The sequence below is a fragment of the Astyanax mexicanus genome, chromosome 8 (genome assembly GCF_023375975.1).
Source record: "Astyanax mexicanus isolate ESR-SI-001 chromosome 8, AstMex3_surface, whole genome shotgun sequence".
NCBI lineage: Eukaryota > Metazoa > Chordata > Actinopteri > Characiformes > Acestrorhamphidae > Astyanax > Astyanax mexicanus.
The window spans coordinates 31,599,358-31,743,536 of record NC_064415.1 but is presented as its reverse complement, the minus strand read 5'-3'; the positions used below and the strand labels follow the sequence as shown (position 1 = coordinate 31,743,536).

Sequence of the window (144,179 nt, the reverse complement as noted above, 5' to 3'; positions counted from 1 at the left end):
AGTCATTGAGCAAGCAATGAACTCAGAGGTGAATCAAAACACTTTACAGACGAAGGTGAGGGCAGCCGTCCATAACTCACACTGAAGAAACACTGGGTGATGCAACAAGACAATGACCTGAAGCACATAAGCAAAACAACAACTGTCTAAAACAGTATTTGTATTTTGGAATCAAGTCAGTGTCCTAACCTGAACCTGAGCTAGATGCTGTGGCAAGACCTGAAGAGCGCTGTGCATGCAAGTAAGCCCAGAAATATTAAGGAATAAATAGGCTGCTGCATATCATATATCTCATACATTACACTGATTTTTGTCCTGAAACTTAAACTAATTTCCTTAACACATAACAATATCAAATATTTCAGTACCACAGACATTTTTAAAGCTTTTATACTCTATTTAAAACACTTTAAAACATACTTTGACTGTAACTCCAGCATTAAATCACTTACCAATGAAATATACAGGTATGTTTTCTTTGCATTCTTAATAAAAATAAATCAATTTACTGTCCTAAATTAAACAAATAGCCTGGACAAGTGGATACCCTGCAAAAAATCCACTGGCAAAAACTAGACAAAATATATATGCAAATTAAGACAAATACATATATATTAAGCAAAAAATCTGCCAATGGGGTAAGCAAAATTTTCTTAGTAAGATTTCTTACAAAAAGCTATGACAAAATCTCAAAATGAGTGAAGTAACACCTAAATCAAGTAAAAAAGTCACTGTTTTTGGACACAAGAATAAGAATAACTTGATTGCTACTTGATTCAAATTACTTAAAATAAGGTACAAATTCTAAGTAAGAATGATTAAGATAATTATCCTTAAAATAAGCAAAATAATCTAACACTTACAATGCTTAGTAAGACAAAAAGTCTTATCAGAGAAGAAAATAAGATTAATTGCCTTAAATTTAGAAAATTTCACTTGCTAAGGTTTAGTTTTTTTGCAGTGTAGTTAATATTTTTTATTCAATGTTTTAGCCATTTAGCTCAATTTACTCCCATACTGCAAAAAAATAAATCCTAACAAGTGAAAATTTTGAATTTTAAGGCAATTAACAATATTTTCTTCTCTGATAATTTTTTTGTGCTACTAAGCATTATAAATGTTAGATTATTTTGCTTATTTTAGGAATTATTATCTAAATCAGTCTTACTTAGAATTTTCTTCCAATTTTAAGCCATTTGAAATAAGCACAAAAAACAGAAATTAATATATATAATAAAAACAGTGATTTCTGCTTAATTTAGGTCTTACTCTACTCATTTTGAGACTTTGTGATTGCTTTCTTTTAGAAATCTTACTAAGAAATATTTGCTGATCCCATTGGCAGATTTTCTTTTGCTTAAAATAAGCATATATAAATTAATTTAAATAGATTTTGTCTAGTTTTTGCCAATTATTTTTTGCATTGCATTCATTTTGGACCTAATTGTGTCTCCATCCATCAGTTTCAGTCATTTTTTTGATATAACATCGGATATAGGAAGTGGGTAGGTTTAGCTCTGGCTTGGCTACACGTTCAGTCGTGGAAAAAATGAATGATGCTCACATTTACATTCATCATTTGTAAACTGAGTCGTTCAGGGCAGTGTTCATAAAAAAAAGGAATGTGTTCATGCTTAATACTGGCCATATGTGTACCAGGAATATGTCTCATAAGGTTTAACCACCCACAGTGGACAGCATAATGGGTAATTATGATTGTGACCTGCAGTGTCTGTCTAGAATTGTCCATACCAACAAACTAACTAACAAAATTGGCATCCATTTCTCACATAACCCCAAGTCAGTTCAGTGTTCTTTAGCTTCTATCAGACATTGCAAAATACACTATATAAGAAACATTACTGATCCTTGTTTTATGATATTTGGCATGTTTATCTTACATTTTGTAAAAACTATAACACATTTCTCTTTCTGAAAGTTTCTTGAGACATGAGACATAAGATAGAAGATGCTAGACAGCAAAAATCAAAAAGTTGGAAAAAGTTCAGAGAGCTGACAGAAGCCATAGCGACTTTTAAATATGTTACAGGGAAACGCTGAACATTTCTTTAGTCCCATGCACTCATGCATCAGGACATCCTCACATACACACACACTCTCTATAAGGGTGTTGATGCAGAGTGTTTTGACAGTGTGTACATTTTGTGTTCCTACTACTGTAGCAACCATTCCGATGATAAAAGACACACTATTTTTAGGAGAGCCGAAGAGTTTCAGCAGAGTCAGTACAAAAGCTGTCAGAGAGAAATAAACAACAATACCTGCTGCTAAAATGACTAGGGTTGCTCAAACTCAGTTCTAGATGGGTGTGGAGGATTATATAAAGGTTCAATATAACATCCAGTTTCTGCAGACTCATAAGTTGCAGAAGTTGGCTCCCCAGCTGGTCCCATGAATCCTTCATTGGCGCAAAAAATCCAGTGAACAAGCAATCCAAGGAAGTGTTGCAATCTAGTGGAGAGACATTGCTGAAAAACCCTTGCTGTGTGTGGGCGAGCATTATCCTTCTGAAAAATGCCAAAATAAACTTAAAATGAATATGTCTGTTGGGGGGAAAACTGTACAACTTAAATGAGGCTCTAGTACCCCCATGGGCTGCTTCTAGGCTGGACATTAGATGAGATACGGTTGAATGTAGAGGTTCCATTTGACATCCTGTGACACATTTGCTCGGAAATGTTACAGCTGGGCCTGTAGATCTTGCCCAACACTCATAGCTTGCAGAACTAGGCATCCTGGCTGATTCCATAAATGCTTGATTGGTGATAAATCTGGTAGTTGGGTAGGATAAAGAATCTCCATGCTCAAACCTGACCAGTGGTTTTAAAAAAAGAACCTGGGTTCGCCATTGACGATGATATGGTTCCAGTCCATAGCAGTCCAGGTTTATTGTTCATGACACAGAGACTAAAATGAAAAACCATTCTGCTTCTATCAGTCTGATGATGCGTTTTCTGTCAAAGTCTGATGTTCTTTGACTCCCAACTCTAAAATTAGAGTCCCTAAAGGGACATTATATGACATTATTACCTTTCAAAAAATGTTTGTGTTACAGCAGTATTTGCGTAAAATCCGGCAATATTACATCAGGTAATATTACATCAGTCTACATGCTTCTTTCACTTTCAGCCATGGTTCTGTTTTTCTTAGCTTGTCCAGAAATGCACGTGTAAAGCATGTTCTTTAACAGATCTGCTGCTAATATCTGTGAGGCAAATACAACAGTATACCTTTTAGAAGTCTTGTAGCACCATATGTCAGTGTTTTAAAGGCATCATTGTACAATTAACAGGGACAGAAACACTGTAATGTTCTCTAACAATTAAAGCAAAGTAACTGAACAATAATCACTGATTTCACACGATTGTGGACGTCTCTTCAAACTACTTCCAAGTGATTGTGTTGAAACAAACCCAATATAATATATCCAGGTAGTGCTTTTATCAGGCTGTTCTTGGGATAATGCAGTATGAAGGATATGGATAAAACCATAGTCTGTTATGTCTCCAGTCTCACCCTCCCTCTTCATCTCTCTCTCTGTCTCTCTCCATCTTATTTATGTATGTGATATGAAACTCATGACGCCAGGCTTAGATGAGCAGTATTAGAGCCTGACCTAACTGCTGTCTGTGTCTCTCAGTTTATTGAAGGGACTACAGCCTCTGCCAGTCTTACATTTGTTCAGTATTTATTTACCCAGGTATCCAGTAGCTGGGTTTCAAAAGAGAAGAAAGAGACCTGACACATTTAAAATATATTGCATACACAGTCCAGACTGAATACAAATAAGCTTGAACAGCCACATGCTGAACACTGAGGCAAGCTGATTATTATGTACATATACAGCTCTGGAAGAAAAAATAAGAGACCACTTCAGTTTCTGAATCAGATTTTTCTATTTATAGGTATATGTTTGAGTAAAAAAAACATTGTTGTTTTATTCTATAAACCACGGAAATTTCTCCCAAATTCTAAATTACAAAGATTGTCATTTAGAGCATTTATTTGCACAAAATGAAAAATGGCTGCAAAGAAAACAAGTTCATATTCATAAAGTTTTAAGAGTTATGAAATCAATATTTGGTGGAATAACCCTGGTTTTTAATCACAGTTTTCATGCATCTTGGCATGTTCTCCTCCATCAGTCTTACACACTGCTTTTGGATAACTTTATGCCACTCCTGGTGCAAAAATTCAAGCAGTTCTGTTTAGTTTGATCGCCTGTGATCATCCATCTTCCTCTTAATTATATTCCAGAGGATTAAAAAAATATATAATTAGAGCTCATACCGATAGAGTAGCGTGTAGAACAGTCAAACACGCCACTATCACTCGTCTCAGCTATACTTGTCAAACGTGTTACAGCATTTAAATCTGGTTCTGGGTAATTTCGTGCTGTTGTGTCAGAGAGGGCAGTTAGTTCATTAGTTGGATCAGCTGGGTGTAAATATGCCTTTAAACATAAGGCCAGAGTTCGCTGCTGTTGCGGCGAAAAGAGTGCCCTACGGATCTCTAAGCTAATGCTAAGCAAAAAGCAGACATGCGCAGACTTGCTATGTGACATCAGCGTTTTCAGAAAGTGGGAGCGAAATTTTTTAAAATCTCCACCTTGGAAGGTGTTTTCAAAAAGCTCCTTTTTCAGTGACCGAAAACGCTGTTTTTGTGTGGACGGAAGGCCAAAACCGAGACGAAAATACCCGGGTTCGTGTTTAAAAGTGGTTAAAAACTTCAGCAGCACTGCTTTGTCTAATCCAATCATCAACACATTATAGCAGCTCAACACACACTAACACACCACCTCCATTCCATATCTATTTAAGCTCAGTCTTGGCTATGAGTAAGTCTTCACTAATCTTCACATATGTAAAGATTTTCTAAAACCACCAGCAAGCAACCAAGTTGGCCAAACTGCACTGTAAGATTTACAATTGCTGTATCTCATCTGTTACTACACAACTGATCAGCCCCCATACATCCCATTCTACAATGGAAAGAAACCACCAGACTGACTAGATAGAATTTGGGTGATGGAATGAATGTTCTTGTCACAGCAGTGACAATGACATGGAAATGTGCTATGTGTTGCATTGGTACGAGTTCCAGACAAACCCCACAGTGTCACAGTGTCAATCATTCTCTGAATATATTTGTGAATACATTTAGTTGCTGTCCAATAAAAAAAAAACACATATCTCTAGAACAGCAACTTTACACAAGAGAAATTAAACTTTTATAACTTCCAATGGAAGTAAGTGTATAAAGAGTTTATTTCAAGTCATTTTAGAGACTTTTTTTCTTCATCCATTCATCAATACATTTTGACACAGTGTAAGAGATACTCGTTTGACATGTTGGAGATACTTGTTCTTCATTGGACAGCGACGATATGACTATGTTAACACAGTGTGTTTGGGACATGGTCTAAAGTGCTGCCACTATGATCGAGAGATCACTGGTGCGAATCCCTGTCATGCAGCTTGCCTTCAGCTTCTGGACCCATGAGAGAGCACAATTGGCCTTGCTCTCTCTGGGTGGGTAGATGGCGCTCTCTCCCCACATCACTCCTAGGGTGATGTTGATTAGCGTAAGGCATATGCACAAGGAGTTGCTGCACTTTCCTCCAAATGGGCTGGCTACTCGGTAGTGCTACATCAGCAGCAGTTCGAAAAGAGGTGGCAGCTGAGTTCACATGTGTCAGAGGAGGCATGTGCTAGTCTTCACCCTCCTTGTGTTGTGGCATCACCTGTGATGAGGGACATACAGCCCAGTAGCTGCTAAATACAGTGGTGTGAAAAAGTGTTTGTCCTCTTCCTGATTTCCTGATTTTTTGCATGTTTTTCAAACTTAAATGTTTCAGAACATCAAACCAATTTAAATATTAAGCAATATTAGTCTGACACATGAGTACACTGTCTCAAGCCACACCCAAGCCTGATTATTGCCACAGATGTTCTCAATCAAGACATCACTTAAATAGGACCTGCCTGACAAACTGAAGTCCACCAAAAGTTCCTTAAAAGCTGCACATCATGCTGAGATCCAAAGAAATTCAGAAACAATTGAGAAAGAAGGTAATTGAGATCTGTCAGCCTGGAAAGGGTTATAACGCCATTAACAAAGCTTTGGGAATCCAGAGAACCACAGTAAGAGCATCTTGATGATCCCCAAGACTTTTGGGAAAACATTCTGTGGACCGATAAAACAAAAGTTGAACTCTTTGGAAGGTGTGTGTCCCAGTACATCTGGCATAAAAGAAACACCGCATTCCAGAAAAAGAACATTATACCAACAGTAAAACATGGTGGTGGTAGTGTGATGGTCTGGGGCTGTTTTTCTGCATCAGGTCCTTGCTGTGATAAACGGAACTATGAATTCTGATGTCTGCCAAAATATCCTGAAAGAGAATGTCCGACCATCTGTTTGTGACCTCAAGCTGAATCGAACTTGGGTTCTGCAGCAGGACAATGATCCAAAACACACCAGCAAGTCCACCTCTGAATGGCTGAAGAAAAACAAAATGAAAACTTTGGAGTGGCCTAGTCAAAGTCCTGACCTGAATCCGACTGAGATGCTGTGGCGTGACCTTAACAAGCAATTTCATGCTAGAACACCCTCCAGTGTGGCTGAATTACAACAATTCTGCAAAGATAAGGGGGCCAGAATTCCTCCGTAAAGCTGTAAAAGACTCATTGCAAGATACCGCAAACGCTTGGTTGCAGTAGTTGCTGTGAAGGGTGGCCCAACCAGCTATTAGGTTTAGGGGGTAATCACTTTTTCACACAGGGCCATGTAGGTTTGGATTTTTTTTCTCCCTTAATATTAAACACCTTTATTTAAAAAACGTATTTTGTGTTTAACTGTGTTGTCTTTGACTCATATTTAAATTGGTTTGATGTTCTGAAACATTTAAGTGTGACAAACATGCAAAAAATCAGGAAGCGGGCGAACACTTTTTCACACCACTGTAAGTGGGAAAATTGACCGATCTAAATTTGGAGAAAATATAAAAACCTCAGACAATATAGAGCCTCAGTGAAAAAGACAGCTTATTGTAAAAGAGGCTACAAAGCATTTCTTAACTGATGGCAGCTGCATTAATTAAAGACTCATTCACCTGAATCTGACTGCGTGCACGGAGCATATGGGTTCACACCAGAGAGAAATCAGTTTCTTTCAGCAGAGTAAACCCTCAGGCCTATGAATACTTTATGATTCAAGAAAGCGTAATTGGCCTCTCGCTCTCTCTGAGTGGTAGGATTGGCTTCTCTCTCTCCATCACTCAGCATGATGCTAGCCAACACGGGTCTCTGTGTTAGTGTTCTTATTCTTCAAGCACATTCAGCTGTCCAATGACGCTGCAGTAGCGGACGTCTGGAAAGACGTGGTTGGCTGATTTTAAAGTGGAAATTTTCACGGATGAGGTTGGGGTGGAAAAAATGGTTAAAAAACATACCAAGTTTTACAATGCCTTTAAAGTGTCCACAGTATTCAGACATCAGAATGTCTGCATACATATTATAATTGAATTATCTATTTGTGTTGTTAAGAATTAACAAAAAAATTGGGATATGAACCACGCCTCAATTTCCTAAACTCCTCCCTCTGGTCCTATATATACCTCCCAGGTGCTCCTCACCTTCGTGACTTTCGACCTCGCACCCGCCTCCACCTCATCACCACCCTCATCTTCATTACTCTCCTAGCTGCGGGGGGGGGACCTGGCTTGAGAACGGACTCAAGCTGTTCTGAACTGTACCCCAAGTAACATAATCACAGTTCCCTTCCCCGCATCACATCGTGTAGGCGGGGTTTATTATAACAAATTATGTTGTATAATAATGGTGGTGGTTAATTATTAGTATAGGCAAGAAATATTTTAAATGAAAGTTTATCTATGCTGTAAAAACCCTGTAAAATCTAGAGTAACCTGCTTAAAGTTGTTGTTGTAAACGTTACAGTATGTATACACAGTAGCTATAAAGTACTATCATTTTTATTGCAGTTAAAAATCACAATATTGTAATTAGTATCATCACAGTTATGGGCTGCTGTATTCTTATCACAGTAAATATTAAACCATGTTAAAAGGCACTACTACTGTATAAAATTTGTTTTATGATATACTTACTTGGATTATTTTTTTATATTATTAGAGACAAACTACCATTTAGAAACACTAACTCAACTTTTAGCTGAGACTTTAATCACAAAATTTATTTAATGTATAATTGATTTAAATTCTGCTTTATGATATACTTACTTGGATTTAAACATTTTTCTTTTTATCTTATCAGAGAAAAACTACCATTTTAAAACAACAACAACAACGCAACGTTATCCTTTCAATTTTAGGTGTGCTGAGCCTTTAATTACAAATTTTATTTATTGTATTACTATTATTTTTTTTACTTGTTTAATGATTTACTTACTATTTTTTTTATCTTATCAGAAACAAACTACCATTTAAAAAACACCAACGCAACTTTAAGCTTTCAATTTAAAGGTGCTGAGACTTTAATCACAATTTTTATTTATTGTATCTTTTTTTTTTATTCTGTTTAATGATATATAAATACTTAGATATATATATTTTTCTTTTTACCTCATCAGAGACAAACTACCATTTAAAAACAAAAGAAACCCAACTTAATGCTTTCAATTTTAGGGGTGCTGAATTTTTAATCACAAATTGTATTTATTGTATCATTTTTTTTATTCTGTTTAATGATATGCTTTCTTTAATTACATTTTTTTTTATCTTATCAGAGACAAAGTACCATTTTAAAACAACAACAACACAACTTTTTTGCTTTCAATTTTAGGAGTCCTGAGACTTTATTCTAAAACTTTATTCATTGTATCATTTTACACATTGCTTGAGCTCCTGGATTAGAGAATGTTCTACATTGCTACATTTTTTTAATATTAATATTTATTGATTAAAATGGTTGTATATGAACATTGAGGGTGTAGGCAAAGCTAAAGCAGCTACTATTGTAGGTGTTTTGTTTGGAGGTTTGGAGGATCAAACCCTCAGTGTAGGAGTATGGATCTGAATTGTGAATAAAACATGGTTTTTGACACTGCAGACCCAGAGCGGGGTAAGACATGTGAAATTCATGAGATTTTTCTGTAGAAGAAGGTTCATCTGATTTCTTTTTCCAACCATAAAACCCATGAATTCAAGGCTGGAGAAGGACCTGCTACAGTCAACTACAGGTAAACACATATATACGGCTGTATTCCCAGACAGGGATAAAGTCCTGGACTACAGAGCCTTAACAGTGAACAAATATATATTTTTCACTCAAATAAAAAAGGTAGTCCAGGACTAGGCTTATTCCCTGTCCAAGTCCTTTCTTTCATTTTTTTGCCTTTACATCTTAAGTGTGATCTCTTTGAGGTGTATTACTTGTGACATTCACTAGAGTTCATAATGCTGTTCAACCACAACCACAACCGCCAGCGCTGAAAAACACGTGTGGAGTCGGGCTCCCATCTCAGAGCGAGCAGATGCTTCTTCACTTTCATGCCAGTAGCCTCTACTCATCTTCACAGACTGTTGCTGTGGCAACTGCATCATCTAAATGACGCCGTAATGCAGAACCAACATCGAGCCCATCTAGAAAGAAAAGGCTATATATCAGCATGGCAGCGTCTCCTGCACACTGGAACTGATGATTTAAACATCCAGTGAGAGAACACACACACTTACACATTCATAAGCTATCTGTATTCTTGTTTATAGAGATTCATTGTACCTAAAAGCACAACGTCGTTATGTTTGTGCAGGGACACATTTGTGTGCTAGAGTTTAACTGTTGGTGTGAGTGGTTAGGAATATCATATTATAGTATTATATTAATTAGCAGGGTAAGAGCACAGTTTTGCTCAAAATATTGCAATGCACACAACATTATGGGTGACATACCAGAGTTCAAAAGAGGACAAATTGTTGGTGCACGTCTTGCTGGTGCATCTGTGACCAAGACAGCAAGTCTTTGTGACGTATCAAGAGCCACGATATCCAGGGTCATGTCAGCATAACACTAAGAAGTCCAAATCACATCCAACAGGATTAACTGTGGATGCAAGAGGAAGCTGTCTGAAAGGGATGTTCGGGTGCTAACCCTGTTTGTATCCAAAAAACATAAAAACACGGATGCTCAAATCACTGCAGAATTCAATGTGCACCTCAACTCTCCTGTTTCCAACCAGAACTGTCCATCGGGACAATAAGTTATTGTGGTCGTTTGACTTCAGCTTAGCTTTACTTAGTTAGCTCCGGTGCGCCTTGTGTATGAAAAAGACCAGAAAATATACATTCATTGGTAGTGTGCCTTATAGTGCAAAAAATATGTTAGATGTTTAAAAAACACTTAATTTCTGTATTAATAAATCATATTACAATGTGTTAACAGTTTAATTGTACTGCCTTTGTCCTTTTCATCCATTATTATATCACCAGCCCAAACATTAAGAACAGGCAGAGTTTAAGCTTACAGTAAATTAACAATAAACACATTTACAAAAGACTTTTTAGCATATCTCTCTAAAAGTATATTGTCACAGATGCACTCAAGGCCTTGCTTCAGTTCAAATGCACTGTTATTTCTGATGGCCCACGACTATTTTATAAGCCTTTTATTGTTTTTGTGTCTTTTCCTCGACTCCATTAAAAAGTGTGTATGTTGTGACAGTAACATGTTGTTGTGAAATTTAATGACAGTAGAAAAAAACACTCAGGCGGTCAGATCACATAATTACGGTCAGTTTAAATAACTGCAGTTATGTGATAATCGTGACAGCAGAGCTCTGTTTTTAATGACATGCACACAGATTATACTTATTAAATGTTTTGTAGCGCTTGGAGAAGCTCATTCTGAAAATGATAGGTACTTATTTATATATATTTTTATTTTGTATAGAAATGTTTTATTCTTATAATATTCACAGAGTTTATCCAGTTACTGTACTGTCTTTAAAAACACAATTACATAAAATAATCCATTATTGTAGTAAGAAAATTTGGTCCCACTTTATAATTAGTGACTTACAATAACAATTACACATTGTTACAGATCTATTACAGTTGTACAGAGTATGTCATTGAACATATCAGCATAAATGTAGACTTGTGTTTAATAGAGAATAGTGTGTGTAGAATAAGTTGTGTATATATTGTTACGTCCTAGACGTTTATTTTGGAATTTATAATTATTTTTTTGTAGATTCAGCAAGGTATTAAGTAGCTTTTGTTGTTTTTCTGTTGTAGTGCTACTGCCCTCTGCTGCTCTTTCTTTGTATCTCTTGTTCCCTCTCTCTCTCAAGCTCTTAGGTCACATCTTGGTGGGAACGTGTCAGCTGATTACTGTGGCCATGTGACCCAAGAATACAAAAGGACCTGAAGTTCCATTGTGGGGTGGCCCATGGTGTCTCCACCATGCGGTCCATGGCAGACATGTTGACTTTTGCTTTTGTTTAGTTTATATTCTGTTTTGGTTAAGCTATGTATCTGATTATGCTTTAGTCACTGTAGGGGTGAGCTGCCATTTTGTTTTTACTTACTTTTGTTCCTGTTTATGAACAGGGAGGTAGGTAAGCTGTTTGTCTTTCCTTTGAACTTTGTTTCTGATGCACAGGTAAGTTAGCACTTGACTGGTTAGATATTTTTGTTTGTTATTTTGGCCTTGGCTCACCCTGAAGTTTTGTGACTTAGTTTATATTTGTTTATTACTTTGTTTGTTTATTATTATTATTATTATTATTATTATTATTATTATTATTATTATTATTATTTCTTTTTGTGCTTTAACATTATTTGTATATATCTTTCTTGATCTGCCATGTATTTTGTATTGCCTGACCCTCCTATCTTAAAACATAAAATACACTTTTCTACTTTTGCATCCAAAACTTGTTGGTCCATTTATTTATGTTGCAACCCTTAGACCCCTAGGCTATACTTTTTATCTAGGGTCGTAACAATATTTATATTTCTCCAACAGTTTTTGTGTGATATGTAAATAGGGCTGTGATTGTAAAAATTATTATTCATAATTTATTATGGGAAGATGGACACTATTCTCCTATGTCTAACTGACTAATACTTATGTGTAATTACATAACCTGTGTATAAATCTGTAACAATGTATACTCCAAATATATATATATATATATATATATATATATATATATATATATATATATATATATATTTATTTATTTATTTATTTATTTTCTTATTAAGGATTTTAAGAAAGATTAATTAAACTTGGTGATATATTTTTTTTGCAAAAATATTTCTATAATATTCATGTATATCCACTGCTTCAAGCTACTGTGTGTATAAACAGTGTAATTTCTTGTTTTAAATGTCAGGACCCTCAGAAACACCAATGAAGTGTGGAGCGACTTTGAGCTTGTAAATGGTGTAAAAACAGAGATTTCTTAGCATGGGTAATGCTACGCCCCTATCGCTAGCATTGTAAACCTGGTGGGAGCATTGGCTAAAAGCAGTGTATTTTGGAATGCTGGGGGTGAATGGAGGTGAGCTATTCAACAAAAAGTTTGTACTCATTATCCTGTTTCACTACAGCCAAAGTACATTTCACACCGGATTTCTACTTTAAATCAACAAATTTTATTGACATGTTCTCTGTTTTGTGCACAAAGTCCATCTCCAATATTTGGTAGAGATCTCTTTTCTTTGTTTCATGCTTGCTGGTCTCTCTCTTCCTCTGTTGACTTGAACTACAATTCTCATAATCTACGATTTCCTGAGAACTTTGTCACATGCCGCATTCCAGCCAATCATTAAAAGTTTCCTTGTTCATCTTTCCCTGAGTACTGATTCAATGCACCTATGACTAAGTCCTCTGTACACAGTACAGGCCAAAAGTTTGGACACACCTTCTCATTCAATGCGTTTTCTTTATTTTAATGACTATTTATATTGTAGATTCTCACATGGAGTACAAAACTCCACGTGTTTATTCATAGTTTTGAAGCCTTTAGTGAAAATCTACAATGTAAATAGTCAAGAAAATAAAGAAAATGCATTGAAAAAGAGAAAAAGGTGTGTCCAAACTATTGGCCTGTACTGTATATCCCTGTTTGTTTTAATGTAACCTTGCAAAGTATTGCAAATTCTTTCATTGCATATTAAGCATTTTATTCACATTGATTCTCTTTTGCTGTTGGTATTGTTTGATCCTGACTCTATATCTCTTTGAATTTCTCCTCGCTGGTTTCATTGTTTGTTTGATTTCCTGGTTTGACTCCTACTTGTTCACTTGAGCCTTGTTTTATTAAACCCTTCATTACACTTTATATTCCTGAGCATCTGGTCTGCATCTCTAATGTTATATTTAGTGAAGACATTAAAAGGTTGAGTAAGTAGCCTTAAAATATAACATTCCCATTTACCTACAATAACTTCAATTATCCAGAGCAGAACTAAAGAAGCTAAAATCAGCTATATTTGGAGTCAAAGGAAATTTGTTAAAATCGTGGTTTGTAGAAAAATGTCAGCAGGACAAGGTGAGGACAAGTGCTGATTAGAAAACACACGTTTATTGTAAGATAAACACAGATCCCAAAGGGATTGGTGTACACAGTACAGCAAGTAAAAATAGGGCAGCAATACCAGATCTTAGAGCCAAAACCAAGGTCTGTACACGATAAGACAAACAGGATAAACAGGGATAGGCAAGAGAGTAGTCAAAGGGAGAAGCAAGGTCGGTAACTAGAGACCCACAACAAAACTAGAGGGCTAGGCAAGAGAGAAAACGAAGAGCAGAAATGGATTGATAACAAGAAGACAAGAGAGTAAGGAAAATGCATCGTAACAGAGCTAGAAAACTAGATAATACTCGGCAGAGAACAAAGGGAATTGAGGACTATATACTGACGCAAACACGTGTGAGAAATAAGCAATCAGAAGGTGGGTGAGGCTGAACGCTGCAGTGTCACGTTTTCAGCCGAGTCATTGTAGTATATGGGCTGAGAATGCTGGGAAATGGAGTCTTTCAAAGAACAGTTGTCCTGAATGGGCAGACTGTCAGTGTCAGGGCTGACAAAAAAAAAATACTGTTTAACCACAGGTAAATTGCAGGTAAAAAGTTTGTGGTGGTGTTCACACTTGTGGTGTTCAGACTGGCTTTAGTTTTGCGATGCTGCTTTTTATTATAGTGTTATTATCGCCAGAGAGGCTGCCTGTTGTAAATAGCAGTATGTGTATCTAGTTGGAACATTCTGATTGAGAGCCACTGACAAAACATTGCACACTGTTCTATAAGAAAGAAAGCTTTTATTCACTGTTTTTTGCACAAAGTCTCTTGATTTTTATGTCCTTGGCAGAAACATTTTGTGCACTGTACTGAGCTCAACAAAGTTTACCTCAAAGCATTACGTAACTCATCTCAACAGAACCTTAGTTCGGAGATATTTAAAAGATTAATCTAAAGACAGGCCCTTAGTGACAGTGGGTAAACATGGATTAAAGTCTAGCTATATGCTCTTTTACACAGAGGAACAAAATGACCCCAAATATCCAACTGACAAACATGGTCAGTGGTGTTTTTAACATCCTGAACAGTACAGCAGGGAAGATTTTAGATTTTAAAACATGCTGTGTGTACATGCTCTTACAGTATATATTGATTCGTGTTAAAATAGTGTTAAAATAGAGCTAACTGCACTATGTGTCTCTGGTGAAGTGTGCACAGTACACATTGTGAGAAGTGTGGAACACTGTGGAACTTGTGTAATAATTATATAACATGTTTCTTTGAGATGTTTGACTTAAGATAACAATTCTTTGTCTTTTAGTTTGTAAAATGCACAGTAGTTGTGTCCTTGATGGGTGGCTCAAAGTGTGAGATGTAATTCCTGGCTGTAGAGGGAGCCCAGGAGCAAGAAATCACACTTCTCACAAAAAAATATTTTTTTTTGTTCTATTTTTATCTGTTTTCTCCCCAATTTGGAAGGTCAATTACTCAACCAATTCACCAGTGTCTTCAACACTAGGAGGGTGAAGACCAGCCCCTGCCTCCTTCTATGATTTAAAGTCACTGCTCCTTTTCTTTAACAACTGCTGATGCAGCTTCACTGGGTAGCCAACAAGCCAGTTCTGACTATCAACTAAATCAGTGGTTCCCAACCTTTTTCTTCAGGGACCCATATTTTTACCATTGTAAGCTTTGGTGACCCAACATAACACTCTCCCCCCCCCCCCAAAAAATGTAAAAGATGTGTATAATTGGGTTGGGGTGGTGGGGGGGGGGGGGGGGGGTTAGAAATGACAAATAAAAACTGACATTTACTATAGATGAATAAAATAAACACGTAAAAAAGGAAAAATTGATACATAAAACATAAGGAATTTTTATCTTATGAAGAAAAAAATAATTAGATCAATAAAATAATACAACTATTTAAAATGAATAAAAAATAATTTATATAAAATAAAAACAAACAAACAAAAAAAAGAATAATATCAGTTTCAGTTTCAAATCAGTAAAACAGCTCACCAAAACCTCAACCTGTCCAAATATTGGACAATAATTGATTAACTTTACAGGCCCTCACTCATTTTCATTTATTTCACTAAACTGAGTTTTATATTCTTATATTATTATATTATTATATTCAGCCTCGCGCTGAATTCAGCTCCGCGCTGCCGGAGAGAGCGCCCGCGCGCGCGCCAGAGAGAGCGCAGCGCAGCGCGGCGAATTTTGCGTACCCTAGACTATATATAGTATTAAAATTAAACCCCTTAAAATCAAGAGGGCTTCGCAACCCATCGTGGATCTTTGGCGACCCATAGGTTGGGTCGCGACCCATAGGTTGGGAACCACTGAACTAAGTAATGCCTGTGCTGACCAACATTAGGGGTAATGTGGGAAAAGAGAGCACTATAATATATTGGTTTGAATCTAATGGATATTTTTAGTTTTCTTTTTTTGGTTTGCACTTTGTGTTTTGATTTTACCACAAAGTGCCATCTCAAATATTTGATAGAGATCTCTTTTTCTTGTTTTATGCTTCCTGGTCTCGAACTACAATTCCCACAATCCACTGTTTGATAAAGTAGGCTACCCCTACCTTTCACCAGTATATTAAAGCAATTTTTATCCTTAACACACAAAGACTCATACACCTCTGATACTTACCTGTGTCCTTAAGGGGGTGGCAATCTTTGTAGCCTTTAGTGGGCTTGGGGAAATTGCTGGTGCAGGGGGGTTTCAGGTGACCTGTAAAAAAGAAAGAAATGTTAATATATCATGTCTCTTGTAATTATGTACTTACCTTTTTGTTCTAGGAATGTAATTTCTGATTAACCGGTTATGAAATAGCTGATTGCGTTGTATGTTGTATATTGTTTTGGTCGGGTTTACCCAGTCGCATATCCCTTTGGTTTAGTCTGGGGAGGCTAAAGGGGTATATAAAGGGGGTAAATGGACGTTTGGGGACAGCTCAGGGAAGTGAGAGAACAAATTAGGTTCTTCTGTGAACTGTTCACTGAGCTGATGACCGCAAGGGACTCTGCTATGGACTGAATATGCCTTACTGTACAGTCCAGCTAGTGGAAGCATTAGCCACTATTTCCTGCCGACTCTGAGCAAAAGTGTAAAGAATTAAATGTATTGTTTGTTGTTTTGTATGAAAAAATAAAATTAAACCAGTTGAGATCTCACACCTGTTCCAAAACTCCATAATTTCCTCTACCATCTGCTATTTAAATAAGGTTCCTCCTAACCGCAAGACCCATGCTACCACACCCTGTTTCCTGAGGACTTTGTCACATGCCGCATTCCAGCTCATCTTTCCCTGAGTACTGATTCAATGCACCTGTGACTAATTACTCAGTATGGTTCCCTGTCTGTTTTATTGTAACTTTGCAAAGTATTGCCAAGTCTTTCATTGCTGACCAACAATTATATTTGGAGTAATGTGGGACGAGAACACTAAAATATATTGGTTTAAATGTTATGGATAAAAAAATAAAAGTTAACAAACTAGCATGTTGCAGCACTTATTATGTTGTATGTTTTCCTGTCTTCTGTTTTAATGTAACTTTGCAAAGTATTGCCAATTCTTTCATCGCATCCTGAGAGTTCTATTCATATTGATTCTCTTCTCCTGTTGGTATTTTTTGATCCTCACTCTCTATCTCTCTGGTTTTCTTCTCGCTGGTTTCATTGTTTGGTTATGTGGTTTGACTCTATCTTGTTCACTCAAGCCTTGTTCTATTAAACCCTTCATTACACTTTATATTCCTGAGCATCTGGTCTGTATATCTAATGTTATATTTATTAAAGACATTAAAGGGTTAAGTAGGTAGCCTTAAAATTCCTTAAAACATTCCCATTTACCTACATTAGCTTCATCTCTCCATAGCAGAACTAAAGAAGCTATAACCAACTATATTTGGAGTGGAAATTTGTTAAAACTGAATTATATTACTTTCATCCTTCTCACTAAACTCATGCTTGTTAAAATTTGGCTAGCTTTGATCTGTCGTCAGAAATAGACAGTTTTAGATCCTGCTGCAGGGAAATGATTTGAATTGCACATAAAACATTTGCTGACTTGTGTTTGATGCGAGGAATTTTCATCATGTTGGTCCAGGTTCCCTCTCTAACAGACTTCCTTTGGAGACCTGTGCTGCTACTTCAGGCGTCTGGTATGATTCAGATGATTTAGCAGAAGCTTTACACTGACTGCACAGTCTATCAGCACTGGACAGCCTGTTTCTTCTAATCTAAAAGCAGAAATAGAATGACTGTACCATGAAGCGGGAAGAAACGAGTCTTCACAGTTGTGGCCGGGCACTGAAGTGGATGGAGAACCCAGGCAGGTGTGTCTGTGTATGTGTGTAAAATGATCCGCGCCATATATAGCTTCTTAATCGTTATTGGATTCTGCAGTAGGGGGAATTGGCGTAAGATGGGCCAGTGGGGAAGCTGAACTATCACCTGTATCTGGGCAACTGTACATTACTTTTTATCATGTAATTTCTTTTTTTTTTCAGATTGAGTTTGATCAAAGAAGAATGTGAATGTAGTATTATGAAGTGTATTTTTTAAACAAATATATATGTAGACACACACAGTGGTGTTAAAAAGTGTTTAAAAAGAGCCACTTGCTGCGTCCATTGTTTGGTTCGGTTCTTCTGTCAGGGTGCGGGAAGGAAGGACGAGGAGAGCGGACGCAAAAGCAAGTGAATTTATTTAACAAATAACAAAAGACAAAAATAAACAAATAAACTGAAACTAAACTGAAAACAAGAAACACGGGGAACAGAGACGCAACCATAACAGGCTAACAAAGCACAAGAACCGACACGAGGGAAAGGGAGCACGGACTATAAATAGTGGAACACACACACGGGAAACAGAAAACACCTGGGGCTTAGGGGCGGAGTAACAAATGAACACAGGTGAGGGCAAGAAACACTGAGGAACACGGATCACGTGGGAGACACACTCACAGGCACAAGCAGCAGACAGGCACAGAAAAGGTAAAATAAACACAGAAACACGTAACAACCTGCCTGACAAAATGAAGCAGACCAAATGATATCATGACAATACCAAAAGTTACTCCAAGAGCGCAGTGACCACTCATCCAAGAGGTCACAAAAGACCCCACAACAACATCCAAAGGACTGCAGGCCTCACTTGCCTCAGTTAAGGTCAGCATTCATGATTCCACTACAACAATGAGACCAGGCAAACCACTGCTGAGCAAAAAGGACATTAAGGCTCATCTCAATTTTGGCAGAAAACATCTTGATGATCCTCAACACATTTGTGAAAATACTCTACGGACTGACCAAATACCAAAGTTGTTTTATTTTAAAGGTGTGTCCCACTACATCTGTTGTTACAAAGTAACACTGCATTTCAGAAAAAAAAGAATCACACCTACAGTAAAACTTGGTGGTGGTAGTATGATGGCCTGGGGCAGTTTTGCTGCTTCAGGATCTAGAAGAATTTTTAATAGGTCTCACATCAAAAGTATTTTTTTAGATAAGTTAAAAACTGTGAGTGCTAGCAGAAGTGTAGCTCTAGTTGGATAAATTAGATAGATAGAAGCACTTTTCCCAAAAACAGTGACTGTGGGGCAAAGTTAGTCAGAGCCTTGGGGTAAGTCTTATCCAATCCAATACAAGATATTGCAAAAAGTATTTGCTCATTGTTTAATTCATCCACATTGGAGGGTTTCTGAGTTTGCACGGTCTGTTTACGGTCATGCCATAGCATCTTTTTGCTATTCCAAGGGGAATTAGCTGGTGTGCATCAAATGACAGTCTGCCAATAGGTTATATTCCTATTGATTGATAACTTCTGGGTGCAACTACTTTTTTGATGAGTGTACAATATAAAAAGAGAAAAATATGATCAGCTTTAAGCTGCCTTGAACTTTTAAGTTGAATTAAACTGGATTTATTATTTACTGTGATTCTCAACTAGATGTCTGAATTTTTTTTTTAGCAATTTTAGCAAGTTTAAAATACAGATAACTTCTTAGCATGAGTTATATTAGCTTTTTCTAGCAATTTAGTTTAACTTTTAACCAAGACAGCAAGTCTTTGTGATGTATTAAGAGCCACGGTATCCAGGATAATGTCAGCATACCACCAAGAAGGATGAATCACATCCAACAGGATTAACTGTGGATGCTGTAAGAGGAAGCTGTCTGAAAGGGATGTTCGGGTGCTAACCCGGATTGTATCCAAAAAACATAAAACCACAGCTGCCCAAATCACAGCAGAATTCAATGTGCACCTCAACTCTCCTGTTTCCACCAGAACTTTCCGACAATAAATTATGGTCTATTGTGGTCAGTTTCATTGTCCAACCCCTGTATATGTCTGTTATTATCAATACACAGTGATGGCAGTGCTCCGAGCTGAAGCTAGCTTTATGGGATATAAACAGTGTTTTTTAACAATGCTTTTTGTGCACTTTTTAAGTTATTAATGCTTCATTTTTAAATGTCAGTGCTCTCTGTATTCTAGCAAGGAGGTGTGTCACCCAGTCTGAAGGTTGTTTGTTTGGACAAACTGTTCAAATTTCTGGATCTCGGAACGCTGTGGGAGAATGAAGGTGTGCTATTCATCATAGGTAATTACTTTTTATCATTTCACTTTACTACACCAAAAGTCCATTTAACACCGGAGTTCTCCTTTAAGTTCCTGGAGAAAAACGATTTAAGCACAGTCTGGGGGAAATGATGTGTATTACAATGTGTTTTTTACACATAAGTGAAACCCATCCATGCAGCAAATGGAAACTTGCTCTTATAGCCATCAACACTGGAGCTGGCCACTCAACTCTTGCATAAAACATAACACAATACACAAGAGAAGGTAGCCTGAGGGGAACGACTACACACTGAGGGTGAGTGAAGGGGAGAGGAAGACACTCGCAGTATGTAAATGAATGTTGCAGGAGCCAATGGGTCTGGTGTAAGCTGGGGGTCAGCAATAGGTGGAACACGGGCCAGAAGTGGCCCACAAGCATGAAGCATCTGGCCTGTGAGGTTGTTTGAACTATAATGAACGTGAATTTAGTTTCCGCCTAGTCTCGCTTTTCCGCCCATTTTTGGGCTCCCTATCCCTTTATAAGGGCGTTTTTTCCCGGCCGCATCCCAATTCACTAGCCGGGGAAGCGATAGTGTATTGGACAACACCGGTTCGTCCTGCGTTATTTCTTCTTGGCTTTACATGCTTTCAATTCAAATGTTCTGCAATTTGGTTCTACACATCTGTACCACTCCATCCCATTACACTTAATTTTCCAAAACAGATATTTTGGATGGTTTGGAAAATATCCGGCCATGGCCAAACTTAATTGCTGACCCCTGGTGTAAGCTATAACTCATAGTTCCATGTTCATTCAATTCATTCCTAATTTGCACTTCATTAAACTAAAAATAAAAAGTTGACGACAACTCATAACCTCTAGATGAAATCACCACATGTAATTTGAACAGTGTATTAATATCACAATCTGTAACAATGGTTCTATTGTGCAAGAGAAGTATTTTTTTTTCATATTATATAATCCTCTTGTTCATTGTGACAGGAATAAAATGTAAGTGCTAGGTTGATGAATGGGCTTCCCTTAGGGTTCAGATGCCCTGTAAAGTAACTGTCAGATCCAGCAGGAGCCTGCAGAGTCATTGGGTAATAGCTGACACCCACAGGTCCATCACTTGCCCTGTTCAATGCCCTCCTCTGTCTTTCACGCCTTTGTTTGAAATTCATAACCCAGAGCAAAACAGGCAAAGACATGACGGGAAAAATGAGTTTAATTAGACCGTTCTGTGTTTGCTGAACATCCAAATGCTGAAGATTCACTGTTTCGTTTAGAATCTGAATGCAAATGTCCCTCAACAAAGCCATTATTTCACCAAACCATTATTCACACCCTGCCTCAGGAGAGCATGCGGTTAACAGTACTGATTAGTATTGCAGAGGTGTGTCCTACCTCTTCCACTGAGGTTTGAATTCTACTTTTGCGATTATAGGCTTAGCCTATATGCCATTTGCTATCTGTGGCCTTGGGCTGTATGGTTTGATAGAAGACTTCATATGACTGTTGTATGATAGTGCTGAAAAGCTCTATAGCAGCTAATCCGGGAGAAAAAATGAAAAGATCTTCCTCGACAGACAACACTGTATCCATTGGTACGTTCAACAGTCAAGCCTTCAAGCTAAAAAAAAAAAAATCAAAATCTTTTGTTATACAAAAAATCGGTTCCAGGGGCACGTCATTTGAACACACCTTAAATTCAGTGGGGTTTTTTTTTTCATTACTTTAAAATGATCTGTTTTATAGATTAGTACTAAAATCATTCAAGATATAAACAATATGGAATTATTTAATAATAAAAAAAATTGCTAAACAAACCAGAATAGGTTTTATATAATCAGATTCTTTTAAGTAGTTTTTTTTTTTTTAGATTACAACTTTGCGCATCTTGGCTGGATTTTCTCAGTCAGCTTCATAAGGTACAGTGACCTGGAATGGCTTTCAGTCAAGAGTTAATTACTTGAATTTTTTGCCCTCTTAATGTGTTTGAGAGCATCAGTTGTAAAGTTGTGAAGAGGTAGAGTTGGTTTCGTCACTGTCCAATGTAAAACAAGTATCTCCATTTTTGTTGATGTTTAGTTTTCCACATAATTCGTCTCTTACACTGTGCCAAAATTTCTTGAAATTTTAAAAATACTTAAAAACAAACTGAAATAAACTCTTTTTACATTGAATTCCATTGATGTTTTAGAAAGTTTGTTCTCTCTCCTGTAAAGTTTCTGTTTTGGAGATACATGTTTTTCATTGGACAGCGATGGTATAAAATGAATATTCATATTTGAGCAATGTTTTAATCCATATTATGGCAAGAACTTCTCAACTGAGTAACTTTGAAAATATCCTCAAATGTTGTTGCAAAGATTTTTAAAGATGTTATGATGAAACTGGCACTCATCAGTACTGCTCCAGGAAAGGAAGACCAAGGGCTCTGTTTTTGTGATCTATAGCGCATCAATTGTGCATCAATTGTGCATAACGCAGCTGGATTTATGGCATGTCAGTGTGTCTTTGGTGTTGTAAAGGCACAAAAATATGCCTTGCACAGCTTAAAGCTCCCAAAAGGCATGAACTTATTCTTTTAATTAATCATGGGTGTGTTTTGGATGTAATGTAAAATAAACCATTTAAATAACTGTGTCAGTTGTCATTTCCTTTAAGAGGCAGGTGCACTTTGACTTTGGCACGTTAGTATCTTAACAGTGCAGAACTTTTACATGTTTCATCAGAGGATACTGACCTGCGCGTTCACACTGTGAGGGTGCACCAGCAGCTCATTTTTACTCTGTTTATTGTTGAGTTAAAAATCGGGTTTGTGTTTAACAAGCGGGGGTGTACAGCGTGCATGACACGCATAGGAATGGACTCTGAAGTTTGACTGTTGTCTAGGTACATTTCAGTCAGTGGCGCACCTGTGTTTTCTGCCGACAAAATAGCAACAAGCAAGAAATTTACCTGAACACACCTCACTTCCAGACCACCACACCCATCGGTGTAGATAATTGTTAAACTCTGTTGCTATTTCACAAGATGTGAAAATAGACTGTTGACGGGGTGTAAGATAGCAACGAGCATTGCGACACGCTTTGTCTGCAAGTTAACAGCACCGCAGATAAAAGCCACCAAAATGCTTCACAGAGTATTTTGGTTTGTTTAACACTTTTAAGTTACTACTTGATATAGTTTGTGTTCATATCCTATATGACTTAAGTATTAATTTACAATGTACCTAACTAACACACTTGTTTTATAGGCTTAAAGGGGCAGTTGAGACCCAAGTGGATGACAATCATGTGATGCGAATGACAATAAAGTCTCATTGAATTCTTGAAAAGCATGCAAAAAGTGAGTTTTGCCAAAGATGCCCCCTTTAAAATGAAGTGTTACAATAGACTCTACAAATGCAATAATATTTACATTCAATATAACTGGGGGTAATCCCTAACAAGAAAAAAAATAATACAGATAGCACAAAGTGAGTGACAGTATAAATCCAGTGTTAAGCTCCGCTCAGAGCACTCCACCCCCGCTGGATCATTTAGCTTGTCAATTCTTATTCTAGAACAGCACAGCCTGTCTGTTCTTTTCCCTGAAAGCAGTGATAGAATGATTTGACCGTGAAGAAAACAACGGCTCTTCACAGTTGTGGCCATGCTTTGAGGTGGTAATTGATGCCTGAGTGTGTCTCTAGCTAGGCGTATGTGTGAAGTCTGTCGGTGCCACTTGTGAACATCAGAATGCTGATGTTTGTCAGGGAAATGTGGATTAGATTGTGTCTTTCCAGCCCAGCGAAAGTGTCGGCCAATCACTGAACGCCAGTGACTGACACAAGGCATGACCTCCACACTCCATATCAGCGCATCTCAGCCCTGATCCTGAAGCTTCCTGCCCTGCACTTTAATTGCTTTCCCTTCCCCCAACACACCTGATTCAACTAATCAGCTAATGAACAAGAATTAACCAGATCTGCAGTGGGAATATTAAAGCGGTGAATTCACTGAAATTAGCTAAATCAGGGTTCATACGGTCATGAAAAAAATGGAAAAGGCATGGAATTTGAAAATAGCAATTTCTAGACCTGGATAAGTTTTGGAAAAATAAAAATACCCTGAAGGTTTTGGAAAAGTTTGTGTTTGTGTTTCTGTTTATCGATGGAGAAAATCTAATCTGAGCTAAAAAAAATACGTCGGCTCAGAGTTCATTCAGTAATTTAGCCTGACACAATGGAGCTCTCAGGAATTGACACATGAAACATTTTATCATTAAAGATTGTGTGTCAACATTTTATCTGATTCATTTTAGGCCTACTGTAATCAATTTTGATTATAGTTTTAGTTGATTTTTGGTTTTATTGTCCATGTCTGCATTGATGTTTTTAAAATAGTATGATCATGACAATTTGCCTATGAAGGCATAGAGAAGTCATGAAAAAATCATGGAAATGTATTGGTTAAAAAGCGTATGAACCCTGCTAAATGTACTAGTGCATCTCCAAAAATGTGAATATCATTGAAAAGTTACTTTAATTCAGTAATTCAGTTAAAAATGTAAAACGTCTATTTCATATAGATGTATTACACAAACAAAGTGATCTATTTTAGGCATTTATTTCTTTTGTTGTTAACGATTATGACTTATTATCAGTGACTCAGAAATTTCAAATATCATATAAGACCAGTTGGTATTTTTGGCAATGTGGACAGTGTGCCAAGTCCTGCTGGAAAATGAAATCTGTATCTACATTAAAGTTGTCAGCAGAGGGAAGCATGAAGTGCTGTAAGATTTTCCAGGAAACACTTCACTGATTTTGGACTTAATAGAACACAAATGGACCAACACCAGCAGATGACATGTCTCTCTAAACCATCACTGATTGTAGAAACTTCACACTAGACCTCAAGCAGAGATTAAAGCACAGATTAGTCTTCTATAATATTCAAATTTTCTGAGAGACCATTTTATTGTCCATAAGCCTTCTGAATGCAAAAAAAACACTCAAAACATAAATACGCCATCACAGGCTCTGTAAAACGTGCGAATAATGGCAGAACATTAAAGCCAAACAGGAGAAATGATTCAAGCATTAAACAATTATCGCATTAAAGTTTACACATTAATTACATGTGGTGTTTGATTCCTTGTTTGGGTCACGAATGACCCTGGGGTTGCACCTCCACAACACAGGAGGTAGCGATCTCAACAGTTCTAACCCGTTTCCTATTGCCTTATCATCAGCAGTTTTTAAGGACGTCGCTCCTGTACTCTTGTGCGATGTCTTGTTTGTATCTTCACGACATTTCAAAGTGTTTTTGGCATTCTTTCTGTTCGTTTCTGTATTTTTTTAACCCAAATTTCTGGATCTGCCCTGTTTTGTGTTGTTTGCCTGGATTTCTCTGGTTTTTGTCTTGTTTCGTCTGACAGCTTGTTTTTGTGTGCATTATTGAGTAATGTACAAAATATTCCCTTGATCTCTTCACAAGTCAACAGTAAACATATGCACTGATGTCTGATGTTTAGTTTCTATTTGTGTAGTTTTATATAGATTATAGAGTATAGACTTCAAAAAGTTTTGTTCTATAAAGTTTATATTTTAGGTAGATAACAAAAAGCTCCTTACACCTTTACCTAAAGATCTGTTTTGGAAAATAATGGATGTCCAGCTGTTTCTCTGGATGCTTTAGCACAGCAGGATTTTACCTGCTGCTGGGCGATCGATCGTTCAATTGATTTAGACGGTTTCAGTGAGCATCTACTGCTCTAATGAGTGTGTGAGCTTAATAAACTGAGAATATTGACTATAGAGAGAGATTAATACACATGTTTGCATTGTGCATGTATCTGTAATTTGAAATAGCTTAAATTGACAGAACAGCTTAATAATTTCCATGACAGGGAAACTTTATTACCAACCATTTGGTATACAAGAAAAGAAAACAAACATAAATAATTAAAGAAAAGATAGGAAAAGAAAAGAAATTCTAAATTCTAAATGTTGGTAGAGATAATTCAGCAAGTTATAGGACAGGAGGAAAAAATGATGATAGAGAAAATTAATAAATACATAAATACTACCAAATGTTGCTTTGACATGTTACTTTTGTAGGTTTTGTAGGTATTTGAAATTTCTTCCAAATTCCAAATAAAACATATTGTCATTTAAAGCATTTCTTTAAAGAAAAGTAGATTTTGAATAATAGTAATTATTAATAGTAATAATAGTAAAAAAAAAACACTAAAATAATTTGTGGTTGTCTGACCTGTCATTGAGTAGAGTCTGTAGACTAGACTACAAAAATTTATTTCAGGATTTCTATTAAACAAATTGAAGAAATAGAAAATTATACAAGGTAATCAGTGAATTATTACACCCAAATCTAATTCTAAAGGTAAACTAATTCAAGCGTACCCTAACCTAACCTTTACTTCTAGCCTATGCCTAACCCCAACCTTAGTAATACTTAAACTGTTTAATGTTTTTGTATCCTTCATTTCCATCCATTAATTTGTTTAATAATGAAGAAACGCAGAATGAATGTTGCAGTAGGGACGCTGTTTTCTCAGTTCTTTCTCAAGTACAAGAGAAATGGGATTGGGCCTAAGTCTCTGCACTGCTGTAAATGCTAATAAATACAAACTATGCTACGAGACCAATGTAACTCTTGTCTCTGTGATTAATTTTTTAAGTCTTTTCCTTCATCAAGGCACTTAAAGTATTGTCTGCAGGTTTTCTCAGGTTTCCTGCATAATTAGTGAACTGGTCACTGATCACACTAACCTTTACCCAAGAAAGGTGTGAGTGTGTGAGGAAATAATTGTGTGTGGGTCCCTATGATGGGCTAATAAGAGGATTAATGAATAAAGACAGGTAAAGAATGTGGAGCTTTGGGTTTTGTCCAGTAATGCTGGCTAATCTATATTCCTACTGCATTCACCATCTACTTAGAGAAATAAATAAATAAAAAACATTTGAAACAGCCCTTCCCCCCCCCAAAAAAACACCGCAAAGCAGTTCAAAGGGTCCTTCCACTTTCAAAATATATCAGACAGGAGATTTTCCCAAGCCTTTAAAGTAGAAAATCTGACTAAAGAAATGTGAAATGTGTGTTTGTGCATGCATGTTAGTGTGACATTTGAGAGAAATAAATAAATATATTTTTATTCCTTTGAGAAAAGACAGACATAAAAAACAAGAAAGAGAGACAAAAAAAGAAAAGTAATAAATATATATATTTTTTATATTTGTAAAAAACAGACAAAGAGAAAAGATAAGAAAGAAAGAGATTTATAGCTATACATTTGTGTACAATATATATTAATGATTTAATCTGTAAACTTCTTACTACATTTCTTTTCAATTCCAAAAACAAATATAGTCATTTAGAGAGTTTAATTGCAAAAAATTAAAAGTGCCATGAAGCAAAGCTGAACTGCTTAAATCTTTGCACCAGGAGTGGCATTAGGTCACTTAAAAAGCAGTGTGTAAGACTGGCGGAGAGCCAATACACATAAAAGCCATTCCACCATATATTGATTTCTGAACTCTTAAATTCAGAAAATTAGAGTTGTTATTTCTATATGTATATGAACATGTTGCATTATTTTAAAGTGTGAACGCACTGCAACTTTTTGGACTTTTTTATTTTCTGTTAATACATGCTCTAAATGATCATTTTTAAATTTGTAATTTAGAAGAAATGTTGTAAGCAGTTCGCAGAATAAGAATAAGCACCGGCATCCATCAGAACCTATGAGCGACTGTTAAAATCCTCTAGCAGCTGTTAGAAATTATCACTGACCTTTAGAAACCACGGGCAATCTTTAGAATCCTCTGGCGACCGTTAGAAAACACCAGCGACTGTTAGAACACAAGGGTGACAATTAGAAAGCTCAAGCTACTGCTAGAACCCACCAGTGACCACTAGAATACTCTTGCGACCGTTAGAAACCATTGATGACCGTTAGACACCACTGGTGACTGTTAGAAACCACCGGCCAGAGAATCCTCCAGCAACCGTTAGAACCCACTGGCAACCATTAGAACCCACAGTTGACCATAATTAACCTCGGGTGTCCCCAAGAAACCACCAGTGAACGTTAGAATCCTCCGGCAACCATTAGAAACTATGGACAAGAGCTATAGATTTATATCCTGTTAAAAGGAGAGAAAGAGAGATTGAGAGAGGGAGACAAGAAAATAATTTAATAAAAATCTTATTATTTCTGTATAAAAGAAAGACAAAAATAAATAGAGGGGGTTGTAAAAAAATAAGTAATAAAGAAATCTATATGTTTATTTGTGTAAAATAGAGAGAGAAAAAGAGAGATAGATGAAAAGACTAAGAGAAATAGAAAAATAAGAAAATATGATTTGCTGTAAAAAAGCAAGACATAAATAAAGATAGTGAAAATTAAATAGATATATTTTGTATTTCTGTGAGAGAGAAAAAAAAGAAAAAGAGATAGAGTAGAGAGCATTGGGAAAAAGGAAAGAAAAGAGGAACACATCACACAAATAATCAGAACCTGCAACACATCCAAAGAGAGAGAGACAGGAGGGGAGAGAGAGAGAAGGAGACAGATAGAGGAGGGGAGAGAGAGGGAGAGCGAGAGAAATGAGGAGGGAAGAAAGAGAGATGCAGCAGAAGGCTGGCAGCTGAGTGGATGAGAGGACACACACTGGAGAAGGAGGAGGAGGAGAGAGGATGCCTCCTCTCTGTCTGCCTCTACAGCATCCCCAACCTGAGAGAGAACACACAGCGCGAGCATCGCACTCATCCTGCAGCCACTCCATCCGTCTCTCTTTCTCCTTCCACAGTCCTCTACACACGTTTTCATCTGCAGCTTGCACGGTAAGCTCTGTCTATTTACTTTATATATATATGTATTTAAAAAAAACACTTTTTAAATATAACATTGAACCCTTTCAATGTTCGTCTTTTAAGATATTTTAGAAATGTGTTAGTTGACATCCAGTGTAAACATGATTTGAAGAGTTTCTTTAAAGGACCCTGTTCATTTGTTGCTAATTGGTTGTTGGAAAAGAGCCCATTAAATGTCAACTTTGTTTTAAAACAATGTTTTTATTTTATTGTTGGTTTGTTTATTTAGGATATTTAAAATCTGATATTGTAATGGACCAAAAGTGCATTTTTATGTTACTGTTCTACCATTACATTAATGACAAAATAATCCTAAAATAATAATATTACAATTATTACTAAGACAATATATCATTCAAAAATGGTTATACTGATTGCATGTAATGACAAATGAAGCAACATGTAACAACCAGTGTGTTTACATGCACTAATGTTTAATCTGATTATTGCAGTCATCTGATTATTCCAGTAGCCATATAAACAGAATATTCTGTTTTCTGAGACTGAAACAAGCTATAGAAAATCTAATAAAGAGAGCTGGATTTTAGCTCAGTAATGGTATTTCTCTGTTAATGCACACTCTTATCTCAAAGTATTCTTCAATTTCTCAGTCTGTGCAAGAGTGAAAACTACGGAGCCCCTGAAGGGACATGGTTTATTTCATTTTTTTATGTAAAAAAGTCTTGAGCACCAAATAGTAAGTGGTGAGCACCACATGCTCTACTGGTGAGCACCACATACTAAGTGGTGGGCACTAAATAATGGTAGCTAGCAAGCTATAGTTTAAACTGAAAGATGTTCCACGGTGAAATAAAGTTGTTAGGTAGCTAGTCTGACTTTATTTCAGAGTGGAATGTTTTAGCTATTGTTAGCTAAAACATTCCCCACTGAAATAAAGTATTTATTGTTAGCTAACCTAGCTAACATTAGCTAAAACATTTCACACTGAAATAAAGTAGTTATTGTTAGCTAACCTAGCTAACATTAGCTAAAACATTCCCCACTGAAATAAAGTAACAAACATTAGCTAACCTAGCTAACGTTAGCTAAAACATTCCTCACTGAAATAAAGTAGTTAACGTTAGCTAACCTAGCTAATGTTAGCTTAAACATTCCCCACTGAAATAAAGTAGTTAACATTAGCTAAAACATTCCACAATGAAATGAAGTAGTTAACATAGATAGCTAACGTTAGCTAGGTTAGCTAACAATAACGACTTTATTTTAGTGTGGAATATTTTAGCCAACGTCCAGAGCTAATGCCCAGAGCTAACAATAGCCAGATAGTTAGTTAGCTAGTTAACTTTTATTAGAAGTGCACAAGGCAGGAGATATAATTTTGTAGAAAAAGCTTTCAGACACACACAAACACACACGTACACAAACACACACACACAGAGAGCAGCTACTTTCACCCAAGTCTTCCAAATATTGTACAGAGAGCAATGCAAGCCTTCTAAGCTAAGCTAACTTAGCTAGCATTAGATTAGCTGGCTAGATCTTTGCAGCCTACATTACAAATGGCTAGTTAAATATTATGGTTTAGATAACTGGATGGAGGATTGCACAGCATGTGAGTAAACTATGTGGTGCTCACTACTTACTATCTGGTGCTCAGCTCACCACTTACTGTCTGATGCTGACCATTTTTTTACGTAAAAGAAAATACACCACAACCCTTCAGGGGCTCTATAGAAAATAGAATGTGGTATTCTAAATAAGCAAGAAACCTTTAACTAACACAAATGGCAAAAAAAAATGTAAACAAAAAACTGAAACTGATAATTTAAGTAATCTTCATTACCTTGGACTTGATATAACACAGTAGCTTTGTAGAATTGTTGTAATTCTGCCACATTGGAGGGTTCTACTGTGGGTATTATGTTTTTTTACTGAATGCGATGTTACTTTCACGGCAGATATAATGGGACACACACACCTTCCAAAAAGACAGTCTCATCCGTCCATAGAGTATTTTTCTTAGGTAACATCGAGATGTTTTCTGGCAAAAATGAGATGAGCCTTAATGTTCTTTTTGCTCAGCAGTTGTTTTTGTCTTGTCGCTCTGTCTTGCAGGCCATTTTTGCCCAGTCTTTTTTCTATAATGGAATCATGAAAGCTTTGGATGTTGTTGTGGGGTCTTTTGTGACCTCTTGGATGAGTCGTCTCTGCACTCTTGGGGTAATTTCACTCCTGGAAAGGTGGATAATGGCTCTCACTGTAGTTCACTGGGGTCCCAAAACGTTTGAATTTTTAAACATATTTAAATTAGTTTGATGATCTCAAATATTTAGTAGAGTGAAAAAAATAAATAAAAAGAAACCATAAAAGTGGCGAAAATCAAACAATCTGTCATGTACAACACAGAGCAGTATGGGCACAACAGATTGTGCTGGTGACTCCTGTATCTACTGTAACTATAGATTAATCCTTACTTACAGAAGTAAAGTAGATATGCGGGAAATCTGTTACAGTCATTCTACTGCATGACAGGCATTTTGAGTTCCCTTTGTATGCATATCTGACAAGAAGGCAGAATTTGGCACAACACCTGAAAAGACATGTCACCGAACTGACAACATTCTGCAAACCAATCAGTGTCAAGTACAGGGCAGAGTTCTGTAGTGCATTCACTATACTGCAGTGTAAAACCAGACATACAAACCAGACCAGATGTACACAATGTAACAAATACACAAAACGAGAGTTCACAATTACATAATTGCTTTCTTTCTGTTTTTAAAATGTACACTTTCTTACATAACAAGCCAATTTCTTCACCATCTGTTAAGACAATGACTGAAAGGAACCTCCAAATCAATTTTATCAACAGGTTCAGAAGCTTAAACAAATCCATTCATTATAAGAGAGCACCACCTGTGCACACTTAAGCGTACAAAAGAAGCAAAATGAAGAAAAATGAAGGAAAACAGGGTGGTGTGTGGGGTGGAAGTCTTATAAAACAAGCACAATATAAACAGCATTTACTAAAATACCACACAAATACATACACGTTTTTTTTTTTTATTGGTTGGTTGTTTTTGGTTATTTGAGATCTTTACCATTTATTGCAGGAGTCAAAGTTATCAGAGTAGCTTTTATAAAGCCAGTAATACTGTCAAATCAATCATCAGCACCCTCGGGACACAGGCAGGAAATGAAAGAACACTTTATATCTTAGAGCCGGTTCCGCAGGTTCCAAATACGGAAACTCTTCTTTATAACTGCCTGCTGTCAAAAAACACTGCACTTTTCTTATCCATTAGCCAGACATTAATCATATTTGGGCAGCAAGGCATTGTGCTGAAAGCAAGCTCTGCTCTGAAGAAGTGAAATTAAGAAACAAACAGGCTGTAACGACCCACAGTCTTACTAGAATCTTCATTTCCTAGAAATGGCAAAATTGTGGATGAGCTTTTGATTGATGTTCACAATGTCCACTAACACATTACACAAGTCTGGAGTTAGAGCTGCACAATATTGGAAACATTTTACATTGCAAATGTACTTTTTTCAACTATATATATCATAATATTAAACAATGCGGGGCCCATGACATCACCAGCCCCGGCCCCTCTCCGGACCTATCAAGAGCTAAGTCAGCGCAGAGCACTCAAACCCGAGGAAAACAAGAAAACAAGGGTAATCGAACCTTTAATCGGGCATTTAAATGGCTTTTTAAAAGGTTAATAAGAGTGTTTTTCTGGGATTAAAAGCATGAATTTAGCTGTAACTGCAAATATCTGCGCAAAACTGTGCTGGATTGAAGTGTGCAGCTTTCGACACATGCATTTACAAGCTGGTGCCCAACCATATGGATGGAGGCCATGCGGTTACCTCGTGTTTACTCCTGCTGCCTCCCCCTCATGCTTCTCAGGCAGCAGCAGCCTGTCACTTACACAAACACAGAGACAGCCCTGTGTATTTACTTCTTGTGTCAAGAATCAAAATATTGCAACCTCACGTGTTTTTTAAGACATTTAATTGTTGTAAGTTACATCGCACCTCCTGCAATGTGACTATTGCACATGCACACATCGCGATGGCGATGCTTAAATGATGTATCGTGCAGCCCTAGATGGAGTATTTGTATTTTTAAGGGGTAATAGTAGATCAATATTGAATGAAGATTGTAAGATATAGACACTGTTTACACCTGGCATTAATATGCATAAAATGCATTGTGAAATTTGATTACAATTTGATAATTTAACCTATTGAGATAGTATCCTTATATGGGGACATTACATTTCTGCTTCTCTGCACCATTATACTTGATTTTTTTTAACTGTTGACCCTTTGGCCTCATGTGGAGACACTGCCTGGACCATCTAGTGATCAAATGACAACATTACACTCAATTGATTAAAAACAAGATAGCGTGAATCCCAGTCAAGAGCCTTTACAGCCATTACAGACAGAAACTTTTCATCCAATTTTTTGGCCATAGACCAGCTTGGGGCCCTAGGCAATTGACGGTTTGCTTGCCTTGTTGCAACTAGTCTGTCCCCATATAAGTTTTTTTTTTTTTTTAAGAATTTCTGTACAAAGATAAAGCTAGGAAAAAAAATGCAGACCAAGCAAAAGTTTGGGTCTCAGGAGGTTCAACTACATTGTAGGGGGGTCAGTTTAATTCCTAATAATTAGTAGTTTAATCATTTAATAAATAATTGTATTATCACTTTTGATTTTGGCTTCTCTTTCTCTTTTTGTTCCCCTTTGGTTTTGTTGCTTTGATGCAAAAACTATTTATTGTTCCACCACGTTGTAGATGGATGAACTGCCACCATTACTAGAACAGTACAACAGTACAACAAAAAATGTGCTGGGGTATTTTTTTGTGGGAAAGCAAAAACAGATCTCACCTGGTCACACCTGACAGACTCACCTGACCAGCTAAGGTCATTGCAGTGAAATGGTCAGCAGAGGGAGATGCCGTAAACCGTACAAGCATTTTTTTTTCTCTTACAAAATAGTTAAGACAATAAATATTGACTTCTTCTTTTGTATACAGTATGTTTTTTTCACTATATTGTTAATAAATACTTAAGTCATCCAGACTATGAAGGAACACATAAGGAATCATGTAGTAACTAATGAGTGTTAAACAAACCAAAATACTCTGTGAAGCATTTAGGTGGTCTTATCTGGGGTTCTGTTAACTTGTGGTTCCTGAGGCTTGTAACTCTTATAAACTAATCCTGTACAACAGAGACTACTACTAATTACTGTCAGTTTCATCATATGGCTAGTAGTGCGCTTTGCGACTACACTTGAAGATACATTCAAAGCTTTACTTTTTTTTCTCGGATTGACTGATCTTCATTTCTTAAATTAATTATTTTCTTTACTTAGTTAAGTATTACTTGGCATAATATGGATTGAAAAAATATTCAAATAGGGCTGTTCACTGTATACCAACTGTACCTTTTCACAACTTTACAACTGATGCTCTCAAACACATTAAGAGGCAAAAAATTAACTCTTGACAAGTTCTGCACAGCTGTTAACTGAAAGCTGAACATTCCAGGTGACTCTACGTCATAAAGCTGACTGAGAAAATCCAACTGTCACGTCTGGTGCTGTTAGTTCCTGTGTCCCTTCCACACCCGGCTCTAACAGAGGTTCTCAGGTCAACAACTACATTACCCAGAATGCACCACCCGCTGACATCACGCACTCACCTGATCATGTGACACCTCACCTGCTTCCTCCAGGAAGTCCTGAATACTGATTACTGGCACTATAAAAGAGCACTCCACACAAACACCCACGCCGCGTATTGTAGGTTCTCCTCATTACAAAGCGTTTCTTTATCTCTTGTCTCAGTTTATCTTGTGTATGACCTTGCCTTTGTTTTCTCGACGCCGATTATTGCCTTTGCCTCTGATATTGGATTGCTTGTGTATTACCTGGACTGTGTTTTCACTACTGCCTCTTGGATTACCTCTGACATTGGATCTCTCGTGTATGAACTCTGGACTGTCTCTCATTTATGGTATGGTTTTGTCTACATTGCTCTGGTTTCTGGTGATTAACTGTTTTCTGTATCAACCACGTATTACATCTGTTTATTTTTATAATAAACATATATTTTTATCAGTATCTGCACGTGTCTGCAATCCTGTGCTCATCATGACACCAACCAACATGTGCAAATCTGTCATCTAAGCAAGAGGTGCTACTTTGCAGAATGTAAAATATAAAACATATTCTGCACTGTTGAAAAAAAATTGGTTTACTAAATAATTGCTATAATTCTTTCAGTCCAGTAAGTCTAATTAACTTGCTTGCTGCCACATATTAATTTTTTAGGTTAAACTGACAGTTTTTTGTTCCAGGTGCAGGGACGTTTAGCATTCATAAGAAGCAGTGAATGACATTCTCTTTTTAAATCACCTCAGTGTTGAATGTCACTCCTACACACTTCTTTAGATTTTACATAATAAGAACTCAGACCGGTCATTGAGCGTGTCCTCTAAAGTTGTCCAGTTGAATTCTTTTCCATCTCAATGTTCAACAGCGGTGCTGAGAATAAGATGTGTTTTTCCTCCGAGCTAACCGCTAATGATTATGCACACTTCTATAGAGAGGACAGTTGTACATTCAAGGACACTTTTGCTTTGTGTCACCAGACAGTGTGAAAATATTTTCCTATCAACAAGGTGGCCTTGTGTTAAAACACAGATTCCACTTTGTTTTTATTGATAAGGTCCTTTGTTCTGTTGGTTATGTGTTTTGCCTTACTGCCTCGCTGCACGATGAAATTTAAGAGAGTAATTCCAAGCTTAGACTACACGAAATATTTGTCCCTCACAATGTTCACTATGTCAGATTAAGCAGTTATTTTCGTTTTGTGTCGTTTTCGGGGAACTGGCATCACTATACATTAGTCACCGAGCAATCATCGTCCGCATCCTCGCGTGAGTTCATAGGTCATTGCGGGGAAGAAGCATAGAATCTGAGAATCACGGCTACAAAAGCCCTTTGTGTGATGGAAGCGCTTTTGTGCTCAGAAAAACAAAAAAAGTGGGAAAAGTGACTGTGGGCTCGTTCCTGGGTGACCCAAATTGACTTACATGGTTTTTGTACTCCAGAGAGAATGTAAGGTATGGTAATGTGACTACTTAGGTGTCAGTGCCTGTAAACAGAATATTTCATGGATGAAGTAGATCATGAGATTATATTTCTGTTTCTCTGGTCCACAAATTAAGCAACTGCAGTTTGTTGACATTGATTCGAGTTGCATTTGTGTTAGGTCTCCTGTGGTCAAGGCTTCTCTGCAGTCAACCTTAGTGTACCATTTTTTCATTCGCTCTCCATCATAGAAGAATTGGTACAGTCATCTTGTGTGTTCTTTGAGTTTTTCATCTTCTAAGTAGCTAGCCCTGACATCCATCCATTGTTCATTTTCTGGTGTATTTTAGAACAATAGTTCTTTATAATTCTACTTCTACATTTTAGGGATATGTTGCCAAGAAGGTTTCGAACTGAGAAATGTTAGAAAAAGAGAGTGAGAGTTAGTTACGGGATTTAATCCATATTTTAACATAAGTAAAAAGTTATCTGCCTTCGGAACTCAACAGTAGGAACTCTGTGTTCGCATCACTAAATACACACCATAATACATCAGTAAACTCTGTAAAAAAAAAATGAATTATTGGAGAAAGTTTGGTAGTTTGGAGACCAAACTTTCATTAACATAATTAATTTGTTGAAAAAATATGAATGTATTAAAAATTTCAGATGAATAAGTTGACACATTAACATTGATAACACTAGAATATTCTGAATGCAGTTTTCTGTAAGTAAGCAGACAAATGTTGGTGGAGAATGTATCATTCTGCTGCTATGTTTGAGATATATCATCAATAAATATTAGCAAGCTCATTAATGAAAGCAGTCATGCAAGCCTAAGCCATGATACTACCTTCACCATGTTTGACCAGTGATTTGTTTTAATGGTTTAAAACAAAACAAATCCTGAGATCCTCCTTTGCATTGCTTTGGTAGCCAAAGATAATCATCTCTGTATTCCTGTGAAATGTCTTCTTTCTTTCCAGTGCATTCTTACTAGCTTCGGTATGGTTATATTCTGCTACTGAAGTCTCTTTCAGACAGTGATTCATTCACCCCTGCCCTGTGGAGGTAATTGGGAAAACTACTGGCTGAGTTGGGCTTTTTCTTCACATCCCTCAGCCTTTGTTTCTGTTCATCAGTTGTTGTTTTTCTTAGCCAACATGATTGAGGTTCGATGAACATTTCCAATAGTATTGGCTTTGTCCAGTGCTTGTTCAATGGCTCTGATCTATTGTCCTTCATTTCTCTGCTTTAAAATGGTTTTCTTTTCTCCACTATACAACTCTTTGCTCTTTATATTGATTTATTATTTTAGAAAACAAATTAAGTAACTGCAGGTGAAATCGTCTGTTGACATTGATTCGAGTTCCATTTGTGTTAGGTGTCCTGTGTTAAAGGCTTCTCTTAAACCTTAGTGCACCATATTTTCATTCGCCTTCTATTATAGAAGAATTGGTACAATCATCTTGTGTGTTCTTTAAGTTTTTTTTTTATCTTCTAAGTAGCTAGCCCTGACATCCATGCATTGTTCATTTTTTGGTGTATTTTAGAACAATAGTTCTTTTTAATTCTAGGTCTATATTTTAGGGATCTATTGCCAAGAAATTTTTCGAATTGCAATGCTATTTGGAAAAATCATAAAGCTTACTAAACACAATAAACGATAAAAAAAAAATATTTAATTTTTATAGAAGTGCTGTGCAACAGATGTTTAATGCAACATGCCAGATGTCTCAGCATTGTCTCAGAGTTGTAGAGGTTCCTAAGGGTGTTCTGTGATAATCAAACCCATGCAGCTTGAATATTTTCATGCAGTTCTTGCAGAATTTACATTAGGGTCAGGGTGTTAATAGTGCATCCAAAAGCATCCAACACATTTCCAATGAGTGGTCTGATATAGGTCTGGCAGTGCAGCTGACCGTGGCATAGTACCTGTGTCTTAAGACGGCAAACTCTCAAGACTGCTGCAGTCTGTGGATAAGCTTTGTCCTGTTTAAACCACCCAGTTTCATTACATTACATTACATTGCATTGCATTTGGCAGACGCTTTTGTCCAAAGCGACTTACAATAGTCAAGTACAAAGTAATAGGAATTAAGATAAACCATTTTTAGACAGGGCTTTAAAGGAGGTCGAAGGGATATAAAGGGATAGAGAAGTGAAGGAGGGGAAGAAGGAAATGAGGTTAGAAGTAGTTAGTATGTTAGAGGTGTTAGGAGAGTAAGTGCTCTTTGAAGAGCTCCGTCTTCAGGAGTCTCTTAAAGATAGAGAGAGATTCTCCTGATCTGGTAGTGGAAGGTAGTTTGTTCCACCATTGGGGAACTCTGTATGAGAACAGTCTGGATTGCTTTGTGTGAGTGTTTGTTTGGCAAAGCGAGGCGACGTTCATTGGAGGAGCGCAGCGGCCGGGAGGTAGCGTAAGCCTTCAGGAGTGATCAGTGCAGGTAGGAAGGAGCCTGTTCTGTCATCACCTTGTAGGCGATTGTAAGAGTTTTAAATTTGATACGAGCATCAACTGGTAGCCAGTGGAGCTCAATGAGCAGCGGGGTGACATGTGTCCGTTTTGGCTGGTTGAAGACCAGACGTGCTGCTGCATTCTGGATCATTTAGTTTCATTACTATTGTTTGATTCGTTATGGGTGCATTTATGAAATCTTGGTTTAATGTAAGGAATCTCCTCACTTTTCTACTATTTTACCAGTTTTATTGCTTTCAGTGCTCCCCAAGATTATAAAGTAAGTTCATTTCTATTACTTTCACTGCGCTGCTAAACACACGTCGTAAACACACGTAACCGTGCAACAAAAACACCTGTCTGTAACATATGTGTGGATTCAAACTAAAGATGCCATGTTTTAAGCTGTTTGACTCTTTTTGATATACTGTGGATTTATCTGAAAAAAAAAGAATTCCCAATCTATTATATCATGTTATATCATATGATTATATCATATTTTTATCCCACACTCAGTATTGCATTTTTGTAATCAGACTATCTAGATTTTATGCTAAAACCGTAACACTGTTTACCACAAGCAAATAAATTGATCAATTAATAAATAATGAGGTAATTTTGATCTTCATAATATGGGCCCTAAGGTTAGTTCTAGACCATTATTCAGAAACTCAGTTACAATTATCTGTTAATAAGATATTCAGCTGTACTTATGCTTGCATGATGAGCAGATGCTATTCTGTTTTTTTTTTTTTTAGGCAGCAGCATTAATTATGCATATGCCATTATTTAAATTAGAACATCAATTTATTTTTACAAATTAGATATGGCTATCAAATTGATGTCTACTGTGTTTTGCTTTCTTTTTTTTTTCAGAAACCAAACCTTTTCAGTGCTATATTGTTTGCCTTTGCAATAAATCCAGGCCTCTTTAGGATTTCTTGTTTTTTTTGCTTAAATCACTTAAATAGGACCTGCCTGTCAATGCGCAGTAGACCAAAATATATTCAAAAGGTAGACATCATGCCAATATCCAAAGAAATTCAGGAACAAGTGAAAAAGAAGGTATTCAAGATTTATCAGTCTGGAAAAGTTTATAAAGCCATTTTCAAAGGTTAGGACTCCAGCAAACCACAGTAAGAGCAATTATCCACAAATGGCAAATTTGTGGAATAGTAGTGAACCTTCCCAGGAGTGGCTGGCCACCCAAAATTACTGTAAGAGCACAGCAACGACTCATCCAAGAGGTCACAAAAGACCCTACAACAACATCCAAAGAACTGCAGGCCTCACTTGCCTCAGTTAAGGTCAACGTTCCTGACTCCACCATAAGAAAGAGATCATCCTTGATGACCCCCAAGACTTTTGGAAAAAAAATCTGTGGACCAACGAGACAAAGGTTGAACTAAAAGGTGTGTGTCTCATTACATCTGGTGTAAAAGTAGCAAACAGTCCTGTCTGGCCATCATCATGTGACCTCAAGCTGAAACGAACTTGGGTTCTACAGCAGGACAATGATCTAAAACAAACCAGCAAGTCCACCTCTGAATGGCTGAAGAAAAACAATGTAAAGACCTTTGGAGCGGCCTAGTCAAAGTCCTGACCTGAATCTTAATGAGATGTTGTGGCAAAAAAGAGATGAAAAAAATCCTCCACAGTCCTGATCAAAGACTCATTGCAAGTTACTGCAAATGCTTGATTGCAGTTGTTGCTGCTAGAATAAAAACAGGGTAGAAAAAAACAGTTATTAGGTTTAGGTGGCCATGTTTGTTTTAGATTTTTTTAAAAACCTAAACCTTAAAAAAAAAAAAAAGAAAACCTTCATTTAAAATTTGCATTTTGTGTTGTGCAACTTGTGTTGTGTTTGATGATCTGAAACATTTAACAGACAAACATGAAATAAGAAATCATGAAGGGAGCAAACACTTTTTTACACCACTGGAAATTAGTGTAGAGGGTTTGAAATGGCAGCAGGAGAGAGAGAGAGAGAGAGAGAGAGAGAGAGAGAGAGAATAGATGGACTAATACCAACCCGCTCTTTTCTTCAGGGAACTCTATTTCATGCCTGCAGTAAGGTGTATCAATGGTAAATTCAAATGCTGGCCTGAAGGTACTTCAATTTCCTTTTTTCTCTGTGATAGCAGTACTGCTAGCAGATAGATGGAGGACACTCCAGGTCATCTGGGTGGTTCTCAGGTAGGAAGCTGTCACATAAACTGATTTAGGATGGTTGGATTATATTAAATTGCTTTCTTCCTTCTTCCTTATGCTCAGTCCAAGCTCACTATCCACTACTTCCATAACCTATCAACACTGTCTAATGTAGACCTGTCAGTATAACCAGTTTTTTTTAACAATATATTATTGCAAGGACAATATATTTCCATTGCTGTAATGATAATACAATAACATAATAATGCATTATATCCTTACTTTTTAAGAGCAGAAATGTTTGATAACTACAATATAAAATGTATAAATATCCTAAACAATAAAATAACTATATACATGAATGAGCTTGTATTGCTAAGTAAACTAAGTAAGTAAAGCAAATAATGAGGCCAGCAAAAAATGTTGAAATAAAAAACTTAAAAAACAAACAAAAAAAAATGTATTTAAAAGAGTACATTTTATATTTTAGATTCCTCAAAGCAGTCTGTGTCTTGTCAAGAGTTAATTACTTAATGTGTTTGTAATCTTCCTAAACTCTACACCCTAACTGTGAGCTGCAACCATGGTAATGGGCAAGCTGGCAATTTTTTCTGCTCAACAGGTAATCATTGAGCTTCAGTAAGGTTACTTACCATAGCATAGATAGTATTTGTATCATTTGCACACAAGAAGGATCCTGTTTCTCTTGTTGAAGAACTTTCCCTGCTTCCAGCCTGGTTTCACTTCTATTTACATCACAGGTTGTACTGTTCACAAAAGCATTTGATGTTGTGGTCGAAGAACAGCATATGTAATGTATCATCATGTGCCTGAACCAAATTTTATACACTTATTATAGTGTCACTGTTTCATTTTTATTGGCTGATCATTTTTAAGCGCCCTATCGTAACCCTGCTTAAGTCACGTCACAATGCTCGTCTTGTCAACGTTGTATTTTTACACCTTGTGCCCATGCCGTTAAAATAGTGTCAGAGTTTATGTATAAGTCTACACCAATAGACAATAGGCAATTGATCGGTGTGCTACACATCCCTAACATAGGGTTCTGTGCATGCCCAAAACTTACAGTTTAATTCAAATGATCAAAATAAAATGTGTGTTTAGGTAATGTGTGTATGTGTATGAGTTATGAAAGCCTGTGATGATCAAATTATCTAAATTTTTCAGAAAGAAATTTGCCAATTGGTCATATTGAAATGGAAAACTGAGATTAAACATGATTCAGACATTGAATCCCTCGTTCTTGTCTGTGCTTGGCTTTAAACATACATGAAAAAGGGAGGTTAATTTGAAGACATCATTATATTGCCACAAGGTGGAGTATGGTCACTTATGTGTCTGTAGAAATCGTTTCTGAGAACACACTTTACTCACATCTATACTTGTATTACCAGAGTGTGCACACTAACATATGACCTGTATACTTAGTGTATATGTATTGTATGTTAATGTAATTTTTATTGCATATTGTATTAATTATGTTATTAATTAAACAACAACACAAATTAAGTATAGAACTATTTTAGTATATATATCTTTTTTTCAAAAAGGGCTGGTATAACACAAAAAAACACTAAATACTAATTATCCAAATATATACAGTAGCTTTTGTGACTGCCTAAGACTTTGTGTATACAGTGGTGTGAAAGAGTTTTTGCCCCCTACAGATTTTTTTTTTGTACTTGCTGTTTTGTCATACTGATATTTTTTCAGATTACTAAACTAACTTTAATATCAGACAAAAATAAATATAAAATATAAATAAATAAATATAAAAAATATATAATTTTATTTATTAAAGGAAAAAAAAAACTTTCCAAACCAATCTAGCCCTGTGTGAAAAAGTGTTTGCCCCCTTATAATGCCACCTAATAACGTGTTTGTGCCATCCTTGGAGGTAACAACTGCAATCAAGCTTTACTGATAACTGCCAACGAGTCTTTCACATCTCTGTGGAGGGATTTTGCTCCACTTTTCTTTACAGAATTGTTTTAATTCAGATACAATAGAGGGTTTTCAAGCATAAACTTCCTGTTTAGGATCATTCCACAGCATCTCAATCAGACTTTGACTAGGCCACTCCAAAACCTTCATTTAGTTTTTTTAACCCATTGAGAGGTGAACTTGTTTGTGTGCTTTGGATCATTGTCCTGCTGCAGAACCCAAGTACACCTGAACTTGAGGTTACGAACAGATGGCTGTATATTCTCCTTCAGGATACAGCAGAATTCCTGGTTCCCTCTATTTCAGCAAGTTGTTCAAACCCTGAAGCAGCAAAGCAGCTTCAGATCATCACACTACCACCACCATGTTTTACATTCAGTATGATGTTCTTTTTTTTTAATTATGTGTTAGTTTTACCCAAGATGTTACGGGACACACTCCTTCCAAAAGGTTCAACTTTTGTCACGTCAGTCTAAAGAATATTTACCCAAAGTTCTGGGGATCGTCAAGATGTTTGCTGGTAAATGTGAGATGGGTTGTTGTGTTCTTTTTGGTCAGCAGTGTTTTTTGCCTTAAAATTCCTCCATGGAGACCATTTTCAACCAGTCTCTTTCTTATTATTAAATCATTAACACTGATCTTAACTGAGGCAAGTGTTGCCTGCAGTTCTTTAGATGTTGTTCTGGGTTCTTTGTGCCTCCTGGATGAGTTGTCCATGCCCTTTTGGAGTAATTCTGGTCAGCCGGCCATTCCTGGGAAGGTTCACCAATGTTCCATGTTTTCTCCATTAGTGAATAACAGCTCTCACTGTGGTTCTCTGGAGTCCCAAAGCTATAGAAATAATTTTGTAACCTTTTCTAAACTGATAGATGATCAATGACTTTGTTCTTATCTGTTCTAGAATTTTTACAGATTGGGGCATAATGTGCTGCTTTTGAGATCTTTTATCTGCTTAATGTTGTCAGACGGGTTCTATGTAAGTGATTTCTTGATTCTACAGTTCTGGCAGTAATCAGGCCTGGATGTGTTTAGTAGTAAATTTAACTCAGCTTTCCAAACAGTGTGATTAATCACGGTTTATTTATCGGGGACAAATACTTTTTCACAAAGAGCTAGATTAGTTTGTATATTTTTCTTCCCTTAATAAATGAAATAATCATTTAAAAAGTATTTTTGTATTCTTACTCAGGTTATATTGTCTGATATTAAAGTTTGTTTGATAATCTGAAAAATGTAAGTATGATAAAAATGCAAAAACAAAAGAATACCATTACCGACTGAAAGGGGCATATAGTTTTTCACGCCACTGTATTATTAGATAATACACTGGCCCATATACACTGACATTTGTCCATAATCCTGTTTTATATTTGACAGTGTGTAAAGCTTGAAAGTCTCTGTGTCGGCATGCAATGCTATGAGAGCACGAGCTGCTTCTGTTCTGCACTTTGATCAAATTTCTGACACCCGTGTGAAACGCAGCCATAAAGCGCGATAGGAGAATGATATGATTTCAGTGCAAGCCACTGTATAGAGACGTGAGGGGCATGAGAACACACAGTGTCTTCTCTTTTAATATTCTACCCAACAACTTGCATTTGCAGAGTCTCTTGTCTTTCTTCAAAATGGTATTAAGCCAATAAACAGCCTAATACCAGTAGCTGTTCTCTCTCTCTCTCTCACTCTCTGTCTCTCTTTCTCTCTCTCTTTCTCTTCAGCAACACTGACACTCATCCATAATCCATAACCTCACATGACTGTCTAGCTAATAATATGATAGGACTGAAAGTAAATGTGCTATTAACTCTTTGATGTGCAACATATGCACACCCCCTCTAATACATAACACAGGTCAAAAATGCCTCACATTCATTCCCCATGTTATTTCATTCTGGTTGAGTTTTTCTTTTTTCCATGTTTTAATATCAATTTATTTAATGATTAAATATTCTAAGTTTTCTTTGAATATCTTGTTTTTAATCACCACTGATATTTTTTTTACATTTTTAATTTAATACTTTATGAAAAAATAGTTTTTTTTTTATATCACTACATTGTATTTACACAAATGGGTCAAAATTACCCAGGTTCATTTTCTATGTTAATTCATGATTGGCTGAGTTTTTTTTTTTTGCACAAATCTAAATTTTTATTTTCCTGGTCAGGTTTACAGGGTGGTTAGGAAGGTAGATGCCAGTTCAGATACTATAGGCAGAGTGAGTTTGAACCAAGCATTTTTATTATTTAATATTAAAATGTTATTTTTTAGTAATTTATAGTAATTATTATTAGCTACTCTATTTTAGTTAAATTTTTAGTTCTATTTTAGTTTAGCTAAATCTACTACATAATGTTTAGTTAAAACTACTTAGATACATTAATACATTGCTGGCTATATGAGTAAGTAGCTTATTTTTTGAACCACAAAATAAATCCATTATATTAAGTATTGTAATAAAAGCGCTATTCTTTTTTGTTTAAAACATTTTATTTTATTTGTTTTGCTATTTTCTGTGTAACTTTCTTTATAAAATTGTTTGTTTGCAGTTTATGGTAGATTTTGTGTTACATTATTTATTTATTTATTTATTTATTAATTATACACAATATGTGTATAAAAGTCAGAATCTTGGTAATTTACTATTTGCTATTATTTTCAAAATCTACAAAGTTGTACAGGTTTGTTTCTACTGAATGTTTGAAACTGCTATATTATATTAAACTTTACCGTTTATTTTGTTTAAGTACTTTACAAAAGCTGTCCTTCTGTCAGGAATTGCAGCAGCAGGGAGAGAAGGAGGCGAACGTAAACGTAATTAATACATTTAATAAACAAACAAACAATAAACCAATAATATAGACACAAACCAAGAAAGGCTCATTACAAAAACATGAAAGGAAACCAAGGACAGGGAACAAACGGGGCAACCTACCTGACCTGATATGCACAAGAACCGACCACAACACCCTGAAACAAAGGGGCTATATATACCCGGAACAGAAACAGGAAACAGGGAACACCTGGGGACAGGTAACAAGGGGGTGGGGCTACAAATGACAAGAGTTGAAGCACTGAAGACAAGGGCGAAGACAAGGAGAACAACACAGAGTGCCATGGGCCAGGCAAACATAGAGATAGACAGGGGAGGGTACAGAACAGGAGGAGAATGCGACAGCTAGAAAGTTAGAAAGGAAAATAAAAAATTAAGATTTTTCGATTACACGAATTACATAGAAAATTAATGTGGGTCATTATTTATCCCTGTTTTGCTTTACAGATAAGAGGATTTTATTCAGAAAGTATACAAAAGGAAACTTCAAGTAAAAATAAGATAAAAAAAATAAAAATAAGGATTATTGAAAACAAGGTAATTAATTACAAAATGATCAAACTAATTTATTGCAAAGATATAAATATTTTCTCAGCTGGTTCATTTTTGACCCATGTTGCTCATCAAAGGGTAAATATAGTGAGGTGCTCTACATATCAGGAGTAAGAAGTAAGGTCCAAACCTTCGTTTTGACGCGTTCAAGCAGCACCGTGTTCATATATAATCCAGGGATGAATGTGTATTGTTTGACTTAACCTTTAATCTGCTGTTCTGATTCAGCTTTAGATCCAGCAGGCTTAAACCAACACGAAACTCAACTCTCCAGGAAAGAAAAGCAAACCTTTAGGATGTTGACAGAAGAGATAATTGTACCAATATGGCAAAAACAACAGTGTTTAGAAAAAAGAAACAGACTATGTGGTTTCGCTGTTCGCCGAGTCAAGATTCTTGTAACGACCTGTCACACACGATTTTTAAACCAAGCTTGAAACAATAAATTCTGAGTAAACACGTAATACATTTTTTAAACTTAATCTTGAAGGAAAGTATAAGTATCCTGCACCGAATGATGCTGTATGAAAAAATATAATAAGTAGCTTCCCAATGAAACACTCAAAAAGATTTATTAACTCTAAAACACTAGAAGTTTTGGAACTTTTTTTTAATTTTACAACATACAACATCACATGATATAGAATAAAAAGGTACCATGGATGACCCAAAAAAAAAAAACAGAAAAAATATTGGAAAATCAGGTCATTCTTAACAGGTAAAGTCCTAACAAAAAAACAAATGCTGTTGGGAACTTGGTCTTTTGTCCACCCAATTGATTTTAACACACAAACACTAACATCGTGTAAACAACACCCATAAAATATGTTACTCTCTATCACTAACGTCGGATAAAAATCACCCAAACGCATGCCTCTTAAAAAAAAACATAAATGGGAGGAGGAAATTAACCATAACATTACAGGTCCTTCTCAAAAAATTAGCATATTGTGATAAAGTTCATTCTTTTCCATAAAGAAATTAAAAAAATTTAACTTTCATATATTTTAGATTCATTGCACACCAACTGAAATATTTCAGGTCTTTTATTGTTTTAATACTGATGATTTTGGCATACAGCTCATGAAAACCCAAAATTCTCACAAAATTAGCATATCATGAAAAGGTTCTCTAAACGAGCTATTAACCTAATCATCTGAATCAACGAATTACCTCTAAACACCTGCAAAAGATTCCTGAGGCTTTTAAAAACTCCTAGCCTGGTTCATTACTCAAAACCGCTATCATGGTTAAGACTGCCGACCTGACTGCTGTCCAGAAGGCCATCATTGATACCCTCAAGCAAGAGGGTAAGACACAGAAAGAAACTTCTGAACTAATAGGCTGTTCCCAGAGTGCTGTATCAAGGCACCTCAGTGGGAAATCTGTGGGAAGGAAAAAGTTCTGCACAACGAGAAGAGGTGAGCGGACCCTGAGGAAGATTGTGGAGAAGGGCCGATTCCAGACCTCGGGGGACCTGCAGAAGCAGTGGACTGAGTCTGGGGTAGAAACATCCAGAGCCACTGTGCACAGGCGTGTGCAGGAAATGGGCTACAGGTGCTGCATTCCCCAGGTCAAGCCACTTTTGAACCAGAAACAGCAGCAGAAGCGTCTGACCTGGGCTACAGAGAAGCAGCACTGGACTGTTGGTCAATTTTTGCATCTAATACGGAAATCAAGGTGCCAGAGTTTGGAGGAAGACTGGGCAGAAGGAAATGCCAAAATGCCTGAAGTCCACTGTGTTTTATCAAGGGCAGGGTCAATGCAGCTAGCTATCAGGAGATTTTGGAGCACTTCATGCTTCCATCTGCTGAAAAGCTTTATGGAGATGAAGATTTAATTTTTCCAACTCTCCTGACCTGAACCCCATAGAGAATCTGTGGGATATTGTGAAGAGAAAATTGAGAGACGCAAGACTCAACACTCTGGATGAGCTTAAGGTCGCTATCGAAGCATCCTGGGCCTCCATAACACCTCAGCAGTGCCACAGGCTGATTGCCTCCATGCCACACCACATTGAAGCAAAGTCATTTCTGCAAAAGGATTCCCGACCAATTATTGAGTGCATAACTGAACATAATTATTTGAAGGTTGACTTTTTTGTGTTAAAAACACTTCTCTTTTATTGGTCCAATGAAATATGCTAATTTTTTTAGATTTTGCAAAAATAATCAATATTAAAACAATAAAAGGCTTGAATTACTACAAAAAAAAAGTGTGACATTAAAAAGTATTTAGCGCCCCTATATCAATACTTAGTAGAGCCACGTTTCACTACAAATACAGCTGCAAGTCTTTTTGGTTATGTCTCTACCAGCTTTGCACATCTAAAACTTCTTAAATTCTTTGCAAAGAAGCTCACGCTCAGCCAGGCTGGACGGAGAGTGTCTGTGAAATACAATTTTTCATGTCTTGCCACAGATGCAAAACATGCATCTAGCTGTATGTTTAGGTTCATTGTCTTGATGGAAGGTGAAATTGTTGTTTATTTTTCCATCAACTCTGTTCAGCTTCCCTGTCCCTGCTGAAGAAAAGCATCCCCACAGCATGATGCTGCCACCACCATGTTTCAATGCGTTTTGAAATCATTTTTGTTCCACTTGACAATTACATGCTAATTTGTGTTGGTCTATCAAGTAAAAAATCAATATAATACAATTAAGTTTGTGGTTGTAGGGTCTACACCAGATCGCACTAAAGTATGCTTGAGTCAAAATCTAGACCATCAATTTTAGAAGGACCATAGATCAGTATTCTAGACCCCTCCCGAGCTTTAAAAAAACCCCACAGCCATCAACAATAAGATCATCACTCCAAAAGCCAAACATGGTGGTGGTAGTTCCATACTGTGTAAATGTTTTAATGATTCAGGGGCTCAGTGACTTACCATGTGTAATAAAACCCTGAATTCTTTTCGCTACTTAACAATCCTACAAAATAATGTCTGTTCATCAGTCTGTGATTCGTGGACCAAGCAAATGAGAGTTATGCAGCGAGACAGTGATCCAAATCCCAAGAGCAAGATCATCTTTGAAAGGTGTAGAAAATGATGGCAGCTGTGAACATAACTGTTTGCAGCTGCCCTTTTCAGTCGTCCTCCATCAGTTTTAACCCTCCTGTTATGTTACGGGTCAAATTGACCAGTTTAAAAGTTTGAAGATCTGGGAAAAATAGTTAAAAGTATTTTTTTCAGAATAAAAGTTCTTCTTCTTGCCTTAATTAGTGTGATCAACATATGACCCCAAATCAAATAAACAAAAACTAAATCAAAATTCAGTGTTATGTTTTAATGTTATGTAAAGCTATTATGTCTAATATGTTGGTCTTTCAAAAGTAGTAAAGTAGTGAAACAATAAAAAAAAGTTTGATTTTTTTTTTAATCCAGTGAGTATCCTGATTAAACCATTAACAGTTAGAGGTAAGGAACACCATTTCACTAAATATTGATAGAATAATTAGCAATGTAGTTATTAATAAAATATTCACACTGCTTGTTTGGATTTTTAAATAATTATTATTTTGGATCATTATTATTTTGGGAATTAATTGGATAAGTAAACATGCACCAGATCAAATTGACCCAGGATAACCACTGCTGTTCCTGACAAAATTAGCATAACAGGAGGGTAAAAGAAGCATGTTCAAAATACAAGCCATGATGTGTTTTTCTTCATAACTCTTGGGTTTTGCTACTGTTAAATGCATTTTTGTCACATTATCTTAGTATATAATGTATATAAGGATATAATGTTCAGTTCTATCTTAAATGATGCAGGTGTTACAGAAGCTAGAAGGTAACTGCAGTCGCTTTTTAAGGTGGAACTTTAGCTTTGTGTTTTTTAAGTTGTTTATATTAGGGGTGTGTCATCGTATCGTACACGATAATATCGTCAAAATGTTTCAATATCATGAACTATATTATACCTCTAAAATATCGTGCCATATCACCCATCCCATTTCCCATTATATATCTACTAGAAACAGATTAAATATGTCCAGTATCATTTATTTTACTTTAATCCTGGATATATGGAGATATTTAGAGTGCATTATTATTAGTATCATGACATTCTGGATCAGTGACTTCTGTTACAAATCTGATATAATTCTTGTATTTTTTAATATCTCACTTAGGGGTGTGCCATATTATATTGTATGTAATAATATATTTTTTATTTTATTTTCTTGCAGTGTATATTTAAAAAAAAAAAATTAAAAGTGTTTTGTCATTTTGCAAAGAGTATCGTTATCACGAAAATACCATGAAATATTGTGATATTATTTTAGGACCACATCGCCCACCCCTACTTTATATCCAGATTAATTACATTAAGTGAATTAACCCTTGTGTGGTGTTCGGGTCTGTGGGACCCTTTTTCATTTTTCACCAAATGATAGTACTCAAACTCATAAAACATATATCAAAACACATTTTCGATAAACACACACTGTATACCCCCCCCCCCCCACACACACACACATTTCTATTACATACAGTATGTTTGGCTAAGGGCTAATAAACATTGCTTCATTTGTAAATTTGAATCTAAACAAATTTCCTACTCATATCTTGAGTTTAATTCATTTTCTTTTACATTTTATTAAAAAAACTAATAAAAAAAGGAGTAGCATTTTTTGAAAGAAATGTATCATAAGAAAGGTAAAGGGCAAATATTAACCATGTAAGCTGTTTATATTGCTTGCAATTTAGGTGAAGCAAGCATGTGTACAGCATTTTAATGTAAAATTGCTTAATTTTGCTGAATTAAATACAAATAACAAAGTAAACAAGTAACAAAAATATGAACACCACACAAGGGTTAAAAAAGTTAGTTGACATTTATAATAATATAAAAATACCACAGTATCCAGTACCGGATTTTGTCTTTCTGTACATCCTGCTAATTCTCTACAATCTTTAGAACATGAACTGGTTGTGGACTGGTTTAGACAGTTTAATTGTGAAAGGGTAAAGAATGATGAGGAATAATGTAAAATATGAGAGGAATGTTAAAGTCAACATATATTTTCATTTATTATTGGAGGCCTCAGCAGAAACATGCCATATTGCTACATGTGGCCTGCAGTCAGCTCTGCTGCAAATGTGTATGTATGTGTATGTGTGTGTGGTCTGGTCTGGTCTGGGGAGGGCATAAAGCTGCACTAATGTCAGATCATATAGAAATGTATTGTTACTGTATTGTTTTGCTTAGCAGCAAACCACAATGGCCAGCTCTCCCCTGAAAAATTCTACCTAGATTCTGATTGGAACTGATTGGTGTAAATAGAAAAATGGACATGGTGTTCTAGGCTAAGTTACAATACAACAATAATAATAATAATACAACAATAACAATCAATTTCAAATCATAATTAAATATCTTATCCTCAAATCACAAATGTGTTAATTGAAAGAATCAAAAGGATTTGACAGCATCTCTCGGCTTGTTTCAGCATGCTGCACGTGAGAAGTCATTGTCCTATGTTTTTATTAGTATGATCAATAACTGTGCTTGTGAAGGGTTTTAATCACAGAGTAATGAGCAGAGGTGGGAGGAGGGAATAAACAGCAGAATTCTCTGGTAAACAGGTTCAGAAGACCTAAGCTCGGCTCACACTACAGGATAATCAGGACGGTTTTGAGGCTGATTTGATTTTTTTTTAGTTGTGAAAAGTCTCCAAATTTCAAAGTGATTGTAAACAATGATCTTCCCAGATGATCCTTTAGTGTGTGGTGTCTGCAATCCGATCTCTAATTTGTCCTCTGATCTTTTCTCTGTTGGAGCAGTATTAGCATTAGCTGCTAACCATGCTAAGCGCTAGCTGGCGAGAACGGCAAGCCGAGTGATCAGGTGTTCTGTCGAGTTGTGCTACCATGTCAAACCGTGCTACTCGTATGTGTATATTTAAAGGTAAAAATACAAAAGTTGCACAACATTAGAGCATGTTTCCAGTAAGAAGTTCATGTAATATATTTGGAAAGCCTAAATCACAGTTTCAGGGTAAAGTTATGGTAGCAAGAGTTTATTATTTTATTAGTATTATTAGTATTATAAGGGGGCCTTGACTCTTTCAAGTTGTAAACAGGTGAGCCGTACGATAGAAAAGGTTGAGAACCCTGTATTTGACTGTGGTCTGCGTGTTTACCATGTTAAAACAAGCTACGTGGGACGAACCGCTGGGTAATATCGCGCTGGATTACCAGAACAATCGGACTTCCTCAGTTTAGAGCTGTTGGACGGCATTAGCCGCTAACTGTGTATAGCGCTAGCAGCTGTGTTAGCTGCTAATGCTGCTGTGCCTAGCCTTAGTGGAAATCTGGAAATCTAAGCTTACTATAAATGAATGGAAGCGCTTTACTCACCCAAGTAAACCGTTTTTTTAGGAGAGAAATCTGTGTAGATTAACATCCAGCACTCAGATGACTGTAAAATATAGCACAGCTATATTTTGACAACTAGCACAGCAACAGTTTTGTTGTAATTAGCTCATTGTTTACATCAGAAACTCCTGTGGAATTGCTGTGAGGATTGGAGCTGCAGGCTGGGTGTGTATAATCTTAATTTATGTACTGTTTTATTTAGGATAGATGGTGTACAGTGGGGGGGGGGGGGGGGGGGTATGACAACTAAATTAAATTAAATTAGATAATAATGTATCTATCATACTTATCTTTGCCGCTGTAGCTAAAAATAGCAGCTGATGATTTCTGGACAATCCAAAAGATTTCCTGCTCTCCTGTTGACTTCACAGTGGGGAAATCACACTATAATTCTGATCATTTCAGGTCTTTTGGGGACAACAGTTGCATCCACATAGTTATGTAATGCCTGCTGACTGCAGAAGCAAATGCTAGGGACACCCTGTTCTGTGACGTGCATTAGTCAGAGTGACTAACTGACTGTAACTGATTTAAAACCATTTTAGCTGAACACGAAACTCATGCTTTTCTCTGCAGTTTATTTCACTCAGCTGTTGAAACATTTTTGTATGGATGGATTAACACATCAGTCCAAAATAATAACATATTGATAATAACTTGATACAGTATTTTATGTTAACTTTAGAAAATTAAGAAGTTTTTTAAAAAGCAATGACGGTGTATATAATACCAGTCTATAAAAAGTACTAAACATGATTTGTATAATGGGAGCACATGATTGATTTTTGGTTGGATTAGGATATGAGATGGTTTGGTGATGTAGATGTGCGATGTAGACTATTTTTATTTTAGTTTTTGGTTTATTTGAATGTGTATCTTTAAAAAAAAAATAGTAATTATATTCATTACTTTAAATCAGTAATCCAGGTTATGTTACAATTCATTCTTTAACAGGTAATCAGTATCAGATTCATTTTTTTTAAGTAACCCTCCCAAACTTTTACAAGTATATAGTCACCTGTATATCTCTTCACCCGTTTTTTCCCACCGGCTCAGACTATATAGAGGGCTTCATTTATTGCAATGTGGGTGAACTGACAGAAGTGATTGGGTATAAATTTATCTTACAATATTTGGGTTACTACTGACTTGTTTTCTTGTAGTGCTTGTTAGAAATTTTAGCTTTGTAATAGAACCACTGTTTTTCAGCAAGTTGCAAAATTTGACTGATTGACTATGAGTGGTGTAAAAAAAATAAAAGAAAAATATATAATAATTATGGCAATAATATTTTTATCCTCATCAGACCCTGCATCCTCTTATGGGGGAATGAGATTTCTGCTTTTATACACCATATCCATACAGAGACACCTTCCAGACTGCATAGTGGTCACATGACAACAGTACTCTTAATTGTGTAAAACAAGTTGGCTGGAATCCCAGTCAAAAGTTTCTACAGCCAGTACAGACAGAAACATGGGCCAGGTAAAAATTCTTATCCAATTTTATGTCTGAAACTGGTTTGTTTACTTATGTATTTACTGTAGAAAGCTAACATTTAGTTTTTGGACAAATTGGGTTTTTCTGAACCCAAATGGCAAGGATTATTTTTAAATGTTAAAATATCCTACTGTCCCCATATGAGGACATTGCAAAAATAATTTTCTATACACGGACAAAGTTTAATTTTTATATGTGTAGGTAGGATTGGGTGGCTGACTTTTGACTGTTGTCAGGGTTTAAATCAGTCAGTGGTGCACCTGTATTTACTGTCACCAAGATAGAAACACGCCAGATATGTACCTGAACACATCTCATTTCCAGACCACCACATCCATCAGTGTAGAAACATTTTAAACTAATGTAATTGTAATGATACGAGCAAAAGCCGTGAAAATTGACTGTTGACAGGGTGTAGGATAGCAACGAGCATTGTGACGCACCTTGTGCTAGGTGTACGATAGGTCCTTGAGTCTCAGGAGGTTAATAATAAACAGTTCTTCACTGTAGTCAATAAAATAAAAGTCTAAAATTGTCTAACAAGAATAATGTGGCAATAATGCTGCACATCCGGTAAGGTGTGTGATGAAATGTGCTCCAGCAGCTTATTTACCCCAAACACTTCAACAGGTGCTGTATATTTCTATCTATCTATGGTGCATTAAGAGTATTTTACAGCGAATCCAGATTTTTTTTTTTACATTTAGTTCTTCTGTCGAAAGTAAAGGTCACCGAGTGCCATTAAACGTGATGCCTTTTATGCCTATAATAGCAATTGTGAGAAAATGTACTGGAAGGCCTCAGATGTGCAGACTCAGGGAAGTTGTGCTGCTGCAGTGAAATGGCTGGTTGTTTCGTACATTGCCATAATGGTCACTCAGTGTGTGCACTGATTGGCCAAAATGACTGTGCCCTCCATGCGAGACGCTCCACTGCTACAGTAATATCTGTACTTAGAAAGAGAGATAGAGAGAGAGAGAGAGAGAGAGAGAGCACAAGAGCACAGTGTCTGATGGAGGATCTCAACGGATGCTTGGTTTCATTATAATGGACATAATGTCTCCACAACAAAATGGCCTGGAAGAGTTTGTAGGAAAGTGGCAGCAACTGTACAATTTAACAGCATCATGAATCCGCACACACGAATAAAGAATTTCCCAAGGTAAATTTCTGTAGATGGAACAACAGTACAAAAAAAATGTGTTGTGTAAAAATAGTATAATAAAATGGGCAACCTTTATCTTTACGACGATTGACAGTTCAGGCAGTAAGGCAGTTCAGAAAAAAAACATATACTTAAAATAATAACCAGGTTTTGAAATAGGTTTAAGTATTCTAATATTGCTACAATAATATCACAATATGGCTTTTTTTACGGTACTGTTCATATAGCTACATAATGTCTACACAATTCTTTCACCTTTTCACATATCTAAAATAAATCTACATTCATATTTAGAAATATGGTACAGGTACTAGATATATTACAACAGATGCTGCATTTGTCAATCGTTCATGATGGCTCTGAAAGTCAAAGGGCTAAGAGTCATTTCTCTGATGAGCCAATTCTCTGGTGAACAATTTCTCCAGCTAACTATTTCTCTGGTGAGCCATTTCTCTGCAGAACCACTTCGCTGATGAGCCATTTATTTGGTGAAACATTTCTCTGGTAAGCCAGTTCTTCGATGAGCCATTTATTTGGTGAACCATTTCTCTGGTGAACCATTTCTCTGATGAGCCATTTCTCTGGTGATCCTTTTCTCAGGCGAACCATTTCTCTAGGAAAACCTTTTTCTGTTGAACCATTTCTCTGGTGAGACTTTTCTCTTGTGAGCTATGATTCTGCTGAACTATTCCTCTGCTAAACACTCTCTCCAACGAACCATTTCTCTGCTAAACCATTTACCTGCTGAATCATTTATCTGGAGAGTCATTTCTCTGGTATACCATTTCTCTTGTGAACCACTTAGCTGATGAGCCATTTATTTGGTAAAACATTTCTCTGGTGAACCAGTTCTCTGATGAGCCATTTCTCTGGTGAACCATTTCTCTGGTGAGCCATTTCTTTGGGAAACCATTTCTCTGGCAAGACTTTTCTCTTGTGAAACCATTTCTCTGGTGAACCATTTCTCTGGTGAGCCTTTTCTCTTGTAAGCTATGATTCTGCTGAACTCTGGTGAGCCATTTTTCTGTTAAACCATGTCTCTGCTAAACACTCTCTCCAATTAACCATTTCTCTGCTAAACCATTTACCTGCTGAATCATTTATCTGGAGAGTCATTTCTCTGGTATACCATTTCTCTGGTGAACCACTTTGCTGATGAGCCATTTTTTTGGTGAACCATTTCTGTGGTGAACCATTTCTCTGATGAGCCATTTCTCTGTTGAACCATTTACCTGCTGAATCATTTATCTGGAGAGTCATTTCTCTGGTATACAATTTCTCTGGTGAACCATTTCTCTGGTGAGCGATTCCTCTGGTAAGCCATTTCTCTGGGAAACCATTTCTCTGGTGAGCTATTTCTTTGGGAAACCATTTCTCTGGTGAACCATTTCTCTGGTGAGACTTTTCTCTTGTACGCTATGATTCTGCTGAACTATTGCTCTGGTGAGCCATTTTTCTGTTAACCCTCTATTGCATGAACAACTTTTTAAACATCATATATTTTTTTAATTGTGTTTTTGTGACTTCAAATTGGTTAAATAATTCAAATTAAAACAAAAATCATAAAAAATGTTTTTTGGGGGGGTACTTGGTAATTTGTTGCCATATGGCAACAACGCGGGTTCGGTGAACATGCTCTAAGGATGAAAATGAAGAAGTTTTAGCTGACTGATACAATACATGCAGAAAAACAGCTATTGAACTATCACTTTCCATAACAAACCATTTGCAAAAAATATTTTTTTCTGATCAGGAAATTAATATATTTGTTAATATATCATATGAAAATGTGAAAATAGCATAATGTTAAGAAATTAAATATGTTTTCAAGTTAAAATCATATACCTATCTGCAAATACAGTGCCAGGTAACTCAATGGGAGCCCATTAGGATACATGTATAGAATGAATGTCACTGTATGCATGTTGTTGCCATATGGCAACAAATTCATTTTTGCCTTTTACAGAGAAAGTATAACTTTATATTTGGATTAAATGATAAAAAATGAAAGCTTACTTTCCCCAGATTTATGTTGAATTTTTTTATGATCAAAATATGTCTTGAAGTTTGAAAACTAGCAATGTATAGGTTCCCACTTTGACGTGACCTTCACAGTGTGGCGCATCCACATGGAAAGGGTTGGCAAACAGGATTTCCTGATTAACTGATGTCATCAAACTGATAAATATTTCAAAAGTAAAGTCCCATTTTCACACACAATGGGAAAAGTGGTGGATATTATGTCATTCTCTATTGAAAATACTCATAAAAAGAATTTGTTGCCATATGGCAACAACATGCAATAGAGGGTTAAACCATGCCTCTGCTAAACACTCTCTCCAATTAACCATTTACCTGCTGAATCATTTATCTGGAGAGTCATTTCTCTGGTATACCATTTCTCTGCTGAACCATTTCTCTGGTGAACCATTTCTCTGCTGCACCATTTCTCTGTTGAACCATTTCTCTGGTGAAACATTTATTTGGTGAGTTATTTCTATGGTGAGCCATTTCTTTCTTTTGTGAATTTCTCTGAATGCTTGACACAGAAAATATTACGGAGGGTAAAAGTGGAAATGCTTTCACATTTATTACCTGCACAAAATGACTGATTCGATTCACTTAGTGCCATTACCCAAAGCGACTCTCTCTCTCTTTCTCTCTCGCTCTCTCATTCTCTCTACTGCTATCAAATGTACTATAGCTGCATAAAGTAGCCTCAGCCTCTCCACTCTACCGTGTGTGGGAGTTGCCTATACAAATGATTTGTGCCCACTACCAAGAAACACACACAATACCTGAATTGCCGCTCTTTGCGCTTCCCACTGTTATATGCATGACAAATTCAGGGAAACACACTGCAAACAGGATGCTCTCAGCACTATGCTGTCTTCCATCAGTCCTCTTTTAAAATAGCAGCTCTGCTTCTGCTTTAATTATATCAGATTCAAGTGAACAAACAAGTTTAGGGAAAGGAACTCAAGGGATTGGGACTAAACAGATGTGTGGCCTCAAGAAAAGCAATTATAAATGAAGCAAACTGGAAAAAACCCTAACTTCAATTTGCTAGGGAGCATAAAGATTGGACTCTACAGCAATAATGGAAGAAGATCTTGTAGTCTGATGAGTCCAGATCTACCCTGTTCTAGAGTAAAAAGAGATAAGAGACAGGGTAAAAAGAGAAGCGACTGAAGTGATGCACCAGTCAGGCCTAATGTCTACTGTACAAGCCTGTGGGGGCGGAGCTATGATCTGGGGTTGATGCTGCAGTTGGTCAGGTCTAGGTTCAGCAACGTTATTTGCCCAAAGAATGAGGTCAGCTGACTACCTGAATATACTGAATATAGATCATTTTTTCTTCCTTGATGACACGGCCATATTCCAAGATGACAGTGCTAGGATTCATGGGGCTGGAATTGTGAAAGAGTGATTCAGGGAGCATGAGATCATCATTTTCACACATGGACCAGACCTAAAACCCATTGAGAATCTTTGGAATGTGCTGGAGACGATTTTGCACAGTGTTCCAAATCGGCCATCATCAGTACTGGAAGATCTTGGGGAAACATTAATGCAACTCTGGACAAAAATAAATGTTGTGACATTGCAGAAGATTGTGAAAATGGTCAAAGCTAACGGTGGTCCAACACAATATTAGAGTGTGCAACCTTTTTTTTTGCCCAGGTAGTTTATATAGCACCTCATAGGTTTGACACAAAATGAAAGACAACTTTCAGAGAGGTAGGGGTAAAATTGTCAAGTCTGCAATCAACCTATGCCCTCATGAAAGTATTCATACCCCTTTAACTTTGTTCACAATTTGTCACCTTATTACTAAAAACTGCTAGTCTTTTGGGGTCTGTCTCCTCCAGCTTTGCGCATTTGGAGACTGAGATTTTTGCTAATTATTCTTTACAAAACAGCTCAAGCTGAGCCAGCTTGGATGGAGAGAATCTGTAAAGAGCAATTTTCATGTCCTGCCACAGAAGCTCAGTGGGATTTAGGTCAGGACTTTGAATTACTGGGTCATTCTTACAAATAAATATTCTTTGATCTAACACATTCCACTGTAGCTCTGGCTGAATGTTTAGGGTCATCGTCTTGCTGGAAGGTGAGTCTGGATTTTATTTAGGTGGTTCAGAGTAAAGGGGGCTAAAAACTTTTTCACATCACTTTTCAGATTTTTGTTTAATTAATTTTTTTTAAAACTTTCCACTTCACAGTTATGTGCTACTTTGTGTTGGTCTGTTGCTTAAAATCTCAATAAAATAAAGTTTGTGGTTGTATGGTGAAAAATGCCAGGACATTTGGGTGACATTTGCAAGCCACTTTACAGAAGAGCATGATCCAGAGCACTGTAAGCCAGATTTAATTTAGCTATAGAAGAAAAAAATAGCCATCCCAGTTCTGGAACAGTATTTTTTAATATATGGTATAGTGAAGAAAATAAGGATCCAACGCAAACCACATCATCTGTCAAGCTGTTGGTGTACAGAGGCAAATTTACAACCAGCGTGTCTCTGTCCAAACATTTATGCAACCGACTGTAAATTTTACTTGTCATTTTACGACTGAATCAGTCTTTCTTCACCCTCATTTTTCTCTTCTCTGTGATTCTCTGTGCTCCTAGTAGAGACATTATTGTCTGTGAGGAAAGGCAAAGCGAGGGAAAATGAAATCCAGCAGAGTTTGCTACTTCATATCTGAAGAGAGTGATGGAGCTCCCCTTCCCCTCGCTTTCATCATTGCCTCATTGCGGGGCTGTAATTCACTTTGGTTTCATGTGTGAGACAGTGCAGTTGTGGTCTGCTTTTTCCCTCGATGCCTCCCATTAGCACTTACATTCTCTCACTCTCTCTAGCTTTGTCCCTGCTTGTTCTTTTTCTGCCTTCCTGATATTTCTCTGCTTGTGTCTAGCCATCCTTCTTTCTCTCTCTTTGTCTCTCTCTTTCTCGTTCTGTATTTTGTATTAGTCACAGCAACTTCAAGAATGAATGAGGAGACTTTATTTATACAATATGAAGTGTATACAATGTTAACATCATTTATATCATGTGTATTACCCACATAGAAAAAAAAAACATAAATGTATTTCTTCATATTCAAAACATATGTGCACACTGTGTTCTGTATTTTGACTATTTGGAGTTATCTGGCTATCTGACCAAACCAGTTTTGGGAAATACCTTCAAACAAGAAAGGAACACATTTAAAACCAGAGCTAAGAAATGTTACGTTAATGTAAATGTGAGTTCAGTACAATTACAAGCTGATACACAAAGAGTAAAGGACACGATGTGGAGTAATGTGGTGTTGAGGAGATGGGGTGGAGTAATAGGGCGTTGAGGAGATGGGGTGGAGTAATAGGGCGTTGAGGAGATGGGGTGGAGTAATGTGGTCTTGAGGAGACGGAGGTGGAGAAATCAGGTGTGAAGATGGAGTGGAGAATTCAGGTATTAAGGAGATGAAGTGGAGTAATGGGGGCATTGAGGAGATGCGAGTGAGTAATAGAATACTGAGGACATGAGGGTAGAGTAATAGGGTGTTGAGGAGATGACGTGGAGTAATGGAGCACTGAGCAGTTCGGGAGATTGGGTGGAGTAATGTGGTGTTGAGGAAATGCGGTGAATTATTGTAGTTTCGAGGAGATGGGGCAGAGTAATGGTGTGTTGATAAGATGGTGTGAGTAATGGAATATTAAGGGGATATGGGTGTGGGTGGAGTGATGGAGTTTTGAAAAGATTGAGGTAAGTAGTGGGGTTTTGAGGTAGGCTGGAGAAATGAGCCGTTGATGAGATGCGGTGAGTAATGAAATTCGAAGGAGATGGAGGTGGAATAATTATTTTAATTAAGGGGAAGAATTGAGTGTTGAGGAGATGGAGTGGAGTAATAGGGTATTATGGGTGTTGATAAGATAAAATGAATAATGGAATATTGAGAAGATGGAGGTGGAGTAATGTGGTGTTGATAAGAGGGCGTAATTATTGAAATATTGAGGAGATGGGGTGGAGTAACGGGATTTGAGGAGATGGAGGTGAAGTAACGGGATTTGAGAAGATGGAGGTGGAGTAATGGGGTGTTGAAAAGACGGGATAGAGTAATTGGGACATTGAGGAAATAGAGGAGAGTAATGATAAAATATTGATAAAATGAGGGTGCAGTAATGGTATGTTGATAAGATGGGATGAGTAATGGAATATTGAGAAAATGGAGGTGAAGTAATTGGGGGAGTCGAAGGTGGAGTAATGGGGTGTTGAGGAGATGGGGTAGAATTACGTGGTGTTGAGACGATAGGCTGGAGTAATGGGGAGTTGGGGAGATGGGGTAGAATTACGTGGTGTTGAGACGATAGGCTGGAGTAATGGGGAGTTGGGGAGATGGGGTAGGGTTGTTGGGACATTGTGGAAATAGAGGAGGGTAATGGGATATTGAGAAGATAAGGGTGGAGTAATGGGATGTTGAAGGATTGGAGGTGGAGTAATAGGGTGTTGAGAAGATGGGGCAGAGTAACTAAGACATTGTGGAAATAGAGGAGAGTAATGGAATATTAAGAAGATGAGGGTGGAGTAACAGTGTGTTGATAAGATGGAGTGGAGTAATGGGGTGTTGAGAAGATGAAGATAGAGTTATGGTGTTTTGAGGAGATGGAGGTGGAGTAATGAAGTTTTGAGAAGATGGATGTAAGTAGTGAGGTTTTGAGACTGGGTTAAGAAATAGGGTGTTAAAGAAACCAGGGAGGAGTACTAGAACAATAAAGAAATGGTGGAAAAGTAGGTTGTTGAGGAGATGGGATGTAAAGTAATGGAACATAAAGGATATAACAGTGGAACTGCTAAGGCATAGCATCTAGTATTTAGGGTTTGCTTTTGAGACAGTAGCAATATGTGGACAAACATTGTCCTGTTGAAATAGTGACACTGGGCTCTCAAAGTGCCTGTAGTGAAAATTAAAGGTGATCTTGGACTCCATGATACCAGCCATTCTGCATGCGAGATGTGTGACAAGGAACCTTCCTTCTGGGTGCAATTTTTTTTTTATGATGAGTTTATAAAAAGTTTACGACCAAACTTAGTAACAAAGGTCGATAGACCTCCTTCTGTCAACTCTTTTGAAGTGTTCCAAAAGTTTTCTATGAAAATATTCAGATCAATATTTCTTTCGGTCACTTCCTGTTTGTTGGTTTTGTCTCTACCTGAACATTTTTCCTAGTTGTTTACCTGAGTAAAGTTCAATAATAAATGTTCCTGCATGATCTAGACCTTTTGTGGGCTGTATTTGTCATCAGCATCTCAAGCGCTTGCAGCAGTAAGGAGATTGACATCAGCAATAACGAAACAGAGCGCTTGCTGTTATCTAATCTGAGCTAAACTGTTTCGCGCCACCCGCCCAGAGACTTCCAATATTGCGTGAAACCTGTTACCCTCTGGGACCCTTATTACAGCTTTCTTTGTCGCGTCGGGAAACAATAAGGACGTGTGACGAAGCAAAGGGCGTGAAACGCTGAACATCTGATCCTTCTCTCAGGATTCTGCTCACAGCAGCTCAGCTTAGAAATGAGCTGTGATTACCCTCTCCCCTAGACCGCCACTAATGCAGATACAACCTATTCATATTCCAGCCACGGACGTAATTAGCGTTGTGTTTTTTATCATAACCTCGTATTTGCTATTTTTGAGGACTGAACCACTAGCCGTCTCTTTGTGAGAGAAAGAAAGAGAGAGAGAGAGTGGAGTGGGGGTAGGTGTGGTAATGGAGTCCTTTCTCATCTTTTTTTCCTGGGATCAAATTCTTATTTAGCAAGCATCCGTCGCGTCTGTTCACTCCTCCGTGTGCGTTTGCTCCTCGAAGGCGTAGAAATTGGTGTCAAAGGTGCCTCTGTCGGTTCGAGTGTCGTAATTTAACAGGGGAATAGCTGAGAACACAAGGGCAAAGAGTGTGACAAACATACAAAGGGACGTGTGACAAACGCATTTCACATCTGATGCCTTTTTTTAAAAAATCCTCCAACACTTACAATGTCACATTGTCACATGGCCACATTACCGTCACAGTAAATCCAACATATGCTGACAGTCCTGGCGCTGACGCTTCCACTAGCCAACTAATATGGTTAACTTCCTACCTTATTCTTGTACTGCTGTAAACCAAATAAAAAAAGAAAAATATATGTGAATCACCTTTTGTCACGTTCTCAGGACAAACCAGACGCTTGCAGATGTAAAACCAGCAAACAGGTTTAATTACTATTATTCTTTATTTAACCATGCAAGACATTAAGAACGCTTTCTTATTTACAATGGCAGCCTGGCAAGAGGCAAAAAGTCTCTTGAAAGTTTGAAGGGTAATTCCAAAAGAGTGGTCAAAAAGCCAGTCCAGGTCAAAAACACGCACACAGCAAAAACAAGCGCATAGGGATCAGGCAGAGACTAGGTCAAAAATCAGGCAAAAATCCTGTAATCACAACAATGGGGCAAATCCAATGGGTAAATCTAAAAAGAGAAAAACGCTTAGTATGTTTCGGCAATACCTCGCATGGAGCAAGTGACACAAAGCCGTCCTTTGAAGAAGAAATAGATCCAGGAAGTGTGACACCTGTTTTGCTCTTTGTTGTTCTGTTGGTGCAAAAATATATGGACAGTCCTGGTGGTCCTTGAGGGCTGCATGTAACGAAAGTACTGAAAAAGTGTTTTCACAATTGTGTACTGATTTTGGTGCTAGATAAAACAACATTTTAGACTTTACATACTACGTTATGTATAGAATCACATACAAGAGGGTTTCATCAGAAATAGGGTCAATATCAATATAATCTACATGATATAATTTACATTTCATATGAACACACTGCAAAAAATCCATTGGCAAAAACTAGACAAAATATATGCAAATTAAGACAAATATATGTATATTAAGCAAAAAAAAAAAAATCTGCCAATGGGGTAAGCTAAATTTTTTTAGTAAGATTTCTTACAAAAAGCTATGGCAAAGTCTCAAAATGAGTGAAGTAACACCTAAATCAAGCAAAAAAGTCTTTTTTGGACACAAGCATCAGAATAACTTAATTACTGCTTGATTGTGCTTACTTTGAGTTCAAATTACTTAAAATAAGGTACAAATTCTAAGTAAGAATGATTAAGATAATTATCCCTAAAATAAGCAAAATAATCTAACACTTACAATGCTTAGTAAGACAAAAAGTCTTATCAGAGACTTACATTTACTATAAATTAGTACATTACATTACATTATTATAACACTTTTACAAATAAATTGAAATGTTAACCTTCCCTTTAAGTACTTACTATTATTATTAGTAGTAGTATTCATTTCTATGAAGGAACGCATAAAACTACTTGACTTGACTTGATAAGGAATTGTGTAGTAAAGCATTTAGGTGGATCTTATCTGGGTCGCTGTTAACTTTAGGTTTCTGAGTCTGGTAATTCTTAGTCTTCCTGTCCTAGGACATTCCTGATGAGTTTCAACATAAAGTTTTTGGTGGTCTTAAAGACTGCACTTGAGGAAAGTTTCAAAGTTTTTGAATTTATTTTTTATTAAATTGTGTTTTTTTTATTTAATTGAGTAGTTCTTGACATAATATGAATTAGAATATTACTAAAATAAGGTTATTCATTGTATACCAACTCAACCCCTTCACTACTTTACAACTGATGCTCTCAAACACATAAGAGAGCAAGTAATTAACTGAAAGCTGAAACCAGGTCACTCTACCTCATAAAGCTGACTGAAAAAAGCTGACTTGGTTTGTTTAACATGCTTTAAGCTTACCAGATTATTCCATTTGTTTTTATTCATAGTTTGGACAACTTTAGCATTAATCTATAATGCATAACATAATATAATAACGAAAAAAAAAAAAAAAACAGAATTTAAAGTGTGCCCAAACTTTTGACTGGTATTGTATGTAGTCTCAGCAGTAATGTTCAACAATGAATCATATTATTGTCACTTAATATTTATCATATTGTCTACTCTGTTCTGGTAAAATATCACATAAATTAAAATAATTGTAGAAAATCAATCTGTATCTATAAAACAGAAAAAAAACTCACCATGAACAGTTCAAAATGTTTCCAACTCAGTTTTAACCACATGTCATTGTACATTCTGTAATATAACTTGGCATGGTAGCGTGAATGCCTAAATGAAACGGATATAAAAGTAAAAATATAAAAAGATTGATTTGGATAATTATGATTTCTGTTTAGTCTGAAGTCTTATAAATAAGATAAATAGTCATTAAATCGAATTAAAAATCTTAAGTCACTGTTTTAAGAGCTTTGATATGCCAAAAAGTGCAGTATTTTTAATGATAACATTAAACAAGTCAAATAACCTATAAGCATTGTTTCCTGTTCTTTGAGTGGTCTATATAGAACCACTGACATTTTTCTTAAGAACCCACCATATTTCATGTTTAATTCATGTTTTTAAAAGGAATATGACCTAAAATAAAAAAAAGCTTTCTCTGTGTCTTACAGATATCGCATATGGAACACCACAGTATATAAGGAAGACCGAAAAAAAAACAGGAATCAAAACAAGACCAGGTTCAATCATGGTTCCTGCGTTCCTGCATTTTTGCGGCGGCTGTGACAGAATGGTCACCCCTCCAGAAGAACCCATCATTACGTGATCATATACACGAGTGCACCAGTGACCGCATGCCTCAGCGAAGAGCTTCCCTAAAAGCAGGAACTCTACGTGGAGTGCTGAGGGGAACCTCACAGCGCTTTGATTCAGAGACCCGGTTTCCTGATTAACAGCTGGAATGCACTCTCTTTCGCCAAGTCTGAGTGTTTGAGAGCCTCTGAGAGAGCCGAGCCCTCAAACACCTGCAGCAGCGCTCTCCTATACCAGCATAGGTTTATTTATGAATGAATGAGGAATGTTCGTGCAGAGAATTCCGCAGATGAGAGCATTTAGCGAGGCAATTCCGATTGGCCGCGAGCTTTGCCAAAAAGGCTTCAGCTGCCTGATTTTTTGATGGGTTCTTGAGACCCTATGTGAGCGAATTGAAGCGCCAACCCCAAGGACTCAGCTGTTGCTTTAACTTTACTCAGTCAAGGACACATCTGGTGGATAAAGGATTAAAATAAACACTCTGTCCATTAGAACATCTCTTTTTGAGAGCTATGTAAACTCTAACAAAACATTTGTGTTTTTTTCTAGAAAGAAAAAAGATCAATCAAAATATAAATATACATTTGAAAAGTTTAAGTGGAGAAATGTTGGTGAACTGACTTGACTGAAACAGTCCGAAACGTGAAAAAGACAAGGCAAGACAAGACACAAGAAGAATTTGTGCAGTGAACCCACACGTATATACACACCAGTGCATAAACTCAAAAGACACACAGTTATATTGTGAGCACACATGCCCAGAGCAGTGGGCACCCATCGTCATTACACCCAGGGAGCAGTAAGGGGTTAAGGTCAACAGTGGCAGCCTGCCAAACCTGGATAACGAACCCAACAGCCTTGTCGCCAATGGCCTGATGCCATTGATCTAACCCCTGAGCCACCACTGGTGAAAAAATGGAAGACCTAGCAGGATATAATATAACTGAGGATGCTTTGTTCTCAACAAGTATCCCTACATTCAATTCCACTGCAGATTATGAAGACTTTGAGCCAGAATCAGACGCCAGCAAGATCATCATCCCCTCCATTTACGCGCTCGTCTGCTGCGTAGGCATAATAGGCAATGCCATGGTCATCTACGTCATCCTCAAGTACGCCAAGATGAAAACAGCCACCAATATTTACATCTTGAACCTCGCCATTGCCGACGAACTCTTCATGCTGAGCGTTCCTTTCCTGGCGACGTCGGCCGCGGTGCGCCACTGGCCGTTTGGATCGCTGATGTGTCGGCTGGTTCTTAGCGTGGACGGCATCAACATGTTCACCAGCATCTTCTGCTTGACAGTGCTGAGCGTGGACCGCTACATCGCTGTGGTTCATCCGATCAAGGCTGCGAGATATCGACGACCTACTGTTGCAAAGGTGGTAAACGTTTGCGTGTGGGGATTATCGCTTCTGGTCATTTTGCCGATCATAATTTTTGCGGACACAGTTCCAGCACAGGACGGAGGGGTGGACTGCAACTTTCTGTGGCCCGAGTCTTCGTGGTCAGAGGCTTTTGTGGTCTACACCTTCTTGCTAGGGTTTCTGCTGCCTGTGGTGGCCATCTGCCTCTGCTATTGCCTGATCGTGGTGCGGATGCGAGCGGTGGGGCTAAAGGCGGGTTGGATGCAGCGCCGGCGCTCCGAGAAGAAGATCACGCGCATGGTGCTGCTGGTGGTCGCGGTTTTCGTTCTTTGCTGGATGCCTTTCTACATCGTCCAGCTGATTAGCGTGTTCCGCCAACCGCCGGACCCCATGGTGACTCAACTCTTTGTGATTCTAAGCTACGCCAACAGTGGAGCTAATCCTATCCTGTACGGATTTGTGTCGGACAATTTCCGCCGCTCCTTCCAGCGAATCGTCTGCTTCCGCTGGTTGGAGAACGGGCTGGACGTGGAGCAGGTGGACTACTATGCCGTGGCCCTGCGTCGGCAGACAACCTGCGGTCCACAGGACTTCCCCAAGGAATGCTTAGCTTCCGATATGGTGTTTCGCAATGGAACGTGCACCTCTCGTACGACCACCTTGTGAACTCTTTTGTATTTTGTATTGTTCAGTGGCTAAATGAGTGACTAAACCAGAAGGTTAAGTTAGATTTGAATTAGGCTTGAGCTGAGAAACAGAACAAAAAGACTTATAAATTGGAAAAACCATGCACCCATGCTTTGCTTGCTAGTTACTAAAAATACACTGTACAAAAAAAGTATGTAGCTTAAAAGCTGAGGTTGGGGTACACAGAACTTTTGTTAGCTTATTATCTTATTATTCGAAATTATTTATTACCCACGATTGCTAGCGATTGTAAGCTAAGACTGCAATTTTCTACAGTGCATGCTGATTGGTTGTAAGCTATATTTTTGTATAGTCATCTTGACTTAACTGAGTTGAAAGCCTAACTGAAATTGATGTGAACACAAACAAACTTGTTTTTAGTTGTTGTTGTTGTTAAGCAGTACCCACCATTTGGGAGTTCAATTTTACACGATCTAAATATTTAATTGCTGAGTGCTTTAGCATTTCACTGCTATCATGTCACGTTTGTCTTGTTTGAAACCACCCAATGTGTTGTACATTGTTTAATTGTATATAAACAGAATGAACAGGCTATATGTTTCTGAGTCTAAAGTCTGACTGTGCTTCAAATATTTGTAATGTATTGACTAAAGAATTTTCACTTTGCAGTATGATTAATCCTTTGTTTGTATAATTAAACCATAATCAATCAAGACTTATTAATAACTATACAACAGTTAGTACTGGCCTTGCAGTCTGATTGGTAGAGAAGTGTTTTTCACTGTATTAACAATGGGCTCTTCCAATGAATAGCCATATATCGACCATTTATCCCTTTTGGGGAAATTAAAGGAACATCATTCAGCAGTTTTACTAGAAAAACAACAGTTTCTAAGTCATTTTGATATTTTACTGCTGTTACTGCACTCTGTAACTTTGGTGGAGCTGCACAAAAAACCTGTGATATTACTCTCACTTGTCAATCAACATGCTCACTTGTAGCTGCCCATGATAGTAAACTTAATGTGCAATATTTATTTACAGCAATGGAGTAAATGTAAAATTGTGAGCGAGTTCAGTAGATAGTAAATAAAAAGAGTGTTTATTTGGCCAGTTATTTAGGAAAAAATATACAGTATATAATAATATAATTAGTAACACTTTGTCCATATATGAACAAACTAAAATATTTATAGAACACAATGTTTTAAAATGTTATTTTTATAATTTAATTCTACAGTAAATCTCTTTCTAATGTTTTGGGGAATACACACATTTGAAAAATTATTTCAAATTAATATTTTTGTTCATTATACATTATTGTTATTACTTATATGGTATTCACGGTAATATACCACAATGCTATGGCAGAGGTCTGTGAAACTTTAATATGTACCAGATGTTAAACAAACAGGGCCCTATTGTACACTCTGTGCACATCTTGCGCCTGCATCGTTTAAATAGCAGATAGAGTTTATGAATATCTACACTGATGGGTGTGGTGATCTGGAAGTGAGGTGTGTTCAGGTAAATTTCTGGTGCATTGCTATCTTGGCAGTGGAAAACACAGGTGTGCCACTGACTGATTAGAACCCTGACAGCATTCAACAGTCAAACATTCATTGCTTTCTTCACAGACCCAACTTTTACATCAACAATAAACAGAATACTATGTTCGCACACCTTCACAGCATGAAGTGCAAAAGTGCTGCTCTGTAAAAATAGAAATCTGCAAAAGTCACATCGCACCTGTCTCTTGAAGGGAATGTGAGGCAAGTGACACACTGATTGGTTTATTTAACGTTACACCCAAAACACACCTATGATTAATTAAGATTATTTGTACATGACTTTTGTGCATTTTAGGCTGTGCAGGGCATACTTTTCCTGTCGTTATGATAGTAAAGACACATATAATATAGAAAAGATAAAGTCTGGAGTCAACTTTTGTGAGGAAAGTACAAGTTTAAAAATGACAAGTCTCCCACATTTAACTTTTGCAATATTCTTGTTGTATTTAATGCTGTTCAGACATGACACATTATTCCATACATCCAGCATTATTTCCCACAAACAGCTGTTTTGATTTAAAGCAGTGATTCCATTAATCACTGATCAGACAAAACGTCGTACAATCTCTACATCGCTTCTTCGTTTTTTTGGACAGCTCAAATCTCGTGTCTCATCAAAAGAACTCCCCACAAAGCAAAGGACCTTGAGGTTTAGAAGAAGAGGAGGAGGAAAGATGCTGGAAGCCCAGAAGAGTTTTGTTAGGGAGTTTACCATGTGTTCCACTGCTTCCAATAAAACAAATCCTCAACAAACTAAAGGACAAATTGCAGCCCAAAGGAAAGCACAAATCAAGCACACATGTCTCAGTTGGCTCCCAGTCAGTCCATGAAGACAATAGAAGCAGACAAAGGCAGATTGGTTTTACATTTGTTAAAACGTGAACACTATGGAAAGCGCTTCAGGAAAACAGGTGACTTCAGGCACTGAAGGGATCAAGGAATGTTTTTAAATATTTGTCTCAGAGTGACGTGAGGATATGAGTCAAGCTGCACTCGGTGACTTGTGACAGCAATACTCTGTGAATAATCACGATTAATCACACTTTTTCTTCTTCTTAACTCTGATGGAATCTTAACTCTTTTAGATCTGATGGAATATATAAGAATGCTGTTTTATGTCTGTATTGCACACAAAATAAGACTTTAATATAAAATTTAAAAAAATAATATTCTAATATAAAATATAAAAATTCTATTAAATTACCTAAAATTGAATTGATTTATTTATATTCATTGCAAAGTCTGTTTTTAACTTTTTTTTTTTTACAAACTATCCATATACACCACAAAATGTAATGTTCTAAATCACATAAAATTATTACAAATGAGGTCTTTCTTAATGTCTTAGCTGCAGTTTTTATTTTCATGCAGTGGATGTGGCTAAGTTAAAGTTTATGTCACTGGGGAAAGGACACACACCAAATGACAAAATACTGTTTTTTTGGGGTATTTTATTCCGATAGATCCCACATGGGATTTTTATGAAATATAAAAATGTATATGAAATAAAACAAATATGAAATAAAAGCAAAATAAAAACAATCAGCATTTGCTGAGCAGAAATATTAGTCACAACAACAACACTGCACCACCTATCTTTGACTTACTGCAACTGCAGTGTACAGATTTATAGACTTTTATCAGAGCTTGTACTCAATTGTACTCAAAATAACAAAAATAAAATGAATACACTGTAAAACCTTAGCTTAGAACACAGCACAGCATTTGGTAGTGGCACTAATTACAGAAAATAGATAAATAACATTAATACCACCTTAATACCATTAACAGAGCTCTTTTTATATTTGTTTTTAAGCTCACCTCGATTTACTCAGCTTTACTCAACAAGATTTGAGCATTTCATCAAGAGAACTTGGACAAACAGCTTCTGTAACCCAGAAAAATACAAGGCTTGACCACGAGGAGCACACTACCCCACTGAAACAATGCCATCTGCCCGCATCTGGTTGTGATTCATTCAAAATACATGTTTAGAAAGGCAAAATAGGCATCTACTACTGTTATAGGCCAACCAAACCTTATATTGTTCAGTATTTCCTGATTTTTACCTCTTATTTCATTAGGATGGCTCTGGATGGATCCTAAAATGGAGCACCACCATTCACTGCAGCTTGAGCCTCCTTCTCTACCATGCTCTTAGCTCCTCCCTTTCCTCTCTCAGGGTGACAACACTTCTGATTGTGTTTCTTAAAGTTACAGACACACATTTTAAAGGTGTATTCTCAATTCACCACCTAGCTACATTTAATTGGCTTTTAAACCTTTTCATTGGCTGGTTCCTGGTCTGTTCTGAGTGACAACATTTTCCGTATGAAAAGGAAATATACTTATAAGAGGATTAAAGGTATGTTCAAATTAAGTACATAATACTAAAAGCGCAGTTTCTGTTTAATATAATTTATGAAAATACACATCAAATATACTTTATCTGTATTTCAATAAAATTTATTTTTAGGCAATACAGCTCTGAAAACAAATAAGAAACCTTTTTAGCATGGTAAGTTTTTTAAATTTACCAAATTTAAAACCTGGAATATAATCAAGAGGAAGATTGATGATCACAAGACATCAAACCAAACTGAACTGCATGCATTTTTGCACCAGGAGTGGCATAAAGTTATTTCAAAGCAGTGTGTAAGACTGGTGGAGGAGAACATGCCAAGTTGCATGAAAACTGTGATTAAAAACCAGGATTATTCAACCAAATATTGATTTCTGAACTTTTAAAACTGTATAAATATGAACTTGTTTTCTTTGAATTATTTGAGGTCTGAAAGCTCTTCATCTTTTTCGTTATTTCAGATATTTCTCATTTTCTGCAAATAAATGCTCTAAATGACAATATTTTTATTGGGAATTTGGGAGAAATGTTGTCCGTAGTTTATACAATAAAACAACAATATTAATTTTTGTCAGGTGGGGTGCGGGAAGGACGAGGAGGCGGACGCAAACGCAAACTATACAAACATTTATTAACAAAAATGAACATGGAATAAACTTAACAAGGAAACCAGGACTGAGCATAACAGAAAAACATGAGGACCACTAACAGACGTAAAAACATACAAGGATCGACACGAGAGAAGGGAACGCGGACTTTAAATAGTGGTGGACACACACGGGAAACAGGAAACACCTGGGACTAAGGGGCGGAGCTACAAAATGAACACAGGTGAGTGGAAAACTACTGAGACAGGAGACACAGAGGAGCACAGGTCACGTGGGGATATAACACAGACATGATACAGGGCCAGAAAAGGTAAATAAACACTGAAACATGAGAACAGACAGGGACCACGTGACAATTTTATTCAAACATATACATGAAAATAGCAAAAACAGAGAAACTGATTCAGAAAATGAAGTGGTCTCTTAATATTTTCCAGAGCTGTATGCTTTAAATTATAAATTGTGTAGAAAATGTATGTAGTGGCATTAAATACTGCTTGAAGTGCACTTTAGTGTAGTTTTATTTTCCAGTGTACACAAAGGTGTACACAATATGTGCATCAATACGCAAAAGAGGTACATTTACAGTATACCAATATACTTCAAGTTCTCAGAGAAATGCTTTTATGTTGTATTTAAATATAGCTTAAGTGCAACTGAAAGTTGCCAAAAGTTGTTCCAAAATAGTACATTTAGTATGTATTTAAGTACATATTTTTATAGAAAAGTATGTACTTTTGTCAGGTGTTGGTGCAGGGAGGACGCGGAGGCGGACGCAAATGCAAACAAAAAGGGATTTATTAACGAAAACAGGACTGAGGAAACTTGGGAAAACATGGAGCTCTGACAGACGATAAACGTACAAGGATCGACACCGGGGAAATGGAACACGGACCTTAAATAGAGGTGCACACACACAGGGAACAGGAAACACCTGGGACGAAGGGGCGGGGCTACAAATGAACACAGGTGAGTGGAAAAACACTGGGAATGAAACACAGACCTGAGAATAACACAGACATGAGAAGCAGACAGACAAAAGACCTGACAACTTTTCTATGTTTACTATGCTTTAAGAAATTTTACTTAATACACTATTCTTTTATACATATTTCTAAATACACATAAGGAACAGTTATAAAATGATCGTTATATGTGGTAACAGACAGTATTTTACAGATGCAGCAGACAGAGATTAGGTTATAAAAGCTAAACTGTTCCAGATTCAGGAAAGCTGGTATATGAAGGTGTATATGGAACTCATTCTTCTCTCTATTATGGTTTAAGTTGCCTGTAGGCTGCTGCTGCTACTGAGTGAACTTTCCTCAACCCTGCACCCCCAACTCACTGCGCTGCACTGAGAAGAATTAATGCTCCCAAATGAGTCAGTCGAAGGTGGAAAAGCATACATACTTTATATCCTTCATGTTTTAGCCATTACCCCATATCTGCACGTGACTCTGCTATTTCACTCACTTTCCAAACACCGTACTGACCATCAAAGCCAAGCGCCATTAACTAGCAGGCCTAAATCAACTGAGAGCATTCAGCCTCATACACAGCCCCCAGACTTCCAGTTAATATTAGTGTCATAACGTGTGGAGGCAATAATGAGCACACATGCTTCCATGAGTTGATAAATCAGTGGAAAGGTCTGGAGGAGGGAGATACAGAGAGGGGAAGAGAGGGAAAAGTTCTGAGGGAGAAATGAGAATTATAAATCTAACAGAATATAGACTTCTAAATATTCCAATACTCTAAGTCTTTGGTTTTTAAGGGTATCAGTGATACTGACATATCAAATTGAAGAACACTAAACTGTTCCAGACTATCTGAAGTCAATTAAATGCTGTAATTCTTTAGAAGTGCATTAATTTATTGTATATAGTTTGGAAGAAACATTTGCCACATTAATGTGATTATTTTACATTTGGGTTAGGGTTATCTAGGAGATAAATAGGAGATATAGTTCTGTTTAATATACAGGGGTTGGGCAATGAAACTAAAACACCTGTCATTTTAGTGTGGGCGGTTTCATGGCTAAATTGGAGCAGCCTGGTGGCTAATCTTCATTAATTGCGCATTGCAGCAGTAAGAGAAGAGTGTGAAGGTTCAATTATCAGAGTAAGAGCACAGTTTTGCTCAAAATATTGCAATGCACACAACATTATGGGTGACATATCAGAGTTCAAAAGAGGACAAATTGTTGGTGCACGTCTGTGACCAAGACAGCAAGTCTTTGTGATGTATCAAGAGCCACGGTATCCAGGGTAATGTCAGCGAGATACCACAAAGAAGGACCAACCACATCCAACAGGATTAACTGTGGATGTAAGAGGAAGCTGTCTGAAAGGGATATTCAGGTGCTAACTCGGATTATATCCAAAAAACATAAAACCACGGCTGCCCAAATCACAGCAGAATTCAATGTGCATCTCAACTTTCCTGTTTCCACCAGAACTGTCCGTCACCACAATAAAAGTTTTAATAAAGTTTTTTCCACTACTGATAAAGACCGGCAAAATCATATACAGCTCTGAAAAAAAAAGAGACCATTTAAAATGATGAGTTTCTTTGATTTTACAAAATTAAAAACCTCTAGAATATAATCAAGAGGAAGATGGATGATCACAAGCCATTAAACCAAACTGAACTGCTTGGATTTTTGCACCAGGAGTAAAGGCATAAAGTTATCCAAAAGCAGTGTGTAAAACTGGTGGAGTAGAAGATGACAAAATGCATGAAAACTGTGTTTAAAAACAGGGTTATTCCACCAAATATTGATTTCTGAACTCTTAAAACTTTATGAATATGAACTTGTTTTCTTTGCATTATTTGAGGTCTGAAAGCTCTGCACCTTTTTTTTATTTTCTGCAAATAAATGCTCTAAATTTGAAATTTGGGAGAAATGTTGTTCATAGAATAAAACAGAGCCTTATTTGTAAATACCCTTGACTTCAATGAAGATCAGATCACGTCTTATTATATTATATTTCTTTTGCCACTGTATAAACTATTATTTTATTTACACAGTTTTTATGAAATATCATTCCTACACAATGAAGCAAAACAGAAGTCTTCCCAGTCTCCAGATCTCCAATAAAATGTCTTTTTGCAATATGATAGAACACTTAATTTGCAGCATGAAAGAACATTTGAAAAAAAAAAAAGAAAAAAACGGGATGATGCAATCAGATCAGCATGGTTCATGAAGGTTCACAGCAGAATCCTAAAATAATGCGCTCAATATCTTGTGAAATAGATGCAATAAAGAATGCAGGCTGTTTTTAAAGCAAAGGCACGTCCTACTCAATATCAGTAGTCTGTTTAATAAAGTGTTTGAGTGATATATATTTGGAATACATTATATGAAACAGCAGCACTATAATACTGAACACAGATTCTGCTATATTTTGCCATATATGTGGGTGAGATAAGTGCACTTTAATCGGAAGATAGGAAAGACAGTCATCCACATAAAATCACACTTTCACTCATCTTTATCCAACTGCAAAGACAATAGAGCTATTGAGATACGGCCCCATATAACTGAGACATATAGACATACAGTAATATCCTTCTTATATAACTCTAAATGGGAAAGAAACTGTCCCTTCATCTCCTAGTCTGAACGGTAATTAAATATGCATGCCAGTTTATTATGCAAATAGATTAGCTATGAGGTCTTCAGCGGCTCAGCTTGCTTTCCACACTCTGCTGTGCGTGAAGGGTGACACTCTAAGCTCTGCCAAGTGCAATGCGAAAACGCACCAAGCCGTTAAATTCAATTTAGTCTATGGATGGTATGGTGTGCTGCACCACAGTCATTTAAAGCATTTACTGTCATCGTAAAAATAGTGTAAGTGCCTAAGCACATACATGTTCTGGATGAGTATAGCATCTTAATACCAGATAAAATGTATTAAATATGTATGAAATTAATGAAAAATTATCAGATCAACCCATCATCTCATTACAATAGCATGCGATTAATAAAAATGCACCTTTTGTATGGGTCATTCTCTTAATCTGGTGCCTTTAAGTCCTTCAACCTTACAGTACTTCAAAGATTTTCAATGAAAGGATGCATTGCAAAAAAAAACCAAAAAATTAACATTATGAGTTAGGCCTGCTTTACTGCATTAATGCTGGCCAGCTTATAATCTTTAAAAATAATCGTAAAAATAGTTTACATAATAATGTAAGAGTGTCTGTTTGTCAGCTGAAACTCTGTAGGAGTTGGATTATGCAACAGGACAATGACTCAAAACACCAGATACAGTTCACAACAGAATGGCTTAAGAAAAATTTTTAAAAATCCACTTTTTGGAGCGACAAAGTCAGGGCCCAGATCTCAAATGACTGACTTGAAAAGAGCCGTACTTTTGAGGCAATCAAAGAACATGCCAGCGCAAAAGCAGTTCTGTCAGGAAGAATAGGCTCAACGTTTAATAGAACTAAGTGTCTTTGCATTATGATATAAAACAAAACAATAAAAAAATATTGTTTGTACTTGTAGACAGCAAACATATTTGCATGTCCGCACCGACAATCATTATATTTTCAAATGTAGTTCAACATGTAATGCCAACTGTAACTAAGTTTTTTTGAAAGATACATTAATTCAGTCCCACTTTTTATGTATCTCTAGTAACTGTGTAGTTACTCATGTATAATCCAGGTAATACCTGTGTAATTACAACTTAAGTTCACATTGTTACAGATTGATTAAAGTTGTACAATATATATGATTATTCTTTTAACTCACCTAAAGTGAGTTAGACAGAGCATAATAATAGTATGGATTTTTATATTAAAACCATCATGATTCTAATTAAATAAACATATGAACTATTGAAGAAATATTTATGTATGCAAAACCTATTCTACACACACATTATTACATGTGAAAAACACTCACTATGTGAAAGATGCACCATTTACATAATTAGCTTCACAGTTATTACAAGGGTTGTTACTGTCTAACTACGCAGTTATTAGACACTTATTTACTTAATTGGGCCAAAAACAACACACACACTATATATAATTTTATTATTAAAATAATTCATTGATTTGTTATATAGATATGGAGTGAACATGAAAGCCTCTGTTATATTCAAATATATTCTATCATTTCTTTCTGAAGCAATCCTTTGTGTAGAGCAGGGCATTCTACCAGCTGATGTGCTGATATGACATCACTCATCCGCAGACATGAACAAAGGTTATTGGGATCAGGTTGTTCCAAGAGAAGCATTAAGCAATAAATACAGCAGTAAGCAATAAAGCATGACAGTGACAATGAAGCAAAGAAAACTAATCTTTCTTTTACAATGGCCCTATAGAAAAGCCATGTGCCCCATTCTGATTCCACCCTGATGAACAATCCATTTAACCCTTTGATGTTGAAAGCTATCACTGTCTTTAATGTGTTATGTTTGTAATTTATGTGATTACAAACAAGACAACATGATTTTATACAGAATTACTCTCAATAGGATCAGGGCATGATTTTGACTAGGTCACTTTAAAGTCTTTAGTTTGTTTTTTGTTTTTGTTTAGTTTTTTTTATCATTGTCCTGCTGCAGAAACCAAGTTCATTTCAGCTTGAGGTCACGAACAGATGGCCCGACATTCTCATTGGACAGTGGAATGTATGGTTCCACACAACTCTTTTAGGCCCTGAATCAGCAAAACAGCCCTAGACCATCACGCTACCACCACCATGTTTTACTGTAGGTATGATCTTTTCCTAAAATGTGGTGTTACTTTTACTTTTGTCTCGTTAGTCCACAGAGTATTTTTCCAAAAGTCTTGGGCATCATCAAGATGTTTTCTGGCAAATTTGAGATGAGCCTTAATGTTCTTTTTGCTTAGCAGTTGTTTTCATCTTAGCACTCTGCCATGCAGTTTTTTGGATGTTGTTTTGGGGTCTTTTGTGACCTCCTGGATGAGTCGCCGCTGCACTCTTGGGGTAATTTCGGTCAGCCAGCCATTCCTGGGAAGGTTCACCACTAAAACCACAGTTAAGTTTTTCACACAGGGCCATGAAGGTTTTTTTTTCTCCTTTAATAATAAAATCCTTCATTATAAAATAGCATTTTTTGTTTACTTCTGTTATCTTTGACTTATATTTAAGTTAGTTTGATGATGTAAAGCATTTAAGAAAAAAATAAGAAAATGCTTTTTAACACCACTGTCATAAATCCGTGTATCATTCGTTCATTTGATATTCAATTGAGAATCAAAATCGGAAAATTAAAAAACCAATTCGTTTTTTCGTTTTTTCGTTTTTGAATATAATACCAAAAAACGAATAACGGCTTGTATTTTGTATTTTTATTTGGTTATCCAAACAAAAATTGGAAATTTAAAAAACGGACCAGGAGCCGAATTTGATTTTGATTTTGAACTTGACCCATTTGTGTGCCCCGGAAGTTACTGATTTGTTTATTCTTGGTGGGTTTCTGTTGCGCGGGAGTTCACTGCAGTGTTATCTACACAGTCTGTATTGCTGTAGGCAGCATGGCCGGACTGGAACCACATTCTGGCCTAATTAAAGATCTTTTTGAAGGTGGTAAGACGCATGAAGAGATTTCGTGCACGTTGCAGCAAATGGGGATCCAGCGATGTTCTGCAATGAGTGTTAGAAGGTTCTGTGTTCAACACGACCTTAAGCGAAAAAGACATGTATTTTCTGTTGTCATATCGTCTTCTTTCACTGCAACGCGTTTAGTTCCTCTGAACAAGATAAAACTCTCCATCCTCAACTCCATCCAAAGCCTACAGCAATACAGACTGTGTAGATAACACTGCAGTGAACTCCCGCGCAACAGAAACCCACCAAGAATAAACAAATCAGTAACTTCCGGGGCACACAAATGGGTCAAGTTCAAAATCAAAATCAAATTCGGCTCCTGGTCCGTTTTTTAAATTTCCAATTTTTGTTTGGATAACCAAATAAAAATACAAAATACAAGCCGTTATTCGTTTTTTGGTATTATATTCAAAAACGAAAAAACGAAAAAACGAATTGGTTTTTTAATTTTCCGATTTTGATTCTCAATTGAATATCAAATGAACGAATGATACACGGATTGTCATAGTTGCTTTCCTACAGACAAACATTGTGTAATAGTTTAGAATGACCGAATTTCATGTGTCATTTAACCCTAAGCTGATTTCATATTGGATGTTCTGTAAATGTGAAGTCATTTGTGCCAAATGCATGGTAAGATGCATTGTGGAGAACTGCAGCAGTAAGATGAATCATTGCCTGTACAATTCATGTGTAATGATATGGCTTTAATGTAGTAATTAAGGTGAACAATATAATATCATGATAACAGGCCCTCTTGACGTGTGAGCTGTGACAAAAAAACGGCACATCTTGACGCACTACCAATCCTCCACGCATACCGCAAAATCTGCAGGAGTTTTCAAGCTGCATGGGCATTTTATTTTTGGAGAACACCATTAGGAACCTCTACAGACAGAGATGTCTGGCACGTAACATATGAGTTACACATTACTCTTTTAAGTGATGCTCAATAAATTTTCTCTATGTCATTATAATTTGTAGTCCTGGTAACTCCCATCTGTAGTCCTGGTAACTCTGATTGAAGATGCGCAATTAATAACCTACCAAAGCACCAAAGGTCTACTGTCCTGTTACTGTTATGTTTTTTTTTTTAATGTAAAATATGTTGGCCTTTTTTAATGCAGACAAATAAACATATTTTCTAATGTTGTGCGTTTCCATTATTCCATTATTTTTATTTTTTAAAAATAAAATGACGTTTATAAAATGTTTGGTGTTTTTATTTGATGACATTTTTATATCTGAGTATATATGAGTTTTAGATCTTTACCTCAGTGCATTCAGATGCTTTACTAATGCCACAGCACTGATTGGTTGTTCATGTGTTACTGATTTACTCTGTTTTTACAAAATATCTACAAAGGACCACTAAAATAACTGTTACCTTTTTTATTTGGGACAGTAAAATGCACATAAAAATACATGCATGTAAACACAGCTTGTGATAGCAGTGTTTTAGTTGACCCTTCCATATATCTTAGTCCCATCTGCAAGATCATCTCGTAATAAAAAGAAACACTATTTCTATCTATAGGGCAGTCCCTGCCTAATCCTTCCTTTTCATTGTTATGCTAATGCTGTTTGCATAAAGTGTGGTTTTGCCTTTCTTACCTCAGACTTGTTTTTATCTGTGAACAGAGCTGGAGAAAAATTGGTCTGTTTGCCTCTGCAGACCCAGAAAGAGGACGAGTGGATAACAATGGATCAGTCACCTACAGTCATATTTCCTAAAGAGACAATTGTCTGTTTTGCCAACATGGCATCAGCTGAACAGAGTCCTGCTATAATATTCCCAGGAGAAAAGAATGTTGCATAACCGTAAGCAGTTGACAACAAAACATTATATTGTTACGCTGAAAACACATTATGTAGCTTTATCAGAATCCCACACATAATTATCAGTTATTCATACGCACTGAAAACCCAGTACAGACACAGACACGGCAATGGCTGTCGCTCAATAAGGAGCTGTTGGCTGCTATACTTATACTGTACTTATCATTCCAGCAGTTCTACAGGCTGCAGGAGAGCTGTCAGGTTATCAGACCTGGCTACCAGATACTTAAAAAAAAAAACTTCATAAAAAGCTTTCTAAATTGTTTATAAATGATTTAGCTAATATTAAATATCTACAGTTTCTGTAAACAGCAATTTCAATGTCTTGCCACAGAAGCTCATTGGGATTTAGGTCAGGACTTTCTTGACTGGGCCATTCTAACACTGGGCCACTCTACCATAAAGGCCAGAATTGCAGAGTGCATGACTTATTGTTGTCCTGTGGACAGATTCTCCTTCCTGAGCTATAGATTTCTGCAGCTCCTCCAGAGTGACCATGGCCCTGGGCTGACAGTGCTCTTCTTGCTCGATCTGTCAGTTTGGGTGTGTGACGGCCATGTCTTGGTAGGTTTGCAGTTGTAGATTTTTTTTTCCCCATTTTCGGATTATTGAACAGTGGTCTTTGGGATGCTCAAAACTTGGGAATTGTTTTTTATTACCTAACTCTGCTTCTTCACAACTTTGTTTCTAACCTGTCTGGTGAGTTTCTTGGTCTTCATGATGTTCTCTAACAAACCACTGAGGCCTTCACAGAACAGGTGTTTATATTTATACTGAGACTAAATTACACACAGCTGGACCCCGGTAACTAATTAAGTGACTTCTGAAGGCAATTAATTGCAATGAATTGCAGATTTGTATTTAATAAAAAAAAATTAAAGTATCATTTTTGCTCCACTTCACAATTATGTACTGCTTTGTGTTGGTCTATCACTTTAAATCTCAATAAAATACATATAAGTTTATGGTTGTAAGGTAAAGAAAATGTGAAAAGTGGATTCAAGGGGTACTAATACTTTTTACCAGACCCTTTAGGGTGCACCCCTCTTTTTTGTGCTGGTTTAACTTAAACCCTCAAGCTAAGGGAAACCGTCTCATGCATATTTCTGCATACAGTATGTGCAATATGGCAATTTCTGTGAGTGAAATATAATTTATTTACATTGCTTTAGGTGATCTTACATACACAGTCTAGTCATAAATATTCAATATTTAATGACCATATGTGTGATCAGGATGCATATTGCTTAGGGAAAGATTACAAACATCCAACAATTAAATCAATGTCCTAGATACACATAATCATGATGAATAAATAATTGGCCCAGGTTCCCAGGATGTACAAATAGTATAGGAAAGCATTTCTTGTGTGTGGGAAAGCAATGTTTGCTTGCCTAAAGATCATCTGAAAGTGCATCTTTCACAATTTTCCCATGAATCAAACATCAAGCACCACCATTTATATTTCATAAATATGTATTTCACACACTTTCAGATGATTTGTTTGTGCTCACTCTTACCCTGGAGGCACGCAGTCTTCAGCTGTTCTCTGATGTTGAAAGCAGGACTGTTTCTATTAACACATTCCACCGTTTTTAAAATGTAAAAGTCCTCTGAGATGATTTATTTTCTTTCTTTTACTGTAGTGTGATGCAGCACTTCGGTATATAAAACCAAAGGGTTACAGTTTAGGAAAGAAACAAATGTCATAACCTCATCATACCTGAAAATGCATTACTGTACTGTCAAAAGGACATCATGGGCTTTCCATTGAGGCCAACAGAGCACAGGGACTTTCTTTTTAAAAGGCTAACCATCACTGCTTTCACATTTTATGGCAATAAGAGGGGCAAGTTATGCGATTTCAGAAACGTACAACAATTTAAATCATTTTAATCAAACCACAGCTTTCATTTAACTACCTCCATTAATTCTCATCTTGTATTCCAGCCTGAATACAAGAGAAAATCATGTTATACCGGGAGGCAAACAGGATTCATATAGCATCCTATAGTACATTTGCCCACAGATGTTGCAGCTGGGCCTGTAGAGCCTGCATACTCATCCCACATGCATCCCAGCTGGTTTAATAAAAGTATAAATGGCGATAATATACTCTAAATTGCCCAGTAAAATGGATTGGGTTGGTGTGGTGGGTGGGTGGGTGTGTGCATGTATGTATATATGACTGCATGCCCAGATATGGATTGGCACTGTGTCCTGGATCAGCTCTTCAAACTGATGTTGTCCTCCAGGTGGACAGTTGTTTCTGGTTGAGAGTATGCTGTGTGCAATTAGCTGCCACTTCTCACTGGTTTGTGTTGATGAGTTGTGAGCTTAAAACCTTATGGAAAATTGTCCTTCGGTGTCAAGAATACTATACAAGTTTAACTTTTTTTTTCTTATAAGGATTTTTGTCTTTCCAAGCATTGTAAGTTTCGTCTAATATTTTGTTGAACCGCCTTTAGCTTTGATTACAGCTCACATTCACTGTGGTATTGTTTCAATAAGCTTCTACAGTATCACAAGATTTATTTCAATCCAGTGTTGCATTCATTTTTAATTTTTCATCTTGCAGCAGTATTGATGATGGTAGAGTCTGACCACTGCACAAAGTCTTCTTCAGAACAACCCAAAGATTCTCAATGAGGTTAAGGTCTGGACTCTGTGGTGAACAATCCATGTGTGAAAATGATGATCTCATGCTCCCTGAACCCCTCTTTCACTATTCCAGCCCCATGAATCCTGACATTGTCATCTTGGAATATGGCTGTGTCATCAGGGAAGAAAAAATCCATTGATGGAATAACCTGCTCTATATTCAGTATATTCAGGTAGTCAGCTGACCTCTTTCAGCACATAGTGTTGCTGAACCTAGACCTGAGCAACACCACATCATTTACTTAGCTAAATCCAGGTGAAGATTTTTTTTTTTGCCAGGCAGTGTTCTATTTTTCTTATTTTAGAGACTACAACCTTAATCAGTCTCACTGAATCTCACACATAGTCTCACTAATTTGAACTCAAAACCAGTCACCTGTCAAGTTTTTTTTCTGATACTTGTGTCCAAATTAAAGATAAAAAAAATCTGTGATTTAAGTAACTTCAAGAATTTGAAGATTTAGAGATTTGATTATTTTAACAAATCTTAATTAAATTACCCCTTTCCCTTTTGGCAGATTTCTTTGCTTGATATAATAATATTTGTGCATTTTAATTTGGATATATGTCGTCTGTTTTTTGCCAAAATGTTTTTTGCAGTGTACATTCTGAGACCAAACAAACAAACAAACAAACCAAATATTCAATACAGGTGTAATAAAAATGAACAAACCATAACATTACATATTTTAACAACAATCATAAAAAATTATGATGAAATCCTTGTTTAATGCTAAAGGAGGATAAACCAGCAATAGCAACAGTGAAAAAAGTCAGACTGAAGGATTAAGGCTGCAAATCAGTACAGACACACGAGGGCTCTGAGCCAACTTTCACTGACTGAACTGTTCCAGGTTAGTTTTTGCTCTGCTGCATGCCTTGGAATTTCATTAGGAATTCATTGGTTCTCGCTGCACAATACTGTTTGATATTTAGCAGGTTTTTCCCACGGGGGCGGAACTCTCAGGCACTCTCGCAGACTGTCTCTAAAAAACAAATTGAAAAGGGAGCCTTGAATTTTGTATGAAGGATAGAAAACCCTTGCAGATAAGTAGCATCCTGAGTCCAATTCCTTTCAGGGCCTGTATTTACCCTTGAAACACAGGGGAATAGACCCTGTGTGAGAAGAGAAGTGAAGAAGAAACTCATAGAGCTTGACAGGACTTTATCCAGGACGAAATAAAATCCACCTTAATGAGGTCAGTGAATGATAGTCTAGACAGACATAGCAGACAAAATAGTTGATTTAGCACTGATTAATAAATATTTTGGGCCCTATTGTACACCCTGCGCAAGGCGCGTTGCGATGCACATTGTTATCTTGCACCCTGTCAGCAGTCAATTTTCATGCCTTGCATTAAAATAGCCTCTGAGTTTCTGGATTTATCTACACTGACGAGTGTGGTGGTCTGGAAGTGAACTGTTTTCAGGTACATTTCTGGCATGTTTTTTGGCATCTTTGTGGCGGGAAATGCACTGGCGGGTGCGCTACTGACCGATTAAAACCCTGACAACAGTCCAATCTTAAATTTAACTGTCGAGCAAGAATGAATAGGATAGTTGAGCAGATTCAATTTTAATAAAAATTGCTCAACATTTTTTTACTATTTGTGCTTGACGTTTGACTTATTGTGATTTAAATTTAAGATGGTGGCACCCAGACATTTAACTACGCAATGGGATATGGAAACAGTGGCTTTTAATAAACTTCTTGTGCAGTTCTTAAAGTTCAAAATGCCTTATTTTAAATGTCAGGGCTAATTTAAGCCTGGTTAACGGTAAAAAAAAAAAAAGCGATTTATCTGCAGGTGCAAACTATGTCTAAAAGTCTAAAAGCATATTTGTGAACAAAATACTGGATCTCAGAAAGCTACCAGAGAGCGGAGTTGTGCTATTCAACAAAGATAAGTATTTTGTTTCATGTTTTAATACACCCAAACTTCATTTTACACCAGAGTTCTCCTTTAACTGGTGGTATTATAGTTATTAAAGGTGTGGTGATGTAGTCCGGTGAATATGCTTCAGCTAATCTAAGAGGCCAATAAAGGACGTCTTTTTTTGTGGACAGTAGACATACTGGTGAGATTCCTCCACTGCAAACATCACTACCAGAGCTTCTTCCTCTGCTTTATAAATGATGCAAAGCCGACTCAGTGTTGTCTCCTGTCTTGTGTGACAAAACAGCCCCAGTGTCTCAGCGTAGCATCATTTGTTATGATCAGAAGCAGCTGCAGGTCGTAGTGCATCAGTAATGTTGATTCTGAAAGCAAGACTTTCGACCCTGGTCCCCCCTGTTATTTCACACCTGTCCTCAATAGTAATGCAGCGGAACAACAACAGATCCAGAATCCTGAAGAAACTGTTCGCAAAGATGAATCATGAACAGGTAAGACTGTTCATGTTAGACCACATATTTAACCCATAAGAGCCCAGACCCATTTCAAAATTAAATCAGATTAATTCTGTTTATTCATGTTTGTTTCTTATTTCGGCCCAATTCCATTTCACCCTTTGGTCTGACCTTCCTCTTGGAACAAAGTTAAAGGGGAAGGGGTGAAATCCTCCCCTAACCCTGCGTTCACACTGGAGAGCGACAAAGTGACAGGCGACCATTCATTTCCTATGGCAGGGGGCGATTTGTCGACACGCGAGAGGCGACAAGCGACACGGAGCTGACTTTTTCTCAACTTTATGCAAATTAATTATGACGCGGTGAAGCGACATTCTAAGCTGATTGGCTTCTAGCTTTTCTTTGGACCAATCACATACAAGGTGGTCCGACGTCCTCAATCTTCTGCTCTCTGAATTTCTATTTTTTTCCCTGTTATTCTGTTGAGTGGGGTGGACCCACGTCGATCTGCAGGAACGGATGAAACAGCCAAAAGTCCAGCAAGTTTGGGAGTTATAGCTGTAGAATAAAGTGGCCAAGCGATTCCTTTTTTGTGCCTTTTTTTCTTGTCGGAGGCTGGACCCTGATACTTGCACGCGTTGAGCTTGACACGCCCACAAGCAACAAACGCAGGGCGACACAAACAGGGTAAGAATTGGGACAACCCTTCAAGCACACAATGTCATCAGGACCGCTAATGTTCAGTAACCAAACTGCTGCTGATTAACTAGTAAACTTTAGGACTTTATTGTATGTCTTCAGAAAGGGGGGAGGTGTAGAAATGTATTTAATTAATTGATTATTTTCCATTTCTTAATTTCTCCGTGATTGGAAGCTGAAATTAGCTTTGATCAGTTTTTATTTTATTTTTATTTTATTTTTCCGTTCTGCCTTAAATGCTACAGCCCATCTCATCTGTTGCACCATTTAAGGTGGAACGGGAAAGTTAGCTAGCTAGCTACTGAGACATAATTTGGCCATAAAACATGGAAACTACACATTAAACTAATACAGTAATATAGTGCTAATCATCACTTTCAACAATGAAAATATTGTGTGACCCGTATACGTCCCTGCTGAGACACTCTAAAGTGCCGTAATGTTTAAATAACAACACATCAAAGTCAGAGTGCAGCTGGATCTTAAAGGGAATGACAACTGGCACACTGTGAATGTTGCTGCTGTTGGGTTTACGTGTTGTAGGAGTGTAAGGACTGGAAGGTGGGCTCCACCAACAAGAAAGAGACGAACGCATCACAGGTGCCGAACCCTAGATTAATTATTAGTCATAATATAGGATACACTGTAATATATTTAAAAAGTATTTAGTTTGTATTACTTCTTTTGGATGGTCCATTATAGATGCCACATAAATGCCCAACTAACATTCAACTGCATGTCTATTAAATATAACTGAAAACTAAGGTGAAAGTAAATGATTCTCCATTGAATGTACTCTAACTCTGGGTTCTAGGTTCTACAGAGAATTATTTACATTTAACTTAGAATTTAGTTGCATTTAATAGACATTTAATTGACTGTTAGATGAACACCTATGAAGCATCTGTGATAGAGCATCCAAATAAAATGTTACTGTTTAGTTAAACACATTTTGTGGACTCTCACAGGGTTCACACTCAGGGTTTGTGAAACTGATGCTAATTGTGGCATTAATTTAGTTAATTCATCAACGTTAAGACTTAAAATGTGGGCCTATGCAAAGGATTTAAACAGGTATTAATGGTCCTATATTTTTTTCCAAAGGCTTAAACCCATTTTTTGCGGGATTGTATGTCCTTTATATTGAACCTCTGATAGCATAAATTCACACATAGATGTCTTCAGTCAAGCCATTTTAACACCAATTTCCCACCCAATTTGAGATTCCTGGGCTGACTGTTTCAGTGTGTCCTGTAATAAGGACATCATCCAAGTACACCGCTGTGTGTGGAATCCCTCAGGAGGGGCTTCTGACAAAATCTCTGTAAGCAAGGTGAGATTCCAAAGGATAGATATAAGTATTAAAACAATAAATTTATGTGAAAAAACTGTTTCAAGTTTAGACAATCCACACTGACATCTCACTGCTTGATGCGTCTGACTCTTATCTTCCAATTTCTCTCCACTTTAACTGCAGTATCTTCTTTCCTAAAATAATCCAACCACATCAAAGGTAGTAATATCATTTCTATTAGAAGACTCCAGAGACATGAATACAAGAACAGACTTTGGAACACTTCCTATGAATCCTTTATTTTACATGTATCACTGAAAATTTGAATAAAATATGCTATAATTTTTTTTATAAAAAGTTTGTTTACTTACAAAATGTATTATTCTGACTCTGGAAGCAAATTTGTTAGTTAAACTATTTAATGTTTTAACATTTTTTAGGTAATTATGTGACATAGCATTGAACTTACGTTTAGTTAGTTGCGTATAGTAGAACTTACGCTGCGCTTTCATAGACTAAGGTCCTGACTGCTAAGAAATGTACTGATGCAATTTCCTCATTCTGTATTTTTTTCATGTTTTTTTGTTTTTGTTCAACACCATCAGACACAATAAAAAGCAAATATATTTTTAACTTCATTGACTCTAATATGTATTTCTTATTTGGCATTCTTGGTATACATATATGCTGTTAAGTGTTGAATATTCAGTTTTTATCTTTTTTTTATGGTATTTGATGTTTAGTCCTTTAAAAGAACATCATACAGTGTTTACTTTAGAGCCCAAATAGAAAAAAAAGTAATGATTTTTTTTTTTTAACAAGCATATTTTTGACAAGGGGTGACAAGTGGTCCAGGGTGTAAAGCACTGCCATTATAATTGGGAGTTTGCTGGTCTGAATCCCAGTCATGCAGCTTGCAATCAGCTGATGAAGCCTTGAGAGAGCGTGGTTTTTCTATTTAAGCATTACAAGTTTTCATGATTAATAAGGAACATTACTAAAAAGCATAGTTGTAAATGTAATGGCAAATATATATAAAAATATTTAAGTATTCGAATGTCAAAATAAAATGAATAAAATCATAAAATTGGCTCTTTCCCGAACTTCATTTTAAAATCAATATTTTTTTGTATACAAATCAAACAGGTCATGTTCTCCAAACATTAAGTTTTGTTCTGTTTTTTATGTCTATTTGTATACATGCAGAATTTGGGTTGATTCCTGTTACTGATCTGGAATTTTTAGGTGGGGTAGCAAGAAAATTGGCAGCTTTTCCAAGAGTCCTGTGGGAAATTTTTAAAGCCCTCAAATTTTCAGAATGTAAATAAGTAATTTTACTACACCTGTAGCCCATATACGGGACAAGGCTTTTTAAGGGTTAAAACCTTGTACCTGTCAATTTTAATGTCTATCTATCTAACTCATGTGATTTCCCATAGTGCTAGCACACTAGTGCCTGTGCCCACTGGACTGAACTTGCTTGCAACACTGGTATTTGTGTTATTTGATGAACCTGATATAAAGGCTGCAGCATTTGGAATCCTTTATCTGCTGTTTCTGTTAAACTCTTATCAAGTGGAGATTTCCATTAAATCAGAAGTTGCCTGGAAACTGTCCTGCGTCTATGCACAGCCTTGACCACAAACTAACTGCTCTCAAAGTCATTACTTCAGTGCAATTCCAAAACCAGACTGTGGTGGTTGTTGTATAAGCTAAGCAGCATAAGATGATATAGATTCACCTGCTCATCTGATACAAGACTGGAACTCAATTCTCACCATAATCTTATTGGGTTTTGGGTTGAAAAGCAGTCCAACGTTTTCAGCAATGTCTGGAAATTGGACTTTGCCTGGTTTTTGTTTGTTTGTTGTTTGTTTGTACTGAGCGGGTCAACCCGAGTAGGATGGGTTCCTCTGACTGAGTCTTGGTTCCTTCCAAGGTTTCTTCCTCTTAAAGGGAGTTTTTCCTTGCCACTGTGTCACCATAAAATTGGCATCTCTGTGGTGCTGCTCATAAGAGGCGTGGACCTGTTTTTCCTGTAAAGCGGCTTTGTGACAACCTTTGTTGTAAAAAGCGCTATATAAATAAAATTGAATTGAATTGAATTGAATGTTCCAAGAGGCAATTTGAACAAAAGCCCAAGGTTAAATTTATTTTTTAAAGTCAGTGAAAGGAGAGTATATGTCACCTCATGTGCCCACAACAAACTTTGGTCTCTTTGTTGATTTTTGATTGAAATCAAAACTTCCTGGAACTGAGAAAGACACTGATCCTTTGAGAAAAATGAGTGGGACTGGGTCAATCTAGACCTCAGATTACTTCTGGAACAACTGAGGGGAACTGTAATTAAGAAGCTGGAGAAGATGGAAGAGCTGATATACAGCTATGGTGCAGAGCATTTTAGAATCACCAAGGAAAGGAAGAAATCATTAACCATCCCAACAAAGTCCAGGAGACAGCAGGAAATGGAGCGATTGGTGAAGGAGAGAGGACAGTTGAAGAAGTGGAGGAAAGCCCCGGAACATGAGCTAAACCTAGATCCTCTCAAGTGGAGTAAAGTGGAAAGAATAGTATGTCAAGCAAGAGCGGCATCCTCCCCTGGGAATAATGGAGTTCCTGGCAAAGATAAAAAAAAATGGACCAGGGACCCTATTTTATTAAGGCATGTTGGTATATCTTTGGTATTGTGAAGGTTCAAAAAATGTGATTTATGTGAAGCGAAACATGCAAAAGGCATGTACTAATTATCTTAATTAATCATCTGTATGTTTTGGGTGTAACAGAGTGTGCCAGTCATCATTCCCTTTAAGCTTAGAACACTAACATTGGGTATACATTGTATGAGACTTTTTGGAACCCTTTTTTAATTTTACAACATACAACATCACATAAATAAAAAAGGCACCTTTGATGACCCTATACAAAAGCTGAAAAAATATTGGAAAATCAGGTAATTCTTAACAGATAATGTCCTAAAAAATAAATGAATGCTGGTGGGAACTTGGTCTTTGGTCCACCCATTCCTGAGATGTGAGTGCCTGATTCAAACACACAAACACTAACATCACTAACTAAATTACACCCATAAAATATCTTACTCTCTATCTCTAACGTTGGAAAAAACATAACAGGAACCAGGAGGGAACCAACCATAACATTAATGACATCAATGACAGCAGCAACACAATGAAAATCATATGAAAATATTGTGTGGGTGAAAATCACCCGGCATTAGCGTTCTAGGGTTAAGAGCCAGGTGTGCTCTTACTTCGGCACATTAATATCTTAACAACAAGGTGCCTTTGCACATCTCAGCAGAGGATACAAAAGAGACCTGTTCGTTCACACTGTGAAGGTGCACCAGCAGCTCATTTAAGGGAACAGTAAAAAAAAGCTGGATTTGTGTGTTGCAGCACACAATGCTCTTGTATGGCTAAGGTAGGATTGGGCGGCTGACTGTTGGCTGTTGTCAGGGTTTTAATCAGTCAGTGGCGCAACTGTATTTCCCTCTGTCAAGAAAGAACCACACCTAAACACACCTCATTTCCAGACCACCACGCCCATCAGCATAGATATAGTCCTAAACTCTGCTGATACTTTAATGGTGTGGGGCTCAAGGAGTTGACATGATGTAAAACAGCAACAAGCATCGCGTGCACCATTTTCTTCAGTGTTAAAGCTCACTGGCTGGATGTCTACCTAGAGAGGATCAAATACATTGATACCACAGGGCAGAAAACAGGAATTCCAGGCTTTTCAAGCCGCTTAAAGCACACAAACATGATATGGCATCAAATCCAAGGTACTAAAAAGGTGCAAAGAGATATCTATGTTGTGTTCTTGGACCTTACAATATAACAAAAATAAAAAAGTTAAATCAACTTCCCCTTTAGTTGTAATAACTTGATGTTCTAAGTTATGTTAACTTAAGTTTTCTTAACCCATTACTTAACATTTTAAGGCAACCGGTTTCCTCAAAATTTTAAAGTAAATTAAACTTATCCGGGCTTACAGTGTAACAGTGTCAGCTAGCAGCACTATTAGTCGCCATCTATTTGTTATGGGTCTTCCAGCAAGACAATGACCCAAGCTAAACCTTAAAAAATCATGCAGAGGATCAGTTGCACGAAGCCATCCTACAAATCTGAGGCACCTAGAGCAACCGTCGACTGGAAAATGAGATCTAAAGTTCCAGTAGACAGATGGAGGTTAGATAGACATATTTATTGCAACTGTGAGGAACTGACATCAGTTATTGTTTTTTTCAAGGGATGTACTTCCAAATAACAGTAAGGAATAGAATTTGAGGATGCCAGTAAGTCCAGTCCAGTCCATTTTAAAAGCTCTGTGTGGAGTGATATCCGACTTCCTTCTATATCTACTTCTTTTAAAGCAAAACAAAAGAAATGAATATGTGAATGGATTTGGATTTGCAACATTGTTCTGAAAGTACTGCAAGGGTGCAATGACTGTTGGCCTAAGCATATTCTCAAGATGTTTAGAAATTCATTGAGCATTTATTTTAGAATACAATGGAAGGCCACGGTACACATTACTATGCTACGACACAATAGAGCGAAAAACAATAGTGTGAAATGGCACATATGTGTTGTTTCAGGATCATTAATTTTTACATTATAGAGAGCCATCAGTGAGGTCCAGAGTCTCGGCTGTGCAGTTAGAGGAAAAAGCTCTCTCTTTAGACAGGAAACCGAACAGACAGAAGAGTTCGCTCTTAGACAGACTAATACTAATCACACAGTAATTATATACAGTTGTGGTCAAAAGTTTACATACACTTGTAAAAAAACATAATGTTATGGCTGTCTTGAGTTTTCAATAAGTTCTACAACTCTTATTTTTCTGTGATAGAGTGATCGGAACACATACATGTTTGTCACAAAAAACAGTCATAAAATTTGGTTCTTTCATAAATTTATTATGGGTCTGCTGAAAATGTCACCAAATCTGCTGGGTCAAAAATATACATACAGCAACATTAGTATTTGGTTACATGTCCCTTGGCCATTTTCACGGCAACTAGGCGCTTTTGGTAGCCATCCACAAGCTCCTGGCAAGCTTCAGGTCGAATGTTTGACCACTCTTCTTGACAGAATTGGTGCAGTTCAGCTAAATGTGATGGTTTTCTTGCATGAACCCGTTTCTTTAGCACTGTCCACATGTTCTCAATGGGGTTTAAGTCAGGACTTTGGGAAGGCCATTCTAAAACCTTAATTCTAGCCTGGTTTAGCCATTCCTTTACCACTTTTGATGTGTGTTTTGGGTCATTGTCTTGTTGGAACACCCAACTGCGCCCAAGACCCAACCTTCGGGCTGATGGTTTTAAGTTTTCCTGCAGAATTTGGAGGTAATCCTCCTTCTTCATTATCCCATTTACTTTCTGCAAAGAACCAGTTCCACTGGCAGCAAAACATCCCCAGAGCATAATACTACCACCACCATGCTTGACAGTAGGCATGGTGTTCCTGGGATTAAAGGCCTCACCTTTTCTCCTCCAAACATATTGCTGGGTGTTGTGGCCAAACAGCTAAATTTTTGTTTCGTCTGACCAGAGAACTTTCCTCCAGAAGGTTTTATCTTTGTCCATGTGATCAGCAGCAAACTTCAGCCGAGTCTTAAGGTGCCTTTTCTGGAGCAAGGGCTTCTTTCTTGCACGGCAGCCTCTCAGTCCATGGCGATGTAAAACACGCTTGACTGTGGAGACTGACACCTGTGTTCCATCAGCTTCCAAATCCTTGCAGACCTGCTTCTTGGTGATTCTTGGTTGACTCTTGACCATCCTGACCAATCTCCTCTCGGCAGCATGTGATAGCTTGCGTTTTCTTCCTGATCGTGGCAGTGACACAACTGTTCCATGCACTTTATACTTGCGTATAATTGTCTGCACAGTTGCTCTTGGGACCTGTAGCTGCTTTGAAATGGCTCCAAGTGACTTCCCTGACTTGTTCAAGTCAATAATTCGCTTTTTCAGATCCACACTGAGTTCCTTTGACTTTCCCATTGTAGCTTTTGTAGCTGAGTCTAATCACTGGGTCAAATGAGCCCTATTTAAATGGGCTCATGAGAAGTCAACAGCTGTAGTCAATCAGAATCACTTACAAGAAGTGAAGAGGCCATGACATGAAGCTAATTTGATTGACACAACTCGCTACATCACCAAAATTGACAAATTTTGTTGCTGTATGTATATTTTTGACCCAGCAGATTTGGTGACATTTTCAGCAGACCCATAATAAATTTATGAAAGAACCAAATTTTATGACTGTTTTTTGTGACAAACATGTATGTGTTCCGATCACTCTATCACAGAAAAATAAGAGTTGTAGAACTTATTGAAAACTCAAGACAGCCATAACATTATGTTTTTTTACAAGTGTATGTAAACTTTTGACCACAACTGTAGTAACACAAAGAATCAGGTCGATACAGGAAAGAATAAAGACATTTATAAATATTAAAAGCTGAGAACAGAACAAAACACACTGACTGCAGAGAGCCGAGCACAGACAAAAACAGAACTGCTGTCTTTTCTTCTTGACTCTTCTTCTTAATCTTCTTCATCCTGGCTGAAGGAGGGAGAAAAAAAAAAGCAAACGTATGGTGGGTTTCTGGAAGCTCCTAGCTCCTTTGTCCACATCTGTTTCTTGTATCTGCTGACCTCGTGTCTTCTACTGTATCCAAGAATGGCCTCTTCATTGTCAGTGCGCTCTGATGGGGTGGAACTAAGTAAGTAAAGCTGGAAAGAGAACGAGAAAAAAAAAAAAAACTTGACATATATAATATATGTAGACAGGGGCAGGTGTTAAAAATACTCATAAATGTGCCATCAAAATATTCTTTAAGAAAAACCCTGCTGCTGTCATTCTGTTTATATATACTGTATGTATATGTTATGGGCTATCAATTATCTAAGACGGCATATTCGACTCTAAAAGTAATGTAACATATACATTTACCCCAGTCTAACCCGATGTAATTGGCATGGGTCTTCCAGCAAGACAATGACCCAAAGAAAACTTCAAAAATTCTGCAAATCTGAGGCACACACAAAAGCTGAAAAAAAATTGGTATAGTGATGTTATAAATGTATTCGTTGTTACTGTGACATCAGTTATTGTTTATAAGGTGTGTGGGAACTGTAGTAAGTAGAAGTAAAGGGTGCCAATTAATCTGTCCACTCCAATTCTGGAGCTCTGTGTGGAACAATATTAGATTTTACATTCTATGTCTACGTTTTTAAAACAAAACCTAAGAAATACGCATGTGAATACCAATGCATATGTAATTTCAACAATGTCCTGAAAAAAAGTTGGGACCGGGCAACAGCAGGCAGAAACATAAAATTTGGGAAGGCTTTGCATATCCCAACCAGCCACAGTACATAATATAATCTCATGCTGCAGGCTAAAAAAAATCAGCCCCTGCTTAAACTGTGTTTATAGGTGAGGTGCTGGACTAGTACTGTCTGTATGTGTATCAGATTATTAATTAATGTTACAGAATAATAGAAGATATGATCAGACAGGTGACACAGATCACACCCCTGACACGCCCTATGTGTGTGTGTGTTTTTGTGTGGTCAGTCACAGATATTGGGTTGTTTTTCTAAAGTAAATAGCAGGTTAAGGTTCAGGTGAGAGAACAAGGTAAAAAAGCAGATGCCCTAAAAAATCAATGGTTTTCTTGAGTTTTTAGTAGCTTCTATGTTTTAGCTATTAAAATTAGACCACATACAAAAGATTGCGAACTGCCTCTGCCAGCAATCACTATCTGGTCAAACAAATCCACAGATTTTATAGTTTAAAGATAATGCTAATAGGAAGCCATATATTAACATAATCCTGAAACAATACCATCCTCTTTGGGCGTAATGTCATTTAAAAGTTCATCTGACCACAGTTTTCTCATTTTAAATAAACTTTGGCCCAGAGAAAAAGATGGCTTGTGCACTCTAAAAAGTGATTTTATGTTTTAGTTAGGAGAACTAATATTATTAAGTTGAGTGAAATTACCAGCCAGCGCAACTCAATAAAATGAGTTCAGAAAACTTCAACCTGAAAACTAAAAAATGTTTTTTGAGGCAATAAAAAAAAAAAGTGATTTAAACCAGCTTTTAGTTACTATACGTGTCAGTGCTCTTTCTATACTGTTGGTTCATACAGCTTTCCCATAAGGCTCCTGGCACCATATATTTGCATATTGGGTGTGGCCTTTCCCTTACTTACCATATTTGTGTTGTCTGTTGCCCAAAGCTACTTTATCCTGGGCAAGCAGAAATATAATTTTGGTTGGTTGCCAGGTCTTGGTGTTTGAAGGCTGTAAGAGTAAGTTAACTTTATTCTGTGATCCTAGTGATCACAGTGTGTTGGATTACTCTTGTACTGCTGCAGTATTATACTGTCAGTATTGACAGTTAGATGATAATAATGTGTTGAATATGTTGAGAATACCTGTGTATGGATATATATATATATATATATATATATATATATATATTATATTATTTGTATTATATATATTATTTAAGTCTACAGAACCTTTTAATTCATTTTTTGTTGTGTGAACAAACAGCAATATAAATAATCAGTTGCTTTAATATGTAAAATTAGTTGCATTGAGGTCAAGTTTTTGCATTAAACCAAATTGACTATTTACATTACATAAATAAAGACAATAGATGTTTTTTTTTTATTTGGGACAATTAAAAAAAAATTAACTGTCCCAATCTAAAAAAAATAGCTTGCACGGAGTAAAAATAATCAGGTTTTATTTTTTTAATATTGAGCCAATGGCAAATATTTAGTGTGATCGATTACTTCACTTTTTTTTACGTTTAGCCAATGTTTTATTTTTTACAGTGTGTTTGTTTCTGGTTTGTGTTGACATATAGCTTCTTCTCTGCATTACACAGCTGTACCTTGCAGTTGTGATCTGCACTGCAAACTGTGAGGAAATGAAGTAGATTTAAGGTTTGATCTGTAAAGTCACTACAAACAGATGTGAACGCTGTACATCATCAGTTTACACAGCAAATACTTTGCTTCACAAGTAACTTACCTTCATATGCTAAAGACTCTCCTGAGGATAATATCACCTACACAGAGGGTTAGCATAGAGCTGACTTGAGCTGTAAAATATTTGACAATCCCAGCTGAAGAGCAGCATCGCCAAGACACCTGCGGGGAATTTAAAGCACTCTACAAGACGTTTCTCCCGTCCTCCAGAATACGCCTCATTCTTCTCCACTGCTCAACATCTATCATGAAAAAAAGACCTACATATCTACTGCAATCTGTTTAGATGGATAAAGTTTTCTTTTAAATGCTGACTTAGGGCAATCCAAACATTGTCAGGCCTCTATCTATCTTTTATCAGCTGTATAGTGGCAGATCACAGAGATGGAAAGCATGAGGAATTTAAAGGCATGGTGCCAGCTACCTCTCAGTTCAGCCCTGGTGGAATGCACCTTTTTATTTCTCTCTTTTAAAGCTTCACCTTTGTCTGGAAATCATAAATTATAAATCATATACAGCATATACATCATTTTAAACTTCATATCAATTGTATAACACATACCTCTGTTTTTAACTTTAACTTTTAACTCACATTCAGTTCATCCTGTTTTGATTTTTATTATGTTATTTTGGGGCACATATGGTTGTCCATATGTGCTTATTTGAATCAGTTAGATTTATTGTGGTAGTTACACTGGTGGAGTGCTATTAACACTATTGGTATTGGGTTAGAGGGTGAATAAGGGTATACAGCTTGTTAAGAGGTCTTTCATGCTCTAATAATGTTCAATTCTTCGCTACTGGTGATGCTGCAATAGACCCACAGTCATCATTAGAAGTTGTTTACACTTAAAAGACAAAAAAAGAAGATGAGTTCAGTGTAGAGTAATCAGTCTACCAGATATGTTTCCCAAAAAAACATTTCTCAAAGTTTCCACTAGTATTTTAGTTAAATGATCACTTAAATTTGGTTTGCTGAATCCCACCTTGCCTTTAACTTTCATTCCCGTAAATATTTTACATTACATTACATTACATTACATTACATTTGGCAGACGCTTTTGTCCAAAGCGACTTACAATAGTCAAGTACAAAAGTAATAGAAGTTAAAGGTAAAAACATCTTTAGATAGGGCCTAAAGGAGGTCGAAGAGAAATAATGGGGTAGAGGATTGAAGGAGGGGAAGAAGGAAATGAGGTTAGAAGTAGTTAGTGTGTTAGAGGTGTTAGGAGAGTAAGTGCTCTTTGACGAGCTCTGTCTTCAGGAGTTTATTAAAGATAGCGAGAGATTCTCCTGATTTTAGCAATTTATAGTGTACTGGACAATTGTGCATCATGCTACTGGATTTAGAGAGTGTTTTTGGTATTGTGAGGGCACAAAAAATACACCTTGCGTGGCACAAAAGGTGTGTATTAATTATCCTAATTAATCATGGGTCTGCCAGTTGCTTCTCCCTTTAAGAGCCAGGGACTTTGGTGTGTTGATATCTTAACAGCACATCGCTTTTGCACGTCTTAGCAGAGAAAACTGACCTGTGCTCCAATAGGTAAAACAGCAATTTTACTTTATTCTTTACTCTTTATTCTGTTTATTGTTGAAGCAAATGCTGGTTTTACTCAGATAGGATTGGGCGGCTGACTGTTGTCAGGGTTTTAATTGGTCAGTGGCACGCCTGTATTTCCCCTCACCAAAATAGGAACTAGATACTAGATATTTACCTGAACAGATCTCACTTCCAGACCACAGTATATTCAGAAACACTAATCAACGCTATTTTAACTGCGCAGGGTGTACAATAGGGCTCTTTGTGTCAGCAGAGAGATTTTAAAAATAATTTTCTTGTCTTTCTTGCTAATCTGTTCAACGTGGTGAATTTAAGTTGTGGCTTTAATAAAAATGTCATATACATTTATACTGTGCATTGTATTGTTTTATTTTGTGTCTACTGACTTTAGAAAAGAAAAACTTGAATAATTCAAGTCAAGCTTTCTAAAATGTAAAATATTGACAGCCACAGAATGACAGCACAGTAAACATTTATCCCAATTTGACCTCAATTTTTGTGTTGTGTTTACTGCCTAAGCTGCATCGACGAAGTACAACTGACTATGTAGTTATCAAGAACCTGCAGACTGTGGAAAACTGCTCCAAGTCCAAAAGACTTCATGGCCAGAATTATAATGAGAAACTTGCAAAGTTTTTAATAACCACACAAGAAAGTTGGAGATATTTGGTATTTGGTGGCTTTCAGATTGGAGTTTAATATTATATAATATTATATTAAATATATTTATTTAATAGGATATACAGACATGTTTATGCTGCATATGGTGTCTGCAATTATAATCTCACCATAACCAGACTTTTCTGATTGATTTTATAGTCTTTCTTCTCCTTCCAACCCTAATGCTTCAAAGCTACAGAATACTGATGTGAAAATCTATACCTTGACCAAACCAAAATCTTTAAAAATAGCTACCAAAGATAATTATAGTTGTTTTTTAATCAAAATGCTTTTTATATATATTATATGATTTATATGTTTTCATAGGAGAATTAAGAGAGGGCTTCTGTGAACAGCATTTTTTTTTTTGTCCTGCCAAAAATGCTTAATGGGATCAGGACATTGACTGGGCCATTAAATGTAGATTCTCAGTAATGTTTTTTATCAAACGTGAAACCGTTTTTTAGGTAATGCTTGAGTATAAAGCCTCTTTATTAAACTCTTAAAATCAGGCCTAAAAAATGCTGGTCTGTTACAGGGTTAACTCAACTGACAGTATAGCATCAGCATTGCACTCTTACGTACAGGCCTTTTATAAGCAAACATTAGCATATTTTTCTGTATTTTATGTAAAAAAAAAGAATATACCTGAAAATCCCAGTAAAAACATCTGTTTGTTTTTTTTTTAAATCACCTGTAAAAGCACAGTAGTAATCTGTAAATTTAAATGACAAAAATCCTCAGTTTTTTAACTCAACTTTTTTAAGGGGTTTAAATGTTAATTTATGGAGTTTCAGTGTAAAAACACACTCCCTGATGTATAAACACAGTGTTTGATGTAAAAATACATAGCAGTAAAGTAGTTTTACATTTTTTACATTTTACTGTAAATAAGAAGTAACACATTACAAAACAAATCGGAACACAGATATAATCTTCAGTTTTACTGTTTAATTAAGTTTCAGGGCTGCTTTACCATTAAAATAATTATTTATTTAAACACTGCTATGTTCACAAGCATTTATTTCTCTTGGCTGGAGTGTACTGTGGCGGCGTGGCAGTGTATCTGTGTGTTTTTAGGGGTGTTGTGGCCTCTTTCATAAAGGTACACGTCCACTGGTGCTTTTCTTTAACTCATGTCGATGTGCCGGTGTTCTATCATTTCATCCTACCCATCGAGTGGTCCTACCGAGGCTTACTGCGCATGCGCACATCATTTTTACGTCAAATGACGATGGTTTTCGGGTACGCCCATAATTTTATCCTACCTGGATATAAGTACGGTGAGTTAACTTGCTCTTTATAATGTTTTAACGTCTATTTAATGTTCATTGTTTGCTTTAAGCTTACTATATGAACTAGGCGTCATGTTAATGTCTGCAGGAGTGTTTTAAACGTGTACATAGAAGAAAAAAATACCTTGAGTGGTTAAAAATGGTGCGGTTAAGTTCAAAACTATTCAATGTTTGTAACGTTAACGTTACTCTCGGTGGTTTCGGTAGTTTGCGCTTACCCACGTGTAACTACGAGCCTTACCTCATTAATTTGGTGGGCTCAAGAGCACAAATATATTCAGAGGCTGTTTTAGGGCTTTTGAGCAAATACAGGTACATTAGTCTGGAGTTAAGACTTGTCTTTTAGCCTGATAAATGTACACAGAAGTTAGCTAGCCGAGTGAATTAAAGCTAGCCTTCTAGACACGGTTAGTTGAGCCTATTGTCTACGAAACTGAAACTTAAACAGGCCAAACCATGAATACTTAATATACAGTAATATAGTATAATATATATATATATATATATATATATATATATGTGTGTGTGTATGTGTGTATGTGTGTGTGTATGTGTGTGTGTGTGTGTGTGTGTGTGTGTGTGTAAATATATATGTGCATATATTTGTGTGTGTGTATATATATATATATATATATATATATATATATATATATATATATATATATATATATATTTCTATTATAATAGAGTGGTATTATCAGTGCTTTTTGAAATTGTTTTGGACTTTAAATTGACCCTTTTCTTCCATCCATCTTCCGTGATAGCCATGGAAAAGAAGTGGGAAACAGTATACAATCTTCTGTCTTCGGGATCATACCCATCAGACTTTGACAAATCACAGCGGCAGAACCTTCGGAGATATGCCTCCAATTTTCAGATAAAGGGTTAGTTTATATAAGCATCTCTCTTTTTATGATCTCCTTTTTGCTCTCTCTCTCACCCACACACACACTCAGATGTATAGCATATATATGGTGATTATGTTCAGAATTCAGAATTACAAGCAAAAACAGTACTCCCTTCATTAAAACTATAGGTAGGATAATTCGATAGCCTAATTATGATCATAAAACAGTACTCCCTTCATTAAAACTATAGGTAGGATAATTCGATAGCCTAATTATGATCATAAAACAGTACTCCCTTCATTAAAACTATAGGTAGGATAATTTGATAGCCTAATTATAATCATAAAACAGTACTCCCTTCATTAAAACCATAGGTAGGATAATTTGATAGCCTAATTATAATCATAAAACAGTACTCCCTTCATTAAAACCATAGGTAGGATAATTTGATAGCCTTAATATGATCATAAAACAGTACTCCCTTCATTAAAACTATAGGTATGATAATTTGATAGCCTAATTATAATCATAAAACAGTACTCCCTTCATTAAAACCATAGGTAGGACTGTAAAATCTCATTGATAATCTAATAAAGTATTTAATTGTATTATGTAGATGGAGATCTGTTTTTTGGGAATCAAAGAAGGGTTATTAAAACCAAAGAAGAAGCCATGTTGCTGTTCCAGGAGTTTCATTCCTCTCCCATGGGTGGACATTCAGGAATCTTAAAAACACGGACAGCCATGTGTTCCAGATTTTACTGGCATGGAATGTCAATCGACATTGACAACTGGGTATGTATTTTTTTTCTCATTTGTTAGTTTTTTTAACCAATTACTGTATTTTCAAATAATTGCAAGCTGTTTGGATTTTAATTGGGTTCATCTTAAAGGTACTGGAATGTGATAAATGCCAGAAAATTGGAAAGCCTTTGACCGCTGCACAACCACTACAGTGCATTAAGGTAAATAATTGTGTTTTTGTACTGAATAATTCGCATGTGGTTGTGATTGCTTTTACCAAGTTAAACCAAAAAGAGAGTTTTCTCTCATTGCATGTTGAAAATGTAGTGAACTGAGCTGCACAATATAGACGTTGCAACACTATTCAATTATGGTAGAAACTCATAATGCCAATGAAAAATAAAGCCATAATACATGCTCCTGCATCAATTTTCTCATTTATGGTTTCAGCACATAAGCTGTCTTTTGCATTTTATGAAATGTCCTAACCAGTGGAGCAATGAAATTACTGCGAAATATTTAGTAAAACCTCCGTATATCAACTTAAATATTCATTATAAGCTACAAACTTTTGCCATCTCCTTTAAAGTTACTGGTTTGAGGTTGCATGTTTTTTTTTGGACTGCAACAGTGTCATGTTTCCAGTGACTAATTCAAACTCCTCCTTACCTTCTCCTTAACTTAAACAGTCTAATGAAATAAAGCCAAGTAAATCGATCAAAATATAATGTCATGGTTCTTAAATAATTCTGACACAGTGTCATTCTTTTTTTCTGAAAGTGAGAAAAATTAAAAGACAAGCAAATACTCTCCTTCCATTTTATTCAACATGTTATATCCTGAACTGCACAAATTCCAACTAGATATGATTGATTGTGCTCTTTTTGTAATCAACAATGTCCATGATCAAAAAAATAATTATGTAAGAAATATAGTGACCAGCCCTACTTTTATTTTTCTACTGCACTACCTCATATCTACAACTGATTACTTCCATACTTTATGTATAGTTTTTGTATTTATATATTTATGTATATATTTTTAAGTCTCAGTTTTGAATTTTAGTTTAGAGTCTTATATCCCTTACTGTGCTCTCTTATTGTACTACACCTATTGTTTTTCTACTGTGTTTTGTAACTGCTACTGGCTGCTAAATTTCCTTTGGGATCAATAAAGTATCTATATATCTGTCTTTAATTATAGCTTATTTGTTTTTTGCTTTGTAGGTGTCTGCGGTCTGGGAGCTCATTGGGATAGACCTAACAGGACCATTACCAAAAACTTCAGATGGCTTTCAATACATTTTGACAGTTACAGATTATTTCTCAAAATGGGTAGAGGCCTTTCCTTTGAAAACTAAATCTGCAGCTGAAGTGGGTAGAAATCTTTGTTCTATCATTTATAGACATGGCTGTCCAAAGCGCATCCTTTCAGATCAGGGACGGGAATTTGTTAATGATGTAAGCGTAATCATTAAACTGGAAAACTTTTGAGCCCTCTGTTTATTAGGATTCATAGTTGCTGTCTTGACACTATGCTTGTGATGATTGTGTATTTATTTTGCATGCAAATTGAATGTTTTTATAAATATATTTGATTACAATAATCATATCTTTTTAAAGCTTAACCATAGGCTTTGTGAATTGCTACACATCCAAAGGAGCGTAACAGCAGCCTATCATCCACAAACAAATGGCCTGGATGAGAAGACTAATGACAATATAAAAAGGTATATTTTTGTATTTATTACAATGCTTGCAAGGCAAAGCCAATTCAACCACACCCTATATAGTGCCTTATGGAAAGTGGCAAATGCATGTAATACAAAACAGTGTCCCTTACATTGTTAATGGCATTGCAGACAGTGTGGACTCAACATATTTCCTGTTTTGTCTGATCAACTTCATGTTAATTGCATGTCATACATTAGTTTTAGATTTTAGGCCTTCAACACAATCCTAAAAGGTTGGGATAGTACAGCAATACAATTTTGTAAAATAACGAAATATTTCTTCGTTGTTTGATATCCTTGGTGCCTAAACCAATTATGATCATCGTGAGAAGGGCACTACAAAGTAGTAAATGCTTCACTGTGCCAACTTTAAGGATGTGCTATAGGCCTATAATACAGTATTTGAAGTATATTAACAAATAAGTTGTCTGCAATGAAATAAAGGGACATGTAAAAAACACTGGATTGTTTGTTTGCATTTTCCACACTTTCCCAACTTTTTCTGATTTGGAAATGCATAAAAGCATTGCTCTAAAACATGTCACATGGTGTTTTTTTGTGCATAAACTTGATGATTTCATTCTTTTCCAGCAAGCAATGCATTTCCTTTAGCAAATTAATATAGATCATTTGTTCCCCTAACTTTTGTACAGTTAAGCACCCCTTCATACTTTAACAGCAGTCACACTTCATTCAGCTTTCAGCACAGGATAAACTACTAGTCTAATAAATCGTCAATTTAAGTTGAAAAAGTGATATGCAAGTGGGACCAGGGAACAACACATTACTCTGTATCATAACTAATTCATGATAAAGAGTAAAATATTAAGTAAAATAAATGTTTGGTCATGTCCTGGACATATAGTGTCTGTACAGATAGTTAATGGAATGAATGAAATGAAGATTCATTTCAGAGATGTAGCCAAAACGTCACTGGTATTCCACATGGTGGATATTGGGAACCACTTATATATACTGGCATTAGCTATTATTTATTGGTAATTTGGTTTACGAAGCAATTTTTTTAATTAATTATATTTTTGCATTTTAGAGCCCTTAAAAAATTGGTCAATGACCAGCAAAACGATTGGAATGTCTATCTGGATGCCACCCTGTTTTCATTGCGGTCTAAAGTGCACACTACCACAAAATTCTCCCCGTTTCTTTTGATGTATGGGAGGGAGGCAGTGTTCCCTTCAGAGGTTCCTGTTGAAGTGCCAGTAAGTATGTTTTTGTCTTTACAATTGTAATAAAATTATGACTCTCTATTAGTTTCTCAGATGACAGTCTTGGAAGTCTGTTGATAATTTTCTTCTTACCATCATAATCCTAAATAACATGTAACAGTGTTGAGGTCTGGACTCTGGAGTGGTGAGTACATTATACTGAGAACACCAGAACCTTCCTACCTTCCTTGTTTTGTGTCTGTATCTTCCTTTCTCATTGAGGGCTTTATGACTGAAACACATCCTTCTAGACCCATAACATTCAGCTGTCTTTTCACAGAGGAAGGATGAACAAAAACACCTGAAACTGGGGCTTGTCTGTCTCTCTCTCTCTCTCTGTCTCTCTCTCTCTCTCTCTGTCTCTCTCTCTCTCTCTCTCTGCTCAAACTAATGTTTATCTGATGCAGGCAGTTTGGATAAGGCAGTTTACTCTGGTCTACTGTATTCACTAATTGGGGTAACATTTGCTGACTGTTTTTCAATTTAGCTTTCCAAGATTATTCTCCCTGAAGGAGGATACAGCGAGTTTCTTGATTCAAAACAAAAAACATCGGAAGCTGTTAAAAAAACAGCAGAAGATAACATACGTAAGTCTCAAGAAAAACAAAAAGAAGCATATGCCAGAAAAGTGCAGAAGAAATACCAAAATGTTGAGTATAATGATGGGGATGAAGTACTTCTACTGAATATGAGGAAGCGAGGAAGGAAAGGCGGAAGAATAGAACCGGATTTCTCTGGTCCATATGTTATCCAGTCAGTCCGTGGCAAACTTGTCACATTAAAAAACCCTGAAGGAGCCATCCTGAAAAACAAATACAACTTTGGCCATCTAAAACCATATAGAAGAAGCCAGGCAGCCGACAGTAGCAGCAGCATCTTCTCTCCTTGTCCTCAGCAGTCTTCTTCCAAGAAGAAGAGTTCAGAAGAGTACACAGACCCAAATGTACAACGGTGCTCAGTTATACGTTTAGCTTCAAAACAAGCTGATGTCAAAAAACATGTGCAAACAACCACAGTAACTGAAAAGCCTGCAACAAAGAGCTCATCAAACACTGAAACAACTTCAGTAACTGAAAAGCCTGCAATGAAGAGCTCATCAAACACTGAAAGAAGCATTCAAGAAGAAGGTGGCATAGTTACAAAGTTCAGATTTTGACCTGTTGGTCCGTTTGTTACCAGTTTGGTCTAACCCAGAACATTTTTGTTCATGGAGGTTTGCCCATGATAAACTGTTTTCTTCTTCTTCTTCTTCTTTCTATAAGCCCCCTGGCTGTGTTTGAACTGTTGGTCTTAATCTTGCCATTTCACATTTTAGGGTGGACAAAATAACCTATGAAAATGCAAGGTATTTGATGTATCGAAGGAATTCTTCTCCAGCCCCGGTTGGATTTTTACACCTAACATCTTATGAATTAGGCTATGCACACTACTTTCCATTGATTCTCCCACAGTCCTAGATGATTCCTTTAAACATATTTGTTAAATAACAATCATTGTTTAGGTTATCATGTCCATCCCATTTATTTTTGCTTTTTTTGTTTGCATGAGGCCTGTTGGCCTGTTTGTTTTACACTGTTTGTTTTATTTTGCCCTGTTTTAGCCTTGTTTATCAGTATATAACTGATATGGTGATGCTAATGTTTACATATTTATTTTCAGTAATGAGACTCTGGTCTTCAAAGGACAACAATCAGGTGGAAGCAGTTGCCGGGCCATACAAATTGTATGATTCTTCTTTTAGAACACTGCAAGGGACCGAATGGGTCGCTGATGAAGTAAGAATTAGAAATAAATAAAGTTTAATTAGTCCTTCTCAGGATTTAGTTCCAACTGGCTGGACACTTTTGCTGCTGGATCAAACTATTCAAAGAGGCCAGGCAGTTGGAACAAAATCCTTAGAGAGATTTTTTTTATAAACAAATTGTTTATTTGTTTATTAACAATTATTGTGTGAATATAGGTGATTGATGCATACCTGAACCATCTGATTGAACAACATAAGGCAAGTAGGGTTTAAGGATGTAGTTATTTTGAGATTCTTTGATATGTTCTTATCATACTAATTGCTGGTTGCTGTTTTACAGACGCCTGTATATCAGCTGTGTGCAGTGGTTGCTTCTTCTTTAGCTGCTGGACAGTTTCGATGTCTCAGAAAGGTAATGCATTTACACATAAAGTTCTGGTGATTACTTAACCCATTTAGAACCATAACTAATATTTTCTGTTGAAAACTTAAACGCAGATGAAGTTCCCAGTTGAGGACACATGGCTGTGCCCTGTCAATACCGGAGGACATTGGATTCTTGTGGTGTGTGTTCTTAAAATTACATATTTCCAGTAATGTTGCTTTGTTCATTTCCAGTTATGGGTCACAATATATTGTCAGGATATATATTTCAATGCATACTACAGTGGAAAACACTGAAGTTCATAAAATCAAATTCAAGCATTTAATTCTTAGTTCCTATTTCACCAACAAGGGTATTTTTAAAGGGGTTAAACACTGAAATATTTTGGAATGAACAGTGATCTGAGTAATACTGTGTGAACGTAAAATACATTGGACAATCTTAAAGAAAGATTTGTTTGAGGTAAAGAACCATTTTTGTACACAATATAAATAAATGCAGGATGTAATAATGTTAAATTTATTTAAACCATATCATATCAATGCATGAAAATGCATTGTTTTAAATTTAATACAAGCAACAAATTTAAAAAAAAAAATGTTCACCACTGTATTAATCATTTGGGAACTAAGGACGGGGAGACACATAATATACTCAGTCATCTTACTGACCTTTCAAATCAAATAATTTTTTCCACCGGGTGTTTTTAGAATTATTCAGCTTTTGTACATTTTTTTGTGTTACTTTTTTTGGAAATAGGATTGTATTTGGGAAAAAAAATTAACAGAAAATCACTGTTAAACCAAAGTATTTACATTCATTTTTTTTAGATTGTCAGCATGTCAAGAAAGATCCTCTCCATCATTGACCCCATGGGAAATGAGGGATTATATGAGAGAAAGATTTTGCGGAACTGGAGGTAAGCTTCTTATTAAGAAACCTATTTCATCTTTTTTACAAAGAAACATACGCGTTCTGATTGCAAATATTATGTTTTGGGCCAAATAGGAATTTTTTAAAGATGATTGGACACCAAGATCACAGCGCTGAATGGCGAACAACAGTATTGAAACACAACCCACAGCAAGATGCGAGCAGCTGTGGCGTTTTAGTGCTAAAGGTATGTTAACTTTTTCAGCTTTTGTTCACATAAATATCTTCAGGCCAATTGGTGTATGGTTTAAAAGGTTTGTAAATAATATTGCAGTTCGCAGAAGATTTTCTTTCTACTGGAGCTATCGACAATGTGCAGACAACACAAGCAGCTATTAGCACCGCCCGAATGGGGATAGCCTGTTCATTGCTTGAACGTAAAGGTGAGTTGTGTAGCAGTGGCCATTATTACCATATCGTACATTATATTTTGTCTCTCACCTATGCTCTATGAATCAATTTTGGTTAGGTGATATAGTATTTTATGTATGAATCAAATTGTGTAGTGATGCTTGTCATCAGTGAAATACAACCATAAAATACTCACAGTTCTTTCAGTGTGTGTTGTACTGGTACATGTGGGTGAGACACTACAGTGTTGCTGTTGTTTTCGAACACTGTCCATTCACTGTCCACTCTATTATTAATTTCTAACTGGTAGGTCTACCTTGTTAATGTAAAGTTAGAGATAATAGCTGCACAGTTTGTGTTCCTCTAGTCCTTGATCAGTGCAAACATGACACTGTTGGCTGGATGTTTCTGGTTGATGTATTATTCTCAGTCCAACAGTGACACAGTTCTATTTAAACACTCCAGCAGCACTGCTGTGTCTGATCCACTCACATCAGAACAACACAAACTAACACCACCATTTCAGGGTCACTGCAGTCATGTAACATTGTCATTGCAGTAGCATTTTTCTTTTTGTGCAAAAAAAAAATAATGAAAATGAATTTGCTTCAAGGCAATGCAGAGGACTACTGCACAGTTTGCTCTATGCTGGAAGGGGATGGAGACAAGAGCATGACTGAAATGGTAAATATTTACATGTCTGCAAGTATGCAGTACTCTCATTGTTAATGAGTTACAATAAAATAAATAAGTAAATATAATCGTTTTTAATGTTTTCTTTTTCCTATTTGTCACACATTGTTAATGGATATCAATTTGATTTTTTTTTTTTTTTTTAGGTGCAGTGTGATGTGTGCAGTCGCTGGGCACATTTTGAATGTGTCCAATATAGTAAAGAGATTTCCGCCAACTACCACTGTAGAAAGTGTACAGTTAACAAATAACCTGAATGTATTTTTTCCTGGATTAAGCTGCACTTTGCACTGTTTGTTTTAAAATGTAAAATCTAAGTACACTGTATAATATGTTTATAAAAATGTGTGTTATTGGATTACAATGCAATGTTCAACTTAATTAGTAAAAGTATTAGCAAACCATGAGAAAAAAAAACTTTGGGGATTCAGTAAAATCACAGTGAACCTTAATCAACTCCCATCAGGTCATCCGATTGTGGTTATTTCTGCTATCGAATTATCCTACCTATAGTTTTAATGAAGGGAGTACTGTTTTATGATTATAATTAGGCTATCAAATTATCCTACCTATAGTTTTAATGAAAGGAGTACTGTTTTATGATTATAATTAGGCTATCAAATTATCCTACCTATGGTTTTAATGAAGGGAGTACTGTTTTATGATTATAATTAGGCTATCAAATTATCCTACCTATAGTTTTAATGAAGGGAGTACTGTTTTATGATCATAATTAGGCTATCAAATTATCCTACCTATAGTTTTAATGAAGGGAGTACTGTTTTATGATTATAATTAGGCTATCAAATTATCCTACCTATAGTTTTAATGAAAGGAGTATTATCAAATAGAAAGTGAAACACAAAACACGCGCGGTAGTATTTTTCGACAAAGTAGCATAAATCGACAGATATAATCTATCATTCTGCGCCACGGTAGGACGTTTCGACAAGGTAGGACAAATCGTCAGAACACCGGATCTCTTGGCTCGCAGCGTGTGGGCGTGTCCGTGACATTTTTAATTCAAAGGAAGCAACAGAAGTAGTCAATAATAAGTTTAATATTTTTACATTTTTAATAAATGTAGTAATCTGTAGCTTTGTAAATCCATATTCCGCCATTTTCAGCTTCTCTTCTGTGGTTAAAAGGCGGCTGTTCTGTGTGTGTGAGGCTTGCATGCGTGTGACGCGGCAGCCTGCTGTTTCCTGATTGGCTGTACGCATCGCGGATGCCAGGTTAATTTGAATAAAGTTGAGGTCCGCTGCTTTTTCGCAGGAGGGAGGGGCTGCGTTCAACGTAAGCCAGCATGCACTGTGGCAGGTCTGAATGGGATGCAATGCAGCTGTCTGTGGGGCGTGGCTATGGTAATTAGATGTTCAGTTTAGACGACTCACCATAATATAGTTTCAAAGCTGTTTTATCCACCTGGCTGGGTTTAAGGCTGTGGTTCAAAAAAAAAAAAAAAAAAAAAAAAAGTGGTTATATTTCCTGAGCACTATTTAGCACTGTATAGTGCTGGTAATGAGCAGTGCACCTGTTAATAAAGAGCTTCTATAAAAGACCATGCAGCCTGTCACTGCATTTTCTTGTTGCTTGCATTAATATACATGGAATAATACTATATGCGTTATTTGTGTTTGTCATTAACGTCTGGAGATTAATTCAATTCAATTTTATTTATATAGCACTTTTTACAACAAAGGTTGTCACAAAGCAGCTTTACAGAAAAAAACAGGTCCACGCCTCTTATGAGCAGCACCACAGAGATGACAATTATTGTGGTGACACAGTGGCAAGGAAAAACTCCCTTTAAGAGGAAGAAACCTTGGAAGGAACCAAGACTCAGTCCGAGGAACCCATCCTACTCGGGTTGACCCGCTCAGTACAAACAAATAACAAACAACAAACAAATAACAGAACAAAACAACATTACAGAGAATTAATGAGAACTATAGCTAATGTAACAAAATGTAAAAATGCAATAAAAGACAGTGGAATTAGACTTTTTTACTAAAACTCATAATTCAACTGTAAATTAAAAGAAAAATGCCACCTATTGGCAAATTGCAAGATTTAAATGACAGTAAAGTTTTTTTTTTACTTTTATTTACTTCAAAAGACATGTTATTTGACATTTTCATGCTGTACATTGCTTAAATAATTCTATCAAGTAACAAAATTACACCGCTATTTAAATGATGTCAACCTTAAGATAACAAACTTCTAATGTAATTTAAAATACTTTGACTGTAAAATTACAGAGAACAGATACAAGAAAATGCTGTTATCTTACAGGAAGTCCTTGTTAAATTATGTACAGTAATGTTCTGTAATTTTATGGTAACTGTTTGCAACTTTTGCTGCCAGACATTCTACCGTTTTTTTTTTTTTACAATTATTTTTTTTACAATGCATGTTCTCGCTTAGCTCATTTTATCTCATTTGCCGGCTTATTGAACTGTGATAGAGGCTGGATAAAATCCTCCAGTATGTATTTCTGATAATAAAACACACGTAACATTACATGACTTATGACAGAAATCCCCTTTAATAGATTCGCTTCACTTGTGTTTGCATCGACTCTCAGAGAGAGAGCAATGGCTGAACCAGGCCTCGCGTCAAAACACTGAGCGAGAGATTAAAGAGGCTGGTGTGGGAAAGCGCTGCGCTGCGACCTGCACATCTGCACTGCGGCTCAGAAACGCAAATAAATCAGCATCGTGAATGATGTGTACCCTGTCTGCTGGACATAAAAGAAGAGCTTAGATATTTAATATGCTTTATATCTCTGGTAAACACGAATATCCCAAGACGTAGTACATGGGGTAAAGCAGGGTAGATCTGAAATGGTGTTTACAGAGTTTATTTAAAAATGAGAAGAAGTAAATGTAGAAGAGAAACAACCTTCTGTACCCACATGACCCGAAGCAGAGAGAGGAGAGTGAGATTAATGCTAGATCAAATCACTATTCCACAGGAATTCCGTGATCTGGGTGGGTAATCCGTGCTTGGGAATATCGGGATGGCATTTTGACTTTGGCTTCACATCAGAAGAGAAAACAGATTATGATTATTGTGATACTTTGGACATGCTACACAGAGCTGAATGATGAATAGAGTGTTAAGACTGTACATAAAGTGAGAACATAAAGAATAACATCTGAATTTCATATTCTGGTGAGATTCTTTTGTACAGGATTTGTCAGTGTTGCCCATTTAAAAGTGAGGGATACTGATTTTGTTACACAAGTGCCACTAACAGCAGTCTACAGCTCTGGAAAAAATAAGAGACCACTTCAGTTTCTCTGATTTTGCTATTTATAGCAGGTATATATTTGAGAAAAAATAATATTGTTGTTTTTTTCTATAAACTACTGACAACATTTCTCCTAAATTCCAAATATAGTTATTTAGGTTATTAATTGCAGAAAATGAGAAATGGTTAAAATAACAAAGACCTTAAATAAAAATAATGCAAAAAAATCAATATCAAATCAATATTTTTGGTGGAATAACCCTGGTTTTTAATCACAGTTTTCATGCATCTTGGCATGTTCTCCTCCACCAGTCTTACACACTGCTTTTGGATAACTTTATGCCGACACTCCTGGTGCAAAAATTCAAGCAGTTCAGTTTGGTTTGGTGGCTTGTGATCATCCATCTTGGTAAAATTTGGTAAAATAAAGGAAACTCCTCGTTTTAAAGTAGTTAAGCAGTCAAATAAAAAACTGGAACCAAACATTTGGTCGAAGGATAAATTTCAAACATATTTTCATTTTTTTTTACATAATTTAAAGAAACAATCAGTGATGAATGCAAGAGATCATGTGTTAAATGGCTATATCACCAGTAGCGTAGTAATGACAGCCATTTTGTACATTAAAACATATATATATATTCACTGAACAGCTACAGAGTAAGACTTGTTGTAGCCTGCCATTGTGTTTCAATCTGGCAACCCAACTCTATCCAGTGTTTGGACTCCTGTAGCCAATGCACACACTCACTCACATTTATTACTGATTGTTCCTTTAAATATATTAATTTTTGTCATTTTAGTCATTAAAATTGTAATTTTTTATGTCCCTCCCCATGTCAATTCCTGTTTTAAAAAGCAGCGATATAAGATTACATCACATCTTTCCATTCATAAAATATACCTCAATTTTAGAATGAGCTATATACAGATTTTTCACATGTTGCTTATGGCCCTTTTTAAGTTTTTTATAAATACTTCTACATTCATAACCACCGCCTTGAATTCTACAAGTCACTAATAAACTGGCAATTAAAAAAAACAGTATTGTTTATTATTTATTTTATTTACTAGTAGATGTTCTGATCTAGAACACAATTCTAAATAAGACACTTTTCTGTGAGTTCATCAGCATTCAGAGAAAACAGAATCCAGGACTTCTGCCAGCAAATTATAGCTCCTCAGGGTACATCAGGTTCCCTATCCTGCTCAAACTGTCACAAATGTCACCAGAATTGCCATGCAAGAAACAAAAATACTCCCAGAAAGGGAGCTTAGAAGCACTGCAGATGACAGCTTCATTTTCCCACTGGCAATTGAGATTGAGTGAACTGAAGTTAGTGCTAGCACAGCATATCAAACTAGGATAAGGCTGCAGAATCTAGTTCCCAAACTAAGCAAGGCGTTCATCCACACAGTCCTGTTAGAGAAAATACTGCTAGAGCTTTGGTAAACTGGTCAGCATACAGGTTTTCTGCTGATGGGATATTACCATATTACCAAAAAAAAAAGTCTAAGGGCGTTTTCACACCGAATCAGGTTTCTCTGGTCCGAATCAGTTAATGAGTTCGTTCACTTGGAGCGTTTTCTCCCTCTGTTCGGCCTGGTTTCACATAGGCATAAATGTAAACGCACCAAAATGTGCATCAATAAACCACGCGAGCAGCCTGTGTCACTTTAACACAGCTTTAACACTGAACGCTGAAACGCTGCACTTTCAAACACAGTGTTTCTACGTGCAGCGCAAATCTATACATAATAAACAGAGTCACACGGCTGTGAGCAGTGAATGCAGCGCAGACGGCGTGTGCATGGACACAGTGTTTGTTCACAGCTGTGGTAATTAGCGTTATCTGGCTAATATATCAGTTTAAGCTGTGCTTGCTTTATCAGCAGTTTAGCTCAAATAAATGGCTTATATTTAATAGCTGGATCCGATCGAGACCGGATCACGTTCTCACCACAAGCGAACCGCTCCAGAGTTGCTCCAGCGAACCTCCTCTAGCTGCACTCGGTCCGGTTCTTTTGATCCGCACCCGAGTGCGATTACTGTTTTCACACCTGCTCAATCGAACCGCACTAAAGTTACAAACGGACCAGAGTTCGTTTTAACTGGACCAAATAGTGCTGGTGTGAAAATGCCCTAAGGCCAAGGAGATGATGTAGCTATTGCTGGTTTGGGGCCTTGATCCTAGCTTCAACTAGTTTCATATTTTTAGGGGCTCAAGTCTTTTGTCTAGTTCCTGGCTGGTACTGTCAACTCAAGTCAAGTCAAACCAAGAGGCTTTTATTGTCATTACATCTGAGTACAGGTACACATTGTAGTGAAATTAAGTTCCTCCTGAACCATTGTGCAACGTGGGACAATCAGCAATATACAACATAAAGTGCAAAAGTGTAATGATAAACATAAAACTATAACACTACTATAAATACAATAAATACAAAAAAAACTAAAGACGAGACAATTTAACAGACAGGACAGTGCTGTTAAAAGGACAGTGCAGTACTGATACGGTATAATGAAAGGTGTATATGTGTAGATGTGTAACATACTGTCAGGGCTGGACTGCAGACAAACCAAGTCTCCCTGAAGCTGCGGGAGTCTCCCGTATTTCGGTAGTGGCTCCCTGATGCCCGCGAGTCACATATAATCTCCCGGAATTCAGAACGAGTGCCCTAAACGCACACACAGGCCACAGACTTTTTTTTTCTCTAATCGCGTGTGGGAAGGAGACAGAGACAACAGAGAGAGTTTTTAGTGTGGGCCTCCCTGAAATCAACTTTTGCAACTTGGGGTGTCTGGGACTGGGACAAAAAATCTGCCCTGGCATTTTTGGTTTAGACCGGCCCCTCATAATTAGCGGAGCACAACCGACTTGTAATTTATGTGCGTAGGGTTACAGAGACGCATAATTTATCATCAACATATTAAATATAAGAAGTTCAGTGTCTATTATTAACTCCACCATTTTTGTCTGCTCTGTGTAGTTCAACTGATTCTTTATCCTTTTATTAAAATCATCTCTAATATGTATTTTTTTTAATTCTCTGATACAACAGTTCAATTCTAATTCTTCCTTATTTAAACAGCTATAACATTTATTTGTATCAGGCTACAAACAGGGAAATCTGTATAGCCTCACCATTATCAACTTTATAATTAAAAATTAACTTTAGTATAATCATGTTTTTTTTTGGGATGGAACGTTTAATTGGGCTCTTTTATTAAATGCTTTTTAGTGTTTGAGTTATTTTTAAGAAATATAACAGCTTTAGATTGATAAAATTAAATTATATTAGTGGTGTCAATCACTCACATCAGAGAGAGAGAGAGAGCGAGAAAGAAAGAGAGAGAGACACAGTCAGAGAGAGAAAGAAAGAGAGAGAGCACGCGCGCGATTAAGTGTGGGAGAGAGAGAGAGACAGTATGAGCGTGTTTCCTGTCGCCCATGTGCTCAGAGCTAAACCATGCAGAGAGAGGGTGTGGCCGCTTTCTTCCTTTATCCTGATTGGTTCAGTCCACTGTCTATATTGAAGATGGGCCAATGGGCCGCCCACTCTAAATTGTGGGCCGGTCTCTCAGAAAAAAATCTGCACCTGCCCCTGAGGATTTGCCCGGTTCGCCAGATTACCAGTCCAGCCCTGCATACTGTAACATATAGAACATACATGATCACAGCAGTTACTGAGGTAGAGAGTTTGTAGTGTACTGCTGACCAAACATGCAGAAACAAAACATAGTAAGAAAAAAAAAAAAAAGACAGAATAATTTATACAGAACAGTGACAAATTTATGATTACATTTTTTTGTTTTACAATTTCTTTCAGTCCTTTCTATTTATGTGTTATAACTGATGATTAATGATCTAACTAAACTTTAAGGCATTTACAACCTAATTAGTTACCATTAATAAATTAATTGTAATCCATTTATAAACCCTTTATAAGGGTAGTCTTATTTTAAAGTGGTACCATGTATTTTATGCAGAATTTAAGAATGTATAAATTAGAAAGTGGGAACCAATGTCAATTATGGCATTCAGTTAATATTATGTGTATTATCTATGTCCAAAACATACAGTGTATCACAAAAGTGAGTACACCCCTCACATTTCTGCAGATATTTAGGTATATCTTTTCATGGGAGCACTATATAAATAGAAATAAATTGAATTGAATGGGACAACACTGACAAAGTTATTAGTTATTATTCAACACTAATTTAAGTTTTTTTTTTTTTTTTTAAGTTTATGTCCGAGACAAAATAACATTTTGTTCAAATAGCTCATGAGACATTTATGTATATGCTTTTAATGCATGTTATGGCAAAAGACTGTAGTAGGTAAAGCGCTGTTGATGTTTATCCTTGAAATATTTATTCAAAGCACATTACAGCCATTTATTAGAAACTCCAGAGAACTGTGTATCATTGTTAAAAACAGGAACAATATGTCTCTTTAAGTCCTGCATTATAGATGGTTCAGTCTGGAGCGCAGGGAGCTGACAGATGAGAGAGCGTTCTTCATTTGATAACACAGGGACATCAGCACAGGCTGCGGTCATTAAGAGAGAACGTCTGGAGCTGCAAAACTGTTCATATAACCTTTCCCTAGATCACACACTGCTAAATATCATCATCCACTTCAGTTATAGCATTTACTGCATCATAAATATTATCAAATTGCATATGACTAGACACTAATAGCGACCAAAAAAATAATTTTTACTGATGTAATTGCCTCTTTCAGGTATTTGTGGATTTTGTGTGGCCTTTTGAGAAAAATATGATAAATATGCAAGTAACTTAAATAATGAATACTGTTAAATACGAAATACTGCTGGTGCTATTTGGGCTATTAAAACATCATTAACATTTACTTTATACTGTTGTTCAATATTTTTGAATATGAGGTAAGAAAATGTACTACGTTCTTTTTTTTCTTGCTATATTGCAGGAGCAATGAGAGCTTAATTACTGCCTGCTAATAGTAAACTGTAAAAAAAAAAGTAAACACAGTAAAGCACAAAAGTATTTGCCCCCTTACAGAGTTCTTTTTATTTTGCATTTTTGTCATATTTACATTTTTCAGATTATCAACATTCATTATTATTCATATCGGACAAATATTACCTGAGTAAATATAAAAATCACTTTTTACAAACCAGTCTGGCCCTATGTGAAAAAAGTGTTTGCCCCTGTGATGATGTCAATAGGCTAGACCCATCACCAGCACTTTCTAAGACCTTAATATGAACACTGTATTAATAATTGATTGTAACCTGTAATACTTACCTGATAACTTTCCTTAGGGGACTCGTGGTTTGCCAGCTCTCTCATGGGTGATCGAAGGGCCCTCGATTCACTAGTGGGGAGGGGGGTGAAACTGCTGCTCCGTAAAACCTGTGGGGAAAAAGGGAAATTTTATTAATAATATGTTGTGTAGATACTTACCGGTAAAGTGTACTTTGGGGATGAGACATGTCTGTAAATAACTGATATCAGTAGTGTGTATAAATTATTGTTGTTTCTGTATGTTTATATGTATGTTTTAGTCACCCCTAGTAATGGTAGCTGCCAATTGTTTGGTGGGTGGGGCTACAGCCTTAAAAGGGGAGGCGTGACTAAAGTTGGGGGCTTCTCTTTGTATTTGAAAATGGCGTTGTTAGAGGGAGGTAGGGTTTTTGTGCAGCAGGCCAGCTGTGACCCTTTACTGGCTGATGTGAAGTCAGGTAGCCCTCATCTCTTTTAAAACTCCTTTCTTTACATTTTTTGTACAGTTTTCTTTAACATTTTTTCTGCGTGCTGTGAACTAAAATAAAATCACTGGGGATTTTGCACTTACCTCCGATGTGTTCGTTTCTCTCTTGTTGGTGGAGCCCGCCTTCCAGTCCTTACACTCCTCCACACATAAACCCAACAGCAGCAACATTCACAGCCCCCCATAAATTAACTGTGATTAATCACACTTTTTAGAAAGCGGAGTTTAATTTAAATTCTAGCCACAATCAGGCCTGATTACCTCCATGTCCGGCCACCTGTTCATGACCTCAAGCTCAGGCGTACTTGGGTTCTGCAGCAGGACAATGATCCAAAGCACACAAACAAGTTCACCTCAGAATGGCTTAAAAAAATGTAATGAAGGTTTTGGAGTGTCCTAGTCAAATTCTGATTCTGAGATGCCGTGGCTGTTCTTAAACAGGAGGTTTATGCTGAAAAAATCCTTTAATGTGTCTGAATTAAAACTATTCTGTAAAGAAGAGTGGAACAAAATTCCTCCACAGAGATGTGAAAGACTCATTGCTAGTTACAGTAAAGCTTGATTGCAGTTGTTGCTGCTAAGGGTGACAAAACTAAGTTATTAGTTTTAGGGGGCAAAGACTTTTTATTACACAGGGCTAGATTGGTTTAAATTGTTTTTTTTTTTAATTTAATACATAAAATTACCATTTAAAACAAGCTTTTTATATGAACTCAGGTTATATTTGTCTGATATTAAAGTTTGTTTGACAAAAATATCACAATAAAGCAAAAACAAAAAAAATACTTAGAGGGCAAATACTTTTTCACACCACTGTATGTGTACAAATTACATACAGGTTCCACATTTAGTATCATCATTTGCGAGTCTCATTCTGAGTTATGTAAACTGTAAAGGCAGGAGCCTTCAGCCCTCAGCCATCACTCACACAAGATAGACTTAACTTATCACAGAGCATTGCCCCTGAACACACTTACAGACTTACAGTACTGCACATGAGAAAAGGGTGACTCCTGTGATCTGACGTCACAAAGGAGGTGTTAAGTGATATAAATAACATTCAGGAATGTTCAGCTAGCAGATTCATGAGCTGTTGTAGTGTGAATGAGAGTTATAAACTCACACTAAAACAAAAGGGTCAATATTAGTATAATATGTCTTTTGCATCAACTCATTGTTTATATATTTTTATACATTTTAAGATGAGTTTAAAAAATTTTGACATATCATAATTGATTTAGCAATTTGTTTAAAGATATTAGGCCTGTGTATTAACCTTAATGCCTTGTTGCCCACACTCACTCTTACTTAGAATGAAATATATATATATATATATACATAGTAATAGTAATATATTTATACAAATTGCTAAATCAATTATGAAATGTCTAAATTATTAGAACTCATCGTAAAAACTTATAAAGATATATAAACTATAATGTGTAGACACAAAAGACATTATACTGATATTGACTATATATATATGTATTCTTTTGATTTGGATACATAATAACATTACATTCTAAGATAAAAAAAAAGCTTCTTATCTAGGCAGTAAGTGTTTATTAGCTCAGTAAAACCCTAACATTATAATAAATACAAACAGCAAATATACAAAAAGCAGAGTTTTTACAGCACTGTTTTTCACACCTCCTAATATCTCCTCATCTGAGTTTAATAGAGTTATTTTTAGTTCTCATCATATCAACACCTGGTTTGACAGAACATGTCCAGGAGAAATCTGGAACTACACTTTGTTCTCAGCTTGGCTCAGGATACACCCTACTTACCTAAAAATGAGAAATTCTTGTTACTTTTTACTGTATTTATGTTTATTTGCATCTGTTCAAATTATATGTGGTGCTTTTTTTAGGTAAAAACATAAGATAAATGGTAAATGAATTAGATATTAATTATTAGTCCTGTTTAATTAATTAATGAATTAATTATTAGTCATTTGCTTATATATATATATATATATCAAATAAAAACACTTCATCTTGTAGTAACTTAAAAGTGTTAAACAAACCAAAATACTCTTTAGGTGGATCTTATCTGTGGTGCTGTTAACTTGAAGTTTTTAAGGCTGGTTACTGGTAATGAATTTATACTGTGCAAGAAAGGTCATTTTTCCTGGGGGTGGTCCTGATGAGTGCCAGTTTCATCAGTTTCACTGCACACATTTTTCAGTTTGACTGATTTGATTTCTTACACTATTTTTTTGCTTTACTTGAGAAGTTCTTGCCATAATATGTATTAGAACATAACTATAAAACTATTCACTGTATACCAACCAGATCTACCTCTTCACAACTTTACAACAGATGCTCTCAAACACATTAAGAGACAAGAAATTAGAGGAAGAAGTAATTAACTCTTGATGAGTTCAGCACAGCTGTTAACTGAAGGCTATTCCAGGTGACTCTACCTCTTAAAGCTGACTGAGAAAATCCAGCCAAGATGTTTAAAGCTGTCATCTAAACAAGAGGTGCTACTTTGAAGAATCTAACGTATTAAACATATTCTGGGTTGTTTAATAATTTTTGGTTAACTAAATAATTACATATATTACATAATTTTCATAGTTTGGATGACTTTAGTTGCAGTCTACAATGCATAACATTTTAAAATAGTGAAAAAAAATATTATAATAATTTAAGGTGTGTCCAAATTGTTGCCAAAGTATGAACAGTTTCACTGCTAAATATGAGTGTTTATCTGTCTTGTTCTTTTTCCTGTTAGCATTTTTTCATTTCAAACCTCCTGTCTAGTGGACAGCATTTCTTACATTTTAAACACAGCTATTTCTCCAACCTCTTTAATAAAAAGTGATGTAATATTTTTCAAATGTTATTATTTTTGTGTTTAGAGCAATAATAAAAAAACAGGGTTTTCTTTTCTTTTTAGAGACCCCAGTTTTTGAAGTACACCTGTAGTATGTGTACAATACATAAGTAAAGTGTATGATGTAGAAAGTTGTATAATTCCATTAATAAAAACCTCTGTAATATAATGTAACTATAATGCAAAAAACTAAACCAAAGGAAGTGAATTTAACTCATTTCTACGGTGGCCGAGAAAGCCCAGCGCAGTGCAAATTGAAAAGCGCTGCAAAAGCACAAAACACATCCATCAAAATTACAACACAGGCGCAGTTATGTTTATTACCTGTGATTACCACGGTTGTGTGCATATTATTAAAAGTTCTGCTTCACAAAACGCCTTGTTTGCCACTTATTGTCCTTTGTACACATAGTGAAGTCCGAGATGTTACTGAAGACGCAGCTTAGCTGGTACAGCATCTTTTAAGGTCCCCCGGGAAAATTCCGTTGTGTTGTGAGTCACTTTCGTTGTGTTGTGGTTGTATTTGCAGCGCGTTTTTCTATTTGCAGCGCGTTTTTCTATTTGCTGCGCCTGTGTTGTTGATGGATGTGTTTTGTGCTTTTGCAGCGCTTTTCAATTTGCACTGCGCTGGGCTTTCTCGGCCACCGTAAATTTCAAGTCAATAAAACTTATTATTTCCTCTGATGAGAATTTTTGCCTTAATAAGCATTGTATTCTGATTCTTGTGTACAAATATAAGCTACAAAAAAGGAATTTTTGCTTAATTTAAGTCTTAAATCACTCATTTTGATTAATTGAAACATTCATATCTCAATTAGCATATATTTTGTCTAGTTTTTGCCAGTGGAATTTTTTTGCCACCAAAACGATCAACATGTGTGGAGTAATAAGTACGGAAGTGATCTAAAAATACTTAATTTAAAAACACAGCATCTTCTAGCTTGTTGTTTAGCATTGCATGTCTCTGCTGATTGGTAGAGATCAGATGGTAAAGTCAGGTTGGGTTCAGTTGAACACCTTCTTTAATAACATAAAGTGACTCTAGCAGAAAGTTAAGAAGAACCTGGTAAAAGAGTTAAGAAAGTAACCTTTAACATCAGTGATGTCACAAATGTCATACTGTTTTATTTTCAAGGAAACTGAAGACAATTGGATGTGCATGTTTAGTAACTGAAAAAAATCCCTTAATATTACTCATGTTGTCTCCATATTGAATAAGGGTAAAGCTTAACCTGTGCATCCTGCCATGATATCATTTCACTGTAAATTAAATCGTTTTGGAAATTTTCAAAATATCTTTGAAACATGATAAGGTAAACATGAACAATTCAAAATGACTGCAACTATAAGTCAACCATGGAGTAATAATACAATAAAATCAGTGTTTACTTTGAAATGTTAAAAAAAAAAAAAAAAAAATTAAATTAGTGTAAATGCCAATTAACACCAACGTTCTCAACCCTGTCATGTACCTTGCCATAACAGTGTGGATGCATACATAACAGGAAATTAAAAGTAAAACATAAAAAGTGATTAAGCAGGAAATATGTATGTAAAAAAAAAGTCTGCACACTGTAAACCCATATGTTGTTTGCACTCAAATGATTTAAGTCTGTTTTATATAAAATTGGATATTTCTAAACAAAACTCAACTACTTTGAGTTAGTTGAACATTTGTGGGCACATATAAACATTCAAACTGAGATCTTTGAATAAAACCAACTTATAATAACTGAGTTTAGTCTGTTGCCTTTGGCAGCTTCTTTTCTATTGGCTTCTGTCACAATCTATTTGCATACTGGGTGTGTCCAACAGTTTCTGACACTCACCATCAGTATTTTATGCTTACTCAAGTTTTCATTCCCCATTACTTAAAAAAATTGAGCAAACCAGCTGCCTTAAAAAAATTAAATAAACTCAACTTGTCTGGTCTTACAGTATTACAAAAATAAAAAAGTTAAACCATCTTCCCCTTTAGTTGTAATAACTTGATGTTCTAAACTAAGCTAACTTAAGTTTTTATTTACCATTACTTAACTTTTAAATTAAGGCAACCGGTTTCCTCAATATTTTTTAAGTAATTTCCACTTATCTGGGCTCACAGTATGAAGTCTTAAGTCTTGAATTAAAAAAAATATATTAGTCAAAATAGTTAGAATCATAAGTCATTTTGGAACATTTCGTTGGCCAAAGGTACACAAGTACCACAGTATTCTGATAGTGACTCATAAAAAAAAAAGATGTGAAATTAAGCTTTTAAGCTGAAGTTTACAGAAAAAAAAACTTGAGATTATTAGCAAAGTTGAATAAATCTGCAATTAATATATAAGCTGTAAAATCGGGTTCAGCAAAGACTGAATGTCTTTTTTAATATTATTTTAACCCCAGTTGTAATTATTTGGCTCTGCTTAGTTATGTATGGACATTGAAAGTCTGAAACTATGGGTTTAGACAGCTTGTGCATGTTTTTCTTTATAGAATAATGACACCAATGTACAAGACTAGCGTGAAAAGCATGAATTCTTAAGAAAACACACAAAAAAATGAGTTACTGATCAACACTCCACCACAGTTGCATTCCTTCACATATGTGAGTCTTTCACGTTCCGTGTGAATCCATAACAAGGTCATTTTTGTGTAATATGACTCCATGTGCCTCTGCTCTATGCCTGTGCACATGTGGGTGTGTGTGTATATAAGCTACAGCATGTAAAGCAAATTAAAACCACATCTGCTAACAGAGGATTAGCCAACACGCAATACGTGATAGCAGTATTTATCCACAGTGAGGAGCAATGTCCATTGTCACAATCACAACATTGACACATTGTTTATGTCCATTTTATGAAAGGCAGCGTGAGATTAAATGCCTTTAAAACTATCCAGTACAGTTCGGGTTCCCCTTCTGAATAGATTTATTGGCAGTAAGTCTGGGATGAAGCCAACAAATAATGCAGGAGGGAAAAAAACAGAACCCACCAAGAAGACATCACGGCTCAGAGAATGGAAACAAAGGCGACAAGGTTCAATATTTACAAAATCAACAGAGAAATGCTTTGAAATGCAAAGAAAAATGACTTTATATCTTTGGAGTTTAAGCTTCCCTGTATGGCCTTAAGAAGAAAACACCACTCTCATGGAATGTTCCTTCAAAACCATAAATAAATACATATATATATATATATATATATATACATATATATATATAAAGTCTAAAGTGTCCTTTCTTTTTCATTGACAATCTCATTGACATCTTTGTAGTTGCTACATTGAAGTGATCAAGCAACCATTTCATTCACTGGCAGTGTGATCAGGGTGAGCGATAGAAGAATAGGACTTATTGTCTATTATTGTCTCTCATTGTACAGCAGAGAAATAGTGCTAGTGGTTTTCCAATTCCTCCCTGTCCCCTCCCACACTTCATTAGGACATTTAAAATATCCTCAAATATCCTCAAAAGAAAGAACATTGAGGACTGGAATGGTACAAGACAGCGCTTCATCGAATTCCCCTGCCCCACCCTCTGCTATGAAAGTTCAGAACTTCCCTCAATGCCCTGGCGAACTTGGACTACACCTTAGTTGTGCCACCACCTGCCATATCCGCAGCTGCTTTGTCACCAGCACCGGCAATCCAGTGGTAACAGTCAGTAGCATTCTTGTTCTGTGGCTTCGCAGTACATCGGGTAAAGTAGATAACACCCAACACTATCATCACCACAATGAAGATACAGAGAGGCACCAACAATCCGATTAGCAGCCAGCTGCTACCCTCAGCCTTCTCACTGTTGCTGCCCTCCTCACGAGTTTTATACGTGGTCGATTCATATTCGCTTTGGATTACGGAAGGATTACTGTTGCTGTCATCTTCAAGAATTTCCTCTCTAGATGTTCCCTGAGTTGATGGAACTGTCGGGAAAAAGGATAAAAATTCTGGTTCAGATGTGGTTGATTCATAATCATAGTTGTCCATATCAGTATGGCTGTCATAAGATTCATATTCTCTTTGGATGATGGCAGGTTGCTGTGTAGTTACATCCTCGTCTTGCTCTTTCTCTTCTGTAGGAGTAGGACTGAACCACATTCCGTTCCAAGCACCACCTGCAGTGGTGGTAGTGGTAATGGTAGGGGGCGCTATAGACGCAGTGGTACTCTCATCTTCATAGTCAGGCAGAGGAGGTGAAGTTGTGGATGGTAAGAAGTCTTCCCGTTCCACATTAATTACCCAAGGGAGGCTTTCGGTTGAAGGGGTCATTTCAGACTCTTCCTGTTGAGCATTACTCACCAGCCACAAACCAGTTGGAACTGTTTCCATATTAGGAGGCTCTGTGAGCCAATCCAGAGACTCTGGCTCTGTCTCAGTGTCATAGTCAGAGTCAGGGTCCTGTGACCAGGGGTATCCTGTGCCTTGGGGTTCATACATAGAGTCAGGAAGATCTGTCATCCAAGGGTAGGAGGCAGTTACTGTGGGAGACTGCGGGTCCTCGCCAATACGTACACAAGAATTGCGTTTCCCACTGAGTGAATAGCCCTCCTTACAGTAGCAATCAAATCCCCCATTGTAATTGATGCACATTTGCTCACAAGTTCCTTCAATCTGACACTCATCAACATCCTGGCAGCGGCTTGGGTCCTCTGGTAGAAGGGAGAATCCAAATTGGCAGTAACAAATGTAAGAGCCCAATATGTTTTCACAGCCCTGTTCACATGGGGAGTCGACACACTCATCTACATCCTTACAATTGCCTTCTTCGTCTGCTTGATAGCCTTCATGACAACTGCACTCGAATGTCCCTGGTGCGTTAATGCAGATGTGTTCACACGGGCTCTGGAGGCATTCATTCACATCGAGACAGCCCCGTTCATCTGGCGCCAACATGTAGCCTTCAGGGCAGGCGCAGCGATAACTGTCCATCACTGCCAGGCACTCAAACTCACAGGGAGATCCCTGGCAGGGATCGATTTGAACGCAAGACACTGCGTCTTGAGCCAGGACAAAGCCTTCGTTGCAACTACAGTAGTAATGTTCTCCATCTTCTACACATTGATGGTGGCATCCACCTTTGTCCTCGTGGCACCAGCTTGTCACGGGCTCATCGGAACAGAAAGGTGGATCTCTGTTCCAGCCCACAGTGTTATCCTCTCTGCGAGTACACAGCACTGCCTGGTCATCCTTGGTAGGACAGGGCACAGTTGCTATGGACCCAAATGGGATGTGGGTCAAGAAGGAAGTGACCAAGTCAAATGGGGTAGTATACAATGTATTTCCACCTCCCTCACTCCGAATTCCTTGGCACATACCTGGGAAAGCATACTTGCACAAATAGCCGTCCACAGGAATCGAACAAGGTCCGTCCCTCCACTTCAAGTTGTTGGAATGTTCTAGCGGAGCGGGACTATAACTTACGCTCACACAGCGAGGAACTGAACAGGTGCTTGGGGAGTCCTCTTGCTCCCAGTTGGTGTACTGAGTGTCCTGCTCCCCCGTGATCCAAGAGAATCCCCGCATTGGACGGCTGGGGTTGCATTTGCGAGGCTGCCTCTGCAAACCAATCCACGCACGGACACGCTGGTCCTCCCGCAGCTCCATATTCGAGAAGAGAGTGACCAAGAGGTTCGCCTCCTCCTGGCTCTTGACGGAGACCAGATTGCCGCCCTGGTGCTTGCAGAAGCGCCAGGCATCCAGGAAGATCTTGCGTTCCCTGTAAAACACCAGGCAGCTGTCCTTAGTGCACAGCGCATCTCGGTCCCTCAACTCCTGGCTCGAGACGCTGAAGAGATACAGCAGGACAGAGAGTAGGGTAGCACCAGAGAGCACAGGAGAGCCCATTCTTCTTGCGACTGTCTCTCTCTCTCTCTTTGCCCCTCTCTCTGTTTCTTTTCTTCTTCTCTACAGCCTCCACTTCTTTCACTACGTCTAGCAGGGAATGGACGATAAATTCAAAAGCTGTCCCACAAGTTTGCAGACTCCCACTTCATCTAAAGAAAAAAGAAAAAATCTTTCACTACTTTCTCTGAATTGACTCTGCCTTCTTCTTCACTCTTGCCTGTCTGGTAGAAGTTTGGTGCCTGGATTTGAGTTGCAGTCTCTCCCCTGATTTTCCAAAAAGGAGGAGGAGTAGTGGGGTTAGGTGGGGGGAATGAGCGATGGGAAGAGTTGCAAAAAAAAAAAAAAGAAAAGAGAAAAGAATTGTATGTTTTCAGAAGAAGCAGGGATAGGGGATGGGGGAGGGCTATGTGTGTGTATGTGTGGATGTGTGTTCAAGTCTATGTGTGTGTGCTGGAAAACTGGGGGAGGTGTAACAGTCCCTCTTTTTCTCAGAGTGTGCCGTATGGTTCTCATAAGTACGTGTATGGAAATGGTTTGGGACCTTGCCACCACCCCCCGTCTTCTTTCTCTCCACCCATCCAGCAGTCCTCCCCCACCGAGTTCTCAATGAAGTCTCAGTTAAATTACTTTCAACCAGTTTTTCTCAGCTTTGTGCCCTTATTAAAAAAGGCAAAGGGTATCCTTCAGAATAAGACAAAGGACAGAGCTTATGCCAAGAACTCATCTTTTCTTTTTCATTTGAATCAGAGAGTTCTTTACTAAAGGGAACAGAACCCTCTGTAAATGACTACATATGTAAAGACCCTTTGTAGACAAATTTTGTTTAATTACATCAGCAAAAAAATATGTTTTATCATTGTTACAAGACAAAATTTTTTTTTTACCTTTATATAGGAGCCATCAGCCAAAAAAATTAAGGCTGGCTTTTTGAAAATATTTTAAATAAGTATTTTTCAGGAGATATTAATTAATTGTTATCCTTAATCTACTTAAAGTCAGCTGAACAAAAAATATTGAATTGCTCCATAACCTATAGCAAACTATAATTGCCTTAACTAACATTACTGAAGTTCTTATAAATATGCTTTACCTGAACTAAAGATTTCTATTTGACACTGCTGGTGGTGGATTGAGTTTTCCAAGAAAGTTGGGATGCTGTTTAACAGTGTATGCTGTGCAGTCCAGAAACGCAAGTTAAAACTGTTTTATGCTAAAATAATTTTTTTATGAAAATAAAAAAACTGAACAGTTTACTATTTTGCTTCAGTGCATTTTAAATGTAGTTTTTTTGTTAACATCTGACTTCTTCTTTGATTTATCTGTGTTCAAGACAATGATTTCACTCCAACTTAAAATCATTAAGCAACTAATTTCCTGCCCTGTTTTTAAGTTAGTAACTTTATGGCTTTTTTGTTCTCTGCACTTACAAAATGAAGTTGACCAAACAAGTCTACAATGTTTGCTAAACTAAAATTATTGAATCACTTCAACATAGAATTTATCATATTTTTTTTATCATTGTCTAATATTTTAAGTTAGCTGAACTTAATATATTTAGTCGAGGTCATTTAAAAATGTATGCTAGACTTGTCAACTAAAAATGTGTTGAAATTAGTTGCGAATTTGTTTTTAGTTAGATTAACAAACTCAGAAGTGTTTGTTGTACATCAACAGAAAAACACTACTAAACTGAACAATTTTGTATAAAAATATAGAAATTAAGATTGATCAATATAATATTCATTGGCTCCACTTAACTCAGTTAAGTTGTAAATTTATAACATTTCAAGTTTATTCAAGTTTTGTTCACACAACAATAGTTTAATTAGCTCAACAGCTTTTTTTTGCAAGTATTGTGGGCTTAAGTAGTTTTATTATATATATATATATATATATATATATATATATATATATATATATATATATATATATATATATATATATATATATATATATATAAATGCTCTTAACATACTTAACAAATTTTCATAGAACTGCCAGCTGACAGTATAATACTGGGGCAGCACTATAGTTGACTCTGAGTCCAATCCAACATATTGTAAGCACTAGGAACACAGAATAAAGGTAAATTACTCTTACAGTCTATAAACAATCACTGACAATAATCAACACATATCTTACACTAATGCATGTCTAGGATAAGGTAGTTTTGGGCAACTGACAACACAAATGTGGTAGGTAAGAGAGAGGCCACACCCAATATGCAAATATATGGTGCCAGGAGCATTATGGGAAAGCTGTATGAACCAACACTGTAGAAAGAGCATTGATACGTGCAGTATAAAAAAAAATAATTAAATTCAAATCACATTTTTTTTCTTATCGGCTCAATAAACATTTTCAAGTTTTCAGGTAAAAAAAATTCTGAACTCATTTTATTGCGTTTTTAATGCTGTGTCATCTGAGATCCTAATGATCAGCAGCATCCAGTATTGACCACCTGTTTTGTTCCTTTTGTGCAAGGATTTCTTCAGATTTTGTAGTGAATTATTTGATGTTATTATGTACTGTTGATAAATAGTAGATACAGAAAATATTGTCTATTTTGTAAGCAAATGTAGTTTAGTTTTAAATGTAACTTTTTTCTTGAAAATTGTTTTTGCAAGTTTGTGAACTTCTACAGATCTTTGCTTTAGTAAATTTAGAGTTGATGAATTTGGGAAATGTTTAATCTTCAACATCTGGTTTGTTTTTCTATATTCTATTATCAATTGTCTTTGAGATTTAAAAATCATTCTTTTTTGTTTTCGTTTTACACAGCATTGTAGAAAAATAGTAGAGCTGTTGAGAAGGTATGTTAAAAATATACATATTGTATACGAATTGTATAGAAATTTGATACAAAAAAGTTTGTATTAAATACTAATAAAGTAAGGTTAAGGTTTAAGAATGGGCAAAACAACACTACAGTAATAGACAGTTTAGTGGAAATCGTGGAGAACACATGATTCATCAGAACACATGATGCATCGTATCCCTACAGTCAAGCTGCTCATTGTTAAACAATGAGAAATCCAATGCAGAAATGTTGCCATGCAAAAATGGACAGGCCTTTCTTTATAATAGAAAAGTGCTGCATGCTCAAATGTAACAAATACCATTCAGAGACACAACAACAGCCCTCCTATAGAAACTGAATTGTCTTCAGTCCTGAGGTTGAAAATAGGGTCCAGACATGCAAAGAAAACAAAGACGGGGACTACTAAACGTCAGGGCTCCGTTTCCAAATCAACCCTTCAGGGATCGGGGGGCTGCAGGGGGCGACTGCTCAGCAGCCTGGACAGGAAATAGTTGGATCAGTGAAAGCTCATTAAAAATCCCCCCTTTCCACAGACTGCAGAGAATCTGAGGAAGCTGATATAGATCAGACCTTCCCACCAGGAGTTAAAATAGTGGCTGGTAAGAAGGGGTGTATATTGTGTGTGTATGTGTGTGTGTGCGTGTGCACGTGTGTGTGTGTGTGTGTGTGTGTGCTCTTTGCTGTTTGGCAGCAACAGTAAAACGTGGGGTAACTCTGAGCTGAAGTGACTATTTGCCCCCTGCAGTGCAGTAATAAGAAACAACGACCTCACCTTGTGGACTTTTAGGGAAATGTTAAAGGGTTAAATGGTTTTTAATGGGACACAGAGAAACTCCTTCAGCCACACACACACACACACACACACACATGCATACACACAGAGTAAAAAATATTTAAGCAATACGTTAATATACTATAGTTTATAGTTTGTGAGTTTTCAGCCTTTCAACTACAAAGATTTTTAAAATTTATTTTAATGAAATGGAATTTAGGAATGAGATAAATGCACTTGAAACTGTGATTTATAGATCACACCATTCCTATTGGCTCCTGCAACCATTTATTTGCATAGTGGGTGTGTCTCCCTTGCGCCTTCACTAACCATCAGTGTGTACTTGTTTCCCCCAGGCTACCTTCTCTTATGTATTCTATGATCTATTATGCCATATTTTATTGACTAGAGCTTTCATTGTTAAGGTTTAATTGTGTATATAAAAGAACAATGAAATTTCTATCGTTTCCTTTACACAACTATGCAGAAATCTTCTCCGTAGGTGCTTAAATAGTTGAGTGGAGCTACATTGCTGAAGCAAGTAAACATAACCCATGTTAAAAGGTTATCTGTATTCAAGTCAGAGTTTTAAAAAATTGTATTATGTAAATAACAACTTGCACAGAGGAGTTCAAAGCCAAATCAGAAATAACCTGTACCCTTCTAATGTCTATCTTGTGTGACATTGTGTGCATTATGGGCAAATAACTGAACTAAATTAACCAGGACACCAAATACATGGTAGTATATTATTTTCTGTTATATCAACATTCTAAAAAGTGATTTTGCATTTTAATCAGGAGCATTAATATTATCAAGTTGAGTGTAACTCAATAAAATGAGTTCAGAGAACTTTATTCAGAAAACTTAAAAATGCTTGTTGAACCAATGGAAAAATGTGATTTGAAACAACTTTTAGTACACGTGTCAATACTCTTTCTCCTCCTGGCACCATATATTTGCATATTGGGTGTGGCCGCTTCCTTACTTACCATCTTTGTGTTGTCTGTTGCCCAAAGCTACTTCATCCCAGGCGTGCTGAAGAGAATGCATTGCTAGAATTTTCTGTTGTAGGCTGTAAGAGCAAGTTACTATTATTCTGTGTTCCTAGTTGTCATTGTATGTTGGTTTAAAACTCCAGAGTTTACTCTTGGCCTGCTCTAGTGTTATGATGTCTGCTCTCAGTGTTTGTCTGTTCTATAAAATAAAAAAAGCTGAATATGTTGAGAAAATGTGTATATTTATATATATATATATATATATATTAAACTAAACTTTTCAAGTCCACGATACTTGGAAAAAATACTGTTGAGCTTATTAAACTATTGTTGTGTGAACAAAACTCAGTTAATTTGGGTAAACATACAATTTTCATCAACAGCCAATTTTTTTTTTTTTTAAGTGAATGGCTTTGCATAATAATTCTACTTATGCTCATGTAAAAAACACTTGTTGATTTGTATTTAGTATTCGTCTTGATTTAATTCAAGCATTTGTTAACGCATTCAAAACCACTCCCTTACTTACCATCCTTGTGTTGTCTGTTGCCCAAAGCTACCTTATCCTGGGCGTTCATGTTAATTTGCCTGGCTTCAGTGTTGTAGGTTGTAAGAGCCCATAACTTTATTCTGTGTTTCTAGTGATCACAGTATGCTGGCTTTGAGCTACAGAGTTCACTCTTTACTGAGTTTACTCCTATACTGCTCTATTATTATACTGTCAGTATTGGCAGTTAAAAAATAATATGCTAAATATGTTAAGTTGATAAGTTATGTGAATATTACTAAAGTTTTATAACTTGAAAGTGTGTGTTCAAATAAAGATGAATTGTTAGTTTATTTGACTAAACAGGTCATTTTTAAAAAGGACAATTTAAACACTTAAGTTGAGATAACTCAGCTTTTTAAGTCAGCAGTGTACAAGAGAAAATTAAGTTGACAATACTTAAATTTCCCATGTATTGTCAATGGACTCTTTTAAGTTGACACTACCTGAAAAAGTATGTTAGCCCTACTTGAGAAAATTAAGTTGTAACTATTTGATACTTTGGACCAACCTAAAAAGATTTCTCTAATTTGTTACATCTAAATATATTCGGGTTACTTTTCAATCAATCAAGGTTATACAGTCGTAAAGGTGTTATAGCTGTATTTGCTATCAGGCTGCTAAAAGCACAGTGGATTGAGGTTAAAGTAACTGTCTGTTGACTACGCTATAGCAATAATGAAGTAGAAGTAAAAGGGTTTGTATCCGCTCTCCCATCAATGTTTACTCAGTTGCCACTGAAGCCCCGCCTCCAGATTCATCTTCTAAAAGTCTGAGAACAGAGGAACGAAGGCTACTTGACCTCTTTGGGTTAAACTTTGTTCTGCTCAGTTCACCACAACAAAAACGCCTCTGCCGGGGAGATAAAGCCTGAGGGGGTTGTGCACAAAACAGTGAACTAAACTTACGCCTTTCTCACAGAGAGTAATTGGAAACAGCACAGTCTCTTACTGTATGAGTATGCTGTAATCCATATTATGGCAAGGACTACAAAGTTAAATATATATTTTTAAAGATTTTAAAGATCAGTCAATCAAAAAAAAAAAAAAAAAAAAAAACAAGAACAGTTACAACTATGATGAAACTGGCTTTTATCAGGACCTTCCCCAGAAACAGAAGACCAACAATTATCTCCTTTGCACAGGATATCAGTTACCAGCCTCAGAAACCAAATACAATCCAGACGCTAAAAAATATTATCATTTGTTATCAAATGTTATCATTTTGATTTGACTCGGTTAAGTTGTAAATACATACAATTTTAAGTTTATTTAAATGAACTAAATCAAAGCTCTATCATATATGATAACTTGTATCAGTTAGATTTATTCAACATAACTAAGTTTTGTTCAAACAACAACAGTTTAACTCTCAACTGTTTTTTTTTTTTTTTAAATTAAGGCCTTTAGAAATTTGGCTTACTCAGCCAATTTACTTATATATATATATATATATATATATATATATATATATATATATATATATATATATATATATATATATATATATATATATATATATATGAACTCTCAACATATTTAACCTATCTTATGGAACTGGGGCAGCCTCTTACAGCCTCTAACCCTACAAACACTGAGGCCTGGCAACTAACCCATACTTTATACTGCAACATGTTTAGGATAAGGTACTGTAGCTTTGGCCAACAGACAACACACAGATGGTAAGTAAGGGGGAGGCCACACCCAATATGCAAATATATGGTGCCAGGAGCATTATGGTAAAGCTGTATGAACCAACACTGTAGAAAGAGCATTTACGCATGTAGTAACTAAAAGTTGGTTGAAATCACATTTTTTCATTGGCTCAATAAACATGTTGAAGTTTTCAGGTTGAAGCTGAACTCATTTTATTGAGCTGTTCTGGATGGTAAGTTCACTAGACTTAGTTCCCCTGACTAAAACACAAAATCACTTTTTAGATTGTATATTCTGTATAAGATGTGAGGTGTTATCTTGTAGATGAGTTTAGTCACTGACCAGTGACCAGTTTTGACTAACCTTCTCATTCAATATTTTTATTTGTATTTTTTTCCTACATTGTAAATGAATACTGAAATCATCCAGGCTATAAATAAAGACATAAGGAATCATGCAGTAAATCTTAAATTGTTTAACCAAAATACTCTGTGAAGCATTTAGGTGCTCTTATGCTCTTAATAATAAACATCCTGGGAGTTAATATCGACTCATTTTAAGTATATATATATGGTCCTCAAATACACTCTATGACAGAGTTAAAAAAAACTCTTCTGGGATTTGGCCTTTTAATTCCATCTAGAGTAAAATAGCACTCAGCTGGAGTTAATTTTACCAAAACTCCTTCATTAAGTTTAACAAATAATGGAAAAACCTGTGTTATTAAACTAATATTTCAAAACCTGGGAACATTTAGGGATAAATAAGGCAAAAAAGAATCATTTCTGATTACAATAACAATTCTATACTCAAAAAGTGTATACAAGTGCATTTTTCCATTGCATTGCAGTTGTCAGTGCATTACCAGCAACATCATAACAAACAGTACAAAAAATTTGAATGATCTCTTATAGCCAACAACATGTCAGCTAGGCAAACAACCATTAAAAAAAAAAAAAAAAAAAATTAATATCCCATGGAAGGAGCCCTGGTGGGCAAGACTTCACACTGATGGCAAGCTAGGATTGGGGGACACGCCCATTAGAGAGTTCAGTCACGCTCCTTAACACCTTGGAATAAACTCTGAAATAAACTCTACACCACCAAAGAGTTCCCCTCAACTCAACTTGTAGTTTAAGTTGGAGAATAAACTCACAATTTAACACATTTTTGTTTAACTGCAAATTTTCCAACTCCAGAAATTTGCTGTGTGGTAACTGTGATAAACTTACCGTGCAACAGAGGAAACACTTGGTCTTCCTTTCCCGGAACGGTCCTGATGAGAGCCAGTTTCGTCATAGTGATTTTAATGGTCTTTGCAACTGCGCTTGAGGAAACTTTCAGGAAAAGATTATTTTTCTTTACTTTGTTGAGTAGATTTTGCAATAATATGAATTAGAACATTATTCAATAGAGCTATTGACTGTACACCAACTCTACCTCTTCACAACTTTACAGCTGATGCTCTCAAACACATTAAGAGGTAAGAAATTCAAGTAATTAACTCTTGACAGGTTCAGCACAGCTGTTAACTGAAAACAGCTGCTAACCAGGTGACATTACTTTATAAAGCTGACTGAGAAAATCCAACCAAGATGTGCAAAGCTGTCATCTAAGCAAGAGCTGCTTAGTTTTGAAGAATCTAAAATATAAAACATATTCTTTTTTTCTTTATAGTTCAGATGTCTTTAGTTTTAATCCACAATGCAGAAAGCTTAAAAAATATGAAAAAAACACTGAATTTAAGGTGCGTCCAACCTTTTGCTTGGTACTGTCCATAATTATTACTGTATCTTTCTAATATCTACAACTATGTACTTCTTTTTCTTTTCTTAACGCTCCCTTTTTTTTTTTTTTTTTTTTTTTGAAACCTCTACAGGTATGCACAGTCTATAGGTCTCAGTCATCTGGCCAGTCTGGAGAATCTTCGGGATAATCTTTCGACAGTGTGGCTTTATTTTTCCTGGAGCTGTCCACCAACAGTCTGTTAATGACATTCTCTCTCCTTCTCCAGTATCCCTTATTCCGAACAGATCTCGGGTATTGAGCTGCTCTCTGGTATCCTCTCTTTTTTCTGTTAGGACTGAATTTGCTTTAGACACAAATCAGCCTCTTTGTGGTGACGAACGTCTTGTTAGTTTTGTGGGGTATAGAAAGGTAATCACACAAGCAGAGATGACGGATGGAAGGCGTCCTGTGGAGACCGGAATGAGATGTAGTTAGGAAATGCTGCTTGCCTGGAATTGAAATTCATAAACCTTTTTGTGCAGTGCTGCTGCTGCTGTTCATACACTGTAAGCCTGGATAAGTCGGATAAACTGGTTGTCTTAAAAAGGTATTAGGTAATGAAAACTTAAGTTAACATAACTTAGAACATCAAATGACATCACAACTAAAGGAGAAGCTGATTTAACTTTTTTATTTTTGTTATATTGTAAGACCAGATAAGTTGAGTTAACTTAACTTTACTAAAGAAACCAGTTTGCTTAAGTTTTTTAAATAACGGGAAATAAAAACTTGAATCAGCATAAACTAAAACATCAAGTTATTACAACTAAAGGGGAACATGATTTAATTCTAGGGAAACCCAGGGTGAATCACTACACACTGATGGTGAGTCTCAAAAAAAACTGTTGGACACACCCAGTATGCAAATAGATTGATCCAGAAGCCAATGGAAAAGAAGCTGCCAATGGGAACAGACTAAACTCAGTTATTATAAGTTGGTTCATCTCAAAGATCTCAGTTTGAATTAGGGATGCAACGGTACAGTGTAACCACAGTTCGGTTCGCATCGCGGTTCTTGAGTCACGGTTTTGGTTCAGTTTCGATATATTAATAATATCTAGCTCCAACATGAAGCCCTTTCTATTTCAAATTAAGTGCAGGTGCAGAAAAAAGGCACAGATAAATTCAAATCACAATATCTATTATAAAAAAGAAACACTTATTCCTACCATAAGTCAAAAACAGATATCACACTGTGCTTTATCTGCTGACTGTTTTTTTACCCTGTTTATCATACTCAAGGCTGAAGCCAAAATGATCCCAAACAGCGGATTTATAAGCTGAAGGCGCCTCTTCAAATGTCATGATCATGCAGCTGAGAAAGTTTAGTTTAATTATCCCTTAAACCTTCAGCATCTGCCTTCAGCGCGCTGATTCGCTCTTGGAAAATTCAGAAAAATTCTGATTGGTTGTTGCATGGTCGCGGAGAGACACGCTGAGAGAAGTATATAAAAAAGTCTCCCCCGGGTCCTAAGCAGTCCGGATTATCGCCCAATACACAGAATACAGTGTCCAATCAATAACCACAAATAAAACATTAAAGTTTTATCACCAGCGAGACAGATAAGCACCAGAACCAGACAGAGACAGCTGGATAAACTCAAACTTTTAATTTTCTTAACAGGGAATTAGCAAACTCAAATGAAAGTGTTCTTTTTTCTGTAGAAAGTTTGGGTGGTTGGGTGGGGTTGTGGGGTGGAGGCAAAGGAGCAGGGCGGGGGAAAAAGAAACACACCGGCAGGGTAAAAAACACACACAGCGTTGCCTACTGGAGCAAAAAAGTGATTTTGTGTTTTAGTCAGGAGAACTAATATTATTAAGGTGAGTGAATTTACCAGGCAGTATTAACAGCTTCTGTTCTATTGGCTTCTGTCACAATCTATTTACATACTGGGTGTGTCCAACAGTTTCTGACACTGATTCACCATCAGTGTGTAGTGATTCCCCCTAAGCTACCTTAGAAATAAATTAAAGTTGTCTTTTAGTTCTAATAACTTGGTGTTTTAATTTGTGCTGACTCTGGTTCTCTAATTTTTTTAAATTAAGTTTAACCCAAAAAAGTTAAGTAAACATATGTTTACATAGTTACGTTTACATAGTTAAATAAACATAACATATCTGTTCTTACAGTTTCACAAAAAAAAGTTAAATCAACTTCCCCTTTACATGTGATAACTTAATGTTCTAAGTTATGCTAACTTAAGTTTTCATTATCCCTTATTTAACTTTTTTTTAAGGCAACCGGTTTCCTCAAATTGTTTAAGCAAATTCAACTTATCCGGGCTTACAGTGTATTTATTTAAGTATTGGCTAAAGGCCATCAGAATTACCATTTAGAGTGTATTTCCAGTTTGTTAAATTGGTTGTTTAATAAGAGAAATAACTTTATTACCTTAGTTGTTAAGTTTGGATATTAACTGTGTGTATACAGTGTATATATATAATGTATACCATATACAATCTTCCTACCTATGTGGCAGCTTACTCTTTTTATGGTCTTTCCATACTGCACACGTCTCAGTCTAGCACATTTCACTACAAACAATGCACAAAACCAGTCTGTTCCTACATAGAATTCCCAGTGAAACCAGTCCACTAAGTACATTGCACAGGGAGCAGACAAACAGGGCAGCGTGATAAATACAGGCTGGAGCATTTAGCTTCTGTTAACAGTAATGTCAGTGGTGGCAGACTCTGAAGAAAAACACATTAGCTGTTTAAGCCTCTTTAAGGACAACTCTCTTTCTCTAAGGACTTAAAGCTGTTTTAGAGGGATTTTAAAGAGAAGTCTCACTGGTTTTCTTTATGCAGCAAAACAAGTAATAAAACAGATTCATGACCTGTAATGACCTGTAATGCACCTGAACTAGCCATATACCTACAGCTGGAGTCAAAATATTGTTTAAACACACAAATACATAGGTACACAAAAATTATATATACCAAAAATAACACCACTTCAGTTCCTGAATCAGTTTCTCTGTTTTTGCTATTTATAGATATATGTTTGAGTAAAATGAACATTGTTGTTTTATTCTATAAACTACAGACATTTCTTCCAAATATATGTCGTTTAAAGCATTTTTCTAACAGTTCATATTCATATTCATATCAAGTTTTAGGACATGAGAAATCTATACTTGTGGAATTACCCTGGTTTTTAATCACAGTTTTCATGCATCTTCTCCTCCACCAGTCTTACACACTGCTTTTGGATAACATTATGCCACTCCTGGTGCAAAAATTAAAACAGTTCAGCTTGGTTTGATGGCTTGTAATCATCAATCTTTCTCTTGATTATATTCCAGTTTTCAATTCGGTAAAATCAAAGAAATTCATCATTTTTAACTGGTCTTTTTTATTTTTTTTTTTAAATATGGCCGTAGTCAAAATATTTGATTGATTGACTGGAAAGAACAAAGCCCTGTACATATTTGATCCTGATAAAGTGAAGGAGAAACATTTTTAGACGTTTTGGTTGAGTTCAAGGTGATTTTTACATGTATAATATTTAGAAATTCTAAATTGGAGGGATATATTATTACTATAACTATTTTTACACAAGTTTAAATAGGTCTATTGAATATAAAACAAAATGTACAAAATCACTGTCACATAAAGAGATCTCTCCAGCTCTATTCTTGCCAGTTTCAAAGCCATTTAAGGGCTCTGTCACTTTCATGCAAATAAGCTGCTGCTGGTCACACCATACACTGAGTGATTACCACAGGTTAGCTAGTTCATGCTTATCTGTGAAAAAAAAACCTGAAAAGTACTTATATTTCCTTATTCTGCTGATCTGCCACAGACATCAAGTACAGATCCCTCCTTCAGACAAAGTCTGCTGGCTAATCCTGCTACGTATTGTCTGAGGTTCACAACCAAAACAACAGAAAGCACATTTCTTCAACTGATCTAGTGGGAGGCGGGGGAATAGGGGGGTATCTGGGGCTCTGGTGATGGGTGGTGGTGCCAGTCTGGCTCTATGCATATAGTGATGTCATGGGAGCCATCCAAAGGGCTCATAGAAGCATATGATCACTGACACCAAACTCCTTTATCTGATTCATTTCATGGATTTTGGCATAATATGTCCACTATAAGGATTTTGACAATGTTGATCTTTAACATTGTTTTGTTCATCTTATTTTAGTTGCCATGGTTTCTCCAGCTCATGGTTTTGAAGTTGGCTGGGCCACATCTCCAGAAATGACATCACATCTGCACATCTGCATTTAACCCCTGACATCCGAGAGATGACCTAAACAACAGGCTTTGATCAGTAACGCACAGCTACATGAAAGAACTGCCCCACTTTACCCACTGTCCCAATTTACCCTACATACCCATGTACCCATGAATTAGCCTCAGGAAAAATAAATAATACAATATATAGGCCTTTAACCCTTTCAGCCCCTGCATCCATTACAACGGATATCATGTATTGTCTTTATTTTTAATTTTTCTTTTTGTATTTAACACTGTTTAAAAGTTTTTTGCCCATCAGAATAGACCATGAACCAGCCAATGAACTTTATAGGTTCATAAACCAATAAAACAGTAACAAGGTCCCATCCACTGCGCTGGAAAAGAAAACAGTAGTACTAGAACCATTGAGGCAAAGGAACAGTTTTTTTTTTTATATAATTTAATGTGATTTTGAACCCTTTTTTTAATCATGCTAAATGTACTGGTTAGGGTTGCTTATGAATAAAAAGGTCAATATGAAATATAAAATATTACACACAGGCTTCCAATGCAATGAAAATATAAAACAATTAAATATTTAATTTAATCGGATTTATGTACTACATAGATGTTATTGTAGAATATGAGTCTTTTTTCTGTATTAATGAAAGAAAACAACATTCTTACATTTTTTATCCATGAGTGGAGATATATTCAGGTCTGAAAGCATCAAAAGAACATTATAAGAAATTATTACCTTAAAAAAAACTTTAAACAGCTTTCAAATTTAATCTGCTATAAATATTTAATACTTGAACCTACAAAAGTTTTAAGTTTAAGTTTTTAATGTCTACTGTCACAAAGAGCTAAAAATAAGAATTAAAACTCAACCAAACATAACAGGATTCTTTAATTTGTTTTATAATTTTTATTTCTATTTTTTTTTTCCATTTTCTCCCCAATTTACACAGCCAATTTCCCAGCCCACTCATTAGGACTCAACCTATCACTAGTGATGCTCCAACACACCAGGAGGGTGAAGACTAACACATGCTTCCTCTGATACATGTGAAGTCAGCCACTGCTTCTTTTCGAGCTGCTGCTGATGCAGCATTGCCGAGCAGCCAGTGTGCTTGGAGGAAAGTGCAGCGATTCGATTCTGATACATCAGCTCACAGACGCCCTTTGCTGCAAACATCACCCTAGGAGTGATGTGGGGAAAGAGTGCCATCTACCCACCCGGAGGAAGCAGAGACAATTTTGCTCCCTCTGAGCACCGGCAGCTTGATGGCAAAGCTGCATGATAGTGGCAGCGCTTTAATAGTGGCAGCACTTTAGACCGCTGGACCGCCCGGGGCCCCACATTACAGGATTCTACCAAAACACCACATTATACACAAAAAAAATTATTTGCTCAACTTAACTTAAGTCATCGCTGACTCAGTTGACTCAAATTTTAAATACATATAATTTTAAGTTTATTCAACTTAACTGAGTTTTGTTCACACAACAAATATTTGAATTAAAGTGTTGTGGATTTAAAATAATTAGTTTATACTTATGTACATATCAAGACATTCTGAACATATTAAGAACATTTTAACGAAGTCAATACAGACATTATAATACCAAAACAGCACAAGAGAAAACTTGGAATGTAGTTCCAAGCCAACATACCGTGAGCACTAGGAACACAGAACAAATGTAACTTGCTCTTATAGCCTACAACACTAAAGCCTAACAACCAACCTATATATGTTGCACTAACACATATCTAGGTTAAGGTAGCTTTGGGCAACAGACTACACAAAGATGGTAAGTAAGGGAAAAGCCACACCCAATATGCCAATATATGGTGCCAGGAGCATTATGGGAAACCTTTATGAATCAACACTGTAGAAGGAGCGTTGACACGTGTAGTAAATAAAAGTTGGTTAAATCACATTTTGTTAATTGGCTCAACAAACATTTTTAAGTTTTCAGGTTGAAGTTCTCTGAACTCATTTTATTAAGTTGTACTGGCTGGTAAATTCACTCAACTTAATAAAATTAGTTCCTCTGACTAAAACACAGAATCACTTATTAGAGTGCAGTAAAACACCTTCTTTTTACTGGTGTTATTCTGCGTATTTCTAAGATGCTTCACTATGAGAGCTACATTAAAACTTATAATCCTTGGCCTGAAGCAAATTAGTGGTAAATCCAGTTCAGATGCACGAGTATTACCCACAACAATGAGCTTCACAGACACACAGCTGAGGTCATACAGTCCGCACTCTATTTAGGTCACATAAACCACACAAAGACAAAGTGTGTAACATCTGGATTAAAGTATCTCCGAGGCTTTTGATCATGTTAACAAGAGCAATCACGTGTAATGCACATGTCACACTAAATACACATGGGTTTCTCTTATCTACATGTTTTGAGTGAAGCCAGGAAAAAGTGAATAGTGCATATCTGCTTGTTTGCATCACGTCCTGATTTATCATTACACTGTTTTCACTACGACTGCGGTGCACAATCCCCAGCGTGACTTTAACACCTACAGTGTTGAATTAACAGATGTCAAACACTGTAAAAGCCCATTTAATATTCCAAACAGTTTCTGAGTTCCTGATGAGAGCCAGTTTCATCATCATAACGTTTTTGATTGACTCAAAATTCTTGAATTTGTTTCAGATTCACTGACCTTCTTTTCTTAAAGTATTTTTTTTCTTTACTTAACCTGGTGACAAAAATATATACTTAATTGTAATTAAAACTTAAGATTTATGTACTTACTTAAAATATATTAAAAGTAAATTTATATTTTGCTTTCATCAAATGTTTAAAAGTATACTTAGATCGTACTTTTTGAAAAGTGTAACATACAGTATTTAAAAAATAGACTACTATTTTACTATTGTAATTCAATATACTTTCCAATTTTTTTTCTACATTTTTAGCAAAGTATGTTAAAAACAATTGTTACAGTAGTTCACTTAAAGCACAACGTATCATCTAACTTTTTAGAAAGTAAATTAAATTACTACTAATAATAATAAAAAAGGTGAATTTGTAACAAGCTAAAAAATTGTAGTACAGTATATTAAAATATATATTTTAAACCCAATAAAGTATACTAGAAGTGTGCTACTTACAAAAGACAGGAACAAGAAGCATATTTGTATAGTATTACAACTGTATCAATATTATACACCGGGTGTATTAGAAATGTACTAAGAATTGATGTTAAATATATGGGCAAATATATTTAATATATTTAACATCAATTCTTAGTACATTTCTAATACACCCGGTGTATAATAGTGATACAGTTGTAATACTCATTAAATGTATTATAATTTTACTGTAAGCATATTTAAAATATGGGGTTACATACATGAAGTAGTATGTTTAAATGTTACTTAAGTATATTTAAAATAGTTCCATTTTAATACAGTTAAGTACACTTAGCACAATTAAAGTAAGACTTTTGTACTTATTGTCCCGACGGACAGTTCTGGTGGAAACAGGAGGATTAAGGTTCACATTGAATTCTGCCGTGATTTGGGCAGCCGTGGTTTTATGTTTTTTGGATACACTCCGGGTTAGCACCCGAACATCCCTTTCAGACAGCTTCCTCTTGCATCCACAGTTAATCCTGTTGGATGTGGTTGGTCCTTCTTGGTGGTATACTGACGTTACCCTGGATACCGTGGCTCTTGATACATCACAAAGACTTGATGTCTTGGTCACAGATGCGCCAGCAAGACGTGCACCAACAATTTGTCCTCTTTTGAACTCTGGTACGTCTCCCATAATGTTGTGTGCATTGCAATATTTTGTGCAAAACTGTGCTCTTACCCTGCTAGTTGAACCTTCACACTCTGCTCTTACTGGTGCAATGTGCAATTAATAAAGATTTAGCCATGGAACCTCCCACACTAAAATGACAGGTGTTTCAGTTTCATTGTGCAAATCCTGTACTTTTTTTCACTAGGGTAGTTGAGTAGTTCTTGCCATAACATGGATTAGAACATTAATCAAATAGAGCTATTTGCTGTATTCCAACTCTACCTCTACACAACTTCACAACTGATGCTCTCAAACACATTAAAAGGTCAAGAAATCCAAATAATTAACTATTGAAAAGTCGCATCTTAGTATTTTTATTTAGGACAATAAGCTTGTTATGCAATGCTTGTAATTTGATGCCTAGAATTACCCTAAATGATAAATCTAAAATATATTTAACACTTCAAAGGACAGTTGAAGCTGCATAACTGAAGCTAATTTGTTCGAAAATCTTTGACCGTGTGACCACCAGGGCAGCTCTGCTCCCGAGGTCCGGTTCATATCCAGTTCAGCCCATCTGGTGTGACTTAGCGTTTCTGCTCATGTTGTGGAAATGCTCTATCAATAACACTCGGAGTTTCCCCCTCGTCCTGTAGCTGCTCCAGCTTGTGCTCCCTTCACTTTAGCTTAGGGTCTCTTAGCCGGTCACTGACATGTTTATATCAATAGCAACTTTTGATGGCAGGTGAGGAACATGTGGAGTAATCAGGAACTTATGGTAGAATGTTCATGTTTTAATCAGCCTATGTTGTTGAATACCCTCAAGCTGCAACTACCAGGAACTGTAAAATTCCTATTCCTTAAAGAAGAACTCCGATGTAAAATGGACTTTTGGTGTGGTAAAACATGATAAAAAAAGTACTTACCTTTGATGAATAGCACACCTCTGTTCTCCCACAGCATTCTGAGATCGGGAAATTTTAACATTTTGTCCACAT

At 36.5% G+C, this 144,179-nt stretch overlaps 3 protein-coding genes across 3 annotated transcripts; 2 read left to right on the top strand and 1 right to left on the bottom strand.

Annotated features, from left to right (window-relative positions):
• Window positions 1-28,778: 28,778 nt before the first annotated feature.
• Window positions 28,779-68,387, top strand: sstr1b (somatostatin receptor 1b). The gene is made up of 2 exons (XM_022686235.2): window positions 28,779-28,975; window positions 65,589-68,387. The coding sequence occupies exon 2, from the start codon at window positions 66,646-66,648 to the stop codon at window positions 67,762-67,764; it is 1,119 nt and encodes a 372-aa protein (XP_022541956.1). The 5' UTR covers window positions 28,779-28,975; window positions 65,589-66,645; the 3' UTR covers window positions 67,765-68,387.
• Window positions 68,388-85,759: 17,372 nt separating this feature from the next.
• LOC125803967 (uncharacterized) lies at window positions 85,760-109,403 on the top strand. Its single transcript, XM_049482814.1, has 19 exons — window positions 85,760-85,774; window positions 86,981-87,037; window positions 100,096-100,273; window positions 101,050-101,169; window positions 101,750-101,928; window positions 102,027-102,098; window positions 103,104-103,337; window positions 103,500-103,606; window positions 104,661-104,829; window positions 105,323-105,962; window positions 106,495-106,610; window positions 106,796-106,837; window positions 106,920-106,991; window positions 107,078-107,143; window positions 107,795-107,883; window positions 107,973-108,084; window positions 108,172-108,280; window positions 108,862-108,932; window positions 109,088-109,403. The coding sequence occupies exons 1-19, from the start codon at window positions 85,760-85,762 to the stop codon at window positions 109,190-109,192; spliced, it is 2,553 nt and encodes an 850-aa protein (XP_049338771.1). The 3' UTR covers window positions 109,193-109,403.
• Window positions 109,404-121,903: 12,500 nt separating this feature from the next.
• Window positions 121,904-127,485, bottom strand: cd248a (CD248 molecule, endosialin a). Its single transcript, XM_007237453.4, has one exon. It carries the CDS (start codon window positions 126,630-126,632, stop codon window positions 124,374-124,376), a length of 2,259 nt encoding a protein of 752 aa, XP_007237515.3. The 5' UTR covers window positions 126,633-127,485; the 3' UTR covers window positions 121,904-124,373.
• Between the last annotated feature and the right edge of the window lie 16,694 nt (window positions 127,486-144,179).

What these genes read in the sequence shown, in the direction of transcription:
- sstr1b (XM_022686235.2), top strand. Translation starts at nt 66,646, where the DNA reads ATGGAAGACCTAGCAGGATATAATATAACTGAGGATGCTTTGTTCTCA.
- LOC125803967 (XM_049482814.1), top strand. An exon ending in CTCCAATTTTCAGATAAAGG is followed by an intron (nt 101,170 to 101,749) that starts GTTAGTTTATAT and finishes TGTATTATGTAG; the next exon opens with ATGGAGATCTGTTTTTTGGG. An exon ending in AGTTTCGATGTCTCAGAAAG is followed by an intron (nt 106,992 to 107,077) that starts GTAATGCATTTA and finishes ACTTAAACGCAG; the next exon opens with ATGAAGTTCCCAGTTGAGGA.
- cd248a (XM_007237453.4), bottom strand. Translation starts at nt 126,632, where the DNA reads ATGGGCTCTCCTGTGCTCTCTGGTGCTACCCTACTCTCTGTCCTGCTG.